Raw genomic sequence first — 144,179 nt, 5'->3', positions numbered from 1 at the left:
AGCGAGACAATACGGTCACAGGACAGGTGAAACGAAATAAGCATGTACAATATGCGAATTTAAATTCTTAATTTTTTTAGGGATTACATTTGGACCAAAGATGCAAATTAACATCGTCAATTCCTGATGATTGGTGCCCAGGTTATAAAGAAAACCGAACCAGTGAAAAAAATGTCACGGAAGATCGCGATTTTACATCTATTCTAGAAGACGGAATACAAATCAGACCTCAAAAAATTGAACTAAAATTAAGAGTCGGCGAAGTAATGGAATTTCAATTCAGTTATAAAGCAGCTAAGGACTATCCAATCGACATGTACTTTCTTCACGATGCATCAGAATCAATGAAGGATGTCTTGAAAAATTTTAACATAAAAAGTCAAGAAATATACTCTGCCATGAAGAACCTGACTAAAAATGTTTATTTTGGATTAGGATTCTTCATAGATAAAAAAGTTGTGCCCACTAATGAGTGAGTACTCACCCTGTACAGGACAGAATGTAAATTTTATACTTACCACATTATCTACATTGACGTTGCGTTTGTTTTTAATTAAAATTAGTAAACTTACACATTAGTTTTATCAACATTCACAAATAAATACTTATTTTATCATCTTTTTGATAAATGCCCATTACATTAAAATTACATTAAAAAAAACTCTTCCTTCTAACTTTGTCCCATGATATTTATTATTAGTTTAATTTCAGCATTCTAAATAAATCAGACAAACCCTGCTATTCATTCCAACACAAATTAAAGTTGACCGATAAATTAGACAAGTTCAATGAAACTTTAGAGGAGGTGAAATTGGGCTATAACTATGATTTCCCTGAAGGTGGATTGGACGGTCTTGCCCAAGCAATGGTTTGTAAAGAACAAATTGCATGGCGGAATACCTCAAGGAAGATGATTATATATATAACGGATGCCTCTGTTCATACCGCGGGTGACGGGAAATTATCAGGCATCAACGACCCTTATGACGGCGGTTGCTACTTAAACGAAGAAGGTGTCTATTTCAAAGAAAAGGAGATGGACTATCCATCCACAGGAATGATCAGTAAGTTAGCTGCTGATGAACAATATACTACACTGTTTGTGGCCACTAAGCCTGAAGCACTTGAACACTACGAAACTATGAGCGGCATTATATCAGGTGCTCATAAAGTGGAGTATGACAAAGATAAAATGTCAGAAAAACTAAGTGAAATTTACAAGGTCTGTTTTCATTCTTTTATTATTTTGGCTAATTTAAAATCAGAATGATTTCCATTATTACTAATTAGTGATCCATTGAGAGCCTCTTTATTTAAAAAAAGGAAGAGGTAAGAGTGCAATATAAGCAATGCTTATTTAAATTTCCAGCAAATAAGCGACAATTTACAATTGGATGTCAACCTGGGAGCTAAAGACAAAGAATATTTTGATATTAAGTTTGATCCAGATTGCACCGATAAGAAAAACTGCGCAGTTGTAATTGGCGAAGAAAAACATATCAAGGGAACAATAAGATTACGGAAATATACGAAAAACTACTACAAAGGCGATCATATCGAAATACCTATCGTACAAAGAGGGTTGAAAGAGAATCTTCTTTTGGTCGTGGATATCATTTCAAGTTGTGCTTGCGAAGATAAAAGTAGAACTGTACCAACATCACCTGCTTGTTCTTTTGCTGGAGACAAACAGTGTGGCATTTGCAAATGCAGTGAAGGCAGGTAGGTCATGTTGAGCATTTTTTAAAGTCAAGGCACTGCTAACAAAGTGTTGGTCCTGTTCGTACCTATTGCTAAGTTCTTCTTCTAAGCCGTCGCTTCACTACACTCTTGACACAGTGATCGTAGTTTATAAACATTTATGTCCTCTGGAATTTAATAAATATAAAAAAACCTCTTTTCAGAACTGGGCCCATTTGTTTATGCGCCGAGAACAATAATTCTAACTCTACTGGCAAAGAGTCCTGTATAAAGGACCACGTTGAGTGCAGTAATAACGGAAAATGTGTTTGTGATGAGTGTTTATGTCAACCAGGGTAAGAACACGCAGTTTTCACATCGGATAGCATGTTGTCCTTAACAAAACTGTCCCCAGACAATTTGTAAATATGGGTGTGATTCGTATTGTCTAACGTGCTGATTTTCGCGATCGCATTTATCATCTCTTCTACCTTCGTCTTATACCGTGTGACAGAAAGAAGTGATGAAAACGATTGTGATCCCAAGTGTGTTAGACAAAAAGGCCCTGATTACAGATGTGCAAGTTGCGGAAAGTTTTCAAAAAATTGGAAGTTCTTGGAAATTTCTGGAAATTTTCACATAAAATATAGAAAATTTAAATTTAAGAATTGGAAGTTTCAATCCCCATACAAAATTGTGAGAAGTTTCGGAAATTTTGGAAAGTTTCCTTTGGCACATCAGTACCCCTGATACGTTTGATCGCAGGCAATATAAGGTTGTCGGATGTCCTATCGTTGATCGCAATTTCGGTCACTCATTCATCTGTGCATCAGCCTAATTACCGTTTTAATTTATTCCTGCAAAGCAACGCGGTAATTAAACTAAGTACACAGGTCTAATTAGACTAAGGATACAGATCTGGAAAAAGTACCCATCATCTTCCAAGCCTATATACGTCCCACTGCTGGGCACAGGCCTCCTGTCAGAATGAGAGAGCTTGGCACACACACCATAGAATTGCTTCTCAGGTTTGAGTTGGTTTCCTCACGATGTTTTCCTTCACCGTAAAGCTCGTGGTAAATTTCAAATGTAATTCCGCACATGAATATCGAAAAACTCGAGGTGCGAGCCGGGGTTTGAACCCACGAAAAAGTACCTACAAGTTGCGTTATTATTTCAGATTCGGAGGCATATATTGTGAGTATCGAAATAACGATTGCAAACGAGACCATACTGGAGCTCTGTGCTCAGATCACGGGGTTTGCAGAGATGGCGTATGTTATTGCGATACGGAGCGGACCGGCGAAATGTGCGAATGCGTCATATCTGACTCCAGTTGCCGGGATGCTAATAGTAATGTAAGCTACAAAAAAACATCGCCTCACGACAATAGCTTTAGTTTGAAAAGTTTGTGAGGATGTTACTAATGTTACCATAATAGTATACCAGTGATATCCTCAAAGTTTTGGAACGGTAACGGTAACAGTCCATTGGAAAATATTTTGAATCATGAGGATATTATTTCAATAAGATTGATAGCGAATAAGTCATACAAACGCGTGTAGATTGTTTTGTTTGTCCACTGCGACCATTGCTTGCACTTCACTTGGCATATTCAACGAATGAATTGCGCGAGCGAAGGACATTTTAATAGCACAACGCGAATATGCAATCCAAGTGAAATGCCACCAATGGATATCTAAAACCAATCAGCTATTGTATAAAACCAAGCCTTTTACTGACTGTACTATTTAAGTAGGTATATAGTGATGATAATGATGCTTATAGTCTTTTGCAAGGTAGCAAACAACCAAGCCTGCTATTTCATAAACAGTGAGAGGCAACAAGTAAGTGTGACGATAATTATGTTCCAAATACACACCTGAAGAAGTTCCTCGTGTAACCGGGATTCATCAAAATGTAGGTAGAATTGATGCTATCACGGGTCTATTTTCGCATTAATTAATTGTCCTATTTGAAATTGGCATATCGTTATTCCGCATAATTATTAATTCGCATAACATTAATTCGCATAACGTATATGCGCATAATGTATATGCGCATAATGTGGATTTGCATGACGGTAAATTGGCATAAATTTGATTAGCATAACATTACTTTGCATAAGTATAAAATAATATAAACATAAAATGATTATTTTAATGAAATTGTAAATTTTATTTGTCAAACAATGTGTTATATTAAGTGAAAAATTATTGCTCATTCTATTAGATACATAAATTCAATTAGATCTGAGAAGTTAACTAGTATTTGAAAATATCTATTATTGGGCTATTATAAAAAAAACCTAACATCGAAGGCTAAGGCGGGAGATATGCTACGCTTTGCTCCCGCCTTAGCCTTCTGAACCTAACTTAACCGAGTCGGTTTTGCCCTGAACAAGCTAATTCACTTGCTTGATAAAATTATCCGTATTCATTTTATAACAGTTTAAGTTATAGTTAATACTGTTATGCATATTTCTATTATACGGATTCATTATTATGCATAATAAGTGTTATGCTTCTTTATAAATTATGCATGTTCGCTGTTATGCACAATTATGCTATGCCAAATCTGTTATGCGAAATCAAATTACGGCAATTAATGTTATGCGAAAAAGGGGCCCCCACTATCACCTATCGCCTGCTGCGTTCTCAAAATAGTGGCCTGCAGATGGTTTAGTTAGAGCAAGTCTTACTGGATGGAACTGTCATTTCAGATATGCAACAATCGTGGTCACTGCGAGTGTGGCCGTTGCAAATGCGACAGTTTGCCGACATGGGACGTCCGGGGTTATCAAGACGAGTTCTGTAGCCAGCACACGTTGGCGTGCGACAACTGTCACGATATGCAATGTCGCGCGCTGACAGGCTGTATCGCCTGTCATAGTAGCAACGCCACAGACTGTTCTACTGAATGCGATGAGGGAATTACTTTTGTCAACGCAAGTACTGTCACAGAAGATACAAAGAGCAAATGGAATCTTTGCGCCAAATATCATCACAGGGTGATGTCTGGCTGTTACTCCAATTTTTCATACATTTACGATGACGCGCCACGAGGGATTGTACTGTTCGTCCTCTCAGAGCCAGATTGCATGGAGAGTTATTATAGTAAGTTCCCAATATTTTTTCTATTCTAAAAATACGTTCGTATCGTAGCAACATACAGTCGCTTCTCGAAATCATCAAATATTTTGTAGATTCAATCGAAACTAAAGTAAAAGGAATTAGCGGGCGTATTTCTAAAGGAGTCCAGAACCTATACTTCATGCGTTTTTTTAATTAATATATAACAATTATAATTTTGGCAGCTACAATGACTTGTTGTTCCACATGATAATCCAAAATAGCATCTGACTAAAAACGTATCTGACTGATATCATGATATAGGTACGTAAAGCAGAGTTTATATTTGCAAGAAAAATCGTGCAAGTTGCATTACATTGCGTACCAACTGATATCAATATGTCGGTAATGCAACCACGAGTTTGCTCGTGCAAGTTGTCGTAACGGTCAATCGAATGTAATGCAACTTGAACGATTCTTCTTGCAAGTCTAAACTCGGCTTATCAGGTCGCAGTTCAATACGTATATATATGTATATTTTCAACAAAACTTCTTTCTTTCAGTTTATGGAAGCATGTCACTCATGATCCTCGTCATGATTGGCCTAGCGAGTCTTCTCGGCTGGAAGCTAATGACAGAAGCACGTGACCGCGAGGAGTACAATGCTTTCTTAGAGAAGGCGCGCGAAGAAAACGAAGAAGTACTCAACGAATGTTACACGGCTCCCACGACCACCTTCCGTAATCCAATGTTTAAGAGATCCTTCCGATAATATCCTAGATATCATCGAAATGGTTTTGTAATGGTATCCTTACATCAAAACGGCGCACAAAATTCGTTCAAATCGCGGTTTTGTGAACAGTTCACTATAGTTTGTTAACGTCCGTGAAAGGGGTTGTGTCAAAGTAATATCGATGATTGATGCGCCGCGCGTTTTGTTCTAAACAGCCAATCTAGAGCCATAAGGTACATATTATGTTGATGGGTATCCTGGTTAAAACCTGGATGGAGCTATAAAACAAAGTCACGCAGCAACCTCACAACCCTTCAGGTTAACAGTATATTCTGGCTACAGATATAGTGAACGATTTGCCTTCGTATTTTGTCGGAAGAGTTCGTACTTATCTTGATTTCTCAACTAGCCTACTGAAGTTTAGTGAAGCTAGATATAAGTAACTTAAGATAAGTTCGTACTTATCCGACAAAATGCGATGGATAAACATTATTTACCAGAGGCCGCATTGCTATTTTGTCGGAAAAGTTCGTACTTATCTTGCTTTCTCAACTAGCCTACTGAAGTTTAGTGAAGCTAGATATAAGTAACTTAAGATAAGTTAATGAGATGGATAAACATTATTTACCTGCGGCCGTATTGTCTAACGTTTCTGACGCTCGCAATCGCAATCAAATGACAGTTTTTGTACGCGAAATCTGTCATTTGATTGCAATCGCAAGCGTCAGAAACGGTAGGCAATATGGCCTCAGATCTGTACAAATGTAAAATAATGAGTATTAATAAATCTTTGTAAATATGACCTTTTGAAAGTACCTAATCTAAAATAAAATATTTTGTACTAAATGGTGTAACACATAATTTGCCTTGAAAAAGGACACCATCCGAAAACATTTACGTTACAATTGACTAGGTATTTAGGTATATCGTGAATGCCTGATTATTAAATAAATTATCTAGATAAATAAAAATGAATCGTAAAATGTGTTGCTAAGCGCAAAACTCTGGAACGACTGGTCCGATTTCTCTAATTCTTTTTTGTTGTGTTCAGTAATGAACACACCAAAACACACACTGACAGTAATGTCAGGAGATGGTTTTTATGGAAGAAAATACAGAAAAAAACAAGGGGGCCGAAGCCGGGGGCAACAGCTAGTTTTAGATAAAGTTTAGTATTCTAAAGGTAAGCAGTTGGACATACAGCCAAAGTAACCAATATACATAAACCAAACTTTCAAATATTTTGAGTGTCTGAAAGGTAAAATATCGCTCGCTAGTATCGAGGAGTCCGTTTGACGTAAGTCTTGTTTGCGATTGGCTCATTTAGTTGTTATTTTATGCCGGCGCCACACATAGCACAAATGTTTGAACACATATTTGAACATGTATTTGGCAAGCAAATACCGGTGCTTCACATGTGATCAAATATGTGTTCAAATATGTGTTCAAATATGTGTTCAAATATGTGTTCAAATATGTGTTCAAATATGTGTTCAAATATGTGTTCAAATATGTGTTCAAATATGTGTTCAAATATGTGTTCAAATATGTGTTCAAATATGTGTTCAAATATGTGTTCAAATATGTGTTCAAATATGTGTTCAAATATGTGTTCAAATATGTGTTCAAATATGTGTTCAAATATTTGTGCTATATGTGGCGCCGGCATAACCAATCGCAAACGTGACGCAAATGTCAGTTACAGATAGTTCAACTCAGTTGTGCGCGCGGCCCTATGTGTGCGTGCGCTTGTAAATATACAACTTTCACGTGACGCGGCAGTCGTCGTCCGAGCAAGACGTTCTTATCGATTTACCCACACATAGGGCCGCGCGCACAACTGAGTTGAACTATCTGTACCAAACGCTCACGATACGTGCGCAGTCACGTCACGATACTACCCTCTTCTTCTTCTTCTCTTTTAAGATATGACTTTTCTGTCCATAGTCTGTTAATAGGACAATTTCGCCAGTGTCAAGGTAAACTCCCTTTGAGAGGGACGTTGTACGGTGATTGTAGTTTTTGCAACTTGATAGTAAAATTCCAGAAACCACGTGGAGACAACTTGCGCATTAAAAAATGCCAGACACGAGAGCAATATAGAATTTTGTGATCACTGTTCACTGTTAAGGTTAATCACCGCATAAAACAATATCAAAATTATACTTCAACTAGCCAAAGAAACAGAAATAGCAAAATTAGATATTGTCTACATCCGCCATATTCGAATGCTACAAATCGAATCCGATACTACCCTCACTGTCTGCAAACAATTTGCTTTCTTGTTTGAGCAAATTACCGATTACAAAATAAACACAAAATGGATTTTAACGATTTTGTTACTTAAAAATTTCAATCGTATAATCCACATTTAAATATAAATAAAAATAACAAAATAAAAACGTAACAAATACAGGGCTTTTACAAATTTTGTTGCAAACATTCTCAGCACACCGACACCATTAAACACTGTATTATAAAAAACGCCTTCTAGATTTTGAAAAATTTCTAGAAGAATCATGTAAGTACATAGAATTGGTACACACAGGAATAAATATAAATAGAGAGATCAAGTACAGTCCGTTGCTTTGCGCAGTTAAGAGTTTTTGACATTCAATATTTACACAAGAAGCACCACTTCACTAGAGGTTGCTAAAAATGGCAATAAAACTTACTGCGTCACATTAAATACATGCATCTCTTTCGCCAGTCATAAATTGCTCCCTTTCTGTCAGTAGTACTCATGCAGGTGACTCCTAAGTGATGACCAAAAATTATAGTTTCTAAAGCAGAATTTCTAGCTCTTAAAGCAAACAATCAATTTTAATTAATTAATGATACTTAACCAATTTTGATTACTAAAAATTATCAATCATGGTCACTCTATTCTACATGACAAATTCTGTAGATTAAAGTGCTCAGATATTGACGTTGTCAATGTAATCTTTCTTAACGTTTCCAGCCAACCGACCGTTCAACGTTAGAAATAGGGTAACCACGAGATAAGGTAAATTTAAAATTAAATAATAATTTATTTTTTAGCAAAAACACAGATTTTTTAATCTAGAGGTACAGAGTACGAAAAATATTTTTGTTCAGCACTTAGGAGTCACCCTGTATAATCTGCTACAACAACATTCAGCAACGAACACGAAAGTAGATAAAAATTAAGTGAAAGTATTATCAATGAGGGTATGCTGCAGATGGCGTTAGTATCGACGGGTCCATTTATTGCCTGTTACAGTCTTGCTTGGGATTGGCTCATTTTGATATTCAACCAATTACAAACGTGACGCAAACGTCAAAGTTATCAAGCGAACCTCTCACAGAAACCCTCATTGGACGTTCATTGCTATCTCTAGTGAAGTTTGGAAGGTTCGAGAAGTTTCCTTGATATTTGCTTCTTGATTGTAAAGTATCGAATGTCGAAACCCGTGCTGCATTACTTCTTGTGGGGTCTTGGCGGGAGTCGTTCGTGTTGGCGGCGCAGACGCGTCGGAGGCTCATCGGAATATAATTTCCGTTCCCGCCTTTCCTCTACGTCCAGCCTCGCTAATACCGCCTGTAAGAAATCATTTTTGTTATTCTTTTAAGATACAAGGTATTAATTAAATAACTAAAAGCCTGAAAGCGGTTTGTTCAGAATTGAAAGTAGAGTCGATTACGCTCTATTTAAAAGCAGGTTGTATTTTTTTTAACCTTTTCGAAGCCATCGACTTGATATGAAGTCAGAACCTTTCGTGCCCCACACACCACGACTTTATATCAAGTCAAGAGTTTGGTAAGGTTTTACAGGATAACTCAAGTACTTTATATTTTCTATCTCTTGTAATTTGCATAGTTACATCTTCGATTCACAAAATATAAAAATCCGGTATCAGGTAGAATGGCGGTAATAAACTATTCATTAAAGTTGAGTTTAGTTAAGTAACTGGGTAAAAACGTAGTTAATCGTTTTAATAAATCTAGCCATCTCTAATGTTTGCACAAAATCTAAAGTCACATACGCCAATGACTGCGAATCAAGTCTATCTAAAACGTCAAATGTAACTAGTGTTGTAAGTTACATTAAGGGTTTTATTTCTACACCTGTGCTCTACACTAATTTATTATAAATGTCAAAGCATGTCTCTGTCTGTCTGTCCGTCTGTTACATCCGCATGCTTAGAACGCAAAACCGATTTAGATTAATACTTATCATTAATCTTTTTTTTGACCATGATATATATTTATCGACATGGACTTTTGGATTCCTATTGTTTGACGGGTTGTTTACGTGCAATATGTTGCTTGGCGTGAGTGGCACGCTATTGTTTTTTTAACGTGGCTGCGAAGAGGTTTATCCTTTTTTCACTGCCCAGTCCTACGAACAAATAATATCAGGAAGCGTAACTCAGAACAAATTCCACACAAAAAGTGGCCATACCTAAAACCAAAACGACTTATGATTCAAATACAAATCAATTTCGAGGTTGCAAATAGACGTGCTTGTTGATTGGTTAAAATTCAGAAAGAATGCAGGGATTGGTTGGCTCGCGTGATGCAATGTCAGATGACAACCTGACGTTCAAACGGGTCACTTCTTACATCTAACGTTTCAATGACGTGTTATAATATTGATAATGACAGCTTGTTTTTTTAAGCGATTTGAAGGAAAAGGAGGTTATCAATTCGGTTGTATTTTTTTGGTTGTTACCTCAGAACTCAGTCATTTACTTATGAATCGATTTAAAAAAAATCGTTTGTATAGGAATACTCCAATTAGTTCCCATAGGCACGAAATCAGGATTGGATGATTGGATCCTAAGGAAATCGAGGGAACTCTTCAAATATTGTAGGGACACCTATGGTATTTTCGACATATTCAGTAGTAACTCGTGCATTTGCTCTTGAACATCATCATTTGGTGAAGCGGAACTAATGATAAAGACAAGTGAAGACCACAGTTGACCACCGGAGTTAGGTACTACTCAATAACAAGTATTTCACGGGTTTAATTGCAATTATTTTAACACAGTTGCTAAGCAATTTATGCTCCTCGTAATGCATAATATGGTGAAATGGAACAGGTGGTGAAGCACCAGGAATCTTCAATAATGAACGTCTCTGCATCGGAAAAAGGAATCTTTTGTAAACGGTGATGAGCAGTTGACATTAATTATCGTATCCTATATTATTATTATTATTATACAATTATGCTCTCGACTTAAAGTCGTTTTTTTTTGGTTCATGATACGGGCAGATGCCAAGTATCATGTTACCAATGTGTGAATTATGTTATTTGTGTGATGTTTGTGTCAGTGTGGTGTATGTTGTATCGGTTTGTTATTTGTGTTTGACTGTCTTGATCGTTATAAACTGGTAGAGAAGTTGGATTTAAGAATCGGCGTACTATAGAGCATGTGTCTAGGACTATTGACTTCTGTAGGGGATATATATGTGTTGTCGTGAAGGTCTAACATTTTAAGTGCTGTTTTAAGGGTTTTTGGGATGATACCTGTCGAGGAAATAATGATGGGGATGATCTTGACGACTTCTTGGTGCCACATCTGTTTAATTTCGTCCGCTAACGGTATGTATTTTTGTATTTTTTCAGTGTGTTTCTGTTTCAAGTTGTGTGTGTTAGGAACTGCAATGTCTATGAGGTACGTAGTTTTACTAGGCTTATGAATAAGTGTAATGTCGGGTCTATTGCTGAGAACAGTGCGGTCTGTTATTATGTCTCGGTCCCAGTAAAGTTTGGTTGTGCTATTTTCGAGTACGTTCTTAGGCTTATATTGGTAGTAGGGTGTGTTGTGTAGGTTTCCAGGAGTTTGTGTTTCAGTGCAAGCTGTTGGTGTATGTGTTTCGCGTCGTTATTGCGGCGGTGGGTGTATTATTTTTGTGCGAGAAAACTACATCCTCCCGTGATGTGGTCTATTGTCAGAAAAATAAAGACTGTAGGTACCTACCTATTGTTTGGGCGATACAGGAAAGAAGAAAGTATTAAGAGGGGTGAGGAAACTGTCATTTACGTTATGTGAGCCATAGACTACAGACTTGATTTTAAATAATACTGACCATCTCTAACTAATAATGCATTTGAACATTTTTGAATATAAACCTAATTTTACGACTGCTTACTAGTGGAAAGTGATCCCTGGACATTTTAATTTTGCATTGTTCCCGCACCATTTAATAACAGACTTTGGCATGATAATTTAGAGCTGTTCATAATCAAAAATTCGAAAATTTGACGTGAGCTCACTAAACTTGTATAATATTTGTCAGTCAAAATTAAATGACGCGCATGCGCACCTTAGCGCAGGACACACTTAGGACACAGTTTCCATTTTTATAACGCAGTTACGCTTCCTGACTTATAATTTATTCGTAGGCCCAGTCTAAAGTTACGTATGTAGCAAACGCCAATACGCACACGCCAATTAGAATGTTTTAGCCGCGGGTAAACTCTATTAAATTTATCTCTAAATTTCTATTTGGAATTTTGACTACATGATTGCTATCAAAAGTAAATCATGTGAACTAGTGGGACAAAAACACTATGCAAAATCAGCTAAATAGTCGCGTTGGAGTGTAAAGTTTTATAAGGCCCTGGTTTCTCTGACCGGCGACCGGTGACCGACGCGTGTCCGCGACCGATGACGTTCGAATGTTTTGTTCGGGAATGTTTGAGATGGTTTCTCTGAAACGTCCCCGGCGGTGTCGACCTACCCGCCGTCGCACACACGCACGCGTCGGTCACCGGTCGCAGGCGCCGGGGTGGTCAGAGAAATCAGGGTCAACAATTAGTGGATTGGGGTTTGGGTGGCTACTAGCTAGCAAGCTTGTTCGTTGCTTGTGATTCGTGACTCCTTTGAGTGGTTTCACGATAAGTGTCAAATGCTTCCTAAACGGTGGAGAGCGAGTCGTTCTGGGGGGCTACTATGAAATTCGAAAATTGAAGTGCGTATCGTACCGTCCCTCTCATTCTCGTATTAAATAATATAAGCGTCAGCGGGACGGTAACATACGAAGTTCGAATTTATCACTTGTTGAATTTTGTAATTGTTACCCTATTGCTATCAGTGCGAGTCTTCTTCTGCCGCAGGCTGCTAGGCATCGCCGGCACCAAATCACCAGCTGAACGCCGCTCCATGAGCCCAAACTCGGAGCTGGTGTCGCAGCCACAACTAAAATGAAATTTAAAGCAGTGACAAATACAGTCAGCGTCATATAGTACGTAGCAGTCAAGATCACCAAATACTTGGAAACATCCAAATAGTCATTAACATTGACCCAATCAGAGCGATCAAATTGCTCAGGACATCAATCGTGTACAAATAAATCAGAGCACGCACATCACCACTGGTAGCGTAGCAGCCATAATATCCAAAAGTATGGGACACACTAGAAAACTAAGCTTTATTTACAAGGTTTAAGGTTTAATCTCGAGTTGAGTGCGAAATAAATTAACACGTCATAAGGTTCGCCTTTTTTTTTTTGACAATCACCGAAAAGAATACCAACTTGTCAGTGATCGTTCCGTCTCTTTCATTTGGAGCCTGACGGCTTTTTCCACATTTTTATTTACATTGTCAGAATTGCGAATTATCGGATTTCCTTTTAAATATGGCTTGAATTGGCCAGTATAATAACATTATAGAAGAGTTTAATTAAAAAGGTGATTGACATGTGCTTTTTGCACCAAGAGACTGAAAATGGAACACCGTTCACATTGTATTAAAGAGGATTAGCTAACTGGATCATTGGACCTTACACGGTATGTAATAGTCAATTTTCTTGTGATGTCACATTCTTTTGGATACTTTGGCTGCTACGGTACTAACGTCGGCTTGAATGTTATAAAGTATTTGGCGACGTGCGTGCTCCGGTAAAAATCACGATGGATGTCTCGAACCGACCGCTTTGACTGATTCACTGGTAATGACTATTTTGTATGTTTCCAAGTATTTGGTGATCATGACTGCTACGTACTATAAGACGCTGACTGTACCATTCGACATATAACTTAACAAGTTCTTACGAAACACTCGGTAGAACCCGGTCGCAAAGAGCTTCTGCCGCCCTTTCCGATTTACGTTTATTTTTGCTATACCATGTAACACGGTCCACATTACCTAAAGTCCCTTTCAGCGACGGGCTGGGCAGAAAGGTCCGGCAAGTTAGAAGTTATGCTCCGACACATAGCTTCCCCAACCTCCTCCAGTCTTCTTTTTTCTTCAGCCACCTTTTGGTGCAGTTCGACCACTGTTGATACAAATTTTGCTTTATTGTTTCATTAATAATACGAGTAGTATTATTAATAATATGATAGATAAGCGCAGATATCCTATTAATGGAATAATACGCAATTGTATTCATCCACCTTTGAGTAAGTCATCCACGCATAACTATACTGAGCGGTAAAAAAGTGGCCGTCAAATGTATTCAGAAAAAGGTGATTTTGTCTATAGTGGGCCAAATTTTGTGCCGCTGAGTATATTAGGTGATAGATGATAAAGGCAAAAATTTGGCGTTTTGCTAGATTCTACATGACTTGGCCGTGTTGTTCGAGTGAGCTCAAATTCGAAAAGAAATAGAAAGTGCATAGTAGTAACGATGACTCCTACAGTTTTTTCAACGTCACATGGAATCCTACAACATGCCAGATTTTTGCCAAATTTACTTTTTTTACTACACTGCTGTCTCCTAGGCGCTTGAGTTTTAAAACATTTTACAATTTTTTTATCAGCTATAAATCATTTTAATCGAGACTTGGCATGTTTTTTACTGCATGTTTTTATTGAGATACTATTTTATAGAAAAGTTAAGCTTTGTATTCCGATTATATTTGTAGAATGAGCTTAGTTCAAATATTTATCAACTCAAAACTACACTTACTTCTAACTACCGTAAAAAATACGTCTCCAATATTTTCTGGTAATCTAACTGGCGTAATATATAGCTTTTTGAATACAAGAATCTATCCTTTTCTAGCCAAGGTACATTTTAACCTTCGACCGTGTAAGAGGCCACAAGACTACAAGAGATAACATTAAAATAGTGTAACGCTCACTCTGTTGCTGCGTGTTCCTCTGTTTGTTGATCAACTCGACCTCTAGCGAGTCTATTTTCTTCTGAAGCGCTTCCTCCTTGCTAAGCTTCATTTTCCAAGTACGACAGACTTTGAGATGTAAGAAAGATAACTCTTGAGAATCGAGACCCTAATGCAAATAATAAAGTAGGTAATAAATGTTCAGATATACACATACTTAATTAAATAATATAAACAATACACTTGGGTAGTCGTGGAATTAGACCAAATGTCTGAAAAGAGGCGACTATGATATTTTTATTTAACCATTTGAACGCGAATTTCGTATTTGGATGAAGTTCTGCAGGGTTCGGATTTTGCATCGCACGGTAAGATGATAGAAAAGTATTGAGTCGATATATAACTAAGCTCGTTTGGCATATTTACGTCCAATTATGCAGTTTGAGCGTTTAATATTGCGACGGCATCTCTACTGTTCAATGTAAAAATAATATTTTTTTATTTTTTCATAATGATTGGCATAATCAAATGATTTTAAAACACTCATTCCTTAGCTACATGCTCTATGGATATTAAAACTAGGAGCTTAATGTTCATATACATATTTTTTATTATTTGGCCCATAATGTAATAAACATGGTGTGGCATTTAGCAGTTTTATTTATAACCGTATGCTGATATTTAAATTAATGCTAATGAGTATGAATATGACTAAAGTTTTAATTTTAATATGGACTCAATAATTTCCTATTATCTTATACCGTGCGATAAAAAATCCGAACCCTGGTGATCTGATCAATCACAAATCAAGCACTATTCAATTCACGCACCATGATTTAAAGTAACAAATGAGCCAATACTCAAAAAAGCCATTATAGCCACGACAGCAATTGACACATTTAGGTATTCTTGGCGTTCAAAGACTGAAATAAAGGCTTAGTTTTTAGCTCTTACTTCAATATTTCCGTTGGAGATCTTGTTAACAATATACTTTAAGTAAGCTATCTCAGCTAATTTCCGCTGTTCCACATCAACTTGCTCAAAAATATTCCGAATTGTATCGGATATATTGACATCTAGTGAACACGTGCAAGGGCCGTGTAGCCGAGTCCTTGGTTTCACGTTAAACGCTTCTACTTGCGTCTTAGTGAGCATCTTAGCATCGGACCGCGACTTTTGCTTGCGTCTTCTTGGAGAACAAGCTCTAGAAGGTACCTGTAATTTTAAAACGAGTGTGTTGCATTGGTCAACTAAAATTTCGGTTAGTTTTAACTTAATGACTTATTTTCGACATCTTAAGGAATTGTTTAAACTATAAAAATGAAGTTCCAAGTTCCAAGAAAAATAATAATATATAATGTTAAAAAATTTACTCACTTCGTCTAGCACAGGTGAGTTAACATCTTTGATTTTGATTTTTAAAGACAAGTTCTCCTTTTCAAGTTTATCGGCTTTTCGCATAGCTTCTATACTCATTGCTCTTAAGTTATCGACTTCGTTTTCGTGCATCTTCTTTATATCCTGCAGCGTATCTTCGTGAAGATTTTGTAAGTTTTTCACGCCCTGATTATGTTCATTAATCATGTTATTTATGTTTCTATCATACTGCACTTTTATTGCCTCAATTTTCTTTTTATAATCCTTTTCGACGTTTTCTAAAGTATTTCTAAGATTTTGTATAATATGTTCATAATATTCTGCAGTTGCATCTAATTTTACCATTATACTTCGTTCAACAGATATCGTGTGGCTTCTCTCACTTGTTTTGCTTCGACTTGGACTAAATTCCACTGATTGGCTATTAGACCCTCTTCTTTCGTGATTTTTACCGGTAATATGACTTTCATCGCTTTGACTTCTTTGTAAAACATTAGCAACACCGTAAGATGAAAGCTTGTGAAGGTCACCTTCTCTAATAGCTGTGTCAAGAATGTATTCTAATGCAAAATCATTCTGCCTACTTTTGTCAGTATTTTCATTTAAATTATCGTGTTGATCAAGCTTAGATTTAATAAGAAAGACATCAGCGTCAACTCGAGAAAGTTCATGATGCGACTTTTTATTTGACCTATTTCTGCTTTTTCCCTTAATCAAGGTGTCACTATTGTAAATCCGTTTATCGATATTGTCATTTGAAACCTTAATGCCCGGGTCATTTTCGTGTCTGGTTGACGATGTTGTTTCAGTGGGCAAATACGTAGAATTTTGAGACTCTTCATATACGTCTTCATCATTCGTCATTTTTGTCATTGTATGAGACTTATATTTTTCAGAAATATCTTTGGGAGATACGTCGATCAGTATTTTGGAATCTGACAAGTTATTTCTCTTAGGTGAAGTGAAGATAGCAACAGTGTAAGAGTCTTCTGATTTCTTATCACCATCTGATATTGTTGCCATCGATATGCTGTCATGATCGTTATCATTATCAACAACCCGTGGCAAATCAATGTTTAGTTTTGTTTTAATTTTATCATCTCTTTTTTCATCTATTTCCGCATAAAAAGCTTGAGGATTATTGTCATATTTTATATTGCGCTTGTTGCTCAACTTATTGCTCACAGGTTTAACTGTGGGCGAAGTATTTTTATGACTGACTGTTTGTGGCTGTTCATCTGATGAAGCTTCGTCCTGATAATACGGTTTGTCCTCAAAATTATTTTCACTGTCTCTATAAATCACTAAAAGATCTGTTAATTTATTCGGCAGTGCTATGTTTGTTTCATTTTCAATAAATTTAGTACCACTAGTGCTTTCTGTTCTAAAACTGTCATTTGTTTGACGTCCAAAGCTTTGTGAATCCCGTGTTTGAGTACTTTCCAGTGTATTTTTGACACTGTCCGGTGGTCTATTGTAGATATTAATTAAGTTGGAATTCACTTCATTTCGATGTGCTGGTTGAGCTTCTACGGCTGTATTATGCTCACCATTGCTAGTACCCTCAAGATTGACATTTGTTTCAGGTGTTTCTACAGAAGTAGATTTTACACTGTCACCCACGTAAGGAATAGAGTGATGTTCTAATTGACCAGGGCCAAGTCGTTTTATTTTGTAATTTAAATAACTACTCTTCACAAAATCAAAAGTTGGCTCCACCTTAGCTGAAAGAATTTGAACCTCATTTACAGATGGAGGTTTTTGTTGTGGTAGCAATTCAGAAACCGGTGTATTAGATTCTTTCTGACGTGTCTTATGCCTCGTCACCATATTCATGTCTGGTATTTTGTCAGCTTTTTTATAAGCTCCGTCTATATCTGATTTTGATTCAAATTTTGGATCATTTACAGTACTGTTTGGTAAATTTTCTGTTTGCAAAGAAACGTCTTTTTGGTCACCTACTGATGAAACCTGTGTTGTTGCATTTTTAAGACGTTTTTTAGAAATATCAGCAAGTTGTGATTGTAAAACAGCTACTTCTTTAGATTTGTTTTCGTAATCTGTATAAAGTGTTTGTATAATGTCTTCTTTTTCAGCAGTAGTAGCCTTTAGTTGTTCTTGCAATTCACAAACTTTCAACATTGAATTTTGGTATAAGTCTTGAAGAGACTGCGTTTCATCTTCCAGTTTTGAAATGTAACTTTTAGTGGAATCATTAATTTTATCTATGATGAGTTTTTGATTTTCAATTTCTAATTCTAAATCTTTAATAACACTTTCATCATGAGCTATTTGTTCTTCCAACTGGTGTTTGATGCTAACTAATTGCTGTTCCATATTTAACTTATCTTTTATTGCGTCCTCTTTTTCACCAACTATTTTTTGCATTTCTTTTTCAAAGTATGTTTTAGCTTCATCAGCTTTATTAATAAATACTTGAGATGTAGTCTTTACTTTTTGTAAAGTTTGTTCCAACGATGCACTTTTTGAACGTTTTGCATCAAAACTTTTTCTAATTCTATCTAATGATAATAAAATTTCTTCCACCTCACACTCTTCTGGCATTAGTGAACTATCACCCGCGCTGTACATTTCAAGTTGTTTAATATCCGTGGCTATTAAGTTTCGTTCATTTTTCAAGTTTTTTATTTCAGATAGACACTTTTGTTTATCTTTTAGAGATTCTGCACTTTCAAGTTTAGTTATTGTTAACTGATCTTCTAATCGCACGTTATCATCCTGCAACATGGCTAGTTCCATTTTTATATTGTGAGTTGCTTTCGAATCTGAAATAAATAATTTGGATTATTTCTATTAACCACACAACGGTACGGAATTACGTAAATAAGATAAGCTTACGGTGAGCTTCTAATTGCTGTCTAGATTCATCAAAGTTATGAAAACTGTTATCTTTTATCTCAAAACCAGTGTCGACAGCTTGCTTCAGGGAACTAAGGAGACCTCGCACCTCGTCTTCAAGCGCATTAATATTATTCTGCATTATCGCTATCTTATCATCTCGTGCACACACTTGTTCTTTCAGATCGGAAAGAACGTTTTCCTAGATGAACAAAATGAATATTAAATCTTATTCCATTACTAAAGTTTGTAGTAATTTCATGATAATATAAAGCTAGTAAAAGATTATTTCTGTTATTACTGTTTCTTCCAAAGTGTCCAAAAGGTCTCTAATTTTAATGCGACCAGAAACTTTTTCATCTTTCATCTTTTGTATTTCTTGCATCAGATCAGCATAAGATTGTTTTACCGGGTTTTGTGTTTCCGACGAAAGCTAAAACACAAATAGCCTTTAGATATCGACGACTAGTCATTATGACAACCTCAAAGCCCCTGTTTTCTAGTAGTCACCAGTGCGTCATCTAAATCAATATTGTGTTGAAAATATTAATAAATAACTTAGAAACTGTTTATCTTTAATTTATTAAAACTTGTTTTTGAGACTGTCACAATCCCTGCTATGTGATATATCACACGATATATTTTGCAGTTCTTTTTCTAATTTACCCACTAAAAGTAGCCTCCGTGTTGAAATTCAGTAACTTTTTATTTCATTACGTAACATATTATACTTTAAGTTACCAACTGACGTAACGTGTACCAAATTTCAACTTAATCAATTCAGTAGATTTGGAGCAAACCGGCTATGAGAAACGGACAGACAAGCAAACAGAAGTGACCCTGCAAAAGTTTTGTATTATCTTTTTGAAGTACGGAACCCTAAAAACTTAGACGTCAATGTGTAATAGTAGTAAATATAAAATTAACACTGGTGGCCTAGTGATTTGACCTATCGCCTCTCAAGCAGAGGGTCGTGCGTTCAAACCCCGGCTCGCACCTCTGAGTTTTTCGAAATTCATGTGCGGAATTAAATTTGAAATTTACCACGAGCTTTGCGGTGAAGGAAAACATAGTGAGGAAACCTGCATAAACCTGCGAAGCAATTCAATGGTGTGTGTGAAGTTCCCAATCCGCACTGGGCCCCCGTGGAAACTATGGCCTAAGCCCTCTTGTTGTGAGAGGAGGCCTGTGCCCAGCAGTGGGACGTATATAGGCTGGGATGATGACTGGTGGACATGTGCAAATCATAAAATTTTATATTCACCCTTATTATATTATTTGTTTGGTCATAAAGTTCATTATTTTCTCGTTCTAATCTTGTCAAATCCGACAACTGTGCATCTAATGCTCGCTGCAGTCTTTCTTTTTCTACAATAATTTGTTCATGAGCTGTCTTTAGTTTACTATATTCGCTTTCTAAATTTTCATGATGTTGTAACTTTTCCATTAACACTGAACTTTCCCTTCTGGCTGTATTTAAGGCAGTTTGTTTATCTAAATTATCATTTTCTAGGTTTTTAATATTATTTATGGCCTCAAAATTATGCATTTGTAGTGTTTTTATCTTTTCCTGCAGTGATCGATTTTCTTCTATTTTGTTTTCTAAGTTATTGTACAAGTTATTCAAATCCTGGTTTTTAATTTCAAAGTCACGTTCTAGTTCTTTCTTTTCAGTTAATGTATCATTCAAGCTCTTTTTTAAATCTGAAAGTTCTTGTTCTAGTATCGAAAGTTGGTCAGATTTTCGTTTCAAGGAATCGTTTTCTTCTCGTAGACAGCTTAAATTCTTGTGAAGTAGATTGTTGTCAGCAGTGAGTTTTTCATTTGCTAAATTTAATTTGACTAATTCTTCTTTTATAGCTTCAGATTGTTTCAAGAGTTCACCACTCTCTTTTTTGTTTAATTTAATAGAATATATTGCACTATCTAGATGGGAAGCTTTTTGCTTTAATTCGATTTCTAGCGATTTTTTCTCTGTGCCTAATTTTTCATAAGCATCTTTTAAGTCCATGAACTGTCGTGAAACATTTTCGAGCTCAGAAAGTTTCCTTTCTAGAATCAAGCTTTCTTTTTTAACGAGGTCAATCGCCTTTTTACTTTGATGTTCTTCGTTTTGCAAATTTGCCAACTCACGTTTAAGTCTTTCATTTTCTTCAATTTTTTGTTTTAAAACTCTTTTTGTCGATTCATATTCTTGCATTTTTTCTTCAATCGTATTTGATAAGTCCTCTTGTTTTTGCAAGAATTCATCGTAATCTTTAACCTTTTGGAGGCGTTCTTGGCTTTCTTGTCTTGAAATTTGCAAAGACTCTAATGCAAGTTGTTTCTCACTTTCTAATTTACTGACATGATCTTCGTAGCTTTCTTTTAGTTTATGAAGTTTATTGACGAGATTTTCATTTTCGTCGGTTGATTTATTAATTTCTAATGACTTTTTGGCGATAACTTCCATAAGATTTTCTACTGCAGCTGTTTTGTCTTTAACAGATTGTAACAATAACTTATTTTCTTTCTCAAGTCTCTGCCTTTCGTCTCTATAACTTTCAATGCATTCTTCCAAGTATTTGTTGTGTTCAGATGCTTTTTCAAATGAATCTACAACACGAAGAAGATTTTAAGATTATGTCTAATAATGTGATATATCTAATCCAAGAAGAATTTCTCTTAGTATTTAAAAAAAAGTTGACTAGACAAAAATAAATAAAAAATAAAGTTTATTTCATTTACGCAACTTACTTTTCCATACTTCAATTTCTCCCTTTAATTCATTGATAAGAAACAGTTTCTCTTGGTATTCGTCTTCAATGTCTTGAAGGTTTTTTATTTGCTCCTTTAACGATTGATTTTCGTCCATTAAAATAAGTGACGGCGAGGTTTCTTCCTGGGGTAAACTCTTAAAATGTACATACAATATAATATTAAAAATGCAATTATTTGATTTATTTTTACTTTCACAACATAATGTACAAATAGGCGTTTCCGTTCCATTCGAAGGTTAATATAACCTTTTACTGATGCTAGCATAAAAAATAAAAACAAAATCACTGTCTTAAACATCAGTTCATCAACGCACCTGTGATACCCCTCGTGTTGACAGGTGTCCATGGGCGGAGGTGATTGCTTCCTATCAGGTGACCCGCATGCTCGTTTTCCACCTCTTATATAAAAAAATGAATGTATAATCTGAGCAGTAGGGCCGATTGCTGTGGACCCGTAACCACTATCAGTTATTTTGTGCCGTAACACCACAATAAACTTTTTTTTTCTCGACTACGGCTAAGCCGTAAAAGAGTAATGACTTTAGCAGTCTATGTATGTTTAAATAAATATAAATAAATATCACAGGACCCTTGACACCAATTGACCTAGTCCCAAACTAAGCAAAGCTTGTACTATGAGTACTAGGCAACGGATAAACATACTTATATAAGTACATACTTAACCTCTTCACCGCCATAAAACAAACGAAGTGACGTGCTCTGTACGCCACAGAAAAACCAGCGACAAATCAACTTGATTTTTACACAAGGATTAATTTTATTTCGAGTTGAATGTTGATCATGTTTAGGTGGCCCGTGCGTGTGTGGCGTTCCATTGGCTGTCACGATTGAATGACTCTAGCGGTGAAGAGGTTGAATACCTTAAACATCGAAGAGCCGAGAACAAACATTCGTATTATTATACAAATATCTGCCCCGGCCGGGAATTGAACCGGGACCTCTTGGCCATCCGGTCGTCAATTTTATTTTGTATTTACGTATGTTCCACCGTAGCATCTCGACTACTCATCCGATTTTAATAAAAAGGTGTCAATAGATTCAATTACACGGATCACAGAAGAACTGTTTAAAAAGTAACCCTCCAAAAATGTTTTCTTCTAAAATACCTAAAATACCTACTTTTTTAGTAGAAAGGTTTAAATAACTTAAAAAGTAGACCATAATATGAAATCGGAAACGCCCTTATCTGATTGCTACGTTGCTTCATTACAAGATAAAAACAAAGAACATTTTTGCTGAGAAGCAAATCTTTAAATTTAAATCCTCGATTTCAACAATAATTTTTCACCTTTTGTGGCTCATGCTGAATTAGTTCCACAATTTGAGAGGATAAACTTTTGATTTGTTGCTCTTGGCACATACATTTACATTCTGATTCTTGTAATTTACACTGTAGAGCGTTTTTTTCTTTTTCAAAAGTAATATAAATTTCAGAAAATTTCTTTTCAAGCATAATATTTTGGTTCCTCAATTCATCAATAGTTGCGGTTTTAATTTGGTTTATTTCTGATTCAGCTTTTAATTTGGTTTCTAAACCTGATGTTTCTTCAGCCAGTACAATATATTGTTCTTTTAAATTATCAAGATCTTCAGATCTTTTCCTATAGTGTTCCTTTTCATTCCATATTGATCCGTATTCCCTTAGTTGGCTGCGTAAATTTTCAAATTCTGTTTCCAATTGGTCATACTTTGCACATTTTATTCGAAGGCAATCGTTCTCGTGTTTGAAATTTTCATAAATGTTTAATAATTCATCATAACTCTCTTGAAGATCCTTGAGTCGTTTTTGATTCTCTTCGTTAACATTATAACGAGGGTCCAGCAGATCGTCATTTTCAAAAATGTCATCTTTAGTTGAAGTGCTTTCTTTGCTTAGTATTTCTTTCATTTCTTCATTTTCCATTATATCTGCCACTAGCTGGGCCCTTTTTACATCTGGGCCCTTCTCAGCTTCTGAAGGCGTCAATGCAAAAGTGGTTTCTACTCTAGTAATAACTTCTGCGTGATAACAAGTACAGTCTCTCGGATCTGCGTTGTTAAAGTCTTTTGAGCAAGGTGCGATTAAAGCGAGGCAGAATTTTTCTAGAGCCTTCATTTTAAAAAGAATTTTTCCTTTGATATCAATGCAGCGCGTATCTTTACCAGCTGTCTGCAAAAAAGACTCGTCCATTAAAATAATTGCATAGTTTTTGATAGTTACGAATAATAATTCTCTAGATGTGAAACAGCCGAAAAAATAGCTCCACCTAATACGTACCTACCACAGCGGACAGGGCTTAAAATAAAAACATTACGGTGCGTCAGTTCACTTTGGCGCTCGAGCCATGCGGTTTTTTCTTTTTAATTTATTGGTTTCACAACAGATTTTTGTGCTTATATTATGTTATGATATTGTGTTTTGAGCTGTTCGTTACTTTTAAAATATGCAATCGTGATGTAGTGTAGAAGCCAGAAGGATCTAAAAAGTACTAACATTACCTTTTAAACGTAGGTAAATACATTTATTTTGAAAACTCATGCTTGGTAACTTAGGAAAGTTACAAGTAAGATAAAGTTTTCTAGTCGGGGTAAGTCTCATGCGGTGTATTCAGTCAGATAAAACCTAAACTTAATTACGGTCAGTACTTTGGTGGAGCTTCCGCGGAAGCTTTATACGGGCTCCCAGGGATCCATGAAACACACTTTGAGAATGGCGGGATAAGAGGATTGTTGATTTTCATTATAATATTCGAGACAGTTAATGTAAAATTAGCAAATAAACGCGCTTTTTTTTTTACATTAAAGTGATCGTGATTGACCCATTTCTCGTCTGATGTTAAGTGCTGATGAGGCCAAAGGTTTATCTCACTTGTTCAGTAACCTAATCACTCTAGCCTTGAAGAGCCCAAGATTGTATTTATCCGGAAATAAAACCGACGGGAGCGAATTCCATTCCTTAGCATTTCGTATTATGAAAGATGAAGCAAACTGCTAATATATAAATATTTTGCCGTAAAACTGCAGAATGCTGTCCACGCCACTGTCCGCTGCGACTGTGGGCGGTGCTTAAAAGCTTATGACCACGTGACCGTCGCGCGACCAATTGCGTTCAAGCTTTTCTATGTGAGAGTGAACCATATTCATAGCGGTAATTGTAAGAGTTTTACTTGTCCAGAGAATTATTATTCATAGTTAATGGTACAATATTTAGTGTTTTAAACGAACCATTAAGTTGAGGTACTGTTTATACTTAGAATTTTGCGATAGTATTTCATAGATTTTTTCCAGTGCCGTGTAGATGTGGGCATATATCACATATGGCTCGCACACGTCGTTTTCCATTATCTGGAACATAGTTTGAAGATAAAATAGGGTACGTTTTTGATCTGATAAGATTTTTTGGTAGGTACCGCTGGTATTTTTTTGACGTTCATAAGTGCTTGTTACAGCTGAAATTTAATAAAGCTTATGTTGACTTTGACTTTAACTTACGGCCAACGAGTTACGCATAGCATTCAACTTAGCATCTTTGCAGATTATCGCCTCTTGCATTTCCTCAATTCTTGGATCGTGAGCAGCTGAAATAAATAATTCCGATAGATTTAATTGCCACAACGCCACATTGCCAAGACGCAACGTTTTATTGATATAATTCTACATATACCTTTATGTCACTAACTATAAATAAGGTCCATGTATTGCATAGATAAAAGTATTTGACGCTATGGCTGTATAGATATTTATGCCGTCAACTGTACTTGAAAAAGTGTTGACAACAGTTCAAGCTAATAATAATAGTATAGATGTATATAGTGAAAACTCTGAACTCCAGAACTGCACAGCAGCGACGTGGAAAGTAGGGGGAAACCACCACACTGTTTTCCTGATTTTCGTCATGAAGGTTCACTACTGATCCTTAAATGATGACCCCGATCGATCACTCTAAAATATCGTTGGATAGGTCTTTTAAAACCATTAGGGAGTTGAACGATTTTTCGATTCAGTGAATTGTTTGCAAAATATTCAACTTTAAAGTGCAAATTTTCATTAAAATCGAGCGCCCCCCATCTAAAATCTAAACCGGTGAGTGGAAAAATTTGAAAAAATTCAGGATGGTAGTAAGTAAATCAAACTTACAAGAAAAACTATAATGGTTAAGTTTTCTTGAGAATTATTAGTAGTTTAAGAATAAATAGCAGCCTAAGGTATCTATATACCTAAACTTAGAATACAAAATACGAAATTAATTTTAATTTTTTCGTAATGGCTACGGAACCCTATTTCTGGCGTGTCCAACACGATCTTGGCCGGTTTTTGTGTTTTTTTGTAAGTGTAATTTGAATTTTACAGCGCCTTGGTTTTACTGCAATGCTGTAATTTTTATTGGCAAATAAATAAATAAGAGTGTGGCGACTTAGATTAGAGACGTTGTAAAGTACTTACAGACGCTAGCATCGCATGGACATTCCAGCCCCGCTTGGTTGCTCTTCGACACCATTTCTTTAACGTAAGTCCACTGCAAATTAAACGGTTAAATTAAACATAAAACAGAACATGTTGGAGGTAGACTGCATAATAACATGAAAAATTAAACTTGGCAAATAACCATTTATTTGCAAAATTTCTCGCAATTAAAATAAAAAGCAGAGTGTATACTCGTTTATAAATCTACGAAATCTAATTGTACCCTTCAGCTTGGTAATATGACGCATTTTATGAAACTTGCTATACAATCTTATAAATTTGGTAGACACCAAAATTAGAAAGTTTAGAAAGTTTCCTATTTAATATTTAAAAAGGGCTACTTTGGTCCATTCGTCATTCTTAATCGTTCTTTCGAAACAGGTGGAAAGAAATTGCATTTTTTTTTGCTTTGCGGCCTCGCAATGTATTGCAATTGCAGGTCTAAGCCAGGTTTTATGATGAAACTTAATAAAACGAACCTCATCTCCGTGCGATCTGTCCGACTGTAAACAAAAAAGAGGCATTTAAAAGTTCGGTAATTATCTTAATTTGAACCAACTAATTAAACAATAACTTTCAAAACACCAATAACTTGAAATATCAAACGTATTCTCTCTCTAGCTTTGTTAATGTTAATGTTTTGACAGGTTGGTGAATTGACTTAAAATGCTCACCTCTCCTCCTCTGGATTTGATAGACTGCAAACAAAATACATGTTTGAATTATAATTTGTATGATTCTAAATTAAATAATGTTCTGATTCAAGCTATATCACACTTATCACACTAATATAATAAATGCGAAAGTTTGTAAGTCTGTTTGTTTATTTGTTTGTTTATTACTTCATCACGTCTAAACCGCTGAACCGATTTAAATGAAATTCGATACACAGATAGTTTGAGTCCTGGGGAAGGACATAGGAGAGTTTTTATCGCGGAAAATTTCATAGCTCCAGCGGGATAGTGAAAACCGAATTCTACGCGGACGGAGAGATTCTACGGGGTAACAGCCTAGTCTATAATAAAAAGTCCCAGGAAGTAGTGAATGCCTTTCATTCTATTAATTTACCCAAAAAGAGCAACTTCTGAACGACGAAACTTCAGAGAACAGACATGAGGGCGACTTGAATGCACTTGAAGGGTCCACGGAAAGACCATATCTATATACTAACACATTTATTGTTTCCTTTTCATAAGTATATCCATATTTAATTCAATGGTACAGTCACCAGCACCAATATCTGACACAACAAGCGTGCATAAATATCTGATACGTCTCTATTGCTAGGGCCGGAAGGACGTGTCAGATATTTTTGCACGCTCCGTTATGGCAGATATTAATGCTGGTGACTGTACTATAGTACTTTGCGAGCTCTAAATTTTGAGATTAAAACTCCATTTAAAACAAATTAAGTGCCTACACCTACTGCCTCTGGACTTTTGTTTCAACACTACTCCCTGCAACATTTTGTATCAATCTTGCAATTGTATCTTAGCTTTGGTAAAATTTTAATTTTATCTCAAAGAAAATCTTACCGCAGTGCCAGCGCCGTCCCCTCCGTACGTCAGCTGAAAATATAAAACATTTGAAATTTTATATCACCATACTCATTATGATACATAAATAGGTTTTTACAGATGAACTTTTCATACAAGCAAATGTGGGCAAATATAGAACAACTTCCTGTGCCGCGCTATCGAAGTTTTTCAGTTCAGACGCATAAAATACAGCTTCAGCTTACTTCAAAAACACGTTCTTCCTACGATGATTTCGGTCCCCAGGCTTAACGAGTCTTCTTGGTGTAGATAGAGATGCTACGAGTAAGCTCTATTGTAGCTTAGCTCCGCAGTATGTTGACGTTATTTTTGAAGTCATGATGATATGTTTTTACATCAAATATTATTCTATCCTATTCTATTCAAGTTTTAACTATTTAAGGAACAGTGTAGTTCTAACAACTTCTGCAAGTTTAAATTATAATTTGTGAATTATTTAGGTATTGAATCAGACTGAAGGATTGAATTAACTAAAAACAATTACTCACGCAACTTATTAAAGCCGCGGGTGAGCAGAGTATTTTTTTCAGTTCGTTGTTAATTATTAATTATTAATTAAAGTATTGGAAATAAAAATTACCGCGTTGCCGCCTACGTATGATATCTGTAATTAAAAGATGAGTGTTAGTATTTAGTCTTGTCGGTGAACTAACATAAGTACTTATCCACGTTTCTGTGCAACTAAAATTAAATAGTGGATACATAAGTTAGGGAACCGACCGTTCCTCTTCCCGCCCAGGGTTTTTTAGCCTGAGATTGAAAGTTAAAGAACTTTTACAAGGTTTTCAAGCCACAGGAGTATAATAATAATATAAATCATCATTTTAAACTACATAAAAGTAATAATAGTTTCGGTATATAAACAAATTTACCGCATCGCCTCTTGATTTCCCAGTCTGTAAAATATAAGGAAAATATTTTCAGTAACTTGTTATTTACTAGGTATATTATCAATGCAGGCTCATAAATATGATATATTTACCTCAAAAGCTTCAGAATCAATGCCCTGTGGAAAATATTTAGATTTATTAAAAATAGATACAACTATTTGCTTATAAGTATGTATTTCAAACATTTATTCAGACGTACCTCTGTAAAACCAGATGTATCCAAATTCAAAAACTGCAATAAAGATAATGTTAATAAGAATCTATTTAGGTATACATAGGATTTCGTTCCGATTTTTATTCATTCTTACTAATTCATCATCATCATCATCATCCCAGCCTATATACGTCCCACTGCTGGGCACAGGCCTCCTCTCAGAACAAGAGGGCTTGGGCCATAGTTCCCACGCGGGCCCAGTGCGGATTGGGAACTTCACACGCACCATTGAATTGCTTCGCAGATTTGTGCAGGTTTCCTCACGATGTTTTCCTTCACCGCAAAGCTCGTGGTAAATTTCAAATGTAATTCCGCACATGAATTTCGAAAAACTCAAGAGGTGCGAGCCGGGGTTTGAACCCACGACCCTCTGCTTGAGAGGCGATAGGTCAAACCACTAGGCCACCACGGCATGTTACTAACTAGGTCTTACTAATTAGGTAATCTAAAAGTTTGTGTAGATTATGCTCAGTAAAAGTAACTGAATCGCGTATCGCGTACCAAGGCGGAACGTTTGTTCTACTTATATCATATTGACATTTTATACATCTGCCACAGAAATCATAGCGAAATTGACACTGAAAAGGTCCCACCCTGGTACGGAATTCGGTTTCCTCGTTCGACCTATATATAGGTACTGTCAAGGAATTTAATTCATGTCATGAGGCACCATGGAACCTTTTCAAAGGAAAAGTCATTAAGATTTTCCTTGTAATTAACGCGATGTCACTATGACATTTACAAAACAATACAATACAAAGACTCTATTGTACACCGGAAATAGTAAGCGATACAGAAAACAGATACACAGAGAAAAAAAACAAGGTAAGCATTAGGCGGCCTTATCGCTTAGGAGCGATCTCTTCCAGGCAACCTTTTACTACTTACTGAGAAATGGCTCAAAGTCCTTGACCGTACGTACTTACTAGGTAAACTTGGAACTGTCTAGAGTCATTATAACACACGTGAATACCACCTTTAACGAAGATAAATATTTACTACAAGCTTACAAATGCAATTTACTGTTTTATCATCGTTTTTTTGGCAACAAAATTATATGAATTCGTTAGTCAAATCGTCTTCGACCAGCGATTTAAGATGTACACTAAGCACGGAAGGTCAAAAATATGTTTAGACTTTACTACCATGCCACTATCACTCGGCGTTTGATTTTTTTTATAAAATTGACAGAACTTTAGGTTACTTTCGGTAACTTTAAGTAACTTTAGGTACGAAGATAAGGTACTAAAAGAAAAGATATCTTTAACCTATTACGAAAGTTTTAAGGCATTAATAAAATAAAATGACGAACCATTTCATCAAGGTCCTTATTGGCGGCTCTGATAGTAGCGTGCTGAAAAATTATGATTAATTATAGAGTGATAAATAGATTATTCAATGTTTTGTTGCAGATGGTACTACGAATTCACATTTTTAAGGTATGGGAGAACTCAGTACCTAGCTAAAAAAGGCAAACCATGTCCGATAGAAAATATTGATATTGTTTTTGAAAGTTTTTCCCGCCCTTTGGCTTAGTGTGTCTGCAGTGTGAACTTGTAGTGTTTCTTTTAATAATTTGAATCACTTCAAAGTGTCCTTCTTCTTATCACTGTTGTTTACTACAATAGGCTTGAACGCACTCGATAAAACAAAAAAAATGGTGAATAAAAACAAAGATTAATTTCTTTGTTAGTTGATAAAAATTATCTATTTGTAGGTCGTTAAAATATTCCTAAGTCCCTTCCTCATCCTAAACAGTCTCGAGGGTAAACCGCGAACAAAATACTTACCATGAGTTTTAGAACTAATGAAACACTTACTTGTTTTGCGATTTCACATTTCTGATCGCAATCCAAATCCAGGTCGTCGTAGACCGCCAACAATTGTTCGAATTCCTCAATCTTGCGTTTTAGTCGACCTATCTCCATATTCTTTGACACCATGATGGTGTCCACGATCACTTTGGTTGGCACGTACTTCGGAGTGACCGTCATATCGTTGTTCCTTTTGATTATTTCGGTCAGGTGTTCACTCTTGGACGAGCAGAAGTGGGACCAGGCCCGGGCGTCCGTGCATGACGCATAGGCCTTCAGTTTCCCCTCATTCCTCGGAGGCAGGTCAACCAAGTCATATTCATTGAAAACACGCTCCCGTTTTGTTATAAAAGACATTGCGTCGCCAAACTGTCTTCTACACTTACTATTAATACAATTTTTCTAAACATACGTTTGTGTAAATTAATATTTTAAGTTTTTCTTCCACCCATTTTACGCGTGCATTTCTGCATATTCAGTTAATATTATTTAGACTTACGGCAAAATGTATACGAAAATATCAAATGTTTGAAGCTGTCATCAGAAATCGAGATGGAATGGTGGCTAGGAATGGAATGTTTATTTAAAATTGTTTGTTTTTTGTTGTGACAGTTTTTGTGGTTTTACCAGTTTGATTTTTTTCTGTTCTTAAACAACCATACAAAGCAGTGTAAATATGAAATTAAAATATCCACTGAGCTCAAATAACTTCGCATTACAATATAAATAATAAAATTACAGATCAATAAGCTAGAGATTAATACATGAAATTACGTCATTGTTTTTCATATTAACAGTAATGTAGGATAAACCCAGTTCAGATTCTCTATTACCATTATGTTTATCTATAAGCATGAATATACTGACTTTATTTCCAGAACAATACAGGACCAACTATAAAAAAGGTATATTAGGTACAATAAAATATTATGTTTATTATAGAGGTAATTTCTAGATACCATAGGCATAGTTCCTTGTTTACTTTAAAAGTCACGCGATTGTCATAGTTGTCTGTCAGTTATTCAAAATTTTGCGTCAACGGGCAAGTATGTTGGAATTTAAAATCTATTATACAAAAGTACTTAAATGAATTACATACAAAGAGACACATTAAGACTAGTATCTCGCAACGAAGGTAAAATCAAATCGTACGAGTCTTGCAGCGACCTCAGAGCATGGAGCCATGATGTGGAAACCAGGGACCGGTATCTTAGGGAGTGGATCAGAAATGACATGCCTGTTTGCATTATACCTTTGTCAACACTAGCTAATTTCCTGAGAAACATGACCTACAAGAACCGTGGAAACGTAAGTTACAGAGGAATGTTGGCAATCTACTTGATTTGTCTCTATGATCACGTCGATTCGAATCTGTAGGTATTCTGAATTGCTCAGGCGCTTGGGCCTACATTCGAAGTGTGAATAACATCGCTTTTACTTTATTAAATTTTGCTTTATTTTCCTAAGTTCATTCTTACGTAGAATCCAACACTTATCATTTTATCGTCACAGAGACACCATAGATACATTGAAGTTTTTCAATAGATTTCTCTAGACCAAATAGGTGTATTAATAAGTATAGGTGTATTTTTATACACTTATTCTGTGATCTTGGAAGTCTTCAAATTGGGATAGATAACGTGCAAGTCATCTTCTACATATATTGTACAGAGCAATAGCCGAAAAGACACTCGTCAACTCGATTCTCTCTCATTGGATTGTAATCAAATGATTTGAAGCTACGAGTACCTACCTGAACGGCCATTTTTTTTTATGCGACTCGATGGAAAACGAGCAAGTGGGTGTCCTGATGGTAAGAGATCACCACCGCCCATAAACATCTGCAACACCAGGGGTATTGCAGATGCGTTGCCAACCTAGAGGCCTAAGATGAGATACCTCAAGTGCCAGTAATTTCACCGGCTGTCTTACTCTCCACGCCAAAACACAACAGTGCAAGCACTGCTGCTTCTCGGGAGGATTAGGACTTCCATAAAATTCGCATATGACTATTTTAAAAGAAAGAAGAAGAGTACAATACAAAACGTTAGCTTTCGAGGTTTTATTAAATTTGATTTACAGGTGACTCCACGATGCCATCCCAATTGCAAGTCGCGGGTGGTCCTAGAAAGTATTTGCACATCATGCCACCATATGAAATCATGTCTTGGAAGGGACTCTACATTTGACAAATATTTTGAAGAAGTAAGTGATGACGGCTGAATGAAAGCTACGTAATATTTATAATCTTATGAAAATTGTTGACAAATCTGTGAAATATCTCCATCCCAAATTTCTTCAACCAATGTTGTGTACAATGTTGAGACTTCAACCAGTTCATACCAAATATTTTATCACGATTGGTAGAGTTAAGTGTAACAACAAACGAATATACTCATATTCACATTTATATTATTAGTTATATAGGATTAACGTTTGTATTTTGTTTTCAGGAAGAATTTGAGACATGTCATTGGCCGTGTGAACGATGCTTAGACGCTTTAAAAAGCATAAAAATGTTCTGGAAAGTAATCGTCGAGAAAGTGTTTCGCATTCATGTACCAAAAAGTGAGGAACTTTGCAATAGCCGCAGTCTCTGCACTGACAGCGTGCGTAAAACGGCTAAAGTGTGGCAAAAAGAAATGGTGCACCAGGCTTTGTTGCTAGATCACTTACTGCCCTGTCAGCGTGAAGGTTCTCGTCTAAGCAAACAACCAAAGAGTACGAAGCTCGAATCTTGCATTTCCTCGCACACATACAAGGTTGACAGCGTAAATTCTTGCAAAACGAGAAACGATCATTCTGTGAGATCAAAAGACACCAAATCTCGAGGAAATGATCCTTTGCTTTCTGGAGTAGTAAAACCTCATAAAAAGCGAAAAACTGTCAGTAGATTTATTTCGGTAAGAGTAAGAACTGTTGATTTCAGTTGCGATACAACTGATTTACCAAAAGGTGTTGAAGATAGCGGAGCATACAAAAATAGTTTGAAATTTCTACAACAGGATTTGAATGAACAGAAGTTGGAAGTGGAAAGATTGAAAAAAGAAAACACTTCATTGAAGTTTGAATTACAAAATGTCTATAATGGATTCTCATTGAGTTCGCATTTTTGTAGCCCAGTAGGGTTCTGCCCACCCAACCAATCTTTGTGTCGTATTCCAAAACCGTTCGAGTGCGTTGACGATGTTTCTTCCGATCCCCTAGTCAAGAACATAGACTCTGAAATGATTATAACTATGAAGAAATGCCATAACCCGGTACTTATTGAATGTTTTAATTAGCAACGGTATGGACAACTAGGATAACTATATAGTTATGGGCCTGTTTGAGATATCATCATCATACTGTGGGGCCTTTATTTGCACATTAAATACTATAATTATTTAAGTTTAGATTATCTATTTCCTTAAAATGTGTATTTTATTGTTTACCTTCTTTCTTTTTTCTTAAATTGTTTTCTTAACAATAGTACTGTGATACTTTTTTTTTCAGAAATATAGGCACGTATCTCTTTTTCAAGTATTGCATAAGTCAAACGTACCGATTCCTGACAATCCTCCAGATTTATGTTGCAGAAGAGAAGATCCTTCTAAACTACTGACCAAAAGTAAAGGCATATTTTATAATTGTGTTCTTGGCTGATTTGATTACAACAAATATCTACAGTTGGCTATATCTACCTTTTTCGTTTTAGTGCAAGACGTTTTCGGAGCAATTGTTAAGCGAGAAATGAGTATCGTGAGCGACAAACGACGTAGTAGAACAAAAATGACCGACATTGATGCATCGTTTCATAGAATAACATTCAGTAGGTCAGCACCGTCCTGCACTACATTAGGATCAAAATCAAAAATATCAGTGGGACAACCTGTAAGTTGTTTGTTATCCTACGAGTACTAAATAAGTGTGAGAACATCATTTTAATAGTACTATGTTAGTCTTCTTCCTTTGCAAAGTTTTGAGAGTGAGCAGTAGCACATCGAATTCTGACTTAGTGAAAATGTAGGTGCCATTGAAAGTTTGACCTTTCCAGAAGAAAAAAACAACAAATCAGTTTATAAATCGCAGAATTCGCAGACTTCTGAGTAATATAAAAAAAAACATAAAACCGAATTGATCCTCCTTTTTTAGGGTTCGTACCTCAAAAGGAAAAAACGGAACCCTTATAGGATCACTTTTTGACCGTCTGTCTGTCTGTCTGTCTGTCTTTCTATCTGTCAAGACCCTTTTTCTCGGGAACGCGTGGAGGTATCAAGCTGAAATTTATATCAAATACTGATGTCTACTATTTCTTGGAGCTGTGAAAAAATCAAACTTCTAAGCTAACGCAATCAAAAGATGCAGCCGTTTATGCTGCAAACTTCTGTAAATTTTCGAAACTCGCAAGGGAATCAAAACCTACAGGGTACTTCCAGTGAACTCAGAATCTTGAAATTTGGTATGAAGGTAGCTATTATAACACAACCAGCTCAAAAAGTCTGAAAAATCTTGATTTTTTATGTCTGTCTGTAAATATCAATGACCAATGTAATCTGACCCTGCGTACATTTTGCTTAAGAGTAGAGCTCTGCATACACTGGATGAATTAAATCACTCGGAAAAAGCGAGAAATATCTTCAAGACACGATTCCAGATTACTTACATACCTATAAATGTGTACGGAACCCTCGGTGCGCGAGTCCGACTCGCACTTGACAGATGCGTGTCACTTAAAATATCAATAACTTATCAGAGAGTATGTGGACGACTCTCCTTTCTGTGATGTTTCGCTGTAAAAATGGGTTAGTCTCACTTCGTCTAAAAAGCAACTGGTCTATGTAGCATGTGGTCTAAAAAGCAGCTGGCCTAAGTAGCAAGTGGTCTATAAGGCAACTGGTTTAAGTAGCAAGTGGTCTATAAGGCAACTGGTCTAAGAAGCAAGTGGTCTAAAACGCAACTGGAAGCTGGTCTAAAACGCTTTTCGCCTAAAACGCAACTGGTCTAAAAATACAACTCGTCTATAACGCTACTCGTCTAAAACGCTTCTCGTTTAAAATGCAACTGGTCTAAAACGTTTTTAGTCTAAATCTCATCTCGTCAAAAATGCAAGTGGTCTAAAAACAAAAATTAGTCTCACTACCATACGTACGAAATCTTTTTGAGTAGGCTTCATTATGACTTCACATTAATATTATAAATGCGAAAGTTTGTTTGTTTGTTACAATCACGCGTAAACAGCTAAACGGAATTTGCTAAAATATTGCACACAGGTAGGTGGGTGCAAATTTTCAGCGTGTGTGGGCTAGGATGGGCATAGAATATTTTTATCCCGGTAAAGTGTTCCTGTAGGATAAAATTAAATTAATTTACAACATCAAAAATCAATGGGAGTCAAACTGCAGGCGGAATAAACAATAAAATACACGTAATAAAGTTTGAATTTTAGATTGCTTGCTGGCATGCATACTTATGTGTGCTAGTCTGATAGGATAGCTTCTACTCGAAATATGATTTCTAATAAATCCTGCAGTTTTCGTTTTCCTGTAATCTATGGCTTAATATCAACTAATCCCATTAAAATCATAATTTTGGCTTAAGAAACCTAGGAGAACAGAAGGTAAAGCATTTGTGACGGTACGCAGATTGTACAAACAATTAAATGTACATAATGAAATGATAATTGTACAATATGCAAAATGTACTCCACGTGATAGTGGCAAAATGTACAAAGTTAGAATGATCAACACGCAAATTGTACATAACGGAAAAAAAACAATACGCAAAATTTACATACTGTGTAGTGAAGTGAGACAATATTCACAATTAAATTTGAAATGAACGGAAACGTAAATATATAGCAAGTTTTTCGTACAAAAACATTATCGCTCGTTTAGCATAATGGTAGTGTATGTACATTTTGCGTACGTACATTTCGTGTACTGTACGTTTGTCATGATGTAGATTTTGCGTACATACATTTAACTGTTTGCACATTTTGCGTGTAGTGTACATTTTGCGCATTGTATATTATCAGCCGAAGCGCCTAAAATTCGTTAAACCTTTATCTCAAATCACCTAAAATCTCAGACATGCAATGGCCACATGTCCTATGGCTATGGTGTCTTAGGCCATTTAAGTTTTAGACTACTTGCTACTTAGACCAGCTGCTTTATAGACTACTTGCTACTTAGACCAGCTACATTATAGACCACTTGATAATTAGACCAGTTGCCTTATATACCACTTGCTACTTAGACTAGCTGCTTTATAGACCACTTGCTAATTGGACCAGATTTCTTATAGGCCACTTGCTACTTAGACCAGTTGCTTTATAGAGCACTTGCTACTTAGACTAGTTGCCTTATAGACCACTTGCTACTTAGACCAGCTGCTTTTTAGACCACATGCTACATAGACCAGTTGCTTTTTAGACGAAGTGAGACTAACCCGTAAAAATAAAATAATACCTACATATTTATTTTCAGGTATGCACTAAGGATATCAAAAACTAAAACGTGTTGGTGTAAGTGTTAAACATTGTATTGTCTTCAAAAGTTAATAAACGTACAAAATAGGTTCACGGTTCAAGGTTCACGAACCTTATTTCTAATTAAAACTAATTATAAACGTTCTATTTAAACTGTTTCATAATTTTGAGGACACGATCGTAAATCAATTTCTTAGCGTCAATGGCAAAAACGAAGTCTAAATGGTTGAACTTTGGTAAGGGTACTTTGTATTTTCCAACAGCAGAGTCCATTTCTGTGAGCAACTTGTCTACGTCTTTTGGTGTTGACAACCAATCATTATCTGCGTAGTGAAGAAACACTGGTGCTGTGATGGCTTTTAGGTTGTATGGGGGTGGTTTGTACGTCCCGTACTTTCGTTTGTTAGCGAGAAGCCCGTAGTCGAAACGGACGAATTTGTTGGAATTGTATAGCTGTCCGTAGTGGATGAATTGCCTTGTCGCTGCACCGGCTGGGGTGTGACCTAATACTATAGGTAGCATCGTCTGAAAATCATAATAATTATTTCATAAAAATAGAATTAAGTGTTTCTTAAAAAAATAGATTTTGTGAAAATTTCATTTTTAATACAATATTTTTTTGCTGACTGTACTTTTTGTTGACTGTACTTGTATTGTCACCCAAACTAAATGTAAATGTGCATACCAAATTTTAAGTCGATGCCTAACCGTTGAAGAGTTCCATCCTGTGGAGACAATCCTGGCCGGACCAACAGGATGTCACTACCAGATTATTGTATTGTCACGCAATTTACACATGTATACCAAATTTCAAGTCAATTCAAGTACTGGAAGTTGGTCGAATTTAACTTGCAAGATTTAATTACAGACAGACAAACAGACAGACAATGGGGCAGGTGAAACTGAATAAAAGCTTGTAAAAATACTGATAGGTAATCCACTTAAACATTGTTTGCCTATTTTGATACGAATACAGTGCAAATTGGTATTCTTTAATTAATAGATAATACCACAAAGCAGTCAACATCACCAATGTCTGACAAAAGAAGCGCGGACAAATATCTGACACGACTCTATTAGAGTCGGTGAGACGTCGTGTCAGATATTTTTACATAGGTATAGTCAACCAATCTGATTCCTAGGCCACCATAGAACCCTGTTATAGTAAATAATATTATTGTTATAAATAATGTTTATCGAATGAAAAAAAAATCATTACGACATGGTTCTGTGATAGCCTGTAAAAGTATGAACTTATTCAAAGTTTCAAAAATAAGTACCACAGACTCTTATTTCGACGCAACAAGGCCGTAGTAACATATTTTTGAGTGGTTCAAATAAATAGATACACTTATTTTTGCACATGACTCTACATCTACTGCAGTATATGTATGGATTTACCATGTGGGAATGTACAGTCGAACAAATTGAATCATGCCCCAGGGTGGAACCTTTGTGCTATACTAATATCATGTTGCCATTTCATACTTTTGTCTAGGAAATCATAGTGAAATTGATTATCAAAAGGTTCCACCCTGGGTCATGATTCAATTTGTTTGACTGTACCTATCTAGAACTTTTTATTTTGGTTGAGGCTCCTAAGTGTTTCAACCATCGTTTCCCTTGTGTTACGAAAATAGTCTATAGATATGTTTGTCAACTAAAAAGCCTAATCACCATCACCACGTGTGATCGCAGAAACTGCAATTGGTTTTAGTTCCTGGACATTTTATCCTTAAATTTTTGTAACACATGGGAACGGCGGTTGAAACTCTTCACCCTTGTACGTACCTACGCTACGCCCTTGTACGTAAAACTTATGAAATTAACAAATTACATGAGAAACAGATATGCATGATACAATCAAATATTTTCTGTAACTTACTGCGTTCAGTTGTTCCTCGTTGTATCCACAGATGAGGAATAGCAGGTTTTCGCACAGGACTTGGGTAAACGCTTCTTCAATACAAAACATTTGTCCCGCCAGCTCATTTATTTTTCCATTTGGCAAGAATTCATTGGCTCCTAAGATTTTGACGACCACCTGTTCGAATATAAAGTTTATTTTTATTACAGTTCTGGACTACGAGTCACACAGTACGGGATTGTTTAGCCGCTTGCTACCTGTTCGTAACTTGACTGTATGGTCTATAGGGTTTATTAATGACAATATTTTTCTCGTCTCTACTACGATTACGGCCAAATAATGAACTGTGGCAAACGGCAAGCATCAATGATTTTAGGCAGCGCAAATCTTGACTTGTAATTTAAACATTATTTTGCATAGTGAGTTCCGGTAATCGTGGTAATAGATAAAAAATATCTTTCAGTGTGGAATAGGTTGCAAGATTTTGAAGAAGACGTTTGGTGTACATCAGGTGTCGTTCTGAAGTGTTCAACCGCTGTTTCCCATGTGTAACAAACAGAATAGTCTAATATTAATGTCACCATCCTTAGATTTTAATAACACACGGGAAATGGTGGTTAGAACGCTTCAGAGACCCACCCATCGACAGTGCGTACAAGTGCACTTAGTAAGGCAGTTTTCAGGTAAAACAAAGGATATAGTAACTTTACCTTGGATAACGCTATATAGATATGGTTTTATGAGTCGGACTTTTTCCCATTGGATCAATCATATTTAATGGTTATCTTTATAGAACAAGGTTGTAATTGATTTATCAAACAAATTGTCATAACTTGTGTTATCAATTATCATTATTATGGTTTTGACTGATGACGTATCAGATCGACATACAATACAGTAGGTAAGTACCTAATCTACTTGGCAAACAATAACAACATAATTAACGCATTTTTGTCTACGATGCAAATGGTACCTATAAGGTATTTTACTCGCAGAAGTATATATTTGCCTAAAAGTACATATATATATTTACCTATAGGTACATTTTAATGTATAGTATAAGTGAACTGAAGTTAAGTATAGGTTTTTCAAAACAACATTAAAATCAGATAGCGTTTCAAGTGTTTAATAAACATTGATTGTTTCGAATACTTACGTACCTATGTGGCATTACTCATCAGCACCTTAATGGATTAAAAAATAATTCAAAACATTACGGTCAATTGCATAGGTAGATTTAGATTAGTTAGATTAGGTACATCCTTCTCGCAAAATTTAAATTACCTCTGGCCACGTGGTCCTACTAACTTCAAGAAACCAAACTGTCTAATAAGCTTGAATATTTCTAAAACTGTCTTACTGCCCCGACAACTATAGTAATAATAATACCTATCCCATAATAGGTATAACATGTACCTAGATCTTTTATAAGAATTTAAATTACTAATCTAGGTAAGTATAAAGGGAAAGAAAGAAAAGCATTTATTTTTATTTCAAATGAGTCGCTATGGGTATTATTGGATTTAGGACATTCGATCAATTTTATTTTTTAATTTAATTTATGTATGACCACAAAACACAGATAGTTCAGAAGTCAATCTCCATACGAGTGCGCTCGAGCAACGCACACATAGACTCTGCTCAGTGCTTACGGACACGATATCTCGGGCCGGTTGGGACCAGTGCGAGCGCGATTGCCATCCGCTTGAGACACGCGTCTGTGAACTTTTTGTGCAATAATGGAGCAACAAAAAAAAGTTACAAAGTTAGTCTAACAACTGGTAGCATGGTGTACGGTTGTGTCACTCTGAAGATGAGCTCTGGTTGAGTTCGTAACGCGTCAGTGTAATGTGGTGGTGGTGATAGATGGGTTTGTGTGATTTGTGTGTGTTCTTACAGTGTGGAGGTGGAGGAACTGCATGAACACGCATATTTCGCATAAGCTTAGCTATCGTAAGGTCGCGGGTGAGCAAGAAAATTCTTTTAGTTCATTGATATGGACCTCCGCAAAGTAACGCCTAATTCAATAAATTATTAAAAAAAAAAACTTATTATAACTGTTTAGTGAACGGTTGCTTAAATTAAATAATCGTGAATTTCTCCAATAACGAATTCGTCGCAAGATATTTTCTGTGACAAATTTATAACATAAAAATGACATTAAACTTAAATTTTTTTAGTTATTCTCAACATCAAACAACTAGATAAGAGTGCCACTACCACGATAGTTTTTTGGTGCATAAGCCATAGTTGACATCCTTAGAGCGACCGCCGAGCGTAGGTATGAAAGTGAAGTACATACAGGAGATTGGCTTCTGAACTACCTATCTGTATTTTGTGGTATGACAGTGAAAGCATTCAACACTTCCATTGAACGTAGATATTATAGTTAGTATTTAGTTTTGTAACTAAGGGACCTCATACATCCTTGTATTATTATTATTATTTTTTGTAATTTTTTCTTTAATTTTATACTTTACCTAGTTTTTAAGTATTTTACTTGTAATTATTTTATTTTGAAAAAAAATAGTTTCTACCAAGTTTCTTTCAATGTTTCAAGTTTCTTAGCAATGATGGTCTTTACGAAAGCCCTGGCAGTTTAAAAAACGACGTGTAAAAGTGTCCATTGCGGCTTATTTACTAAATAAATGGTTTGAATTTGAATTTGATCCAAGAGATATGTAGTCCAATCTCGGATAGCGCTCATAAATCTCGGATAGCGCTCATAAAAAAATATGAATATAAAGAAATAGATTTTGCTGTATTTTTTTTTCTAATAATGATGATTGGTTTTTGCTTTGTACAGTCATCATCAGATTCATATCATAAACATCGGTGCTGTCTGGTGCTTGTACATTTGTACACGACTGTATTGCCAACCGCGTAAATACGCGCGATACTTTTGACGATCTGGACCGACTGCACGATTAAAGACATCATTGCAATAGATACTTGCCTCAAGCGAATTAGTGAACGGTGCAATAGCCTTTATAAGCGGACTCTTAATATTCCCAACGTACGCTATTGGCGCCAAAGCTTGCATCGCGCTGATCTTGTCATTGTACTCCGGTCTCGTCGACGCCATCACCCAAAACGCAGTAGTTCCCTGTGAGAACCCAACGTACTGCAGCTTGGAGACCTTGGTGTTCTTAATGACATAGTCGATCATGGCTGGGAGGTCGTAGTAGCCAATTTCGTGCCAGCTGAACTTCCAGAAGGAAGACGATGTGGGTTTTAAGGAGATATGGCGGCGGGAGTATGTGTTGCCGCGGGCGTTGCCCATCCATACGTCATATCCGGCTTCCGCTAAGATATAAGCTGAAATGATGTTACTATTATTTTCTATACATATAAAACAATAGCGTGATTAACTGACTGACTGACTGATTGACTAATAGACAACGTGCAGTGCAGCCTCAATTTCCACTGTAGGTAGAGTCTTGAAAATTGTCAGTCTTACATAATGCCTTGAGTATTTTCGAAATTCCCTCTGGATAGAAAACTTGTTTTTTTTATTTCTACATGGGGCTGAAGCCGTAGGCTTAAGCTTGTGTTATATAATATAGTAAAGGAATAATAATGTGCATTTTTCATCATAATAATGAGAGTTGATACGATTTATTTGTCTCCTGAGTATAATTTTTGCATAAATCGTAAATCAAATGTACCTACCTATACCCTGTTACTGTTGTCAAGGAAGTGATACATTAAGTAGGCTCGAGTTTTAACAGGATCTAGCTGAAGATATTACTTTTAAAGTAGATACCGCTTCGATTTTAGAAAAGTGAACCATTTCTACTTTCACATCGACGTTTTGGTTGTCAGTGACATAATTGTGATATACTATTTCACAGGTTTAAATAATTTAGGAGAATATACGGTGTTTCTGTAACCGTAGTTGGCTTGATGAAAAATTCTTCTCTTTTGATCCTCACAATTAAGTAACTTACCGAAGCCTTTCCCTGGCAACATGAGCACCCATTCAGCAGAGGAGGAGAGGAGGCCATGCTGTAAGAACACTACAGGCCTCGGACCCTCGGTTACATTGTCTCTCCCATTGGGGATCCGATGAAGTTCCAGAATGTATCCATCCTCTGTATACGCGCGGTGAATCTCGCAAGGGTACCCATATTTTCTTATTAATGAGAACTGGAAAAGTAATTTCGGAATTAGGTAGATTTTTTAGAATGATACAATTTAGGGCTATTTAAGGCTAGTGTGAATAGGCTGTTACTGAACCAGCAAGTTGCATCTACAATTTCGACCTCCAGTGAGGTAATCTTAAAAAAATAACTAAAACCCGATGAATAAGATGCTATCGGACCAACTCCAGTGCTCAGTATAGGGTTCCGTAGTAGCCATTACTAAAAAATAAAGCTAGGGAAAGGGCGCTTACAAAAATCAAATCGGTTCAGCCTTTCGCGAGTAATAGGCAAAAGGACGTATTTAAAGGGATGACAAATATGGCAAAGGTGTACCTATACCAACTGCAATAGATGTTGCATCCGAGGATATGTATTACGCTTCTCTTATGCCTCCTCTACATATCGACGGATGCGTCAGCAGATGGATCCGCAACCATATCTTCGGATAAATTGCGATCCGTCCACACATCGGCAGACGTGTGGACAGGCGCGTTGCGTTCGCGCTGTCACCCTTTGATCCGTGTCGAAAAACCGACACCAAACGGATGAGTGGCAGATGCATCGGCCGACATTAAATGCCTACCACAGACGAGCAAAAACCACCCTCTACACCTCGGCGGACGCATTCGCAGATACAATCTGCCGACGCATCCGTCGATATGTAGAGGAGGCATTACTGTCGAGTTGTCTAACGTAGGTACGTACGGTCACGATCGTTAAGTTGGGACCCCCTTGGATCAAACATCTGTCATTTTGTGTGACAATTCAAAGGATTTTTTTAACGAAATGGGTCTCAAATTAACGCTCGATTATATTATGTTCACTCAAAACGTGCAATGAAAAAGATTTTTTTTTAACAAAAAAGTAAAACCGACTCCAAAAAATAAAAAATGGGACCAACTACAAAACCCTTGAAAATATTTTTCTAGGTACCTACTTGCTCGAAGTCGATGCCTCAGCACCACCCAGCAGGAGTGGAACAATAGCCGTCCACCTCACCTACATACTATGGGTTTCAATCTCTCCTGCTGGGTCGTGCTGAGTCACCGACTTGGAACTAGTAGGTACCTAGAAAAATATTTTCAAGGGTTTTGTAGTCGGTCCCATTATTTGTTATTTTTTTAATTTTTTTTGGAGTCGGTTTTACTTTTTTGTTAAAAATTTCCTTTTTAGTGATTTGTAGCCAAAGTGCATCTCACAACGATTCCATTACGTCCAAACACGACTTAGTTACGTTGTTTTATAACAGAGTTCTGTTGCATACCTTCTGGCTTCAGCATCAGATCAGTTCGAAAGAATCATTAACTTAAATCTTCTTCTTAGTCGCTTATCTAGGTATATTAATTATGATCGTTTATAGGCGAGCGAGCATTACTTAGCTTTGACGAGTTCCATTGGTCATCTACGGTCTTCTTCATCAGGTCTAGGTTACCAAATGATGATACCGTCTGAATGTAAATGCTTATCTTAATGCTAAAAGTGCCAAAATCGCCATAGGTGTGCCTATAAAATTTGAGGTTTGCCCTCGATTTCCCTAGGATCCCATCATCAGATCTTGACTACGTGACAATGGGACCACTTCAGAAGAATACTCTATCGAAAAAAAGAAGTTTGAAAATCGGTCTATAATTGACTGAGTTTATCGGTGAACATGCATAAAAAAAATACAAACATTGGAACATAGTACCTCCTCCTTTTTTGAAGTCGGTTAAAAACGTACCGTATCCAAGCTCGCATCTTCGAGGATTCCTGGATCTGTACGGTAGCGGCTGACTTCGGTTGAAGGATCTCCGTTAACTTTGAAAAATAAAAAACACCATGTAATACTTATAATCCAGTGCAACGACATAGTGTGGTACTTATAATAAATTATAAACTAAAGAGCCAACAACTCTTTTGAAGTTTAGTGATTGACTGAAGGGTTAGTAGAAGATAATCTACGGTAGATAAGTCTATAGAGCATTGAGCAGTGACTGCGGTTTTGTAATCCTAGTTCTAACTAATATTACAAATGTGACGATGTGTTTGTCTATCCGCTTTTGATATCTCAACACCTCAACCAATCTTGAGGTTCTCTTGTGATTCTTAAGACTGGGGTTTGTTGGGTTGAGTTTTGGGTGGGTAGCAGTGCTGTGTACAGTCACCAGCATTAATATCTGCCACAGCGGAGCGTGCAAAATTATCTGACACGTCCTTACGGCCCTAGAAATAGAGTCATATCAGATATTTATGCACGCTTGTAGTGTCAGATATTGGTGCTGGTGACTGTACGGATTATTAATAATCTTTAGTCTTGTCTTTACCCGAAATTATTCGAAACTTTTGTATGGAATTCTGTTGCGGTTATTGGTAGATTTTTATTTCGAACTAGCTGGTGCCCGCGGCTTCGCCCCCGGTGTTTTTTTTTTAATTTCTATATCTTCTTTTATAAGAACCTTCTCCTGACAATAGCAAACACAACCAACAAAAAAAGAATTAGCGAAATCGGTCCAGCCGTTCACGCGTGATGCCTTGACCATGGGAAATAGGGATTCATTTTTATATATGAAGATATCGGATAGGTATGTATTATAAATTATAACGTTTTTCAACGTGCAAGTGTACCATCTGTATGTTTTTCCTTCTTCAATTCAAAACGCCTGGACATAACTTGAATCAACACAGGTATAGTCACCTGCATTAATAACTGCCACAGCGGAGCGTGCAAAAATACCTAACTGACACGTTCTACCGGCCTCAGAAAAAGAGTCTTATCAGATTTATATGCACGTATAGGTTCACAAACTTTACTTCTTAAAAAAAAATTTTTAGAAATAACTTTTTTACATTTTTACTTTTTAAAATTCTTTGCAGACGAAGTTACGGGCAGGAGGTAGTTATACTGTAAAGGTTAGTAATGTACAAAGTCACTCTGTCCCATTGTGTGTTGGTTTGCACGCTTTTTTACGAATGTAGATTTAATTTACTAACGATAATTTTGTTGGAACAGAAGACTCGGTCAGTATCCTGTGATTATTTGTAGTTGTTTGTTGGTTTGTCATGTCATGGCTAGTGCGTGTTCAACAGTTATTATATAACTTATATACTTATATAACTTACAACTTACATACTTATATAACTTGGGATTTGTTATGAATTTGGATTTTTTGTACTTACTATAGGTATCACTCGAGGGCATAAAAATATCTATACAGCCATAGCATTAAATATAAGTAGGTATGCATTGACCTTATGGTTATACCACTATAGTGGGTTAAAGGTGTATTATTTTTGACGTCTTGTTAACGTTCATAATGTTTATGACCTTGACTGTACAGTATACCTAGCTACGTACACTCATATTAACTTACAGGTAGGATGCAGCCTAGAAACTATAACATAATAGCATACAAATACCGGCAAATATATCTGACTGATATAGGACAACCTAACGTAAGAGTGGAAATGAAATGAGGGTGTTCACTTTCCACGTCTGGCATTTTTTCTAACTTTCCCAGTTGGTTTGATTCAAATCCGTGGACTTTTAGATAGTACAGTCACCAGCATTAATATCTGCCACAGCGGAGCGTGCAAAAATATCTGACACGTCCTTCCAGCCCTAGAAATAGAGTCGTATCGGATATTTATGCACGCTTGTTGTGTCAGATATTGGTGCTGGTGACAGTACGTCCATGTTCAAATCTTGCAAAAGTTAAGTTTGACCACCTTCCAGCGGTCGGATTGACCTGTGGTATACCAACCTACATTTTAAATGTTAGTTGGATGACAATGCAAGTTGACAAAAAGTACCGCCAAAAAAAATTGTTTTTTAATAGAAACTTATTTTTAGGCACTTAAAATATTATCTATAAGTAGCAACGTAGGTAGCAACAATATCAATAGTTTGCCGCTGTTTGATTTGGGAGTGTTATGTAAATGTTTTCTCTATCTATTTTTGACTATTTGTATCTAGCCGCTAAAACGTATGATAGTTATACTTGAAACGTTTTGGTAGTAAGTAATGAGGGGTTTCACAGAGGCGAAATATCGCTAGATGGCGTTAATATCGTGAGGTCTATTTGACGTTTGACGATTGCTTGCAATGAGGGCTATCGTTTTTTGTCTCACTAGATGGCGCACTGTTGCGTGAGGTTTTTAAGTATGGCCGTATGGCTTTCAAAGTCTGTTATTACGGGCGTGAAAACAAAGTTTAGATTAAAACCATATTTAATACACCTTAAAACCGTACCATAAAAATATCTAGCATGCCCCAGTGTTGCATAGCCCCCGTTTTGTTCGGAAAAAAGGGAGGACAAAGGTTTCCGAAAGACAAGTAAAACTGTCTCAAAACACAGACATTCATTGCCCCGGAACGCATTTTTGCCATAATTAATTTCAGATATTGCAAACATTCAAGTCTAGGATTTTAAACATTTTACTTTTCTATCACTCAAAGGGCTATGGAGAGGTCTATGCTCGGGGTTTCTCTGCGGGATAGAATCAGAAATGATGATATCCGCAGTAGAACTGAGGTTACCGACATAGTCCGAAGAATTGCGAAATTGAAGTGGCAGTGGGCGGGGCACATTGCTCGCAGGACTGATGGCCGATGGGGTCAGAAGGTTCTCGAATGGCGTCCGCGGACCGAGAGACGAGCTGTCGGTAGGCTTCCAACAAGATGGAGCGACGACCTGGTTAAGATCGCGGGATCGCGTTGGATGCGGCCTATGTCCAGCAGTGGACGTCTTTCGGCTGACATGATGATGATGATGACTTATCTATCATTGTAATACAAACTAGACTAGTGTATTTCAATACAGAAATGTAAATGTTAAGATAGGTTAATGGGGGAATTTCAATATTGAAGACACCTATTGACATTGTTTTGTTAACATTTAGTTAAACCTATCGAAACCAAGTAAGGTAAGTAGTATAAGTACCGAAGTAAGCTAGTGTTTGGTCTTATCTACTAAATATTCTACGAGGTTCTGCTAGTTCGAATATTCGTTTAGATGAGACTTTATAGATGGTTATTAACCTTAAGTTCAGTGATACGATAAAACCTATGCATATAGAGAATAAACACGCGATAAATAGTTTTAACTTCCCGAATATCGTTAGAAATAGCCTGATTAAATAAAAAAATAGGTAGGTAGTAGGTACTTACTACCAAAAGAATCCCTACAAAATCTGCAGTATACCTAACTATGAAGGCCGGCGATATTATGGTAGGTAAACACAAGAAGTTTCATGTGAAATAATAGATTAGGTACAGTCAAGGGCAAAGATATTGACACGGCAAAAGTTACAAAAATATGTATACACGACTTTATGCACTTAACAATTAGGCCGTGTAAACATATTTTTGTAACTTTGGCTGTGTCGATATCTTTCCCTTGACTGTAAGTAATAAATTTATAATCAAAACAAAAACAAACTTACTCACCTACCTTCCCCTTCCCCTTCATGATTGATGTCCAACAACTTCCACTTAATTCTAAGTAACTGCATTAGTAGACAGATGAATCCATAATAAATACAGTTTGCAGGATCAAATATATCCGGTTGATTATCATGTTTTAAATTCGTACTTTAGATCCAATATCATGTATCACGCTTTACTCGCAAGAGCAGACATGTTTTTTTTATTATTTTGGAGATCCGTAACCAAAGGATGCGAACTGGCGAACCCTATTAAATAGGTACCTAGTGAGGTTCCGCTGCCTTAGCTGGTCACGTGACTATACTTTTGAATCATAATACGTACGGTACTAATTGATATCTACTCGAAATAGTGAAATACAACCAGATAAGTAACTCACGTCTTAAATCGACTTTAGATTGATATGTTTCGGGCTAATTCGTACGTAGCCCTTTCTCCTGGAGCACATGCCATGGGCGGCTCTGGAAAATGCATATTGGGCGCCACCACTACTCTATAGGTACTCGCGAGATTGCTTGACGAAAGGCAAGGACCTTTTTGGACCGGTTGGATTTGTTGGTATTTGAGATTTATTATAATAAATCACGGAACTCTTCGTGTGTGAAACTGAGTCGTGCTTAGCCTTTATTTAATCACTTATCGATTGAAGATAGGTCGCAATGATTAAATTCATGACGTTTGCTTATTACAGTACAGTTTCGAAATCTTTCGCCAGTTCAGCCGGATGATATCAGTATCTATTAATCATGTACTATAGGTAATAGAAAAGGTTTAGCAGGCTAAGGAAGGACATGTGGCCCCTCTGAAGAAAAGGTGAATTGCAAAGACTACAGTATATATAGGATATAGATGGTGAATTGGTTCCTAAATGTCAATTGTTTGTCGCCTCCATGTCGCCTCATAAATAGTACCTAATCACTCCCACTTTCAGCCCTCTATCTTGAACTGACACAGAGATGATGTCAAAAATGTATTTTCTTAACATTTTTTTCAAACTCGTTTTTCTCCTAATCTATATCAGTGCCCCTAGTGTAAATTTTCTGTTACAAAATACGTCTCGATCGCGTTCGTGTTAAAATCTCATTTTCTATGGAAAAACGAACATCGCAAACTTTCCGCTAGAGGCGCTGTTCGTGTTTCCATATAAATTGAGATTTTAATGCAAACGCGATCGAGACGTATTTTGTAACCGAAAACTTACACTAAGGTTACAGCTACTTAAAGCATCGAAACAAAATCGCAGCTACCTAGTTTGAGTGGGAGTATACCTTAAAATTTTATTAATATTTTATACGTGAAAAAAAAAAGAAAAAAATTAAAATTTATTTTTTAACAGCTTTATTTAACAAGTTTTTTCAAAGGTACAATTATGCAAAAAATCATATAAATTGCAAATAGCATTAGCTACTACTGTACGGAAAATCAATTGATTATAATTGGTGCAACATACTGAAAAAAATAAAAAAACCTAACGAAAGTATTGAAGTATCAAGTCCAGCTTTCTGAAGGTTTGCTTTTGAAATTTTATGTTCGTTGCCTGGCAACAAAGAGTATTATTCTGAATTTTATTAAAGTAAATGCATTTCTCAAGGGAAAATATATTGGAATAAAGACAAATCAAAGAATAACAAGTCATAGTAACCGTACACAGATATAAAACACTGACTTCTTAAAGTCACTAGAAGACTCGTTTACTGGAAGTACTTTAACATTTCCTTGCCTTTTTCAAGCCAAACTGTTCACAAAGCTTACTCAATTTTGGCTTGTACAGAGGCTTCGTGAATATATCCGCCAATTGTTCTGCTGTCGGTACTTGTTCAATGACTATATCATTTTCAGATATACACTGTCTGACATAGAAGTGTTTTATTTTTATATGCTTAGTCTTTCGATGCTGTACCGATGGAGGGTTGTATGCTAGTTTAATTGCTGATTCATTATCAATTCGCAAAGTAGGTGTGTCAATATTTACTTTTAGATCTTGTAACAACCTTTTCAACCAAATTATCTCTCGACTTGCTTCACTGGCCGCTACTATCTCCGCTTCGGTAGACGACAGTGCAACCGTGGTTTGCTTGGAGCTTCGCCAGGATATGGCCGATCCAGCATAAAGACATAACACTCCGCTCGTAGAGCATCCGCTTGTATCGTCACCACCGTGATCTGCATCACTGTAGCATACAAGACGACTTTCGCCTTTTTTATACTCGAGTCCTGTATCGACAGTTCCTCTTAAGTATCTAAAGATTCTCTTTACTTGTTGAATATTATTTTTGGTAGGGTTATCTAGGCTTCTTGATACCACCCCAACTGCATATGCTATATCTGGTCTCGTTGCAACCATAAGATAAGCTAGAGATCCAACAGCTTGTCGGTATGGAAAATTTGACTGTTGATCAGGACATTCTTCTTTCTCCATTTCCTTTTCGCATTTTATAATGGGTGTCCCAACAGCTTTGCAGTTACTCATCCCGAACTTGTCTAGCAATTTTTGAGTGTAAGCAGCTTGATGAACCTTAATACATTCATTGTTTTGTTCTATTTCGAGCCCAAGGAAGTAAGATGGAATTTTTGTCGTTATTTTAAATCGACCTTTCAATTCATTTTGGATGAAATCATCTGCTTCTTTCTCATCTGATGCAGCCAACAGACCGTCATCAACATAGAGCCCAATTAGTATCTTATTTTGTCCACGTTCTCGGACATAGACACAGGGATCAGCTTCACTCTGGATAAAACCAGATTCTATAAGAAAATCATGAATGCACTCATTCCAGCATTTAGGTGCCTGTTTAAGTCCATATAGGCTTCTTTTCAGCTTGCATACTCGGCCAGTTCTGTCATCAAAGCCGTCTGGTTGTCGCATATAAATTTCTTCTTTGACGGTACCGTATAGAAAAGCTGTAGAAACGTCAAACTGTCTAAGCGATAATCCTTCATTTGCAGCAATGCTTAACAGAAGTCTTATTGTACTCATTTTCGCAACTGGACTAAATGTCTGGTCATAGTCAATGCCTTTCTTTTGATTGTAGCCAACAGCAACTAAACGTGCTTTGTACTTGTCGACTGTACCATCAGGATTTCTTTTAATTTTAAATATCCATTTGCAAGGTAGTGCTTTTCGATTCTTGGCAGGTTAGTTAATTCCCACGTCTGATTTTCTTTAAGGGATTGTATTTCTTTGTCCATCGCTTCGATCCATTTATCTTTTTCAGGATTGTGTAAAACTTCTCGATATGAAGATGGTTCAGGAATGGATATAGCCTCGTTAATGAACTGCTCGAAACTAAATCTTTGTGGAGGTTTAATCCGGCTTCGATCACGTAGTTGACGCTCGCCATGCACTGGCAAGTCTACGTTCTGTCGTGTCATAACATTGGGATCTATATTATTTTCAACTGTCTCATCTTCTTCAAATGACTCATACTCTTCAACACTATCGTTTGTCTCTGATTGTGCTTGTGGATGATGTTCTTCATAAAAAGTTGGAGAACTCGTTGAAGGAACAGGTAGCTCGTAGATATTTGTATTAGGTTCAGGTATTTTTGAAGTTGTATCAGGCTTCTTTTGTCTAGCAAAGATATCTCATCAACAACAATATCTCGTGATCTGATCAATTTGAGATTCTTCACATCAAATACTCGATATCCTTCATCACCATCATATCCGATAAGTATCCCTCTTTCAGCCTTCCTGTCTAACTTACTTGATCTCTTTTCTTTTGGAACATGTACGTAGCAATGACTACCAATAATTTTCAAGTGATTTATTCTTGGCTTCTTACCGTACCAAAGTTCGTGCGGTGACTTTCCTTCTATTGGAGTAGGTCCCCGTTCTATTCAGTATGTAGACTGAAGCTTTGGATATCTCAGCCCATAAACCTTTCGGTATCTCATCATGAGCATGCATTAGTGCTCTTGTCATTTCTACTACCGTACGATTTTCGCGTTCAGAAGAACCGTTCTGTTGAGGTGTATAAGGCATCGTAAATCTTTGTCTTACCCCGAATTGTCTCAAAGTATTTCGTACTTGTTCGTTGTCGAACTCTCCTCCATTATCGGTGAGTAACTCCTGTACGACGTGTCCGCAAGTTTTAGCTTCAGCAAGAAAGTCTTTCAAGCATGCGTGAACTTCAGACTTGTGTCTCAGAAAGTAGATCCATCGATATTTTGAGTAGTTGTCTTTAAACAGAACGTAGTATCTACACTTTGAAATCGAGTATGGGAATGGTCCACATACGTCTGCGCTAATTTGTTCTCCAGATTTTGTAGCTCTTGGTCTCTCTCCGAACTTTTGCCTATGTGTCTTGCCAAAGACGCAGCCTTCACAGATATCTGTGGAACTTGAGTCTAGACTCACTCCTAGTTCTCTTTGTATCAGTTTTGCTACATGTCTCTTATTCTGGTGTCCTAGGCGTTCATGGTAGAGTTGAAGATTTTGTGACGTTGTCAATTGGTTAATCTCAGGTTCTGGCATAAGTGTTTTGACATTAAGTTTGTATAAACCGCCATACTTTTCACGATTTCCGATTAAAACAACTTTGCCATCAATACTTATGTTGCATGACTGAGCATTTGACTGAAAGATGCTGTTCTTTAGCGTATCTTGCGCGGCTAGCACAGAAAATAAATTTCTCTTAATGCTTGGAACATACCATACGTCTTTTAAGGTTATTAACTCCTTATGACCTTTTATGTCAGCTTCAATTTGAATAGAGCCTTTTCCTATACATTCGATCACCTCTCCATTCGCCGTCAATACATTACGCGATTCTCCGAAGTTTTCAAAAGATTGGAATATGTCTCTTCTATTTGTAAAGTGACTGGTCGCACCGTTATCGACATACCAAGTGTCTTTATCAGTGATTTGATTGTCGCATGCTAAAGCCAGGCCTGTCAACATTGCAATATTCGCAGCTTGCTTGGGAGGCTTAGGAGGTCTGCCATCCGCAATCCACTTCTGACATGATGTGACCTTGTGGAATCCCTCTCTACAATAATTGCATTTCCTTTTCTTAAATTTATCCTTACTTTTCCTTTACATCTCAGTACTAATGCTTCTTCGATGTTGTCCTTACATCCACTCGTTAAAGCTCTTTCGTGCGCACACAACTGAGTCGTCAAATTTTCAATATTTCGATCACTCTTATTCATCAACAACCAGCTAGACTTAAAGTTAAAATATTTATCTGGAAGGGTATCCAAGATTTTGCAAATTAAAAGCCGGAGTTCATTTCCATCAATTTCCTTGTTTAATCGTACCATATGTTGTTTCGAGAAGTGTTGCCATGTTTTTTCAAGTTGAATGCGGAAAACCTCATGCAAGTTAGCTTTCTTGCCCCATCATAAAGACTTCGACTTCCTTTTGACATTTTTCGATTTAGTATCTTTCGACGTTCCACATCGTTTACCTTGTTTAAGGTCTTCGGTCATGTTGGTCGTAAGGATAAGCAATGCATGACTGTCGAGACTTTGGTACTTGTCCGAATCAGTCTTATATTTTAACAATTCCTCAGATGACGCCTTCGCCGCAGGCGGATCAGGCTTTGTCGCTATACCTTGGATTATATATAGCGTACCTGGTGGTGCTCCGCAATAGCAACGAAACTTTGTATTTCCAGGTTTGCCAGTTGGTACTACCTTCGAGTCGTCCAATCTCGAATTTAATGTTTGAACCCATTTTCGTTCGATTTGATTGTTCCGCACTCTTTGAAAAAAAAATAGACCGTTATCCGGTTTAAGCTTCAAATCTTATTTTTGCGCTCTGCTACCATATTAAATAAATGCATTTGGAAAATAAAAGACAATAAAGACAAACAAAGAGTACCAAGTATAGTATACCGTAAACAGATATAAAATACAGAAAAAAATAAAAAGACTGTTTACTGGAAGTATTTAACAAATTTGACGTTATGGCTGTCACAAAAGGCCACTGAACTGCTACTGTGTTTGAATACTTACTTTAACAGGGAACAGTGATCACAAAATTCTATATTGCTCTCGTGTCCGTCATTTTTTAATGCGCAAGTTGTCTCCACGTGGTTTCTGGAATTTTACTATCAAGTTGCAAAAACTATAATCACCGTACCGTACAACGTCCCTCTCAAAGAGAGTTTACTTTGACACTGGCGAAAAACGATAGCCTCATTGGTGCAACATACTGAAAAATAAAACACCTAACGAAAGTTTTCTTCTTCTTTCTTTAAAATATGGCTTATTCTGATGAATGGTCAGAATAAGCCATATTTTAAAAGAGAAGAAGAAGAAAACTTTCGTTAGTGTTTTATTTTTTTCAGTATGTTGCACCAATGAGGGCTATCGTTTTTTGTCTCACTAGATGGCGCACTGTTGCGTGAGGTTTTTAAGTACTTATGGCTTTCAAAGTCTGTTATCACGGGCGTGAAAACAAAGTTTAGATTAGAATCATATTTAATACACCATAAAACCATACCATAAAAATATCGAGCATGCCACAGTGTTGCATAGTCCCCGTTTTGTTCGGAAAAAAGGGAGGACAAAGGTTTCCGAAAGACAAAACTGTCTCAAAACACAGACATTCATTGCCCCGGAACGCATATTTGCCATAATTAATTTCAGATATTGCAAAATATTCACAAAATTATTCTAATTATAAATAAACCCGCGTAGCTCACCCAAAAACTATGAGATTTGACATTTCGAAGACCTCACGCTACACTAGCGCCTCTAGTGGCGAATTCATACGCGATAGCCCTCATTATAATCAATTGAATTTTCGTATGGTAGTAGCAAATACTATTTCCAATTTATATGATTTTTTTATAGTAGTACCTTAAAAAAAACTGGTTAAATAAAGCTGTCAAAAATATATTGTAATTGTTTTCTTTCTATTTTCACGTATAAAATATTAATAAAATTGTAAGGTTAAAACTACGTACAACGTACCTACACACTTAATGTACGTAGCTGCGATTTTGTTTCGATACTCTAGCTGCTATGGATTAGGTTAGGAGAAAAACGAGTTTGAAAAAAAATGTTAAGAAAATACATTTTTGACATTACTTATCTCTGTGACAGTTCAAGATAGAGAGCTGAAAGTTGGAGTGATTTACTAGTTATGAGGCGACAAACAATTGACATTTACCAATTCACCTTTTCTTTACAGGGGCCACATGCCCTTCCTTAGCCTGCTAAAACCTTTCAGAGCTTACTAAAATGCCCATACCTAATGACATAAGGAAGGACACTGAAGGGGGTAGGCACTTGTACTGTACGTTTACCTCTTAGATTTCTAACCATTGCTTCTCTATTTCATGCATGAATCATTTTAAAATATTCCAAACCAAAGCAGACTGCCACAAAAGTACCTAGATTGTATTGTATTATAAAACTCTTTATTTGTACATAAAAACACTTGAATTTATAATAATAAACAGGATAATAAGATGTACAAAGGCGAACTTATCCCTTAAAGGGACCTCAACAAGAAATTTGTTTGATAATGTTTGCCTCGTATTTTATTTTTCCCGCTACGGTAAACACGACGTTCCGGTTGTATTGATTGGCGTAAAAACGTACGTCTACTCAAACATGACACTTAGTCTTGTAGTTTTTGCGTATGGCAATAAAATCATTGTCAGAAAAAATCTAACGTCTAGCAACACCGACTTTGTTTTCTGTTTGCTTTACTTGCGTTCTCTTGAAATTTAATTATTTCTATTATTTTTCGTAATCCCTGTGTATAAAAACACTAGTCATATGCTGTGTAACTGTTAGTGATGGCGAATCAGGAAATAAGTTTAAAATGGAATGGTTATCAGAGTAATATTTTGTCGAACGTTAAGTGCTTGTTCGAGGATGAGGGATTGTCGGATGTAACATTGGTTTCCGAGGGGTTCAGTTTCAAGGCTCACAAAGTTATTTTGTCGGCTAACAGCTCAGTCTTCAGGACAATATTTCAGGTAAATTTAAGTTATAAATTGATTGGTAAAGTGCTTGAGTTTAACTTTAACTCTTGCGTGACGCCTACGTGTTTTTTTTGCAGCAAAACCCCCACAAAGATCCCATAATAGTGCTTCATGACATCAACACGGCATCTTTACGGACACTGCTAACGTTCATGTACAATGGTGAGGTGAATGTGACTGAGGAGTTCCTTCCTGTGTTGCTGAAGACTGCGGAGACACTGAGGATTTGTGGCCTGTCTACTGGGAGCGAGACTGCGAGGGAAGACGAGGTATGTTGCAGTCATTGTACCAAAACCAAGTTATAAAATTGTCATATCAAAGGTGCCTTTGGTCTTACAAAGGCAGATCTTTGTAAATTTAACTTCCATTATGAAAAACAAATGAAATGCCCTATTCCAATTTGATTTAAATTTTCACAAATCGCGTAAGTCCTTGTATACTAATCAATTTTAAGAATGGCTGCCATATGTAATGAGGGCTTTAAATTTAATAAATAATGTCCAAAATCACGAAACTTCTTAGTTTTGGCTTGGTCTGTAGAACTATGAAAAAGTCATAGTATTTAGGTATGTGTCCTCCAATGTAGCTCCATACAATTAAGTAGCTTATGTTAATCAAATCTTTACTAAACTACACAAGTATCCAGAATTGCAAAAGTTTGTATTTCGTTAACTTAATACTAATGGACCATATTGATTATGTATACAGTTGCGAACTGCAACAAAAGCCACTCCCGTTAATTACTAAGTAGTTAATTAAACAGTTACATGCACTTCCACAATGTTTTTTTATTTGGTTGTCATGCAAATGTACATAAGTACATAGTCTGTGTGAGTATGGTTAATGAACAATCTGTAATTGTCAACACATAATGAATGAAATGTATGGGCTTATAATTTGTGCCTGTATAGCAAATCAAATGAGATCATTGTCATAAAGTCTCACTTGACCAATACTTGGCATACATTAACCGCATCTATTTGCATTAAATTTGTGAATTGATTGTTCATTTCTTGCCTCTTTATTTATCTGTGCCTGTGCCATAGTTTACACCATTTGTGCAAAAAATATGTTCCATAAGTGTGAGTTGGTGTGGGTTATTTAACACTTTCAACACCAAGAACACCTAGAAGGAGACTTATCTTGTCCGGTTGTGCCTATCATCCCAGCAACAAAGCACTGCAAGATTCATCATTTTCGATAACGCAAAAGAATGGTTGGGGTGTGACTGATCACTTCATCCAAATAAGAAAGTGTTCAAAAGGTTAAGATGTTGAAGCCAAAGTGTCAAGATTATTTTTAACACACATTTACTTATTACGACTTACAGAGGACAACCTCTACCATGCAAACCAATAAAAAACGTAAGAAAAGCGAACAAGAAGACAACAATAACAAGTGTAAGAAGCCTACGCCATCTTTGAAGCCTGACACAGCCACCAATCTGACCGTCAATTCTGACTTGTTAAAGATCAATGTGAGTATTGCAAATCATGTCAAAATAATATTTAGTTACAGTTACATAGACAGTGTAATGGTCAGCATTAAAAGTAACAGAACAGTCAGATCACTATTTTACTCTATCAAATTAACACATTTATCAAATCTTTTATGGTGCTCAGTCTGTGGTTGTAAAAAGACTAAGTACAAAAGTGTGCTATTTTGGCTACGGAGCCCTAAAAAAGATGGATGAAATTGGTAAAGTTGTTCTCAAGTTTTGGTGTGACCAAAGGGAATGGAGATTAATTTTGGTATATCCAAATAGATTTTTAATATTGTATAATCAATAATACAATTGTTTCTCGTGTCTTTTTTGTTTATGCTAATTTTGTTTCTATTGATTTCTTTATCTAAATGGTTGTCTGGAGGAGATCGCTTTAAAACAATAAAACCACCTGGCACCTACTGTCTAATACTCTCTCTGCTCTGCTTTATAGGGTTCCATAGCCAAAATAGCCAAAACGGAACCCTTATAGTTTCGCCATGTCTGTCTGTCCGTTCGCGGCATTGCTCAAAGGCTATCAGTGCTAGAAAGCTGTAATTTTGCACGGATATATGTAGCAACTACGCCGACAAAATGGTATAAAAAATTATTGAAGAACAATTTTTTTTGGGGTACTTACCTATATCTAGTGCCATCCACGAAGACGCGGGATTTTATCAAAATTAGACATTAATAACATTGTTATAAGAAACACGGCACGCGTTATCGTGAATGACTCTACCTATACTCTACTCTAGACGTAATGTGGGGTGACTTTTTTTCTTATTCAACCCTGTGGTGTGGGATATCGTAAGATAGGTCTTTTAAAATCATTGCGGGATTGTGAAGACGGTTTTTCGATTTAGTGTTCTGTTTGCGAAATTTCATTACAATCGAGCATCCCCTCTCTAAAACCTAAACTATTGGTTTGAATTTTTTTTTAAATTCATAATGGTGATAGGTATATCAAATTTACAAGGAAAACTATAACGGTTAAGTTTGCTTGAGAATTATTAGTACATAGTTTAAGAGTAAATAGCAGCCTAAGGTATAAAATATACCTAATCTTGGAAGATTCCATACAAAATGCAAAATTCTTAGTAAAATATCACTAGACTTTTTCGTAACGGCTACGGAACCCTATCTTGGGTGTGTCCGACACGCTCTTGGCCGGTTTTTTTCTTTACTTTTGTAAATTCACTTTACTGAGTTATGGTGTTCAAGTAATTATATTTGTATTTTATTGTATATACAAGGGTGTCCCTTTCACTTCTACCTTACTCTAAAGAGCATATATTGTTTTCTTTATTCATTGAAATTTTACCTGGTGATGTTTAAGAAGGTTTTCTATTTATTTCCAGAACATAGTGCCAAAGTTGGAGCCTATTGATTCGCCATTGACAGACTACTCAGGAGAAAACACAAATGACACAGACATCGCTGTTCTCGAAGAACCTGTTGAAAAGAAGTACTCAGCAAGCTCAGAAAATTTCTCCAACAAATCTGTATGCACTACAGCTTCAGGGGATTGCAACGCCAAGAAATGGATCAATGAAGTCAGCAGCACACAACCTTGTCTGAATATTTGTAATGACAAAGGTTCAGATGCTGCTGACGAAGACAAAGATTGTATCGAGATAGACAAAGAAGTAGAAACCGTGTTGCAAAGTGGAACGATTGTCGAATCATTGAGCATTACAACAGAAAACCTAAATTCTGTATCCAGTGAAGCACAGAATTGTAAAGGTGTGCCAGCTAATTATAGTTTTTCTATAATGCAATTGCTAACACTTAACCTTTTGTTACAATGTATTCTGATTACGATTAGTTGTATGCGTCGTGTGTGCATGCATTACTAAGTTTATTGTTGATTTTTCAGATAAGAACAACGCGTGCTATGCTAATCCTTCATTTCCTTGCCCGTTTTGTCCACGCGTCTACAACAGCTGGGGATATAGAAGGCGTCATGTCAAATCTCGTCATGTGACGAACAGGTATGTTGGAGCAACTTCAAATATTCAAAGTAAAAAAAAACTTAGAGGCTCCCCATGAGGGTGACACAGTCACATTAGGTGTACTAAAGCCTCGTTAAATATAATATTTAAAAAAACTTATGAATGTTGAGTAAAGCTCCTTTTGGTCTTTGCCATGGAAAGGACATGGGATATCTTTTTTCGCGATTCCTCAAGTAGTTCTTGTTGTGGGTTGTAAAAAGAAAAGTTCCCGTATGCATGTTCGCGTGCGTGCACGCGTGTTACCATGACTGTGTTCGATTATAGCTGCGTTTCCGTCAATAATGTGCGAGGATGTGTTGCGAGGAATGTGTTTTTCTCAAACATGACATGAAATATTGACGTTGTGTTACAAATAATAGGCTGAGAAGTATCGCGCTGCAGGCGCTGGGGCTCGGCTGCCTGCGCGCGGTCACTCTAGCGGCCTGCAAAGAGATTTCATACAACCTTGCAGGCCGCTGGCCGGCTCCGCTCAGCTGTTTCCACCAGTCTCTCGTCTGCTGTGCGAGGCGAGGTCAATGAAGCGTTTCTCGTAAAACAACACATTTCTCGGAGCACATCCTCGCACATTATTGGTGGAAATAAATCAACCTATGTTGATAATTTTTCTTTCATACATATTCCAGACTTTCGTGCAAATGGTGTGTATCCATTCTTCCCTCGACCGGCGCTTGGTACTCTCATGCTACCAGAGCGCATGGTGTTCCGCATGAAGAGGCGAGGAACTCCTTAGTGGTGATGGTGGAAGCCCACGCCGTTCTGACCCTGAACGAGCCCAGCGTCGCTCAACTCTTGGGCCAAGTTGGCATGGGGGAATCTAATGCAGCTACAGTAAGTGAGAAGAGCTCTTGAACTATGACTTTTGATATTGTATGTAGACAGTAAGCCTCAGAGATAAAAATGTAAAAAGGATTCATGTTTATGTCTTAAATAGTGAATATGCTCCTAACTCATTGTTTTAGACTAAGAATACTATTCGCCGGTGGTAACGCCTATGACCGGACCGTATAAAGCATACCATGCTATTCGACAGTACGGCTATCGCATTTTTTCGAGTGTCTATAATATGAAGACTTATAGAGACTTGCGGCTTAGTTTCATTCTAGTGCTTTTCAAAATCTGAGTAGGTGCCGCCGGTAAACGTGTTAGAGGAGGTGGATGTTTTTTTAATGTAAAGGTTCTCAAGTGGCGAAAACAAACCGGAAGACGGTGTTGGTAGGCCTCCAATAGGTGAACTGCCGATGCGGCAACCAGTGTATGCATATTTCATTGTGGTGTTCTAAGGGAGGCCTTTGTTCAACAGTAGACGTCTTCCGGCTGATGATGATGAGTAATATCATTTCATTTACAATTGAAAGCGGTTAACAAACGGTACAAAAAATCGCATATCTATTGTCGATCTAATAAAATCATCATCATCATCATGTCAGCCGAAAAACGTCCACTGCTGGACATAGGCCTCCCCTAAGGCTCTCCACTCAGACCGGTCTTGTGCTTTCCGCATCCAACGCGATCCCGCGATCTTAACCAGGTCGTCGCTCCATCTTGTTGGAGGCCTACCGACAGCTCGTCTCCCGGTCCGCGGACGCCATTCGAGAACCTTCTGACCCCATCGGCCATGCCCCACCCACTGCCACTTCAGTTTCGCAATTCTTCGGGCTATGTCGGTAACCTTAGATTTTCTACTGCGGATATCATCATCTCTGATTATATTCCGCAGAGAAACCCCGAGCATAGATCTCTCCATAGCTCTCTGAGTGTTTTTGAGCTTCCTCGTGAGGCCTATCGTTAGCGCCCACGTCTCTGATCCGTATGTCATCACTGGCAACACACACTGGCCAAAGACTTTTGACTTCAAACACTGCGGTAATGTGGACGAAAAGACACTGCGAAGTGGCGAAGCTTCCCGAACGCTGCCCAGCCGAGTCGGATTCTACGAGTGATCTCTTTCTCAAATACAAATGACATCTGACAAAAGACATAAACATGGATGGTTTTTTTTTACTCTTTTCGTGTGTATTTATCTCTGTCGCTTACTATATGGCGGGCCCAAAGAGTGTTTTAAATAATTCGATGGTAAAATCTTATTGACATATTTTTGATACGAAATCAAGTTTATTATATTGAGCTTAATATTACGATGACAATTAATAATGAGAATTGAGTAACATGTTTTAAGGTTTGAGAAATGTGTTAGTCTATATAAACAGTGAGATGATATCTGGTCTCTAACAGAGTTATTAATAGTTTTAAGTTAAGGAGTGTAATGTTTGATTCAAATAATAGATTTAACGTAATTTAAACAATATTCTTTAATAAAATTACTGAATTACACGGTTCAACTCATGATTGTAAGTTAGGAACGGTCCGATTAAAACTGAACGCCGTATTTAGATTACAAAAAAACTACTTGTGTGTTGCCAGTAAAATGAAAAAGTTTTGCATCGGTAAGTTTAAACTTTTCTAAATAATATTACATAAGTAATTTATTTATATATAATTGTAAAGTTTAAATTAAATGCAACCGCATAAATAAATAATTAAATGTAACTATTAATTTCACTAATAGATATTTGGTGGAAACTGTTTTGTAGAAGAAAAGTTCATATTACAGTGCTAACCTTTAGGTTTTAACAACATTTGGATACTATTAATCTCATAATTTGGGTATATACTATTTATTAATATTTTTTTATATGCACATATAAATATTGACAACAAATCACTTATGGCAAACTTTATGGTAAACATGGCGGCCATAGGGCCACCATGATATCTCCAATTGTCACTTTATTCGGTATCTGACGTTTAGATTGATCGAATGCTAATCTATACTCGTGGTAATTTTCGTAGGTATATTGAAAATATCAAAAACGTGCTACAATCTTCTCACTTAAATAACAACAAAATATTATGACTATTTTTTTATTAATGTGCATGGGTTGGTTACATCTGGAATGTCACAATGACAATGACCTATTTTTGGTAACTTTTTTGTAATCTAAATACGGCGAACAGTATAGTTTCGCAGCGAGCGGCGCGACGCAGTAAGGAGAGCGTCACCCATGAAAACGATCTTCTGAAAAGATCGAAACTAGTCGGACCGTTCCTGCCTTATAATCGTTAGTTGAACCGTATAATTTAGTAATTTTATCAACCATGTCTCACGAGAGCTTAAGTAATAATATTTTTTAACATAATAATCGACCAATTTTATTATTGTAAGTATTTTTTTTTTAAATCATGTATTGAATCCATAAGGCATTACGTAATATTCCAGTAATATAAAAGGTCAGTAGAAAACATTGTAAGGTCAGTAAAGCACTTGTTTTACTTTTGCACATAAAATAAGGTAAGTATACTTAGGTGGCCAGTTTTTATAAAAAAAACCGTTGTATTATTTTCATTTATTCCACACGCAATCTTAAGGTAACGAATAAGCAATGAGGACCAACATTGGAATTACTTCAACAAAAATATTATTGCTTTGAAGAAACTAAATGCGTTTGAAAGTCTATAGAGTTAGCTACACGGAGCTGAGCACACAAGTTTTTAAAATGAAACGAGTGTTTAAAACTAGTTAATAGACCTTAAAGCAACAAGAAGTAATTCCCACGCGGGCCCAGTGCAGATTGGAGACTTTACACCCACCATGAGGCTGAAGCTTCTGATAGGAGGCCTGTGGCCCGCAATGGGACGTAGGTATATAGGTCGGGATGAGACGATGAAAATAATCTCAACCTTTATACTAGTTTTTACAAGCTTACTTATATTTAACTTGCCCTGTTTGTTTCCACTTCCAGTGGTCGGATTGACTTGATATTTTGTATACATATGTAAGTTGGATGACAATGCAAGTTCAGTCAACAAAAAGTACAGTCAGTAAAAAAAGGTTGTATCAAAAATGTTTTTTTTTAACACAAACTTATTACGCATGTAGTCCATGGGCCTCATTGCGTTATTTGTGAAATCATTGCGATTTTTAGTTAGGTATTAATTATTTCATTAGACTCCAGTCCAAATGTATATACAGAGTGTTCTGCTGGTCGTGTGCCAAATGACTGGGATTGGTAGGTAAAGGGACGCTTGAGACACATTTTGGACCACTCTTACCGCCCACGGTTTTTAAGTAACTTGAGATGCCTTTTTAAGCTTTGGTTTTTCATGTTCTGTACTATAAAGAGATCATACGGCTAAAATTACAATAATATGCATACACGACCTTAATTTGAAGCACATAAAGTCGTATCCTCCCAACGCCCAGAGTCCTTTATAAAGGACTTATTGTAATTTGAACATCAAACTTCATCATAAATGACATTTCAATATATTATACGAATATTTTTGTGCTATCTCGTTAGAAGAAAAAAATAGGCCATCAAAATGAAGTTTTTTTAGAAAAAACCGAAAAAAAAATAGGGAGTATAATAAAAATTAGTCTGTGGGCGAGGTTATTGTTAATTGGGCCAAAATGTGTTAAGTGTCCCTACTTGCCCATCTTAGTTATTTGGCGCACGATCTGCCGAACAACCTGTTTAACAATAATGTTCGAAAAGGAGACAGCGAACATGACACATGAGATAACAGATAAGAAAATTTAAAGTGAATCTTATGGCTTGTGCCGTAGTAATATTCTTAACTGTTATGTTATGTTTTTTATAACTCTTTCTGTTTCAAGATTTATACACAACATTGAGTTAAAATTAATAGTTGAAAATTATGCATACATAGCTTGATTATAAAGACATTATTTTTTTATTTTGTAATTAACCTGTCCTCTCCAGAGGCACAAATTTGTGCCCAAATTCCTTTGATCCTGTTATCCTGGGAGATGACAGATTAAAAGGCATTATATTTTTTGGGGGTTTAGAATAAGTTACTTTATTTTGGTTAATATTTATTATGTTATAATTGTGATGATCTCAAAGTGGTTAGTCACATAGGAATTGTGTTTGTTTTAGTTTTTCTTTATATGGTATAACGTGGACATTGCATTATCAATATTAATTACAATAATACGGTACTCTTCGCTTGGTAACTACGATCACTGCAAGTTTTTCAAATAAAAATATTTTTGTGATTTAATTTTTTTCGACGTTTGATGAATGTTTTGATCTATTTAGAAGTACATTTTAATTTGGTAGTCTCACACTTTGTGGTGGCAATGAATGGAATAAAAATAAAGCAAATTTAGTTAAATGCTTTGTGACTAAAGGCCGAAATTTTCGTGGCACTTTATGTGATACTTAACAGGACATCTAATAAGATGACAATAGTGACAACTTTAATTTTAACAACGGGGTGTTCTTTTTATAATTTTTATTTTTATAGTAACATATATATATTATATTTAGTTAAGGCTTCTTAGGTAAGTTTTCTTTGTCTTCTTTTTAACTATTAATTTCATGTGTCTTACAAAAGTAAATAAATTAAACGTATTTAAATTGAAAAAAAAAAACAATGTAGTATAATAATATAATTATTGACTTGAATTTGAAGCAGAAATAATTATGTTCATTGAACTAAATTCACTTAGCAACTTTCTATACTTACTCAATAATAAATAAGTTTTTGACTGTCATAAATTCCGACAGGTGGCGCTGTTCCATCAGGCTATTCCTAAATCATGCTGTTGAGATTTTTGGAAATATAACATTCATTAAGTCCTTAGTAAGTAATCTAATCTGTAAAAGCCATCTGAGGTTAACAGCAGTAGTCTATTTGATCGAGGTTTTTTGAGCTTAAGACGCCCTACTCTGGCTTCTCCCTCTTGCTCTTTCATAATTCGCTCCTTTTAAGATAGCTCCGGGTCGCCTACTCAAAAATCTCACCCCTCGCAACTGGAATGTATCCATATTTATGTCTACGTTATGTTATGACAGTACCTAATGACATATCGATAGCTTACCCCATCCGAGCTCTGGTCATAACACGGGATTGTGGAGGCACTCGCCACTGTCCGTAATTTAGCCAAGTAGTACCTACATAACCGTAGTAGTGTCATTAGTAAACTCGATTAGTATTACACGTATAAATTACGAATAGGGGCAATTGGTTCCACAATCCCGCGGTGTGACTTCATCGGACATCGATAAATATTAACCTTTTCGCCGCCACGTCAAATACAAAAGACATCACCCATACGCTGGGCTTCTACATTGCAATGTCCGAAATTGAACCTTAACACAAATTAACGAAGGTTGCTTTTGCATTAGAGTAATGGACGTATATATAGGTCGTTGGCGTCGAACCTGCGGTGCGTGTATATGAGTCGTTGGCGTGGAAAAGGTTAAGCTACCATGACAACTCCAAAAGTGCCACGAAAATTACGGTCTCTGCTATTGATTTATGTCGTTTTATCATTTGTAACCAAGTGTCTATTCCCTAATAAAAATTTGATGCTGGATTTGAAACAACCAATATTGTCCAGTTATCTTTGAGTATTTGACATTATGACTGAATACTAGAGCTTAAGATTTTATAATATTAGATTATAACAATAAAATACGGAATAATATTTTGATATGCTTTTGAAACTAAAATTAAGGATAGCATTTAAGTCAATTATTATGATATTCGGCAATAACTTTAGAATGTGATTTCTAGAGATTAAAAATTTATATTTAAAAAGGAAAGGAATATATTTGGACAGTATTTACGGGGCCTATTAAAAAAGAGAATAATTCGCAAAAGTACTTATATCTAAAGGATTAGGAAACAAAACAAGGCGAGTAATAAAAACGTATTTTTTGTACTAATATTTACGTCTTACTTATTAAGATAATGTAAGGCAGTTGAAGCTTTGTGATTTTTATATGACAACTGTAAATTGTATTTTTGGAATTGGGGTTTCATGACAGGCAAATACCGCTAGATGGCGTTAATAACGTGAGGTGCGTTTGACGTTACAGTGCTGCTTGCGATTGGCTCATTTAGTTATTTGACCAATGTCAAAGATGTCAAACCGACCACACCATACTAGGGCCAACTAACCTGCCACAGAAACTCTCAATGAGATAAAAGATAACCATTGGGTTCTAAGGGCATTCAATAGTAATAAGTGACACTCAGTAAACAAAAATATTGTGGAATATTCTTATGAGAAACATATCAATCTGTACAAATTTGAATGAGCTTCATTATTAATTAAAAAATATACTCGCTATAGATCGCAATTCGCAATCTCATTCTATCAAAAATAATTAGTAAATCAATTACATAGATGTATAACACGTAACAAGCAACTCTATAAAATAATTTCATCAATCCTACATTGCGTGATTACACTGTACTTTAAAATTCGCTTCGTGATCAGTCTAAGCACTATTATCACTAGGTATAGTCGATCGAATGCTTTAGGTTTTTTTTTAAATTAATACCTGATAAAAAAGTCTCATTAACTTGGGCAGAACAACAACAACACAACAACAACAGCAACTTCGGGCTCTTCAAGATAGTGAATAGGCTGTTTAAACCAATGAGTTACACCTTCCGTCTGATTTATACTTTCAACTGAGATGAGTGTCAATCGCTGACAGGTTCATTGAGAAATACTTGCGTGTGAAAATAGTCTTAAATGTTTTTAGTTGTTCAAATGACATAGAATATTTAGGTGGTAAACGGATACAATTTATTTGACTATAATTAATCCAAAGACCAAAAAATTTTCATATTTACTACAAATGCTACTCTCGCCTCTATCCCGCGGGAAGTTTCCAATTTTCCCGGAATAAAATAAGATTTATTGATCCAGAGGGTTTATTGCGTAACGTTTCTGACACACGCAAGCGATCACTATCAAATGACAGTTTTCGCATACAAAAACTTTCATTTGATTGTGATCGCTCGCGAGTGTCAGAAACGTTAAGCGGCGATTACACTGAGTCATTCACCTAACGCGGTCGCCGAACTTGTTTCATACTATTAAGGCGTTTTATACTACCGTGTTCTTTACACTTTTGCGGTAGCCGCATGCAGCGTACGGCGAACAAATTAGTGTAATTGCCGTTCTAGACAGTACAACCTCTGGTTACAAACTATCTGTGTACCAAAAATTAATAAGTAGTTCTCGTGCGTTGTAGGATTGTGAAATGTAGGCAACAATATTTAAGACAAAATATAGAACATTTTCAGTGCATACATACATACACTTATTTCTTAAGTATATTCGACCACTCAATCTCTAGATCATAAGAACATAATATTATAATAAGTTACCAAAGCAATTTTGATAAGCTAGATTGTAATGTAAAACTAAGAAAATTGATATATTTTTCTATAATGTGATGAAGCCCTAAGACAATGTGTCTAATTGTTTATGACTTATGACACGCCATGATTTGCTTTATAGTACATTTAACTCTATTGAGACTCAAATTATATTCTACTTAGTAGTCATAACATTAAAATCTTATGATTCGCATAAAACGTATGGCTTTAAATCTTAACTGTCAAAAAATATTAATAGTGTTACGCCACAAAAATGCTAAAGTAAAATGTATGCGGACTTCCACTGCAATGGGGATTAAATATATTTTTTACAAAATAAATTTCATTTTTACATTACAAATCCGTCACCGTCCCTTCTACAGTGATGCCCGGTGCTATTTCAACTCTTTCGTTGGGTGTTTTATTGTCTATAACTGGCGGCTGACACATTAGATCTGGAGTAGAACTCTTATTTTTCAGTGCAGACGTAATAAGCTCCCTTGAATCTTTGCGCACGAATTCTCTGCTTGCGGATCTGGGTGGTTGCGGTGCAGGTGCCTTGACGGGTGTTTTCTTAGGTGTGATAGCTCTGGAAACCTCTGGTTTATCCTCCCACAAACCATTGTCTGTTTCACCAGATCTTTTCATAGACGCTCTATTTCTCGGCGTTTTCTTCAACATTGCCTGGAAATTGAATGGTGGGTCGTCTTCGTTTAAATCGTTTGTAGACTTGGCCATGGCTTGCAATTCTCGTATGGGATTGTTCATGTCTTGAGAATTGACTCCGTAGAGACTTCGACTGAAATTGTTTTTCCTGAGCATGGGACTACTGTCTTCAAGAACGTCGTCGTCGTCACGAGTTCCAGTCCAAGGCGCAGGGGGCTGGTAATATGCAGAATGAGTAGAATAGTTTGGTTTCTTCTTGTAAACTGCCGGTCGATTAGCGTCTTTTTTGGAGGGATTTCTTTCCACTTTAGGCGGTTCTTCTGGCGGTAATTTGGGTACTGGTTGCGTGGGATCCCTGCAGAACGGCACGTTTATGAGGGTCTGGGTTCCTGTGGTCGTCATGCTGGGCTCGGTTTGTGCTGAACTGAACCGCCGTTTTAGCGGCTCATCCCACTGCTCGTGGTCTGAATCGTACTGACTGGCAAATGTGTCACTGTTATAAATCGTCAAAAATATTAATGGTGATATGAAAATATAAGATACTTATAAATAAGAATTTAAAAAATGTATTGCCACACATAAGTTTACAGTACCTTTGCCCCTCGATTGAACTTATCAAATACTAAGTAATCATATTAGTCAACTCTAGAAGGTCTAATTAGAATCCTATCCAATGATTTCTCACCTGCTCTTAGTGGCAGGATCACACATGTAGGAGGTATCGTAGTATTGAAGCTGGTCGATTCTGAAAGGCAGCTTCCAGACAGTCGGCGGGCCTGATCCGAGGAAGTCGGTTGCTTTGGCATGAGGGTCCACTCGGTCCAATAGCACGGAGGTGCTTGTATTGAGTAGCGCTTCTAACACAGATTGGTTATAGATATGTACCTGCAAAGATATTTATATAATAAGTTGTTAAAGAGCTCCAGCTGAAGACAAGGTACCCACGTATCGTGAACACCAGATAAAGAACTGTTGGTACCTTCTGTTATTTTTGGACGGAGCATAAAACGGATGATTAATGTCAAATGTTATTTACCTGCTGAGAAAAATGCACAAGATCCTGATACCTAACGGCTCTGTACTGCAACAGCACTTGAAAAATGGAACGACTTTTCCACTTCATTGCAAATCGTTTAAGAAAAGAAGCCGTTTCTTCGTCGATTTCGCCCGTCGACTTACTTATTAATGGGCCGTATGCTTTACGCACTATGTAGCCTCTGTAAGCTGAAAGATATTTCAAGGAAGGTTTTCAAATTTAATGTGCCTATAATGTGACCAAAAAAAGTTATGAACTTTTGTGAAATCTTTTTGTCCAGGTACCACCACATGTATTCGCCGTCAACCAGGCATCAACCATACACAGACATGGTAACTTAGGTAAGCGAAGTTTTTTGTTTTTCTGTGTATGTATGTGTTCATGCCTCAGCGGCAGTTGGAAAATAATTTCGAACGGCAAAACCGTAAAAAAGGAGTCGGAAAGGAAATAGATCAATGAAGCGTTATTATATAGTTATTACTAGATACCTACGCCATCCTTACCTTTCTGAATCAACAATGCGGCGTCGTCCTCCGTTACGTTCATCGATTGTTGTTTCTTCAGTTCTTTTACTAAAAAAGAATCCATAAATAAGTAAGTACCGATGATGTGTTTTTTTGTATTCTAATAAAATATGTGATCGCAACCTTTTTGAAACATTTATGCGAATACACAATATTTCGAATGGTACGGTAGTGGACTTGGATTTTCGTGTTTACTTACTGTGCTGAGCTTTTGATTTACTTTTGATCGCTTTTCTCCTTGCAAGGAAAGCTCTCATCATGCATTGTACTTTGACAATTTTCTTTACTTGAGTTTCATACAACCTGCAGGTAAAATTAAATTATGTTCATTATGTTGCAGACATTACGAAAAGCTCCTGACTCGTGAGTAGTAAAGAAAATATTGGCATCAAACTGAATTTAATAATATGGAAATGCTGGAATAAAAATGAAATATATATGAGTACGTGTATATGGGATGTATGTACCTACTCTTACCTTGCTAGAAATTCTTCGTTGTAATATTTTAAGAAGACCTTAGTTTTCCCCAATTCCCACCCCTCCATTTTCAGCCGGATCAACAATAACCGGCAGTTGTCTTTCGTCACATCCACGTTTTCATCAAAATCGAAGGCTAGGAAACGATATCTGTAAATATTTTGGTACATTACTTAGTAGCAATAGGTACATTTTTCCTGGTAAGTTAAATACATATATGTTAAGCTTGGTGGAAGTTAACCCTGGGGAGAAACTTTATAGCTGTAGGTGCCTGTAAATCAGAATTTTCAATTATATGTATAATTTATTGCATTTTGGATGTACTTAATATAGAATTACCTCCCCCCAGGAAGGACGAATGTAAAAGCTGCCTTTATTTTTACCTTCTTATGAATTCAGCGAATGGAATACGACATGAAAACCCATTTTGTCGCGCTTTGGCTGTATCCAAGATGGCGAGTGCTCTTAATTGCTGACGAACCACTTCTGTTTGGAAACCCCTTGGGTTGTCGTTTAGATCTGCTCTTATACATCTGACATAATGAGTCCCACCGCTTCCCGGCCCCGTAGACAGTTGTTTGAGAATTTCTAAACTAGTGGCTCTATATGTAGCAGCCGCTGTCCTCATTCTATGAACTTGTGAAAATTGACCTTTTGATACTGTGTTGTATTTCTGGAATTTATAATAGTAATATTGATTTGTATGAAAATGTTGAAGAAGAATTATATCCTTGTGGATTACTTACTCTAGCTTTGCTGTTTTCCATTTCCTTCTCAGATTTTGATTTCACAACTGCTACTTTAGGTTGACTCGAGGACACTGTAAGATTGCCCGTCTTAGTTAACTTGTTTCTAAAAAACTGCTGAACTGTTGTATTAATTGATGCTCTCATGGTTTCGATCATTTCTGGCGGGAGGAAGTCTTTATTTTTATCGGCTATTTCCCGAGCGTCGTAGCTGACTTTTCCGGTATAGTGAGCTACGCTAAATTCGTGGCTTCCGGACAGTTTGATGTAAGGCCCTTTGCACGATGTACGTATGGTACCTAGAGGACAAACGAGTAATTAAGATTTTATTATTTTTTTACTTGCCGTCTTTTCAGTTTTGATGACAGCACGATGGCTAGGTACTTACTCATAATAAATTCCTGCCCACTCCCCGTACGACTCGCTTCGTCTAAAATATAGAAGAGTCCAAGTGGTCTACCCATAAGCTGATCTACGGAATTCTTATTATCATAAAAATGCAGTGGCACTGCATCAAGTTCCTCGTCGGCTGTCTCTTGCATTTCCCATGCAAAAATTCTCTGATTATACAAAAATTGAATTTGTTCATTTGTTGTATTGACTATTAATTGCTCTAATCGATTTCTGTGGTAGCATTCAAAGCCAAACATATCCAATAAACTCACACAATATTTGTCACCACTACAAAAACAAAAAGTGCGTTATAATTAACACAAAATTAAACGATGAATTATTAATATTGAAATAAGTTACCAGTTCATTAATTATACTTACAATACAGATCGCATAAAAGACAACTTTGAATTTATTAAATTTATCATCCAATCAATTAGTCGCTTGTATAATGCACTTGCCAACATGTCTCTGGCATCTCTAGCTTCGTCAGTCGAATGTTTTCTTTTCACGGCTGTACCACTTTCTATTAAACAATAATTAAGCAGAGCCCATAGAAATTTAACTTCCTCAAGAGACAATAATTTAGCAACTTTCTTTGCTTCTTCAGGATTCTCAATTTCAGCTGACCCATTTTTACCATCTTTGAATCTGACGTTACCCAGGATAAGTATAGCTGAAAGTATGGTCTCAAATATGATTATGTCCTCTTGTTCCCAATCCAATGTCTTTAAATTTTCTATGAACTCTTGGTATTTAGCAACATTATCTTCGGGGGTTTCACGAATTGACTTCTTAGCCTTTTTCGGTTCTTCTTGAATTCTTAAATAGCGATGCTTTCTATTTTTTTCCAGTGAAAATTCATCAAGTCTATTTCCAGCTTCCATTGCATCATAGAAATAGTAGAACAGATCGAAATTCGCATGTGACCTTAAATATGAATATAAATTAATTAAAACTTTGTGTACATTCGTCCGGATTAATTTAAGATTATAGCGAGTGGACTTACATGTCAGTTGAAGAAACTCGCCATTTTTCAAGCTGATATAGCCAAAATATGGCACCACTTAACTTTCCAGAACTTCCGTATGTAACCTGAATTTGAAATATTGCTCTTGTGGAATGTGAATTTATAGGTGTACCAGCACTGATAGCAACTTGGATAACATTTTTGGCTCTTTCTATTCTATCAGCAGTGTTATTCTTCATTGCTCCTAAATGAGTAAGGTGACGTAAAGCATGGTTCATGTTAGTTGTTTTGCCAGATTTGCTTTCTCCTGAGAAGACAATGTGCTGAGGCTCATTGTGATGGAGAGCGTCTTGATAAGCGCCATCAGCTACAGCAAAAATATGAGGCTCGTTGTCAGATCTCGATTTGCATTCGTATTTTATGTGGTACTAAAAGCAGAAAAAAGTAAGTATTATTTTAGAACATTTACTAGAAAATAGTTATTACACCTAATAAATACTAAAACTATGAAACCAATACTTACGTCTTCGTTGTAAATATCGTCATTTGTATTGGGATTTAAAATTAAAAGTATGTCGCCAATGAAGGAAGTAAAAGAACCTTTCGCAAGTTTAGTCTGTAGTTCAGCTAGGATGCTATCTTCTGTCAACACTTCTAAAGCAGCCAGATCTTCAACTTGCATGGTCTCCGATTCGGTGTCACCTTCCGTTGTTAGAAGTCCATTCTTTATTATTCTCTCTGGAGTTTTACTTGGAATCTCTTTGTCTTTAAGTTCAAATGCTAATATTTTTAACTCAGTAGTCAACTGTAACAATGTATAAATCTCAACTTGTAAATTAGGTATATACAAGTAGGTAGGTACATACAAGTATCTTAATTTAACTTGGATGGCTATTTGTTTACTTACATGGAAGTCATTTTCCGGAACGGATTGAATAAATGGATGTTCCTCTAATTCCATTACATACGGTCGATGTTCAGGATTTTTCTCGAGGCATCTAAAATTTTAAATAATTGGTACAAATTCTATCAGTTTAAATATTTTACTTACATAATTCAAACTCGTGTTAGTACAGTTGACTGCAGATATGAAATTCAAAAATATCTTGTTTTGCATAGTGTTGGGCATTTTGACCGCTTTAATACTTTACTTTTATATATAACACTTACTCTGTTACAAAATCATTGAAGTCATTAGACCACATACATGCTCTGCTAACACTCGGCGGGGGGTTCCTGACTATTTGAAACAAAGCCCTGGTAGGATGCATATCTTGGAAAGGAGCTTTTGCATCTGCCATTTCAATCGTGGTTATTCCCAAAGCCCAGACATCAGCTCTGTTTCCGTATCCATCACCACTAATCACTACTTCCGGTGCCATCCAACTGGGTGACCCAATGTTTGTCTTCGCTTTGTCCATAGTACTATTCAACTTCGTTGACAGTCCGAAATCGGAGAGCTTCACCTCTCCGTCCTTCGTTACCAAGATGTTGCTGCATCTCAAATTGCGATGCAACACTTTGTTCTCGTGCAAATAAACCAGCGCCTAGAACATGATTGAAGAATTGATTGCACCAATCGGAGAAGTTAAACACTTGAGTGTGACAGGTAGTGATGGAGCGACCGCCCCTCAGGTGCGTTCTTCCATTACCGGTGTATCGGATTGTTAAGACGGCTGGGCGATACTAACGTCAGTGTCAGTCAATGGCCCACGCCCCAAGGATTCATTGGGGGCTATTTGCATACGTATCGGGCCCGAGCTGTCGCAGGCGGCCTGTCTGCGCTCTCTACTGTCTGGTATATCAGTGTGTTTAATGCGTTCATTACGATCGTTTAAGAATTAGGGATGTGTTGCGTTTAGTGTTGTTATCGATGTTGTGATTGTTTTTGATTTTTATTTGATGGAGAACTTTTTTTACTAATTTGTACAAGTAGGTACCTATATGCAATGGGCGATATTTACCTACGTGTCATCTGCTCGTAAAAAATGGGCCGTGTGCATAGGTTCTCAATATGAGCATTAGAAAATCAAACTTTTTCAGTTGTTTGTATTGTTTTTACTTTTCTTCAAAACACACCATTTCAAGCGTAACGACAAATTTTGGTCCTTCGAACCGTATTTTATATTATCTACCTACTTATTAATTGTGACTGTGTGGGCCATAATTGGTTTTATGTACAGTCACCAGCATTAATATCTGCCACAGCGGAGCGTGCAAAAATATCTGACACGTCCTTCCGGCCCTAGAAATAAAGTCGTATCAGATATTTATGCATGCTTCTTGTGTCAGATATTGATGCTGGTGACTGTAAGTAATGTACGCTTATAATACAAAATATGTTTAACACTAGATACTTACATTGTATTGTACACGTACAAGTTACCGTTTTCAATGTTCAACATTTATTAATGTATCGATACTTTGCACTGATTCAGTCCCACCGCAACCTGACTTTGATCGTACCTTACGAGATGCAACATCGATAGATATGCATGGGAGATCTGCCGAAGGAGGAGGACGGAGTACCGGTATTGTGAACCAAGTGGCTTGCATAAAGATAATACGCATTTAACCAACACTAATACTCGACAGCCGTAACCGACCGCTGCAATGTTAGAGATACTAGCCTTTAAACGTGAGTGTTAAAACCGATTATCGACTGTTGTGGAAGTACGTGAAGGACCATTGGGTGCGGAGCAAGGGGGTCCGTATATCTTGTGTGCGCGAGCATTATTTACGATAATTGAGCGATGCGCCGCGATGGGGGGCCGTCATGGTGTTGTCGAGCGCGCTCCGACATTCGCATCGACAACTTCGACTGTTCCGTCGCGAATCACATCAAATAAAGCGGCGTGCATTTTAAGTAATGGCCCTAGATAGTATAACCAATACGTGGACGTTTGCCGGGCAATATTTTATTCCATGTCACGCGAGGAGCAGGCATCGCCCGGACAAAGATCCGAGAACAATTGAGTTTGCATTCAAAGTACCAACCAATTGATTCAGCCGTTGAAAGGTGGACTGGCAGGCCCTTTGTTTTATAAACAGCCATCCCTGCTCGAATGTGACGAGCGACATGTTTATAGTCAGTCGAATATGGGCTTACCTTGATCGTATATTTGAGGACGTAAGCGATGTGTTCCTCGGACATTTTTCTGTCGAGTGTATTCAGTTTTCTGACAATATCGATGACAGATCCGCATTCGCACAACTGCAAAATCGACAGTTAATTATAACTAATGCATAGTATTGGCGATTCAAGAAGTAGACATTTATTTATAGGTGTTTGCTCGGCAAATAGCATGTCTTTCAGTTTTATTTAACAAATTTGAAGTATAGTTATCTACCTCGAGGACGAACCAAATTTTCTTGACGCCTTCTGATCTTTCACAGAATACGCCGTAGAAGTCTACGAGGTTCGGATGCTTGGTGAAGTCCCTGAGTATCTGTATTCTTCTTGAATGTGTACTTCGGTGTCATCATTGTATGTCTGGACCTTGATGGCGACCGCCTTTCCAGCGGCTTGGCTGTCCGCTGCCTTGAAAACCGAGCCGAAGATGCCCGAGCCCACTTTTTCACCGAGGTTGTACCTTTCGGTTGGGCTCGGCAAAGACGATATATTTAAACCGTCCTTCATTGTATCTATTTCCAAAACAAAAATGACAAAATATAAAAAAAACCGGGCAAGTGCGAGTCGGACTCGCGCACTGAGGGTTCCGTACACATTTATAGGTATGTAAGTAAATGGGAATCGTGTCTTGAAGATATTTCTCGCTTTTTCCGAGTGATTTAATATATCCAGTGTATGCAGAGCAAAACTCTTAAGCAAAATGTACGCAGAGTGGGGTCAGATTATATTGGTCATTGATATTTACAGACAGATATAAAAAATCAAGATTTTCAGACTTTTCTAGTTGGTTGTGTTATAATAGCGCAGCTACCTTCATACCAAATTTCAAGACTCTGAGTTCACGGGAAGTACCCTGTAGGTTTTGATTACCTTGTGAGTTTCGAATATTTGCGGAAATTTGCAGCATAAACGGCTGCATCTTTTGATTGCGTTGGCTTAGAAGTTTGATTTTTTTCACAGCTCCAAGGTACAGTAGACCTCAGTATTAGATATAAATTTCAGCTTGATACCTCCACGCGTTCCCGAGAAAAAGGGTCTTGACAGACAGGCAGACAGACAGACGGACAAAAAGTGATCCTATAAGGGTTCCGTTTTTTTCTTTTGAGGTACGGAACCCTAAAAAACTAGAACATACTTAATTGGGAATATTACTCTGAAAATAACGCAGAATTTGACGGTTTTTGCAATAGTTAACTATGTATTAAAAGTTTTTGCAAATCATAGCCTAGCTTACTAAATGGATGTTAATATCAAGATGATGTTTCACATACGCATAGTATAATACAAACAGCCACTCCCAAAAAATCCCTCATTCCTGATCCACACTGTTAGATCAACAGCCAGAAGTCTTAAATAAAACAATGGGTAACTTAAGAAACTTACCGTTAGCACCCGACGCTGTGGCGGTCGCGATGCGAGTGCCACCTCGCCCGGAGCCCTGCCAAGTGCTGGGGCTTCAAGGAATTACAACTAATCCCTCGTAACAGTATTAGGTCATAATGCCATACGACCTTACTGCATGCATTGGATCACTAAGTGATTGGGGATGCGTAGGGTTTTAATTAGTCCTAGCGGATTCTGATGATGTGTTATGTGATACGTGCGATCAAGGTCTGAAGGTAAGCTTAATCCATCGTTCGATTCTAATTAATTGGGATTTATAGTCTGGCAAAAAAGAGTAGAAATTAAAAAATGGCAACACTGTAGTGTCACCCCTTTCAAACCCTGTCAAACCAAAAAGGGAGGACACTGCAGTGTTGCCACTTTTTAGACTACTCTTTTGCCAGGCTATAATAGAACTTGGGTATAACTGATTTAGACATGACTTATCTACATTAGCTTGTACGACTTTGCAAATAAGTCGTTTATACTATCCCAGGCGAAACGTGCAATTTTTCGTAGGCTCAGGTTAGTATCGCCACAGCGGAGCGTCAAAAATATCAGTGTGGTGGAATGGTGATCAGATGGCTTTTGTGTGATTTGCTGTGTACTGTACCTGTATCTGTAGTCTGGTAGGCTGCCATTAACAAAGAAGAATAAGAATGGTGGACGCCTATCATAAACAGCAAAATTTTATCTATCGAACACGGATAACGGCGTAGTGCATGTTCAGGATATTTTTGATCAAATTTTTAGTTTATGAATCGACTGTACCTCCGCAAAGATTTGTTTACATTGTTAGGTGTACAGAGTTAAAAGTTAAACTAATAACAGCGCCTTAAATTGTGTCTTTTTAGTCGATTAAAAACGAAACGTATAACGGCTACTTACTTACAGCCAACTAGATATTTTTAAAATTCTCAACAGACTTAAATATTCGCGTCAAGGAAGCCTTCCATTGTTCGGGGAGACAATCGATCAAACTAACAGCTTCAGATGGAGCGTACGTAATGCTAAGTAGCATAACATCAATGCCCACTCGACACAATAAGACGAAAACACTGTTCTATGCCAGAAGCATGCTACCGTAAACTTGAAGATATTAGGGTTACGAATGGTATCGGAGATCGCCATTGTGTCAGGAATAGAGCGACTGACGGAGATGGTAACAATCGAATCGTTCGATTGATGGTCATAAACGTATTATGTTAACACATGGCGTTGTTTATTTGTATAATTTTTGATTAAATTGAATTTGGAACCTAGGTACAGTCAAGGAAACTGAATCAAATGAATGAATGGGTGGATTTTTTTCATATAACCATTTTTGCTAGCATTTCTTTAGCAGATGTAGGTATAGGATGTTAACATGACACTAATAGCACAAAGGTTCAGTTTCCTTGACTGTACCATAGGTACGTTAAATGGTACCTAGTACCTATAATGGTTATACAAGTTGTTAATTATTAAACTGAGAACCTTAGACACCCCAACTGTCTTATTTATTTTATGTTAGTTTTGATTTTAAGTAAGTGCATTTAGGTAGTACTTAAGTACCTTAATTACCTATTTGAAAAAATATTCGTATGTAAGTCAGTAATTCTACTTGACTTCTAATTCTACACTCGTAATATGCGCTTCACTTCTTTGAAGAGTTCGGAAAGGCGCTCGGGACAAATGGTAAAACTAGGTACTCGTAAAGCCGCTTTTATACGTCCATTGTTTTCACCGAATAACGGACCATCAATAAATGCATTATTCTTGTGAACATGTAATTTTTGTTACGGATGGATTTTAACTTCGAGTGCCGTCTCTAATGTTCAGAAAACAGGCGATACGTCTGCTAGCGTCTAATATGCATCAATACAGTGGCATGAATGACCGCTCCTTCTTTTAAGCGAAGCGGTTCTAGTGAAGCGGTTTTGTCTATCGGATTCGGTCATCGGGAAACTTTCCGGTGCATGTGCTGTGAACCATACATCACTACGAGTCCGGTAAAAAAACGGTCCGATGTCCGGTGAAAACAACGGACGTATACCAGCGGCCTCAACCCAGCATACTTTATTAGAATTATCCGTGACTACCTGCGGGAATCCCACCAATCCCGTGTTTTATACGAAGGATTGACTACCGTTAAGTAGCTCCATAGTCCATAGGTACCTATGATACTCATGATACACTCAAGTATTCCTCTTCACTTGAAGTGACGGGCCAAGTACCCGAATTATTTTGAACACAAACAATACTTCACGGCTCGCTTGGATCATTCAAAATGAAAAACACTCGACTTGCTCTTAAAAGTTGGTAGGTTAGGTACATTCGCGGAAGTAGAGTGTGAGTAAAAGAGATATCTTTGCTGTTGTTGATCGTACTGGTGGTGGTGGTTGTTTTTGCATATCACTTTTAATTATTTTGTATGACTAATCCCCGAACATTTGATAGAAGTAATTCACTCTTATTTTGACGTCTTACTTTTACATTTGACTAAACTTTGTATGGCTGTAGCGAAATGTTATTTGACTACCTATGTATTAAGCGTTATTTGGCAGATGGTTGATTAATTTGGCATTTGTTTGTCCTTATCTGGTACATGTCTTTTTGTCATTTTACACGACTAGACGCCGCTATCAGAGGTGCAATTTGGTAGCTGTCAAGTTTTAGGGATGGGTAAAAATATTTTAAAATGCTAACAAAATGACGATAATTTTTCTTTACCATAATGAGATAATGACAGTCTAAGACTTTAATGAAACGTGTTTATTTTGTAAAACAAGACTAATTACAAAATGAATAATGAATTAACATTTTTAATTTTTTTACATAAAAAAACTTTAATGAAACCCAATATATCTTAGCTCTATTCATTATTAGAAATGTCTCGTAATATTATTACTATTTTTTTTATATAGTAGTAGGTATATTTAAAAATATATTTTAATGCCTCGTAATATATAACTATATTTTTATAAAAAAATAGTAATATATTACAAGACCTTTATCTAAAAATGAAAAGAGCTAAGATATATTGGGTTTAATTGAAGTTATCTTTTCAATATTGATAAAGATTGATTGATATAGACTGTCATTATGGTAAAGAAAAATTATCGACATTTGGTTAGTATTTTAAAGTATTTTCTACCCATCCTTAAGATTTGACAGCTACCAAATTGCACCTCCGATAGCGGGGTCTAACATGCATTAGGTACTTCGTTAAAACAGGTTTGTAACTTTTTACGAATAAGGGGGGTTAAACTGTTGATACTTTATTTTAAATCGTACTTAAATCGGATTCTCGTAGAATTACATGACTTTTTTGACATTTGATAATTAGCTTTTGGTAAAAAAAATATTATTCATCCTAGATTTTTTGCTGACTGCAATTTTTTGGACTAATATAATTGGATGGATGGTCACCCAACCTATACGAGTATAATGTAAGTATACCAAATTTCAAGTGAATTTGACCACTAATAGTGGATTAAAGTTAGCTTGCAAGATTTGCAGCTAACAAATAATAAACAAATATAAAGCCTTGCAAAACGTCGCACCCTCATCCGTCGAATAACTATTACTGCTTCTTTCTACCTCACCTGGCATCAAAAAGTTGTTTTTATTTACAAGTATCAGTCGGCATTGATTCTGCACGGGCATTACAGACATCACAGCATCCGCGGCGCGTCGGAGCACAAAAGATCTTTAGTCGAGAGCCCAAATTAACCAGCAATAATGAGATAATTGCACGGGCTCATTGAAACGATGCCAAGAGCTGCTTGGGAGATCTTTGATATTGACACAATGGGAATGTATCCCTTTGATTCGTCGGTACTGTCGTTAGTCGGCACCTACTTGTAAGGTTTTTTAATTCCAGAAACTTGTCAAAAACATAGTGCCACAAATTTAATTCAGCTGGTAATGGCATCGCTATTGGTACACTTAGTGTTGCCATTGCTTGGGTAGATCCAGGACGGGGGGGTTGATGGGTGTCATGACCCTCCCTTCGGCCCTGAGCTGGGTCTACGACAACAGTAGATATTTTTCCAAACTCATTAATTTGTTGTATTTCTGGAGAATTGATTTAGTTATGACTACAATTTGACCATGTGACCTTTGTTCAATAGTGGATGTCTTCCGACTAAAGATGATGTAGATAATAACTGTATTCCTTATTCTATTGGATTTATAAAAACTATGCTTAAGATTCACTATTTAATAATAAAAAAAAACAGTACAAAGTTGAGTCTTAAAGCTATCTACAATAAATATTCGTGTTAATAAATATTACGACACTGAAAATGTAAATGGAATGAAGTTTTTATTTACAAAGTATCTATACTTAATAATAAATTCTCCTTATTTCATTTGAAATACGAGATTTACACAACTCGTTAAATTGATATAATACTGATCGTTATTTATTATCTAAGCGTTTGGGTATTATGTTTAAATAATTAACATTTTTGGAATGTGAAAATGGTTTGCCATCGTATTTTATCGGAAATGTTCGTATTATCTTGCAGTCTCGACTAGCTTACTGAAGTTTACTGAACCTCGACTAGCTTACTGAAGTTTACTGAACCTAACTGAGAAAGGAAAATAAATAATATAATAAAAAGGTAATAGTTATTCGACAAAATACGATGGTTTTTTTTCTACCTATGTATCTGTATCTGTATGACCTTTTCTGACGGTAGTAGAAATGTTAATGGACAGTTGCCATTAAGATTATCTGATCATATAATAAATACTTGTTAATCAACTTATACGTACGTGGTTGACAATATGGTCACGTTCAGCTGGTTTACAAGCTCCTACACAGCTTCAGTTTATGACTATTCATGACTGTTCTTAGTTAGGAAGAAAAGTGGTTCAAATGAATGATTAGTGTTAAACATTAAAATCAAGTCTTAATTTGGATAATATACTCTGTAGGTAAGGTACAGTATGTTGTAGGTATAAAACATACTTATGTACAAAATAATAAAATGAAATAAACGTTTGTAAAATATTTGTTGCCATGTTTACATAATATTAATAGGTAGTTAAAGCTATTTTATGACATTTTTATTTGTAAATAACTAGAAGCGTAAAATCTAGTCTACCTAACAGATTAGTCCTACGCGGTTGTTTAGAGCAGACGCTATGAAATTCCTGTGCACTGCCAGATATGGCAACTACCAGCTTTTTTGTTAGGCAACCTTTAAAGTGATAAGCATGAGTTGGATGTGTCCTCGGATGCGACACCTCGCATTTAGTGAACACAAGCCTAGTCATAGTTTGTTTTTATCACTGACATCAAGTAAAAAAAATATGAACACAAAGTATGAACATGAAAGATTATATTGGACAAATTTAGGTACACAATTGAGTTAGGTAATGTATTTGACTCACTCAAGTCAGACCCTGATAGAGCTGTTACATCTGACGGTAGGCAGGTTAGTTCATATACTACCTATGCCATTGGAGTTTACTTATTTTTAGAACCATTTCTTTCTAACTATAAGTCAAAATCTACTGGTGATTTTTCAGTCCCATTGTCCATTCATCAACTTCGTGTTGGCCGAATCATGTTCTTAGTAGGTAGAGTCGTGAACCGGGATTGTTGAGCCACTTGCCAATATTCGTAATTTGGACGTGTAATGCTGTTCTAGTTTATTGGTTATTTGCTACTATCATATATAACTCAGCTAAATTAGGAATTGTGGCAAGTGGCTCAACAATCACGGTTAGCTATGGTACATCTAGTTTTTCCCTTTAAATTAAGTACGCTCACAGACATTAACCATTAGGCCACTATATAAAGATGTTAAATATTAAGATTCCCAATCCCAACAGCGTGTTTGAAAACACTGATATACCATCACTACATTGGCGTGGCTAACCTCTAAGAAGTCATGGCCGATGCGACGATGTGCCTACAGTTGACACCTAAATTTAGGGGTGGGCATGGACCACTCTTACCCCCTGTACTTCACTTATCTTATTTTGACAACGTTCTACGCACGCTCAACGATTAAAGACCTGGCTCTTACACTCTTGGCCTCACTTACAAACAGCCACCCATTTGTCGTCCCTACACCTCTGGCAGTCCACTCTACAGCACCAATGGAAGGTGCAGTTGCAAGGTTTAATGCTGGACTTCCTGATGAGCGCGTGTCCTCGGCCACAGCAGAGGAGGTCACAGGAGCCCGAGCGGGAGGTCCTGCCGATACGGCAGACGCGGCCTGAGGTGCCGGCCGACTCCGTTTTAGGATCAGCTTCGCAGAAGCTTGGAGATCTGAAGACAGGAAAATAACTCTGAGTGAAACGTAGATTATCTATATTCATGCTGCCACCGGATTGGAAAATCTACGAGGTATTTCTTATCAAAATAATTTTAACTCTATGTATTTCACTAATAGATTTCTTGCGGAAATTCGTCGAAGGACTAAAGTCGCCGACATAGCTGGAAAATGGAAAAATATGCAAGTTGCAGTGGCAATGGTTGGGCCATATCGCTCGATGAACAGATAATGGGGGAGAAAATTCATCGAGTGGCGACTACGAACCGGAAAACGAAGCGTTGGCAGGCCTCCCACCAGGTGGACTGACGAGATCGAGAGAGTTGCGGAAAACCGGTAGATGCAAGTGGCGAGTTGTCGTTCCTTGTGGCGTTCTAAGGGGGAGGCCTTTGTTCAGCAGTGGACGTCTTCCGGCTGATGATGATGATGATGAATAGAACGCTTATACGATTCGAAACTACTTTTTATCCTGGCAAAGCGCAAAATTCCCTTGGGACGTGAACGGAATTGCTGGCAATTAGTATAATAATAATATACAATAATACGTATAATGTGACTAAGGGTGTGTCCTCATTTGTATCATTTTAGTGTACGGTATCTCCATCGCGTACCACAGACGAGTAGCACGATCTTTAGCATTTAGATCTCATACAGTGTGTAGCTTACATATCTTGTTGCGTCCGAACTAAAGATCATGATACTCGTAGGTGTTGTGGTGAAATTTGGACCTACCCTTGGATGTTCTAGTTTTAGACTTACTTTTCAAAGAACAGCAGACTGGTCTTTGGTGCAGGGCGGGCGCGACTTCGCCTCCTACCCCTAGGCCGACCTCGGAGCACTGACAGCCCATTGTTTAACTCTTCTTGTGCTACTATTAGAGCCTGAAATAAAAGATAATAAAATAACTGTTAAAGTGTAATTATGCGTAATAAACGAACACTTGTGAGCTTGCTCAGGCAAGAGCATGCAGTGACGGGCCCAAGATTGTCTTTTAGGAGGAGCTCCATCAGGCTGAGGGTAGGTTTTAGCATATTTATCAAGTTTACCTACAAGAAAAAAGTAATTTGTTTTCTACGGCAAACTTCTTGAAAATGCTCTGAAAGGATCATAGAAGAAATTGCTACCTACCTTTCTGTATTGCCGTTTTATGGTGGAAGCCACGACCCTGAAGTCTGGTGTTGCTCGCCAGCAAGTCCGAAGTTGGCAGCTACCAGACAGCCCGTGGCATTTGCATCGCACTTCCATATGCGACGACAGGATCTGCAACAAAACTTCTGATCAATTATCAAGTGAGTAATGGACCCGTTTAATTTGTATATATCATAGAACTAATAATACAAGGAATAGAAATGTCACGCGAGCTAAAAACACAGCGTATACGTCCAAAAAGGAGTTTTTCCAGCTCAATCTGTAATGTAATTAATTGCTCAAAAAAGAGAGGTTACAAAGATGGTGGTGATGGTGGTTGTAAAAAGGATTTTAGGTTTTTGTTGAGTAACTTAATCTACTAAAACATATGAAAACACAAATAAACGTGTTCTTATTGGCAGCAGGATAGGCGAAATAGTAAGTACCGGAAATTATTGTACCTAGATATTGTGATGGAAGATAACATTTCTATTCCTGTTATTATTAGTTCTGTGGTATAAATATACAATAAGTATCTACCTCGGAACACAATGCATAGTTCAAGGGTAAATACGCAATCGTCGTGATTTATTTCAGAAACATTTTAATTATGAACGCTTATGAATTAATCACAAATATAGCCGATTTATCCTTCACCTGACCTTAGATCATCAGAAAGTGACCTTCGGTGCACTGCCCGACGGCAACATTGCAGCATTTTAGCGTGCTCCGCTCCGGGCTACATTCAATGTAAAAGCCTCCATGTCCCGAGCGCATGGAAATAAATCTGGATTGTGATACGTGACCGCGTCTTTGGCACAATAGCGCGATTACCAGCGCCACCCACCGCAGCTAGCTCATAACATTTACATAATTAAACGCCGCAGTGCAATCACGCTGACGTCTTAATTTCGCCAAAGCCGCCGGCCGAACAATTTTCCAAATTGAGTCGGGCAAAAATTCAAATAAATCGGCGTTTCGGCCCGCCTCTCCGGCTCGGCCGGCCTTAATAACCTGGTATTAAGAGCGTTCGCGATAGAATTCGCCACCCAAGACGTCTGTAATACGTCGTAATGAAGCTGGAATATTAAAAATGGCCCCGAACGAACCGCTTATTATGTTCTCACCTCGGCGGGCCGGTCGTGAAATACGGCCCACTAATGTGGGCCCTGCAGCGGCGCGGACAATCGCCCCACGACTTTCGATAGTTTAAAAGTGGCGCTATCTGTAACACTTTAGTGGAGTTCAATTGGGGGTTCTCGGTTTCAATTAACTGGGTGCGGTAACTCGAACTCGGAAACGGGATTGAGGAACGTACACAAATTGCGATCATCAGGTATTTTTAAACGTTGTTATCTTAAATAAAATACCTTGAGGAGTTATAAATCATGTCTCATTCCAAAATTGTTATATGGACGTGTAAATATTTGGTTTCTTTATAATGATGCCGTTGACAAAAGTTTAGAAGTTTGTAGATGTGATCTGTCACCACACATCTTTCTTTGTTTATTGCCGTAGGTCGGGAAAGTAAACCAGTTTAGATTGTTTGTTTACAGTATTTCGTCCTCTTGTCCTCTATGGCAGACTAAACAATGACGTCACGAGGGCAACCAGCATTATTAAGAAGCCAAAACTAGTAACAAATTGATGCTAAACGTATAATTATCTCGATGGAATCTAATTAAAACTGCTCTGAATTATTTTTATTATGACAGGCTAAAACGCTGTGACCTTTTAGACTGTGCGTAGTTTTGTCTGAGTTTTTGTGTTGTTTTTTTGTGTATATAAGTTTCAATGAACCCAATTTCGAGGAGAGGTACACACAGGGAGATTTTCTTACATAAATCGATTGAAGTAAATAACATCCTATTAGGACTGAGGAATATAAAGCAAAAACAGGGATTACCAGTAAGTTTAATCAACGGCAGTATTAATCACGTCTCAGGCATTCCACAGCAGCAAAATGCTTAATGATTATAAATCTTTTGGCACGCGATTATTCCCGCTCGAAAGCTCGCTCACATTGTACTATCGCTTGAGCCATTCGAAACGTAAAAGTGAATCACAGCGTAATCTGAAGGGCGATTAAGTTAGTGACTAACGATAATAGGTTTAAGATGACCGTGACTAATCTGACGAACAAATTAACCATTAGTTAAACCGCACACGGCGCGCAGCTGGATAAAGCTGTTGATGGCTACGGAATTTTATAGGTTTTAAAGCGAATGGGGAATGCCGATTGGTCGTTAAACTAGAGAGTATGTTGCGATTTTTTATACAGTTAGTTGCAATATGGTAATTGAACGGGATTGAACTCGGATAGCGTTTAGTCGGTTTATGACTCTTCTACTTTCTAAGTATTGGTGATTATGCTAGTGAGAAGCTCTAGGAGGTCCTAATCGAAAGTGGTTAAGTGGTTTTACTCATTTATTTTGATGCAAAAAAGTGAGCTTTTGAAAAGCATTAAGTAAAAAATATATATATTAAAATATTTTTTTTGTTTGAATAACAATATTTTTATCTCGCTTCTCCCCTACCAAAGTCTAAGAACTTCTTACACTTTGCCCCTACCATGCGTGTGGTATACCTAGCTATGTCTGTACGGCACTGTATTTATCCGAATTAATCCAAAATGAAACCAAAAAGAAAGGATTATTATAGGAGTTTATGTAAGTATATCCTTTTTTCAATTCTGTGTCAATTTTAACTTATCATCTTTTTTTTTATTCACAACTAGGCTGGTTTAATATTTTAATTAATTATTAATAGTAATTATTATTGTACATTACTTAATTATCCTATCACTTTTAGGTATTATGCTGGCATACCGTGGAAATTTTTAAGGGTGAGGACAAAAAAGTACGCTACTGAAAATACGCGACTGGCAACTCAAAAAAAATACGTTCGTTAGGCTTAATATTATTGTTTATTATCAAGCTACGCCGAGGATAATAAGTATTGGTTTAGAATAAGCGTGGTAAAATAGCTTCATTTCGTTTGCAACTATTAAGTATTTGTTATAGATCTAATAGCGCACAGAGTAGTGGGTAAAAAATGAACACGTTTAATTCTATTATGACCTCACTGAATAAAATAATTAGTTTATTGACATCGGCACAAAAACCGTCTATTATTCGTCTGCTGACGCAACGTGGCTCGAAAAAATTAATAGCAATTATATTTAAATCGATATCGAACAGTCATCGGGAAACAAAATATTAACTCATCGTATCGATTTTTTTGTAACGTAATTATCACCTTGGCTCTCTAATGTGGTACCTAATTTCTTGTGTGGGTCGAGATCTTTTATAGTCCCGCTGAGGGTCGTCTCGAGGTATGGGAGAATGTATGTCACACCGTAATGCCTATATGTAGTAAAACTGCTAGGTACCTACTCCTTACGACACCGCACTCAGAAAGAAAGCAAAACGTTTTATTCCAGACATTCAGGTGTCATAAAGAAAAGCACAGAAATAAAAAAATATAATGAAAATGGTCCCACCTGAGCATGATGTCGATTTTGTAGTCAAGCCGTTCCTCCGTTGGAACTATAGCAAATTAAGTGATTGATTTTAGTAATTTAATGACCGCTGCAAACTAACGCCTGCTCAATTGAATACTGTTATCTAAATACTTTCAAATAGTTGCTAAAAACAGGTAAGTAAAGGTTTGGCTAATAAATTATATTATAAACCCTTTTTTTTTGTTTCTGGAACTTTAGTCCATGGCGTTCCGACCACAGAAAGACAACAGAGTTAAAATAAACTTGCAAGATTTTAAACGGACATGTTACTTATATAAAACAAACATGCTAAGTTAACCTTTTCGACGCCAACGACTCATATTACGCACCGCAGGTTCCACGCCAACGACCTATATACGTCTAGGTATTACTTGAATGCAAAAGCAACCTTCGTTCTATTATGTTAAGGTTCAATTTTAGGCATTGCAATATAGAAGCCTGGCTTATGGGTGATGTTTTTTGTATTTGACGTAACGACGAAAAGGTTAAATAAATGCTTGTTTAATCTTCGTACCATGGCAAAAGTGTAGAGTTTTTGAATGGACAAGATAGTACCTAGTTGTATTTGTAATTCTAAACATTTGGATGATTTCTTATTTTACCTGATCAAAATTTGATGTAGATAATGAAAAGGCATTGACACCTTGTTATTATTTATTTAAGTGCCTACGTAATTGACCTCTTCAAATTTTTTGCTGTACCTAAATTAAATATCATCATCAAAAAAATACAAATAAATTTAAATAAGCTTTTGACGATGCGGTTAATTACATTACAAATAAAGTTGTTACTTATGTACCATTTTATTTGTTTCAGTGTATCCATCTCCGTTCACCTCGCTCCGAATTCCCGTTACGCTCCGGTGTGACTCGACCCACCTTTATTTTGACATTAATAAAAATATCATCGCGGGGGTTATTACAACCGAGCGTGTCTAACAGAGATCTCACTGGGCGGCTGTTAATTATGTGGCCACAAAACAAAATGGTAAATGCCGCTGGTACAAGCCTTGAGTGTGGGCTCGGACCACCGGCTTCGATTCTACATTCTACATGCCTTGGGCCAATTTTCTTACACCTTGGTGAAGGGTGAATTCTGACATAATATGCTTATTTTAATGTCAGTGTAGAGATTGAACGGTTGTGTGACGAAGGGTCGGACTTATAATTGAGTAGGATTCTGTTTAGTAGAATGCGCCCATTTTGAAACATGAAGTGTGTGTATATAATGTATTTGATTAATTAAACACCCTGTAATTGATTTTCAGGATTATTTTATTGTGGTTGGCAAATGTTTCCACACATTGGTCGAATTCCAAATTGGGCGGCGTCTAGGCGTGACTATATTTAAAGCCAAAAAATACTGGTGAAAACTTATCACAAGGCTTGATTGATTCAGACGTTACTTTGAGAACTATATATTGTTTTAGTGAAGAAGCAAGATAAATGAGTGAAGATTACAAAGGTGTTCAGTCAAATTAACCCAACCATCGGCTGAAATATTCACATCAACGTCACTAACATGTAGTATATCAATACTTACTATTCACAACAAAAACATCTTGTTTATCACGATAACTAGGGGTAATTTTCACCTTCGTAGAAGTAATTTTGATCCTCAGGACTTAAATAGTGAAACGTGAAAAAAATCATATGAAGCTCTAATGCCTTTAGGTACATCTCATATTTCATTGAAGATAGCATTTAAAATGTAAACATAAACAAAGGAAAAATAAAATGAGCACTACCTACGAGTACTAGTATTTCTATCTGATTAGGTAAGCGCGTCTTTTTAGCGTCCTACCTGTTTTAACCTACTTGTTTTGGCTGCGGGGCTAATCCAGAAATTCAAGGTAGCTCAGCGATCTCTGGAGAGAGCAATGCTAGGGGTTTCTTTGAAGGATAAAATCCGAAATCACATTATCCGACAAAGAACGAAAGTCACCGACGTTGCTCAAATAATTAGTTCGTTGAAGTGGCGTTGGGCTGGCCACGTCTGTCGCAGAACCGATGAACGATGGAGCAGACAAGTCCTCGAATGGAGATCACGGACGGGAAAACGTAGGGTAGGGCGTCCGGTCTGAGGCACGGTGGACGGACGACCTTGAGAGGGTCGCTGGCGGCGGATGGATGCGAGGGGCTGAAGACAGAGTGTTGTGGCGCGCCATGGAAGAGACATATGTCCATTAGTGGACTGCTGTAGGCTGATGATGATGATGATCTCTTTAGTGAATTTCCATCTCCGTGAACCTAGAGTAAAATATACTTTGAAAAAGTTTTATTAATTGAAATATTTTTAACTACCTATTGACCTTAAACTAATGAAGGCAGTAATTAATTAAGCAGAACTGTGAAGTTTTAATTGTAATAAAATATTAATCGGCACCACTCGAACTATTAGAATAAGCATTACGCAAAGTGACAAGAAATCATAATATTTTAGTGTTATTAATTTATAGATAGTAAAGTTCCCATTATCCCATAAAAACAACTTTGTATAATAATCATTAGCCCGGGCTTGAGATTTTTATTGCCACAGACTGTGGATCGTAAATGTCATAGCAAACTATATGTTAATAGCAAATTATACATTATACATATTAAAGAGTATTTGGCATATAATTTTATGTTTGCTACCGGACCGTTTTATTATCGACGATTGGTTGTGATGACTGTCTGGGATTGACAGCTTTTTAATTTGTCCAATTAGAGAATTGTGTTCATCATTAAATATTAAATTAAAGTTGATGATTTTGAAGAGCTTTATTGTTAAACTTTGGTATATTTTTATTGTATAAACAAATTTCAAAGTGACAGTTAGAACATATAATTTATGAAGGGAGTAGTGTTTGCTAGGGGCCATCCATAAGGTAAGTCACACCAATTTTGACTATTTTAGCCCCTCACGTATTTCCATGTCACAAACGGCCCCCCCCCCTCCCTAAAGAGGCTGGATGCCATAACCATTTAAGCATTTTTGAATAAGGACGTTAGACTGGTCAGATTTAATTAAGACGAAGCTGCTTGAAGTAGGTACTAACTATCGAACCAACTGAATCGTGACCTTTTTACAAAAAAAGTCATAGTGACACCGCAATCTTTGATAGAGTAATTTGTTCGTTTTCGTTCGTTCTTATTGTGAGAATGTACTACAGCTGCTCAAGAATCACATGGTTCGACCCTAGTACCTAATAATCACGAAATAACCATCTCTTATCGATGTGAGGAAAGATAGGATAAAGTCTGTTTGGCACAACACTTAATGACTTGAAACGTCAACAATAATGATCGAATTATACACGCACACCTAACAACTGACAGACTGGGGATCCATATCAATATGTCAGTCCCGACACCATACAATTAAACAACATAAAAGAAAAACAAATTAAATCATTTGTACCTAACCCTCATGTTCCTTGTATTATAAAAAGTGTACAAACGTAAATTATATCAATCATAAATCCCCCTAATATGTAAGCAGGGTCGGGCTTTAGTGTCAGATTTAGTTCCGGGGGCCAATATAATATTATAAGCAAACATAAGTTTACCGCTGCATACTAACTTAGCCGTCTTACTGTCAACGGAAGACGTATGCTACCAAAGAAGCTTCATTTCTTCACCGGTAAATGTAACTTGGCCTTCTCGTATTTAACTTCAGCCTGACATGTTTATTCTTAGTAGGAAGAGCCCTATTAAATTATTAGAAGTAATCCCGTATAGTGATTAGGTCCGGTATTTTGGCTAGCTGTCGGTTACCGGGTAGTGTCAGTGTATGTTACAGATTAGTACAACGACAAATCAGCTTTGGACATGTTTAGGTGGCAGGCGACATGCTGTACTGACGAATGTGCCATGTTATTTAAATTAGATTTGAATTTATACCGAACACATGGGTCCATTTACGAGTTTAATCTTATATTTTGCAAAAGAGTAACGTTACTGACTGACTAACTGACATCATATTATTATGTATATCGAATCGCCACTTGATACTTGAATTTCGGCAGCCACATTCTTTGAGCAGCATCAAGGTTCCTCATGTGATAAGGAACTATTAGCCCCTCTTTATTTTATAGGGGGGCAAAGCTGCGAGCACAAGCTGGTTCATCAGTGTATCAATACTATAAATTAACCTAGTTTACCGTAACTATCTAAAATAATCAGCGCTGGAAGGGGGCAAATATTTCTTACTTCAAAGAGATTTTGGTAATTGTAACTACTCTACGTATAAAACCGGGACGAGTCGCTAGTCCTACTAATCCCACTAAAATTACAAATGCGATAGTTTTTCAGTCTGTTTATTTGTTTGCTTCATCACGTCTAAGCCGCAGATCCGATTTAGATGAAACTAGGTAAGTATACGACATATTTAGTTTGAGTCCCGGGAAGGACATAGGATAGTTTTTACATTGAAGTAGCGATAACCGAATTCTACGCGAACGGAGTCGCGGGTAACGGCTAATAAAGTATGAAAGACCTCAATAATGTAAATGAAGGCATAATTTTGCAATATACGAGTAGCGACGGTTACGACAAATGCGATCAAGTCAGTTAGTTAAGAACCCATAAACCCGATGCGATTACGCTTATTTTATACAGCATAAAACTGGGTGTGATGACCAAAGACCCAATGTATACCTTGTCTTATAGCCATGTATGGCATAGCGGTTATGAGGACCACCCATACGGAGATTGCCGGTTGCCACGCCCCCGACCGCTCTCCAATTTGAACTAAATAAGTGTTGGACCCCATTTTTAACGCCTCAAATAACCAATTTGGACACCTAAACAATTTTTACCCCCACAGCAACTAATCCAAAATGACCTATAACTTCCTTTCGGCTGGTAATAAAAATTGCTTCTTAAAGCGAACCACATTAAATTAGACAGGTCGTCTTATATTGGTGTAAGCATGGGTTTAAATTGTGGTCGTTATGTCAAAATAGAGAAATAGTTTACGTGTCACGTTGTTTTATGATTAAGGATAACTACCCAGGTCGTTAATAATTGAGTCATTAATTTTTCTTCCCGGATTTCTTATGGATTCGTCTCCGGACTTCTGTGAGTGGATTTTATTTTTGTTGTAAGTCAATAAAAATATCTGTTTATGGAATAGGGTGAAAAACAAACAACTGGGTCATGATATTAAGTAAGCAAGCAGCTATAGACACTTGCAATACCTGAGGATTGATGCCAGCCTAGAAGGCTAAGAGATCAAATATTTCCTGTGGCAGTAATTTCACCGGCTACTCTCCACGCCGGAACATAACAGCCCAAGCACTGCTGCTTGACGGCAGGGTTAACGAGTATGATTACGGTTGCGATCCAGATGGGTCTTGCTCAGTGACGACGACGGCGAAGCCAAAAGGAAAGGTAATGATTTTAGCAGTCTAATATGTTTGTATTTACATATGTTCCACCGTAGCGTTTAGATTACTCATACGATTTTAGTAAATAAGGTGTTTACATTGACGTATTCTCTTCTAAATTGCTACACTCTTGACAGAATGGTCTTGGCCGTCAGCTACAGATAAGCTCTGACTATTTAGTCAGACTAGACTAGACTATTCGCGCCATAACCATGTGGAAATGATCGCGAGGGAATTCAATAGTATGTGTGAAGTTCCCGATCCGTATCGGGCCCATCTGGGAATTACGGCCCGCCTCTTAGTTTGAGGAATGCGCCCTACAATGGGGTACAGGCTGAGATGGTGATGTAGAGTGCAATTGAGTGTTTTGCTATGTAAAAATTGTAGATTTTTACCCGACTGCCCGAAGGAGGATTATTTAAATATTCACCCTCAGTTGTCGTGATCAAACCGGAGATATTCCACGGGGCTTCTAATGAAGTAAATTGGAGAGTCATCGAGCATCAGTGGTGTTTTTGAGCCCCCATTGTTCGCCTTTGAATAGACATCAAAGTGAAATGATAAATTCCTTCTTTACTTATGGGTTTTATTAAAATTCCTCGTGTTCGTGTTAATTAAATTGTCAATTTGGAGTTTATTGGGCGGGCGTTTTGTTTTCTTAGCGGACGAAGGATAAAAGTGATTCGGGAACGTGAATATTAATTCCATTTATATTCCTTAACTGATAATCTGAAATATATTTTACGCTAACTGCTACCTTCGGCTTTGCTCGCGTAAAACATTAGAGCTGATAATCGAATTGTAATTTCAGAATCATAATATTTTCCGACGAGTAGGTATTTCCGGAATTTACAAACTTGGTTCCATCTAGGTTGTACGAAGCACTCGTGCAAAGTTTTGTATCTCTTTTGTATCTTTGGAATTCCGGGTCTTAAAGTAGCCTAAAGTGTTAATCCAGAGGGGGTCTATATCGAATGGTAGAAAATTGTTAGTCATATTGTAATGTTTGACATACTTACTGAACTTTTTTTTTCTCTGAAACCTTTTATTTTTCAGAATTGTTATAAAACAAATAAATAATAATCTATAGAGTTCTACATGATAACCATTTAAAAATTTATGTAAAATGTACGGTTTCAGCAGGAAAAAAAATTATGACTAACATTACATTATGACTTCTAAAATTATGGCAGTCGAAAGTATCCCTTCCAAAGGTCCTACCAGACTAAAGCTGTCAAATTGTACCTGTTCAAATTTTTCTTTTAGAAAATAGACTACTTTCTAGCTCCACGCTTCCGCTCCGCAACTGTTCTCCAATCCGCATTGCTTTCTAGCTCCACTCCGCCAAACTGCGCTATCTAGCTGCGCGTTTATGGATAGACACAGCCCACAACCACAACGGCAGCCTAAATTGCCGAGCCAGTGAAGCTGAGCTAATTAATTTATTGAACCAGGCGTGACTTTGCGGAGGTCCATATCAATGAACTAAAAAAAAATCTTTGCTCACCCGCGACCTTATGATAGAGTTTATGCAAGATGTGCGTGTTCATGTAGTTCCTCCACCTCCACACTGTTAAAACACACACAAATCACACAAACCCATCTATCACCACCACCACACTACACTGATGCGTTCGAACTCAGCCAAAGCTCATCTTCAGAGCAACACAACCGTATACATCATGCTACCAGATGTTAGCTTGCATGAACACGCATGTCTTGCATAAGCTTAGCTATTATAAGGTCGCGGGTGAGCAAAGAAATTATTTTAGTTCATTAAGCTGAGATTTGCACTTGCCTACTGGATCTTTTCCTGTTAATACCTTCACCAATTTTTTTTTACTAACCGATCTCCCAGCATCATTGTTATGCACGTTGATCCTTGACTGCAAATCGTCTTCTTGCTCCCGCGCATCAAGGAATTTCTTGGAGAACTCGATCCCAAACGCGAGGTTGTGGGAGCACCCGCTCCACTCCCACTTGTTGGCTCTCCTGTCTCGGGGGTGGGACGCGTAGCCCAGGGGGTCGCAGCCGCACGAAAGTAGCCTGCCTTGTGCGCAAGCGCGGGCTATGGAGTGAGCCACCCCCGCGGCAGTTAGCGCGTAGAGGAAAGAGGATTCGCGGTAACCTGCGGGAAAAATGTTTTTGATCAGAAAAGTCATTTTGAATGCAAACTTTTTGGCTTGGTGTATACTGTTTGTTGACTGTTCATTCATTGTCATCCTGCCTACATACATTTTGTGTACTACCTACCTATACCAAAATTTGAAGCCCATTCGACCACTGGATGTGGGTAAATTCAACTTTCAAAAATTAACAGGAGAAAACTTTTATTGTTATAACTGTGTCGTTTGAGGCCTCCTAGTAGTAGTAGTTTATGTCCCTAAGTGTGACAAAGGTCTAAAAGTGTTGTCAAAAGGTTAAGGGCCATTTTCCACAAATAAGATATTTGTACGAAAGCACCCCACGTGTGGGGTAGGTACTTTGATATTGACTATAGTTTTACAAACATACAAGTTCAAGTTATTATAACCTTTTTATTTTGCGGCGGGGAAATGCGTTACGCACTATGCCTGCGCCGTGGGAACAACGCAGGGGGTGTATGGGACTCTCCTCTCCCTTTCGTTCCTTCCAATTCCAATTCAATTGCCAATTCCCAATTGGGAAGGAAGGAAGGCGGGAGGCCTACCCATGAAAAACCCACCGGTATTCCCTCACCAGCCAAGTATGCCTCACCAGCCAAGTATGATGTTATATATCCTATCCTAATCAAGAAAAAGTTGAAAACCCCCCGACTTTGTCACTTCAAAGTTCAATATCTCAAAAACGGCTGAACCGACTTTGATGAAACATACCTAAGAACCATAGTTAGAAAATCTGCTTTCAAATAAAAAAACCGCATCCAAATCGGTCCACCTGTTTAAGAGCTACGGTGCCACAGACAGACACACAGATAGACAGACAGGCAGACAGACACACATAGCGGTCAAACTCGTCGTCGTATCGTCGTCCGATATCGATATCGGATCGGATAATGTGAGTACGCTCTAACGCTGCGCTTTCTGTACAGGATGTAAAATTTGTAACACAGAAGTTGGTTTGTTTGAAACTAGATGGCGCTAGAAGCCACAAATTTATTGGAATGAAACCTAAGTAAACAAAGTGTTACACTTAGTAAACATTGTATGAATGGGTGTGTATAACATCGTAACAGAAAGGGTGTAATTTTAGCGACGCTACTATTATCTATTCTGTGGCTATAATCACATTTTATCTTACCACATATAGATTGGCGATGAATAGTAAAGAAACACTCACAAGTTAAACACTCAATTATACACGTACCTTCGCATGTAAAGAGGTAAAAACAATTTCATCGACAAATAATAACACAGGTACATGTCATTACAAAGGCGAATAGTCGGTCTTTTTTTTACTTCGTATGTCTTCGAATGCAACCCCCCGGAGTTTAGTGTACAAAAGTTATGCCACACTTTCTATCTATGTAAAAAATGTAGGCAACCAATTTAGGCAACCCGGTGGAAATAGAGTCGTTACGACGCCACGCGACGTAGTGACAAAAGTGGCAAGCAAGGCAAGTACAAACCAAAGCCTTATCCAGCTTTGACTACATCTTTCCGTTGCTCTGTCTCGTTCTTTATTTCCCATATTCGGTGTGGTCTCGCGGAAGTCGCCGACTTCGCAATGCCAGGCGCCAAGGTTCGGCCTGATGCGTCGAGGAATGCAAGTGGATTATCATAAAATATGGACAACTAAATGAATCAATACCTAGTTACTTATGTGGTATAAAGTACTATAAAGTAATCCAAAACAAACTAATATATAAATGCGAAAGAAGCTCTGTCTGTGTGTTTCTTCGGCCGTCTGTTATCTTTTCACGTCTAAACCACTGAACCGAAATAGATGAATTTGGTATAAAGATAGTTCGAGACTCTAGGAAGAACATTTTATCCCGGAAAATCGTATAGCTCCCGCGGGATAAACTAATTCTGATGCAGACGGAGTCACGAGTAGGTTTAATTTGTACCATATTCCTACGCAAAATAAAGATATTTATATTTGTAATGACTAGTTATTGAATAAATTCAAGTATTTTACTGATATTCACGTAAGTACAGTCACCAGCATTAATATCTGCCACAGCGGAGCGTGCAAAAATATCGACACGTCCTTCCGGCCCTAGAAATAGAGTCGTATCAGATATTTATGCACGCTTGTTGTGTCAGATATAGGTGCTGGTGACTGTACACGACGCAACAGCGACGATAATAAAATTATATATTTTGTGTAGAAGGTATACATGTACCTAGAGTGAGAAGTTACTTACATATTCTACTTCTCTCTATAACAACAAGAATCAACTGCAATGGCACTCATTTCATTCATATCATAAGTGCATTATTATTACACCATTATACCATTAAATAAACTAAACAAAACATGGACATAATAATGTTAAGAAACTTACTAAAAAAAAAACAATATGAATACGTACTTAATCATTCTCAGTTAATTTGGCACCTTAAGTATCCATTGCAACTTTAGTATGCAGTCGCTGGAATCGAATTAAATATAAAAGAGCAAGGAAGATGTCGCATTCCGATTAATCAGGTTAGTATTTGTCATCATAAACTGGTAGGGGCATCAAGTGCGCTTGCATTGATTTACTCTGCTTTGGTCCGGAGGATTTAGTCATTTATATAATATCACAATCAATAATAATAAAAGTGATGATGATGATGATGAATAACAATAAAGGTGCTACGGATAATTTTAGATTGGTTCCTTTAAGAATAACGTGCGGAGTAAATTTGAACTTGTCTACAGAAATTAATAAGTAAGTTTAAGAAGTAAAATCTTTATATAAGATTGAAGAAAAATGAGTCTAGACCGGTGTTGTAAAGACAAACTCAATGGTACCTTATTTGTCAGCATAGGGCAGAAGTACCGTTTGTGGCCACTGTACCATTTATGGCCATTTATTGTTTACATATGTAGGTACCCTACCTTTGAAATAAATTTATAGTAATAAAACATAAAAAAACTACCACCGGTTCGGTTTCAGTATAAACTTTTGAAAACTTACTAAACAAATTGCTTTAACACTATAAGTTTTTATATATCACTTGAAATGTCAACTGGCCAAAAACGGTACTTCTACCCTAGTTCAAGCACTGTAGCTGAAAAATATAGAATTGAACATGCGATGAAATCGTAACCCATCTACCTGTTTTGTTGGACTCTGATGCATTCCCGCAAGAACCAAACAAAGCATCACTTACCACTACGAATGAAGTACTAGCCAAAAGACATAAGGTAAACGTCCATGATTGTTTGATTTATGTGTTAATTACTTTGCAGAGATCCATACAGGTATCCATGTTATGAAGTACAACCTTGTACACTGCTACTCTTTTACCCACGTTGCTAGCGCGTGGTAAGGTACGCACAGGCTAGAAATTAAATGTTCCTGTGCCAAAGATAAATTGCGCTTATTGCTGTGCTAACAGATTTAGACCAGACAAGGCTTTCCTTTCATGCACCCAATGATGTATGCATTAGGTAAGTATATAGTTTTACGTAAACAAAGGGTGCTGGGTCTGCAACGATATATTTTTAATCAAAACAACGCAGTGCCAAGTGAAACAACTCGCCAAGATTTATAGGAACGCGGAACGTCCAAGACCGCCATTTATCTATTTTATTGCAATAAATTAAATAGTGAATCCATTTTAGATACGAAGATAAGCTATTGGACCCGCACAATGTAATCTTTTACTATAAATAGTATGACAGGGATTTGCATTTGACTTAGTCGCGGCAGGGCGGTTAATTGTGTACGTAGTTAAAGGGTTAATAATGTGCTATTGCCGCTATTCCGGCAATTTCATTGTGTATCTTGAATGGATTGCGTTTGCGCGGGTATTATAGCGATTTCAAGAGCCATCTCCCTTTTAATGGGCAATTATGTAGACCTCAGTTAGGTTCAAACCACCTGCGTTGCCGGTGTGATACGTGCATCCTGGTTTTTATAGTAGTTGCATTAATGTTTAATTGGTGGTTGGATTCATATAGTTCTTGTTTTGAGTTTTGAAGCCGGTGGCCATTTTAATTTTTGCCACTGTGATTACGGTTTGGAGATGCGTAGAATTAACATCAATTAAGAGGGGGTATAAACGTAAATAACCACTATTAGCATTTGATGTTCCCAGTAGTAAACCGAATTTAAATGATCTGCATGAAAGTGAAATCCTACTCCTACTAATATTAAAGGTTAACAGGAAGAGATCCCTTTAAGGGATAAGTTCGCCTTTGTACATCTTAATATCCTGTGTTCTGTTATTTTCATGTGTTTTAATGTACAATAATACAATACAATACAATTGCGAAAGTTTGTGAGTGTGTGTATGTTTGTAAAACGCCTTCTCGCTAAAACGGCTTCTTCTAAGTACGGTCAAGGACTTTAATTCATTAGCCACCATGGAACCTTTTCAAAGGAAAAGTCATTACGATTTTCCTTGTTAATTAATGCGATGTCACTATGACGTTTACTGTGAAATGGTTCCATTGGTGGCACATGAATTAAAGTCCTTGATCGTACACACATTTGTTGCATAAATCGGCGTAGCGTGAGCAAAGTACTTAGGTAGTAGCGGGGTCATTCAAGTATTACATAAGCAGAATTTTAGGGGCTGTTTCACCATCCATTGATTAGTGTTAACTGGCGGTTAGGGGTGATGCCGTCTCTATTTGTTTTGTTCGAATAGACGGAGACGGCATCACATTTAAACGTCGGTTATCGCTAATCAATGGATGGTGAAACAGCCCCTTAGTAATTTTTAACCCCTCCTTCCCCTTGTCAGAGAAAGTCAGCAAAACCCTACCCCCTCCCCCTATGCTTACGTAAACATTGGTACATATTTTTAAATCTATTCAGGTTTCTTTATTGTAATTGCAAAAAAAAAGAAATAATAATTAAATATTGCTGACGTAAGCACCATCTAGACCCCCCCAGCCGCCATGTCATCAAAAATAAGCAAACGAAAGACCCCCCCCCTTCCGTGCTTACGTTATAATTGAATGACCCCTTATAGTTCATTGGAGAGTCCACGTCTGACATGATGATGACAGAGCTTCAAATCGAGAGCGCAACTTGCATTTACCACATTTTTTTCTCTAAACGTAAGTTCTCACGAACGCGTCCGTAGCAGATAAAGTTCTCGATAACTGATACGAGTGTATCGAATAAATTAATTCGTTTGTGGCATGTGATTAATACGGGGTTCAGACGTGTTATCTGGACGGATTAGTGGCCCTCTCCGGAGAGAGTCTAATTGACATCAAGAGATACGGTTTATTAAAATAAAGGAGTTTTAATTTGATATTAGACGATATAGGGCTGGCGGGTTATGCAGTAGTTTTCAGGGCCAGAACAGGATTTTTTTGATTTTTAACGGACTTTAAGCAGTACTTAAAAGCCGTGGTGGCCGAGTGATTTGACCTATCGCCTCTCAAGCAGAGGATTGTGGGTTCAAGCCCCGGCTCGCACCTCTGAGTTTTTCTAAATTCATGTGCGAAATTACATTTGAAATTTACCATGAGCTTAAACCATTAGGGGGTTGCTATAACGGTTTTTCGATTCAGTGATTTGTTTGCAAAATATTCAACTTTTCAATAAACTCGAGCGCCGGAAAAAACGCCGCCAAAAAAGAGAACTAAAAAGTAAAAAAAATATTATGCACTACCTATCAGTTGCCCGCGACTTCATCTGCGAAGAATTCATTTATCCCTATCCCGCGGGGACTATGCTGATTTCCCGCAAAATTAGCATAAGTTAATTTAGTATAAGTACCTAGTAATATTTTTTTTATCTAAGCGTCGTCGGTGTCGGGGGACCGCTAAGGTTAACAGGAAACTAAAGTACAATGTTGTATTTTTTAAAGTATTAACGTTAGCGGTCCCCCGACACCGATGACGCTTAGATAAAAAAAATATTACTAGGTACTTATACTAAATTAACTTAGGCTTGTGTCGGGGGTTTTTTAAATTTTAAATTTAAGTTTTTTATTTCATGTTTTTTAAACTGGTATTTTTTTTTAAAGTGTACTACTCTCCTCTCGTGTCTCGTGTCTACTGTGTGTGTGTGTGTGTGTGTGTGTGTGTGTGTGTGTGTGTGTGGTGTAGGGGTTATAGCACGCAGCACGGATTGCTGAGGACCTGGGTTCGATTCCCAGCGCTGGTCTCTTTTTCTGGTTTTTCTGTGTATCCATGTCTCAGTTTGTGTTTTCGATGTACTAGTGAGTTGGATATCCTGGCTGCAGCATCAGGCCAAGAATTCCATAATCTTGCATAGTTACATAGCATACATGGGTGTTTCAAATTTTAGGTTCCAAATATGTTTGAAAGTAAAGTAAATACCCAATATATCAATCTGTGAACTTCCACAACATTAAGACCAACAAGATCTGTCATTTTTCCATCTTCATTACGTAATAAACTTACTTCAATGTACAAGTGTAAACAATTTAGTTCCGATTTTAGGTCAACAAACCGAGCAAAAACTATCCAAAGCAATGATTTAGGATGATTCACCTTTAATGAAATGATAATCATTATAAATCAAACATTATCTGGGCGAATTGATCGTTCGATGAATTAATACCGGGTCAGTGAGGAACTTTAGATGTTGCGATGTCTTATGAAGTTATGACTCAGGTTTATATTACAGCAAAAGATGGGAGTAGTAACAATAATATTTTGACGTCCATTAATTTAATATAGTCAGTTTGTTTACTTGCATATTTTCATGTCGCACAGAAATGGCCAAAACAGAGATTTAAACAAGGGGTATGACCAAATCACGCAGGATGATAATCCATTTTATCATTTGCCTACTAAAAATCAGTCATTGTCAATTCCCTGCATCTGTTTCGTGAAATTATGAAATCAGCCAAGAAAGACTACTTGTTTTTACAGTACACCTGATTTGTTTAGCGATTTGATAAAATCCCTGAAACAATTCAGCAAGTTGATGAATTAAACTCGTAAAGTCAGTCAACTCGTTTTTATTGTGTCATTAGACACGTTTTTTAAGCTAGCTTTACCTAAAACAGAGTTACAAAGGATTGAAATTGAAGATTAGACAGAGAAAAACATATATAGGATTCAGTTGTCAAATACCGTAGTCGGTCGTTTGCTCTATCATGCTTAACCAACCTCATTTATAAGTAAGTATAAATCAGTAGTAATATTATCATATGTATTAACTATTATCCTTAAATAGTGTAGTCAAAGCTATAGTTATCTAACCGTACCCAATTTTAAGTCAATGCGATCACTAAAAGTAGAAGTAAGTACACAACGGAGCTGAAATTCGCCTTGCAAGATTTGACCCAAATAACAAACATTGCGAGGTTAATTACATAAATAAAAACTCGTTAAATGGCAATAGTTTGTGACAAATATTGTACTAACTGCCTCAAATTTAATTAACCTTTTTGATACAAAAAAATAAATTAACGTTTCAAACAAAAAAAAATATAACTCGGCACATTTATGTCGTGTGTTATAAACACATCGCGTCTAGTGGTTATCACTTGAGATCGAACGTGGTCACTGACAAATGTTATGGTGCACCAACCAAGTAGGGTCCTGTTATTGTTTATTTATAAACTTTACTTGCCCAAGAGCAGCTTTTTCCGACTACCGAGTGACAAATTTATATTTTGTCGATCGAAAGAGACGCGATAGAATCGATACGCAGCGATTTATAGTGTCTCCGGTTGATCGATTTGGATTATCTGAAGTTATGGGTTACCTTGCTTGGGTTTACTGTTATCGACAAATTATTCCATTCTTATGGTTTTGTTTACGGGAATGCAACTCAGTGTCTCAGCGATGTATGTTGCTGTGAAATAAATTTAAAGGTCTACTTCTGGCCTGCTTGAATTGAGAATCAGCTGCATTAAATTGCCTCCAATGATGGCCACGCTGAACCCTTCGTTTCCTTAATTTACATTCTGGTGCAAGCAAGCACAGGAACTAGTGGTTAACGTTGTACTTATAATTCCAATTAGTAGCGATAATTTGTGGCAATTAGTTGCACTTAGGGCAGTTTTTGCGCGGGCCGAAACGAGCATTGAATCCCGTAAACGACTTTAATGAATTCCATGCGTTCGTTTTTACTTTTTCCAGTGAAATGCTCTGAATTTCGAACGGGTGACAGATTTAAAATTCTTACATTACACTTGGCCCTTTATTTTTTACCTGTGTTTGTTTTAATAATGCATGACATGTAATTATTTTTGCTACGACCTGACAAGAAGAAAAAGGGACAAAAGGATTTACGACGCTAAGGGCCTGTTTCACCACTTGTCGACTAACTTTAAGTGTCAGATAAAAGTAATGCCGTCTTTGTTTATTCGGACAAAACAAACAGAGACGGCATCACTGATATCTGTCACTTAAAGTTAGTCGACAAGTGGCGAAACAAGCCCTAAATGTCTGCATGTTATTTGTCCTTGTACGATTGACTGTTGTGTGTGTAAATGAGTGGCAATTTTAATATATTATAATATACGCTTAAGTGTATGATATGTCATTCAATGAGTTGTCACTTTTATCGAGCTGCCGGGCCACTTTAAACATGCAGTTAAATGTGAGCTATTTACTTTAATTCACTTTAAGTAGGCAACGTCGTGGTAAGTTAATGGTGCAACGCGTAAACGTTTCTGAAGCTAATTACTTATAGCTGTCCATCACTGGGGCAGCTGTCCTCGCAGTCACCTCGATTCCTCGAACCGTTTATTAAATTGGTGAATCTACATCCGAGCCATATAGGGGAACCGGGCGCCGGCAAAAAGCTCACGGCATCGCCTAAGTAAATACAAATTTCAATTATCATTAAATGTTTTATTTCATCTCCGATTCTTTATTTAAAAATGTGCGGTCGTACGCGGACGTTTATTTAATTGAATGCACATACTGATAGGTTTTTCCGAGCGCTACCGTCGGCGGTGGTCGGCTTTTTCCGTGTTGTGTAACATCGTTTCTGATGCGCGCGCCGCTGCGTCTTCTGCCGCGTCGTTGCGTGATTTACGATTGCGCACTTTGCGATTTTAAAACGGTTTTTCACGACGTTTGCGCTTCCAAGTCGATAGCCAATAAATCTGGCGCCAAAATGAATGAACTTACTGCGCGTTTTTATCCGTCTGATGAGTGGAAATTCTCCTTATAGGTACATCCAGATTCTTGCCAGTAATGCTTTCTTAAGGCAATTTATTGAGATTTCTCTGAATGAGTAACGGTAAAACTCGGCACGGGTTGCTGTTTATAGGTTCGCTCGTATAGGATTCTCATTCATTGGTGATTGATTTTTTTATTTTATTTTTGTATTTATCATCATCAGCCAGAAGACGTCCACTGTTGAACAAAGTCTCCCACTTAGAACGCTACAATGAATGACAACTCGCCACTTGCGTCCACCGGTTGCTCGCAACTTTCGCGATTTTCAGTCCACCTAGTGGGAGGTCGAGTGGGATGTTTACAAACACTTATCAATATTTTTCTATCAAGACCCACTTGTAGTGAAAACCTTCGACCGTAGTGTCGAATTAAATATCGCAGCAACACAAACGAATCCCATCCACGATCTCCAGAGCCTTTGTCAACGAAATTTTCGGCAACATCAAGTTTAAAATTAATGTTTTATGAGCCCAAAATCAGTTAAAAGGGGTTTTGTTCCAATTAAGGCCTGGCCGGGTTGCGCGGGCGCGTTGCGAATCGCTAATTGACGAAACTGGATAACGCGTGACGTCAGCAAGAATAATGGACTGTTTGAATTTGGAATTATTTTGCTCGCAACGGCCAGGATGCAAGAATTCGTTTCAAAGCCTGCAAAAGAGTGCAAATTAAGTAGAAAATAGTTTTTGTGCGTCTGAGAATCATGGATTCCATGTTTCTAACTGGAACGCCTAAATACGTAGTCCCTTGCGAGCCGTGCGATTTTCAGTTTGTGCTGCTGTATAGGCGTCAATCCGTCGCGTCTGTTTCCAAAATCGCAAGCAAGGCTGGGAGGTTCCAAGATAGACGAAAAATTCAAGGTGGAAAAAGCCTACCAGATGGTATCATTTAAGCAGGCGTGGCAAGACAGACGACCGATACTCCTTCTACGGAAGAATAATCTATGATAACCCAGGCGATGGACAGTCGCTCTGCAGGGACAAACATGGGGTACTAAAATCTCTACCCCTAACCAGAGGCCGACAGCGAACCTAAAAGATCTTTTTTACTCTTTCATCTTTTCTTTTCAAATAGAAACCTATTATTTAACGATAACATAAAGATTAGTTTCAGCATAAATAAATATTATTATTAAAACTCGGCCAATATAATCCTCGGTCATAGGATCAATTAAGTTAAACAACCACCCCATTAACTCGATCTCGAAAATTCCGCAAACTCACCGGTGCATTCTCGCCTTAATTAACACTTAAAGCCATCATAATCCGACAGGGAACAAAACCCGAACGTGAAACAAAAAGAGCACTCGATGTCACGTTTAAAAATGGGAACACATTTTTTTCCCTCGGACTCTTTTGTGTGTTTCTCACAGTTTAAAAGCATCTGAAGAAGCACGACCCGGTAACGCACCGCAGCCGATCTTATCGTATCGCGCTATTAGAGGGTCGGCCACATCACCATTGAGACATTTCGACACGTCCCTTTTTTGTTTAAAACCTCTTCAAAAGATGCTGCTTTAGGTCAACAATGACTCTTTATCATTGTCAATTTTGATCATTTACAATATTGTGAATCTTAGGAGACAAAATAGAATGATGTATAAGCGAACTGTCAAAAATGAAGTCGTCAACATAAAATTCTCACGACGAGCCGCCAGATAAGATGTTTTGGAGCGATGCGTCGCGTTTTTGCAGGATCATAACCACACTTTGTCGTCGCTACGCCGTCACCTGTAGACACGTTGTTGATATAAAACGCCAATAAACGTCACTTTTTTATGAGGCTGCGTGGTGGATTCACGTCACGTGCGCCCGCGGTCAGATCGTATCGAGGCATGCTCGCCACCCTGCTGCCCTGACGCGCGCCATTCCCTCACGTGACGCCGCCGCCATCCGACGCGTCATCTCACATCTCACACTAATCTCACCTACCATCCACTATTAACGCCCGAAGCGAAAACTTTTTTCCGACAATGGTCTCATTAGCCTCACAAACGTCATTAAATCGTTGACAGTGGTATATTGTCACAGCGTCACGTGCAACAAGAGCGCTAACAACGCGTGGAAGATCTCCGGGAAGCGGAACAAATCCGTGATCTATCCCGAATGCCATCCGTCCACAGTATTCTTTCAACGTATCCAACACGCACGGCAAAAAAACCAACGGTCCGGAATCATTATTATCTTTCTCCTTCGATCATCGATCGCTATTATCCTATTTAAAAGCCTCTCGATTTGTTCTTCGACTTTTTTTGCTTTCATTCTCCCGTCGGCGTTTCAATTCGAGACCCCAACAAAGGACAAGTTAAGAAAGATGTTTAAGTGTTTAGATACGCTTTTTCACAAATTTTCAATTTAAAAGGAATCATGTAGCTGAAGGGCCGGAAGGTGTCGTCACGGATTATCGGCACAGTGGATGTCCGAAATCATGTATAATGCATTGAGCAAAGTAACATTTTAACGCTAGCCCCTCGCATCTGTTGAGTAATCCAAGCATCATGACTTCATTTCTCATCATCGGCTGATCGGCGCTCGCATCACAAATTCCTCATTTCCCTATAAAGCTTTATGGTGAATATGAAACCGTTATTAAAACGCGTGCAGCTATAAAGAGGCGTATAGAAAATTGAGAAACTGATGAATCTTAAGTCCAGGTAATTCCATTTAAGATATTAATTGGTTGAGGCAATCGTGTGGCGATGGAGAGCGCTGCGGACCCACACGTCGCGTGAAATCGCGGGCGCGGGAGCGGGGTGCACCTGGCCAACTAACAATCACCTTATTATTTGTTGTCTCCCATCCTCCATGCTCGTAAATTTTCACGTCAACGTGTGCGATGATTGTGGAAAAAATAAGGTCGACAAAGCCTTTTCACACCCGAGGATCTAGCGACGGACTCTGTAAATAGAATGCGTCGAGCGTCCGGTGGGTCTGTATATAATGTGCGTGAATAATTTTTCGTCGTAATAAATTCGGATTGTAATGGTTGATCGCGATTGGTTTGAGAGTTTAGTTGCGTTTATTAATATTATCTGGCGGAGTTATGCGTCGCATCGAACTGGTTTTGGCATTACGTTGATTGCTGCCACCTACTCTCGGACGAAGTTCGAGATGTCCGAGATGTTATTCGGTGTCTCTCCATTAGCCACAAAGCCTCATAAATAAACTGCTCCGGTTTGTTTTTTGTCGTTTATTTAATTCTTACAACATTGTTGTTCTTTCGTGTATGAAATTAAAATATTGGACGTAGTAATGTTAGTTAAGTTATTATTCCCGAGACCACCTACTTTGGCTAGCCAGCTGGTAACATTATTTGAAACTTAATGACGATAAGGCTTTAGTATTAACTTTGACAGTAAACTGTGATTTAGATGACGACTAAAAATTCAGACAAGGCCGTATTGCCTAACGATTCTGCCGCTCGCGATCGCAATCAAATGTCATTGTCATTGTCAAAAACGCTGGCAATACGGCCTCTGAATTTGTATTTACGTTAATCATATTGTTTTACACGATATTTAGGTCCGCCATAGGCAATAATTAAATTTAGATTGTTAGAAATGTAACTTGTTGATTTTGTAATTTGTATAGGTACCTACTAACTTGGTAGTGCTAGTGGCTATTGTAGAATCAATTACAAACTTCTTGTAACAGAAAAAAGCCGTGGTGGCCTAGTGGTTTGACCTATCGCCTCTCAAGCAGAGGGTCGTGGGTTCGAACCTCGGCTCGCACCTCTGAGTTTTTCGAAATTCATGTGCGGAATTACATTTGAAATTTACCACGAGCTTTGCGGTGAAGGAAAACATCGTGAGGAAACCTGCACAAACCTGCGAAGCGATTCAATGGTGCGTGTGTAGTTCCCAATCCGCACTGGGCCCGCGTGGGAACTATCGCCCAAGCCCTCTTGTTCTGAGAGGAGGCTTGTGCCCAGCAGTGGGACGTATATAGGCTAGGATGATTATTAGAGCCTCAGCTAAATCAAAGGTTTCACAGGATCCACGCTCAGAATTCCTTTCTCACGTGCTCAGAAACTTGGACACATCGGTTACTGTAAAGCTAAAAAAACTGCTGAAAACAGTTCAAACTTACCCCTTTTCATGATCCCACTAGTATGCGGATTGCTGCTTTTCACAGCCAAACTGGAACAGTTCCACCGATGCCACCTGAACTGGTGCTGACATTCCTTGACCGCTAGCTGCAGACCCTCGAAGGCTATTGCGGCTGCATCAGGTGATTCGTGACAGATGGTTCTTTGTTCTCTAGTTAGCCCGCCAACTAGACGGCACGTCAGGGCTGAATTGAGGCGGAGGTGGTTTGGGAGCATGTTGTCTCGGGAGCTGTTAAAAAAACAAGTTAAGTAAATCACTTTTAAAGCTTGACACTCTTAACGTCCAAAGGTATAGTTTTGATAACTATGCCTGATAGGCCCTGAAATTTCCTTCCTACTTATAAAGAATTATAGATACTTTTTCTTGACAAAAGACTCAGTTAAGCATAATAATACACACCATGAAATAATAATAGAAATGCCCCTAGTAGTTCATAATTAAATTTCAATTGTTACACTACTTTTAATGTAGTACATAGTTGAATGATGACATTAATAATAGTATTGAAAATAATAATTTGACATTGAACATTACGAAAATTCACAATAAATTCTTATTATATTAGCATTAGTATTATGATGACATCACTCCTCTAATCCGTAGATATAATGAATTATTGGAGTAAAATAGTTTAAGGATTATCATTTTTATACCCTAACAGGGTGTCGTGTACCTACTATTTAATAATATGTCACCTAATGTAATGAACATGACTTATAAATGAATAAATAAATAAATAATAATAATATCATGGGACACTTGACACCAACTGACCTAGTCCGAAACTAAACAAAGCTTGTACTATGGATACTAGGCAACGGATAAACATACTTATATAGATAAATACATACTTATATACATATTAAACATCCAAGACCCGAGAACAAACATTCGTATTATTCATACAAATATCTGCCCCGGCCGGGAATCGAACCCCGGACCTCAAGCTTTGTAGTCCGGTTCTCTAACCACTAGGCCATTCGGTCGTCTGTACAAGTATTATGCGTAGATAGATCCGTACTGTAGTACAGTCACCAGCACCAATATCTGACACAACAAGCGTGCATAAATATCTGATACGACTCTATTTCTAGGGCCGGAAGGACGTGTCAGACATTTTTGCATGCTCCGCTGTGGCAGATATTAATGGTGGTGACTGTACTTGAGAAACCATCTAGAAGAATTTATTGAATCAGGCGTTACTTTGCGGAGGTCCATATCAATGAACTTAAAGAATTTCCTTGCTCACCCGCGACCTTACGATAGCTAAGCTATATATTTTAGCAGATGAAATAGCGGCACAGCTAAATACTTTTTGTCGGTCAAAAGAAATGTTAGGTTGTTGCCTAAATTGTTTGGTCTTTTTTACCAACTGTGACACCAAACTGCTGAATATATAAATGCAAGAATTCTATATTTTTTAATATTATTTTAAGAATTTGAATTGTAAGCAGCCGTTACGCTGCCCAAACTTTGCAAGCTTTCCTTCAAACCGTAGTTTTTAAATTTAACGTAAGCTCAGTGCTGCTGCTGAAGCCTCCCTGCACCCCTGCGCTAATCTGAAGGCTAAGTACGACAGTGATTCCGGAGGAGCTGAAGACTTCGAGCCAACGGTGCCCGTTACCGACGCCCTAAGATCCTGCCCTGCAGCAGGCGAGGAGTTCTCAGGTGAGAGCTTCCTACAGCAGCTATTCTTTCGAGTGCTTTTTTTTTATTTTATTTATTAATTTGTCGCGTGACGCCATATTTTGCTTCCGGTACGTTCCCTCACCATCCCGACTTTCCTCTCGTTGCTCTTTCGAAATTCTTATACAGTCCACTTCCCCTTTCTCGCATATTTTTTGGTTCTTGCATGGTAGTTGAATACCATTTCACATTTTTTCATCTAGTGATACCTTAACGATCCATTCGTGAAGCTTGTAAAACACCTAAAATTAAGTGACACCGTACAACTTCAAATAACCATTTAACTATGAACCTATACCCAAATTGCATAATTAATTTAAGTTTTCTAATAATATTAGTATCACCACTAATTGGTAGTTTCTCTTATAATAAACTTGGTTGTAATTAATTTATTCAAAACAGATTATAATCAAACGAGTTTGGAATAGTTTGTGAATACAAGAAACAATTTGTTCAACAGCTACCGAGGTTGGACGAATGTTTGTTCAAATATTTATAGAAGTATTTCACGATGGCTAATAAGCTCGGAAAGTATTTTAATTAAATGTTGTTTTGGTGAATATTCCGAGCGGGGAATTCTCGGTTATGAATGCTCATCGAATAATTTTGTTGAATAGTTGAGATGAGACGGGAGCGTGGACGGAATTTATAACTCTGTGTGGACGCAGTTCCCCAACAAAAAACAAATCTGACTAATTAAAAGACATTTTTAATTAAAAACTGTCAAAAATTGGAAGTTAAAATAATTATTACAAAAAGTTTATTTTTCCTTTGCCTTAAGCAAAAGCGAAAACTTCTCACACTACAATATGAAATAACATGTATTTTACAGTGCCGACCTACCTAAAAAGCCTAACTAACCTAATTTCTTAAAGTATACCTAGTACCATCCACGAAGACGCGTGATTTTGACGAAATTAGACATTAATGACATTGTAATAAGAACCACGGCACGCGTCGTCGTGAATGATTCTACCTATACCTAAATATATTACTGAAGTCATGTGACAGTTCTTTAGTAAATTATGTCTGAGTCTGAACTCGAAATAAGGTACTTATACTTCAGAAGGGCGCAGGCAGGATTATTTTTGGGTGGGCACATCGCATGTTGCATTACATTATACTTAAGAAGGTGCATTTATAGGTTTCATTCTGTATGTTCAGTCTTGTTCTATACAAGGCGTTAATTAAATAACTGAAAACCAGAAAGTAGTTTTCTCAGAATCGAGAGTAGAATCGATCACTTTATGTTTTCAATTAGGGTTATGTTTGTGTTTTTAAATCTTTTTTTGTGCCCAGTCTAAATGTTACGGGTGCGTACGCCGATTAAATGTTTTAGCGAGGTGGCATACTACTTAGACAATTTAATACTGGCCGTTTTGCTGTCAATTTGACTTTCTTCCAAAAACGGAGAAGCGCAAAAAGAATACTTACAAATTAAAGTGCACAGCTAAAAATCAAGTAGAATTAATGACTAAGCAAAACACACGAATATTTTTTGAAATACTGAAAGTATTCAATAATAAATGCAATCAACTAACTTAAAATGAACAAAAATTTATGGGGTGTCTGAGTTTTACAGTTATTTAGTTAACACCTTGTTTATTTTCTCCATCCCAGCACCCTTAAAAGACACCGAGAGAATATGTTTGAAATATGTTGACAAAAAAGTAATATGGCGTATATTCAAGTCATAATACAAAATACTAAGAGTTTGCCTAAACAATGACTCCAAACAATCGATGGAACAGAACAATTAATGTATTTGTCCTTACAATCTTATCGGTTGAAAAAACACTCGTTCCAAGTTAAACACGGTTTTCCGTCGGCTCTTTACATAACTGCGGGTTATCGCGCGCTTCTCACGCCCGAGGAATGCAGCCTTCGGGCAGGGCGCGTAACGGCACATCGTCTGAAATTATTTCTATCATAGACGAAATATGGGCCTTGTTTCTATAGATTTTACTAATACGATTCTGAGCTAGTTAAGTTGTATCATACTCGTAGATATACGCTGAATAAACATGTAAGATGCAAGGCAAGTCTTGGCAAATACCTTTTATTGCGCGGAGATGGCGAGATAAAAGAAGTGAATTTTTCATTAAATGACAAAAAAAAAACAAGGAACGCGACGTGTTTATTTAGTTTTAATTTATAGGAAACAAGGCTATGATCTACTGTAACCGTAAAATAATGAATTTAAGCGGTCAAAATGTATTTTTCCATTCAGTAAGTACACAACTAACATTATTTGAGATATATATTTTGCTAAGTTATTAAAAACACTGATTCGGTTTATCAAGCAAGTTAGACGGAGTCAGCAGAAGGTATCTCTGATGAAATACAATAACAAATAATTACTTTACTCCTACAGTAGGTACAACCCACGGATATTATTATTAGCCTATTAATTCTGTCCACACTTCCACTGCTCTCTGTCCACTGCATACAGGGGCCAGGCCACGTATAATCAGAATAAAAAGGATCTAAGAGTACCATGATCCAATTAAAACAGCACAAAGCTCTATATAATTGCCTCGAAAATACCTTCACTGGATATAAAAACAATAATTTCGTCTTGGCCGGTAAAAAAATAATAAATCTCATGCCGGCCGTCTGATGAAACGCTACGATCCGGCCAGAAAGGTTATTTCAATACAAATTACAGCTACTTGCGTTGCCTCTCTTTGCATGCCGACAATTCTGCAAATACTTTTCCCTTCACAAACTTCAATTCAGACAAAGTCGTAGAGCTTAAACTTTATAATAAAAATTCAACCTTACATCTACGACTAAAGGTATCAAGATTAAAGCTCGCTTTGAAGCGCTAAAGCCTTCAAGTTATTTGCTGCTTCACTCTGATTGAAATTCCGTGTACTAACAATGTGCTGTGTAGTTGATACCTATTTGTATTTTATAATCTATGCTAAAGGTTCAAGATAAACGTGATTTGTGTGGAGTATGTAAAAATGTTAGCCTTTAAGGCAATCGGTTTTCTCGATAACTGTTAAAATGTTCATAAATCGATTACATATTGGCTTATCTTTACTTGTGTCCGTTGCGGTCCATTAGTATTAATCTTTCTATAAAACATTTATTCGTTTACTATGAATTACCTACCTATATCCATCTAGTTTAGTCGTAACTTGAAACGACGCGACGCGGCGCCGTAACGTGAAACAACACGGCATCGGAGTGCGGCACTTTTTTTGACTATCTATGATTTTTGCTGTTGGTATTTCCAACGTGACAGATTCGCCCTGACGGTGGAGGGCGTGCTCGGCGACAGCCGGCATAACCTCTTCCAGCTAATCTCTTCTCGACTGGGTCCTGGCCGCCCGGCCTCGCCGGCGAGTGTTCATTCTAAGGCACAGAGAGTGCGGCAGTTGCTGCGTCGTGCATATACAAACATATACCGGTGCCGAACACTTGACGTATCCAATAATCCACATCAAGTAGCGTGACGTAACGGCAACGTGCCGCGCACCGTACCTACCGGCAACGTTTCACGTTGTAGCACCGCGCCGTTTCACGTTACGAGTGGCGATGTGACCAGGCCCATACAATTAACTACAAACTTGGTAACATAGTAGCTAATCGAAAGGTAACATTGTGGTTCATTAATTGTAATACTTGGATTTTAAAGGTTTAATAATATTATACTCGTAGTTTGCTAAAAGTAGCTCCGAAGCGGTAACTTTTCATGTGCTCTACCTGTGCCTACCCTATTTGGAAATACAGGCGTGATGTTTGAGTGTTGTATGTGTTTGTGTATATTCTTGTATATTATAAGTTTTTCGTATTTCTATAATTACAGCGTGGTTCCGTTTTTGTGAGCATATAATATTGTAAAGAGCAAAAGTATAAAAGGTCGTTTCGTTGATGCATTTTTTTAATTAATCAAAAGTTTTTATTAATTATGAATACATCACCTTATCCGAGCTCAGTCAAAAACATTTTGCAGAATATACATTTGCATTTGACTTCACTATCAGAATTTACGCATAATTTACACGTTTTCTTAAATTTAGCTCTGTCAACTTCAATCTAATACATTTATTTAAAATAATAATTAAATATTGGGAGTAATGATTGTTTTGAACACTAAACAGATTCAGCTTTGCGACATTCCCATAGATACTAAAGTCTCTGAGACTACAGACATTTTTACACTAGAACTGCGTGGTTGGTACCTGTTGATACCTTGCCAAATTTCCTGTATTTAAAGGACAAGAAAAATAACTCCAAAAATGATCCAATGACTACCTACACCCCAAAGTAGTTACAGTTACAGAAAATATCTTTTTATTTATAAGGAAACTCTTCTTACGCTTTTGATTTCTCTACAAAATTAAAATCAAACGAAATATATAGTTAATAACTTGACCAGCTAAATACGCGTTGAACTAACAGCCTATCTCGTACAATTTAACCGTATTTATTGCCTCCGCTTACTTAGGCTATTTGACGGTAATTCACTATTATGAATACTAATTACCTGGATAGCAGAATAAGGTTTAATGGAAGAGGCAAAATGTACGCAAGTATAAGTACGCTTCGTTTCTGCGTTAGGTATTAGGCGTAAGGAAGTAGAATTAAGTTAGAAAAATATATCGTAAGGTTGTAGGTAAGCAAAGTAATTGTCATAAGTTCATTGAAGCACCTCCGCAAAGTAACGTCTGATTATTGTAATTGCATTATCATGCAGACCACACATCCGTACCAAGTTTCAAGTCAATACTATTAGGTAACCATTAAAAAAGTCCATCCCGCGGAAATGATTATCTCACTGTCAGATTTTCACCGAACTTACGTAGTAGGCAAACTTCAATTGGATATCAGGAAGTGGTCGAAAAATGATTTGCGAATTTTAAAACCACTACAAACTTACATACAAACGTTGCAGATTAAATGAAAGATTAAAAAACAATTTTTCGTTTCTCCTGCTAGCAATTAAACTTCGTACCTATTTATGCTGGATCTAGGCGATATAAAATGACTTTTTATGCTTAATGCAAAAAGTATAATCTTCGTCTAAGGCCAAGGCAATTAAACGACAACAGCCACAGATAAAGAACCCTTCTTCGGGCAGTCGGGTAAGCTTGTAAAATAAAGTTTTATTTTTCTTTTAACAGTTCTGTTTTATATTAATAAATGAAAAAAAAACTAGATAGTGCTAATACATTGATGTAAATATAGCAATACATGAAAAATAAATGGTACCTAGTAAAGGAACATTTATTTCCACTGTTGCTGTTTAATTTTCTCGCAATCGATGTGAAAATGAGTTTTATGAACAAGTATACACTTTACTTGATCATAAAACTCATTAAGTTTTACCCTCAACTTAACTACCAACCCACGCTTGCGGCTCGGGTGGATATAAACATCTCAGGTAAAATAGCGCATTTTATGCTATCTACTATTACTTTGGACAAGTCAAGTGACTGTCATAATTGCAATTGCATGTGTGTAGGTAACGTATTTATATTTTTGTCTCTGCGAGCCCCTATTTACTTTTGCCTTTACTTTCAATTTGCTACATAATTATAGTTACAGTTTTTACGTACGCTATCATCTACTCTATGTAAATAAAAGTAATTACTAGAGAAAATAGGAGCTTGTAGTAAAATTAGTTTCTAATGAAGCAGCAGCACCGTGGAGGAAGCTATTTTACCTCACAAGTGGCCATTATTAACTGGGACTCATAAACAAGTTTCAGGTAAACTGGTTAATAGATTTGTCATTTAATCCTCAGCCTAACATAAAAAGGAATTTACTACTGAATCATCTAATGCCCAACCCAAAGCTTAGAAAACATTAGTAAAATAAATATAACTAAAAACTTTGTAGGTTTAATATACAAGTACAAGTACAAGTTCTGCATGTTAAATTATTATAAGACTAGCTTTTACCCGCGGCTTCGCCCGCGTGGAATTCGGTTATCGCGCGCTGTTCCCTCGGGAACTGTGCATTTTTCCGGGATAAAAAGTAGACTAAGTCACTCTCTGGTCTATATACCAGTATACCTGCTAAAATCTAACCCTTACTTCTCTCTATTGTACATGTATCATGGAAGAAATCGCTCTGAAGCGATAAGGCCGCCTATTGCTTACCTTGATGGCTGTGTTTTCTGTACGGCTTACTATGTGTTGGTGTACAATAAAGAGTTATTGTATTGTATAAAATTGGTAGTATTATAGACTCGGCTGATAAATATCCAATACCTCTTCCAGTGCAACATATAATGCAAAGCCGTGGCACATCAATCACTCTGCAAGCTTGATTATGCAGCGGTGGCATACTGTACTGTGTCGTTAGCAAGCCTACTAAATCTCCGCGATCGGGTGGTCATAGATTGTCACCTCCTGTATTTGCATCTGAGGCCGCTGTCTCATACAAATGTTTAAGAATTTATTATGTAAGAGAGGCTAAACGACTCGCTTGATGGGAAGCGATCTCCGCTGGCCTTAAGCACGTCACACGAAGTGAATTGCCAGCCCTTTGAGAGACTGATAGACTCGTGTTTAAAGATTCTTAAGTTGTACCGCTTCGGGAATGTGGGCACAGGAAGCTGGTTCCATAGTTTAGTTCTGCAAGGATTTATTTCGTTCGAGATGTGGCTTTAAACCCATTGGCTTAAACATATGAAATAGTTATATGAATAATATGACTGTTGAGGCTTGTCAAAAATACCCACCTGTTCAAATTTTTACCACATATTGAAAAAAAAATCTGGTGCTTAAGCTACGAATAATTTATTATTCGTAGTCCTAAAGTTATCTAGAATAATCTTACTTTCTATTTTCACTTTACAAATAAAAAACTTTGTGCAGATATTTGTTACTAAATCACGCAATAACGTCTAAACCAATTAAGATGACATTTGAAAAGGAGACAACTAAATCCCGGGGAAACATGCGATAGTTTTTCCTGGCAAATTGCACGGTTCCGGGACAGCCATAAACAAATTTTTTGTAGACGAAGTCGCGGGGAAAAGTTGTTATTTATATTAATAAATGCACATATTGTTTTATATCTACATTTCCTATACTATTTTCTATGAAGTTCGTTACAATATTATACAAATATTCTTTGTTATACATCACAAATCAGTACAATAGTTTTATACAGACACAAAATGCAGGGTATATAATAGGCGGTTTTATCGCTTAAAACAGATCTCTTCCAGACAGCCATTTGTATACAGGAACTAATACAAATACGTCAAAGTAGGTGGTGAAAATTAAAACACAGAAAAAGAACAATAATAATTAAGATTAATGAAAATGAAAATGTAATATAATAAATACATACAATGCTCATACATTCAATACATATACTACTAACATAAAATACCAATTCTAATTATCAAAAAGGTGGAATGTGAGAAAAGGATATGAAATTCAGATATTCCACTAATATTATGAATGCAAAAGTTTGTAAGCCTGTTTATTTGTTTGTTATCTCATCACGTCTAAACCGCTGAACCGATTTAGATGAAACTCGGTACAAATATTGTTTAAGTCCCGAGGAAGGGCATAGGATAGTTTTTATCCCGTTAAATTTCATAGTTCTTAGTTCCGCGGGATAGTCATAAACGAATTCTACGCGGGCGGAGTCGCGGGTAACGGCTAGTGCAATAAATAAACACAAAAGGACCGAAGACAGAGTAAAGCTAAAAGTAAAATTGAGAGCCTTGACGACATTTTTCAAATTGGGAAGAGTTGTCGCTTTCGTTACGTTTGTATGGCGACTGGTGTTGGAACCCAAGCACATTATCATCGGTATCAGTATTCATTAGTCGTTTTGCATGATTAGTGCGTGAGGACCTCCGAGCTTTCTAAGTCAGAACTCATTTGTAGCTTTTTTAAGCTTTCAGTTTTTGGAGCTTTTATCGTGTTTTGTCACCGAAAACTAAGTAAGTAAAGGGTATCTAAACGGTGTTTTATGTACATCTGAGAAAAGTAATTTCATTGGTGGAACAGGGAGGTACAGTCGAACAAATTTAATCATGGCCCAGGGTGGCACCTTTTCTTAATCAATTTTACCATGATTTCCTTGACAAAAGTATGAGATGTCAACATGATATTAGAAGCACAAAGGTTCCACCCTGGGCCATGATTCAATTTGTTCGACTGTACATACAACCTATTAGGTTCATACTTAAAAGTTGCTCATAATTTAGTAACAGTATAGATCCTCTTCATACTTTTTGATGTGACAGCTAAATGAGTTACTTAATAAGTTTCCGTACATAAGAAATGTCATAAAATTTATTCACGCAACTCCGTTGTAAAGTCCAGTTTAGACTTACAAGAAAAATCGCGGAAATTTCATTACATTGCAAGGCCGTAAGGAGAATGAGTTTAAAGTAGTAAATCGAAAGCAATCTTGCGAGTCTAAACTTGGACATTCAATTTTTATAAAGTAACCACACCAGTATGACCAACTTTATAAATAATAAGTAAAATGTTTTTGCTCGTTTTGGTTAATAGGTAGGTACTTAAAATTAAGTAATCTCTTACCTTGCTTTACTGGACAAAATTAAGAGCATTAAAATTATAACCAGTGGTGGTGTCTTGTGCATTCTGTGCTTTTCACCGGAACCATGCAGTTGTATCATGTTGGCAACACCAGCTCGCCTCGGGAGCTCATCGTTTCCGTTTCACTAATAGTTTTCACCGCAACATTTAAAGTTCACGCACCAATTCAAAACGTTTCACACAAATACACGCAACCATTGCAAACAGGTTTCACCGTAATTACGTCCTGGCTGTCACGAAATAAAACGCCAATTATAAGCGATAACCACTTAAAAAAAATAAAAAGAATTTAAGCGGGAACAGCGCGCGAACCCGTCACTGTCGACGACATTTCAAAATTCGAACTGCTTTTTGTGTTCCTGGCCACTTTTGTTGTTTACAGCGAAATAAAATAGTTTGTTTATGGTCGGTTCCCGTCGGGGCTTGTGTCGAGCGTGTTTGGCCGCGCATGTCAGTGCGTCGTAGCGCGTGGGTCGCGAGGCGTGCTCTTCGCGCCGCCCAGACGGCACGAAAAAAAAAGAGAGCCGCCTTACCGACCCCACCTACTCGCTCATTATCCTTGTTTACGCGATATTACTTTATTATTTAGACACAACAGTTACGCTGATGAGATGGGCGGCGTGTGCTCACAATGAGGTCTCGTTTGACAGTGGCACGGTGGACGCAATCCCTTTCTATATAAAACGCCCCACGCTTTTATCCGGGCCATGGGAAACGCTGCCCTGCGAACGGATTTGTTAAAGATAGGGTTTTTGTATAAAAAAAAACCCTAAAACTAACTGCCCCATCGTCAAATTTTTAATTTTCTCTTACTATTTTATATGTATTTTTTAGTTGTCTATTATTTTGCTCTCTGAAAAAAAAACACTAAAGGTAGCTAAATGGTAGGTATATGGGTATAGATTCAGGTGAGTGAATGAAAATATCATGTGTGCATCATGACATGAATAAATACAGGTTGATTCAATAAGTAATAATTGACTTATGTACATACAAAGTATTAGGAGGCTCCTTTATGTGAACACTCATAGAGTGACAAGTGATGTTACTTTCGTTCAATTCGATCGTGTGACCAGCTCTTCTTAACTTCTTCTAGGTACACTCGAACCAACTGAATCATGACCCACTGTGGAACCTTTTCGTAGAAAAAGTCTTAGTGAAATTCGCATTGCTTGACAAGGGAATTTATTATGACACTTACTGTGAGAACGTTCTAAGGTGGGTCAGGAATCAAATGGTTCGACTGTACATACATTATACCGGGTGTGGCCTGTAACACGGGCAAATAATTAAAACGTAATAAATTCTTTTTTTTGTTTTTTATTACACTTTAAAGTTTTTTCGAAGAAGGAATGTAAAGCAAATTGTTTGATATTTGTAGCGTGACAGGCGACGTCAGTTGGGTTCTAGGATGGCGTACATTGAATTTACAATTAAGTTTGTTAGAAAAAAAAAAAAGAGTTAAGTTTTTATTTTAATTAAGTGGGACCATGATGAGCCAATTACCGGTGATCTATACAGCCTCTGTTTTTAATATCCCCGGTTCTGGGCCCCACTCTGTATTTATTCAATATAGTCTAAAGTGAACATGGAGACAATGATTATAAATTAGGTACCGATTAAAATCAAAGCATTTTAAGCAAAAAGTTTACCTTTTAATTTTTCAATAATTTGATATCCATATTTCCTAGAAACGTTAAAAAATATCTCATTCAAAAGGATATACATAATTAATTCAAGCTATAAAACAAACCGGGTACTTACTTATTAATTTAAACTTTCAACTTGTAATAACAACCAGTGCGACCATAAAATTAATTTGCCCTATAATCGACTGGGATGCATTACTTCCTATTCCACGCTAAACCCCTTAGGGGTGACATTGGAGGGTACCAACCCCTTCGTTAGGGGTGATCTAGTCGCGTGCGCATTGACAATCGCTGACAATCAATCTGTTGACACTCGAGCCATTTTCGCTCTTGTTCTACTAGTAATAGAGTGACAAAGACAATGCTATTATTGGTTTCGCCAACAATGAAATGCTCTTGTTAAACTGTCACAGATTTGAAACGATATTGCATTATTAGTATTTTATTGTGTAGTGTAGAGAAAATAATGATCCGTTTCCTAGTTATTTGTTTATGGCCACATTATTTTTTGTTTTCGTCTGAAGGGTGCTGTTTTTTATTTACGTTAACTTCGGAAAATATCTCGCTCGATCATTGTCAGTTACTGGTACAGTCACCAGCATTACTATCTACCACAGCGGAGCGTGCAAAAATAGCTAACACGTCCTTCCGGCCCTAGTAATAGAGTCGTATCAGATATTTATGCACGCTTGTTGTGTCAGATATTGGTGCTGGTGACTGTACTTAACTAATTCATTAAATAGACTTTTTTCTGAACTTAAAAATTGAGTTCACATTTAAAAAAAATGTGCAAAACAATGACTAATGCCGCGTATCTGATTAGAGACATTTTTTACGGGAGAGCTTTAAAATTAAATGTCTTAATGATTACATGTATCTGTCAGCCGCGCGATTACAAAAATTTGCTACTTTTTATAGGTTACGCGGCATTATAGTTAGAGTCATTCACGATGACGTGTGCCGTAGTTTTTATTACAATGTCATTAAAGTCTAATTTTGACAAAATCACGCGTCTTCGTGTTGGCACTAGGTATGGACATTGTTTGTTAGAGCGTTTTCACATTATTCGATCCGATATCGTTGTCGGACGACGATGGACGACACCCGATAGCAGACACCATGTGCTGTTTTCTCATATTTCCGACAAAATCGTTCCGATACGGCTGGCTCAAAATGGCAGCCACGCATCGGGCTCTGCGCAAACAGAGGCGATTTAGATACACGCATAGCACACATACAAACATTATCATCCGACAGCCCACGGGCGTCGGATGGTGTCGCCAACATATCGGTGTCGGCTCCGATATATCCGATAACGGGCCGGACAATGTGAAAGACAGGTACATATTTCATACATTTTACTTGCCTTGATATCGTATCGTCGTCCGATACCGATATCGGATCGGATAATGTGAAAACGCTCTTACACCTACGCGGTAATGTAGAATCATCGACGATCTGTCATCGGCACCAAAGTTACGCTCCCTGGATATAACTAATCACTATTTCTCCACCTTCATAGGCAACTATGGAATCATCAAACGACGCCGATGTTTAAAGTATGTTTATGCGTAGTCAGGGTATGTAAATACGCTCTTTGACGCCGCGACGCGTAGGCCCGCAATATAGTTAAGTAACGATTTATATTTACCTCTATTGTACGCAGGTATGTACACTCCCGGTTATAAATATACAACCTTTGTAAATTAAGTCCTGTGAAAAAGCAATTAAATTGAGTAGAGTACGATCTAAATCGTAAATATTAATTCGCCTTTTTTGGAAGTAAAATACTTGAATATCAATAAACTGAAACAATTACTTTACACACCCGCGACCTTATGATAGCTATCACCTATAATAAAAGTAATTTCATACATGAATTTCGAAAACTCAGAGGTGCGACCCCGGATCCAACCTGAACTGGGTCCTCTGGGAATTCCAGCTCAAGCCCTCTCATCCTGAGAGGAGGCTTGTGCCCGGCAGTGGGACCCATATAGGCTGGAATGATGATGACGATGATGATGGTGAGTAATAGAAGTGACAGCAAGTGTCATCTATTAAACATATAGCTTGCCAAACATCAGGACAGTTAGTTTGTGTATAATTTTAATTCTGATTTTGTACACAACTTACACTTTTTACCGCCAAACAAACAACTTGTCTCATGCAAGCATTACGTAGGTGCAACACATTTAAAATTCTTAAAAAATGCTTTTGTAGTAGGTATATCTTTGCGGGTAATCCCACGGAACAGGCTAGCACACAGTATTAAAATAATAATAAGACATCAGCACAGTGAAATTAATAATAAATTACATACACGTATTGTGAGAATGGACGTACCTATTACCCTCCATTAGGGCGGCGTTTGGGTAAATATGCTGCAATACGTGGCAATACCATGATTACTGCGGGTGCGGTAACCTATCCGACACTTATGCGGTGGCTTTATGCGCTGGTGTTGCCAGGGTAACGATGAAATTTACCCGTGTATCATTATTTGACGAATGTAATCAAAAATTTGAAAATGTATGCTGACGATTGTTTGGTATAAGTTTTTTTTTATAATGTGTAAAGCACCAACTAAGTGAATCAATACAGGGAGGCCTTAAAGTAACTTTATCGTTTGAATTACTTTTATTTTTTGCGGTAGATACCTAGCAGATTATGTTATTTATTTTCTAACCACAATATGCATTTATCACTATTCTTAGAAATTTGAAGTTTAAGTATTATTATTTTTTGTGTAAATAATCGTACTTTAGGTATTTAAGTACTTATTACAGTCAATGACTGTCATGATTATCAAGCGGCTGTCTATGTTATTTGCGACCTTCATTTATTACTTACAATGAAAATTATTGTTTTATATGGCTAAAAAAATATATTTCGTCAACAACATATTGTCCTCAATTTACGGGTGAATTTCATAAACAGGCAACACAAAAGCTGATCAAAGCTCACAGACGATAGGCGATTACGATCCATTGCCGGCTACATCGCTCACAGCTACTGTCACGGGTCATTTCATATTATTATCAATTACCCGCAAACTGCACAATATTAGCTGTGGAATATATTTCCTATTTCTCAGAAACAAAAAGTTGTAAGCGTTAACGGAGTTTAAAAAACATACGTCGTTTTTAAGTGAATGCCAAAGACTTGTGCACGTTGTTGCCAGCGTTATTATAGAATTACCAACTGCATTGCGTTTAGTGAGTGAGGTTTGTATTTCTGGATTTTCACGCTTTCCTTTTTAATGTACCTAATTGCTAATATTAAACTAATGGTAAAATTGTAAAAGCTTCATTTATGTATTATATGTAACATTAAATTCAGAATAAGCTGAAATTAAAGATTTTTTCTGCTTTTACATATTATAAAAACCATCAACGTTGCTTTACTTTAAGCAAAAGTTTGTGACAAGCTTTGCGTTGACAGTAAAAATAATCCTTGACTTTCTAACTACTCGGAGCTAAAATGTCTACGGATTCGCCCCGAGGAAATATCAGAAGCCAGTTATTTCAAATCATTGATTGATTCAAGTGTTTCTTTTTGTGGTTAAATATTTATGAACTTATTACCACACGAACTTGACAGCTACGTCTTTGCGATACACTTTATGTCATCAAACAGAACCCGTCCTCCACAACTTTCACATAAATCGACACATGTCGCATAGACGCAACTGTCATAAAGTGGTCATAAACACTACTAAAAATTATAACATAGGTATTATATATATGCTGCACTGAAGTAGATATCGTGCACGTGTGGTAAATGAGGAGCATGTTTCACTAAGTTAAGTTTTTTTTAGACCAGCCACGTCAAATTCTAAGCTACTAGTGGGCTAAAATCATAAATACCATAGACTATGTATGTGACAAACCGTAAGAGGCCTAGTGGTTTGACCTATCGCCTCTCAAGCAGAGTATCGTGGGTTCAAACCCCGGCTCGCACCTCCGAGTTTTTCGATATTCAGGTGCGAAATTGCATTTGAAATTTATCACGAGCTTTACTTTAGAAAACCTGCACAAACCTGCGAAGCAATTCAATGGTTTATGTGAAGTTCCCAATACGCACGGCCCAAGCCCTCTCATTGTGAGAGGAGGCCTGTGCCCAGCAGTGGGACGTATATTATATAGGCTGGGATGATGTGACAAAAAAGACAAGCTAGGTACTGAAAATCTTAACTATCTGGTGGTTTTCAGAATCGATTTGCGCCACATGTTTGACGTAGCTGATTTAGACGAAAGAGCAATACGAGTATCATGCCGATTGCGGTACATTGCTGATAATGATCGATCGCCTTATAAATACATAGCTCTGAAGACGAAGAAGAAATGATATTTCTCGTACCATGTAAATCAGCTTTGCTGTCACGGTAAACGGCAAAATAGATTACAAAGTAGACAGACTCGTTACTGTTACTAACAGACACCAATATTATCGTAATCATAGCCTGCGTCGAGTCGTGATAGTGCATTGCGTTGCGTTGCATTGCAAGGGTCAACGTGAATGTGAAACGATGATTTATAGATTCTTACGATTTTGTACAATGTTACTCGAATTCGATATCTGCCTATATGAGTTTTAGTGACGTTTCTGGTGAACATGCACTTTTGTTGAGTATTTAACTACCTAAATAATTTAGTTACAATTTTAATTTTCAAATCAAAGTTTAATTTACTGTAGAAAATAGCTGTTTTATTCAGTGACATAAAATGATAGTTTAATAATTTATTAAACAGACGGATAACAAAGGGTTCCGTTTCTATCAAATGAGGCATAGAACCCGAAAAATGTAAAAAACTAGGTCTTAATGAGATAAAAGTATTTTATTTTCTATCCTCTAAGGCCCGCGTTATTATATAGTAATAGTAGGTAACTATCACAATTTAAAACTAACATTAAGCGAGAAAATTTTACATTTGTTTTAACCATATCGAAGATACAAACCGACCGACCGACCGACTGTAAAAGTAACAAATTTGGAGTTGAAATAAAAAATACAAAAAACTCCAAAGAAGCAATCATGATTTGTTTTGACATTTGTGCTAAATGTAATAAACTAGGCTTTATTACTACGAAAAAAAACGACACATGCTTACATCAATACACATGGCATTATAAAAAACTAATACTTATATAGATACTCACAGTTATTTGAAGAGTCGCTTCTGCATTTAGTTAATGCCTACTCTTTGACGTAACCCTAAAATATGTTTTTGGATATCCTAGTAATATTTAACACATGGGAATCGTGTGTAATAAATACCCTTAGTTCGTTAGGGCGTCGCCACACGGGCACAATTAGAAAACTTTAGGAGCTATAAAATGACTATAAATCACGAGGGCCGAACGCGATGCGTTAGGGCGGTTGCACGCTGTGGTTCTACTTGACAATATTTTTTCTCAAAAAATGTCCGCGAAAGTCATAATTGTTAACCAAAGCAAAGCGAACGAGACGAGATAAATTATGTCTTGACATAGAACAGGAGCGAGATAGTAATAATGACGTATCAGATAAAGATGAAGGTATATCTTGTCTCGTTGGCTTTGCCTTATATATCAGAACACGAAGTGCATTGCTCGATGGAGTCAGAAGTTAAACACGGGAGCTCTAAGACAGAACGACGTAACCTAGCCTAGGGCTAGCCTATTTCTACCAAAAATAGTACTATAGTAGTAATAGTAGTATTCATTATCAAGCGTGTTTATAGTCCGTTGAAACTATTAATATAATATTTTATATATTTTTACCGGTCAACTCGTGATCTAGGCAGCTTCAATGAGGTAGAAAAGTCGAGGTAATTTTAACAATACATAAGATAAATGTACGAGTGCTCGTCACTGCCCCAATAGTTGGCATCTTTAATCTTATGTCATTAGCAATAGAGATGAGAGCAGGGTGTCGTCTATTGGGCATTAGCGTGTCGAGCACTGGACGCTTACCTTATAGAAGTTGCGAGTCCCGAAATATATTAGTTATGTTTAAAAAACTATATTTAATTATTGGTTAAGAAGTTTTTTTCTAACGTCGGCTATGCATGCTTACCTTTATATGAACTCTTAGTTTTATACTTGTCTCTGGTGGAAGCAGCCTTTACCAGTGCGCTCGCGGGGCTCGTTAGCATGCGCCTGCGACATTTCACAGGACTAATTGCGGGCGTTTAGTTGCCGGAGATAAACGCACGCCATGCACGGATTTGTTCATGCAGGTTTATGTAAGAGGTGAATGCAAGTTGAGGAAATATATTGGAGAAGGGAGTTTTCAAAAGTCGCGTTTATTTTAACAGTTAAAAAACTGGGCACCCCTTTTTTAACATACCTTTTTACCCGACTGCGAAGAAGGAGGATTATGTGTTTGACGCGTATGTATATATGTATGTATGTGTGTATGTCTATTCCCATGTCCTCTCGTAACTAATCAACGGCTGAACCAATTTTGATAAATGATACGTCATTGGATTCGTCTTGATGACGCGAGTGGCACTGGGGACATGAACTTCTTAAAAAATCTAAATGGCGGAATCTTGGCGCCAAATTGTAAGTTTAAAAAAAAATTCTAACCTATCGAGTGGGGTATCAAATGAAAGTTAATAATTGGCATATTCTAAATATATATGGGTTATTAATAGTTTTAATCTACCATTTTTACAGAACGCTCACAAATTCTCAAAAAAATCTTAAAAATTCTTACCTAAACGGTCCAGACTGTTGAACTTTAAGTAAGCTACTTAACAAAGTTCTAGCCCACTAGACTTGTTTCCTTCTTTTTAGTATTTTTTAAGGCAGTCGAGTTTTTGATTTTTTAATTAATTGTTTTATTACTTACGCCCTAGACGTGGTTCACCAGCTTTGTTATTTTGGATTTTATTTCAAAATTCTCTTGATTATTTTTTTACTGAACAATTTGTACTTTATAAAGTACATTCGGCCGTTATTCTTAGTGTCAATTGGTCCTTTATAAAGTACACGAGGATATGCAAAGTTGGTTACAACATTACGATCTTACGTAGGTAATCAGATGCGTTTTAGTCTTACCAACACATAATAAAAACTATTTGGATTTTTTTGTAGTAGTAGTTTTTTTGTATGTAGTAGTCCGCACATTTATTCCATGATCAATGACCTCAATTTTAAAATACTTATTATCGATTTGTTTTCTTTTTTGCCAGAACATATTCTCAACGAAATCTTAAGCCTAATTTAAGTTTAAAATAAAAATAGTATTCGACAAAATAGAAATGGTATTATCGAACCAACTGAATGGTGACCCACACTGTGAAACCTTTTCGTAGAAAAAGGCATAGTGACGTCGCATTGCTTGACAAGGGAATTCATTATGTCACTAACTGTGAGATGAGAACGTTCTACTGTGGGTCAGGAATCAAATGATTCGACTGTACATCATTTCTTACGCCTTTCCAATTCACTTCAGAACGCAAGTTTTGTGACTTATGAAAGTTGAAATCACAGCGGTAGATGCACTGCTGCGGGGTGGCAGGATTAGCGAGCAGTTGTTCACAGGCTTGTTCTATGGCTGGATATAATATCTAGTTACTCTATTGACTTGTTCTCATTAGCATTCAAAACACTCAGTGTGCTCTCGTAGTCTAACTAAACGCTGATAGCTGGTTTTGCATATAGTTAGAGGCTTACAAGCTCTTACTCTGGTTTATTTCTATACCTCACGGGAATCAGAGTACAGTTTCTTATTCATTTATTTTTGGCAGTAGGTATACAAAAAAAAATCTGTAGTTATTTTTATTGGCCTTTGCAGTACCTGAGCAACCGAGCGTCGCTCGGGCTAAAACTCCAATACGCGCATTTTCTCAGAGACAACGCTAAAATCTTGTACACAATTGATACCTTGAGTGGTAATTTTGTGACTTTATTACAAATTACAATACAATACAATACAATGAATCTTTGTTGTATGTACACCACAAAATGGTAAGCAGTACAGAAAACACTTAAAACTTAACGTTACTAATTACTTAATGTTATTATTTCTGTATCTGATTTAGCTATGACAGTTAATTTATTTTAATATTTTATGTTTTTATTGAATTTATCAATCTTCTTGTAAATTTCTTGTTTAGGCGTAACGTATAACGCAACCTACAAAAAGTAAGTGATTGATAAATTTATTGGCATTAGTAATTGACAAATGAATAAGGCGTAGGCACTTTGTTTTCATACTGTAAAGAATTTTCGTAACCGCTTCCGTCATTCAAGAAGCCTTTACATCATACACACAAACATATTTACCTGGTCTAATATACATATTGGTGTAGACACAGCCAAGTAATCCATAAGCCAAACAAATGTCGGCCAAAGATCTAGATAAAGCTCCATAGACGGGACAGAGCATAATTTGTCAGTGTATCGATTGTATCGATTCATCGATGTTGGAGTCGATAGATTTATCACGTTAATCGATCTAATTTCGTCAGCGTTGGAGTCCGGTGAGCGATTGAGGCTTGGGAACGCCACTGGTGCGCTGTCATGCGGTAGATTATTAATTAAAGGTAGACGAGTAACTTGAGGTTGTTTTAGACCCGACCTATTTTAGTTCTGCAATCAATACCCTATACTCAATCATACTAAGACCCTTTCTAAGAATTTTTTAGGTATGAAGGTAAGCAATGCCAATAACTCCATCAAATTTATAAACTTACCTATTATACAAAACAATGTACAGTCTAATACAGTTGACTTCTGATATGTATACAAAAAGCTATCTATAACATAAGCTTCTAGAAGTTTTTCTACAGTGGCTTAAAAATGTATACTGTATGTACCCCATTAGGTACTCATAATCAAATTTAAAAAAAAGTTATTACCTCCATTCTCATCTGTTGGAATTTACACTGCATGTAATAATTGAATGCGATAAGAGATATTAAAGAAATATCAGAAAAATGATATTCATATTCATATTCATTTTAACACTTTAACAACTTTGGCAATTTATTATGGTATCGAAAATAAAAACTGAGACTTGGAATGAGATATGTATGCATAGGAAAAATTCGTGTCTAGATTCCTGTCCAGCAGTGGTGTAGGGGTTATAGCACGCAGCACGGATTGCTGAGGACCTGGGTTCGATTACCAGTGCTGGTCTCATTTTCTGCTTTTTCTGTGCATCCATGTCTCAGTTTGTATTTTCGATATGGTTTCACGGGATACCCGTAAAAGTAACAAATTTGGAGTTGAAATTATAAATACAAAAAGACTCCAAAAAATCAATCATAATTTATTATGGTAGGTAGCAAAAACAAGCTAGGTGGTCAATCCACGTAGCATGTAAAAACACATGTTTCACTATGAAACTGGAAGATTACGATGTAAATATAACTAAAGTATGCTAAATTAAAATGAAAAGAGTAATTACATTTTTAAATTAAGTTGAGGCTGTGAGAAGCATTAAAAAACATGCAAAATATAGATAATTATTTTACGATTAGATATCGCAATTGTCGTAACTCGGGTCGTTAAAACTGCTCAATAAAATCGTGGAACAGATAGCCTCAGTGCGGTTCGCTGCCGATAGGCATAAAGCGTCCAATTTATTCGTTTTTTAGCCGTTTATCTTTGGCGATATTTTCTTATTGCGACCACCAGCGAGCGTGGACATGAGAATATTTGTATTGTGCTTTAATTACTGGCCATTGTGGTTGGTGATTCAACGGTATTCCACCCACGACGCATTAAAATGTATGATTGTTTTAATATCTTAATACGGGCGTGATGGAAACAAAAAGAAACCTAATGATGGTCGAGGTATGCGTTCAGTTATTGTTTTATTGAGATTAATCGTGTTCAGGTTAGTTTATTAAGAATGGGCACATTTTCTCACGAGTTGATATAAAGGGAAGAGTTGTTTGGAAGTTATTGATCTATCTATTGCTTATAGTCATTACCTATCAGTACCTAAGTAAATAGTTAAGTATTTTTTAGTTATTTATAGGTGTGTAAGTAAATTACCTACGTACTTTGCCCGTAGGTGTACCCTCTTTTTTTGTTCACGTTTGTAGACGATCAGATATAAAGTCCAAAGAAGGTAGGTACATAGTTGCCGTTTTTTTATTTTAAACACTTATCAAGTTTTTAGTCAAAATACCACTAACTCAACTTATCAAGTTTTGTAATAAGTGGTGTCGTTCATATGAGGTAAATTCTTCGTATTCCTACATTATACATATTCAATACACGCACATAAGTAGAGGTACATAGGTACTCGTAGGTAGGTACTATTGAAAGTACCAATTTAGAAGTTTTTATGTTTTGAAGAATAAATATTATACTAGTGTTCTTTATTGACATTGATAAGTTGATTTGACTGAACTTTACAGGTTTAAGTATAATTATTTTTCAGATTATGTTGTCAAATTGTGGTTGGCATAATATTTCAGCATAGGTCGATGTTCAAAGCGGTTAGGTAGGTATGTCAAAAGTTTGACTACATTTTGGATCAATAATTCAGAACCTTTACAAGGTATGAATAAGACAAGAAAATACGTTTTTTGTGGTCTCTAGGTAGAGACTTTTTATGACCGGCCAGAATAACCGCTCAAATATTATATTCCCCACAAACGGAAAACTGCAAGAATTTTCAAATTTCGTTCGGAATTCGAAATTGAAAAAGCGGGAAACTGGGATGCGTCGGGGCGCGGGGGCGGTGGGCGTGGCCGGGGGCGGGGCTGCGCGCTGCGCTAGGCTGGCCAGCTTGCTGAATAGAGCGTGGGTCGCAGGAGAGTGAATGGCGGGTTTTATATCTTTACTATAGAGTTACGTAATTCAAGATCAACTCTGCAAACAGAACAGTTTCTTGCCTGTAGTTTTGTTGTATTGCCCGATTTGCTACGTAACGTGTTGCCGAATAGAGAAGGTATTTTACGATAACGACTTTATTAAAAAAAAACCGAACTCGTATAGGGTCGTTCCTGCTTACGTCTCCCGAATTCCGATTACAGGACCTATACCACGAAGACGAAGTGCAAAACTCGAACTTCGTATTTTGCCATTCCGATGACGCTTGTATCATTTAATACGCGAGTGAAAGGGTCGGTGCGATAAGAACTTCGATTTGTGAGTATCGTAGTAGCCCCTCAGGGTAAAGGTCAGTATTAAACCATTTTTTTGTATAAGTAAATACTTACTTATTTTATTTAATTGTATAGTTCGCTTTCGAAGTACCTATTTACCAGCCTAACAATTATAAGCTTGTCAAATTCCACTTCAGAGCACGCCAATACAAAAAAATATTATTGCCAATCCATAATTATCGTAAGAACAACCTAAAACAACAATCGACAGTGACACGCAAATAACATACGCCAACCGTCAAAACCACTTTGTTACTAACCTCCAAGATATGAGTGCTCCGATAACCATCGAGCTACCGCGCAAACTTATGTAAAGCACTTAAAAATACCTGTATCTTTGGGAACAAGGTCTGTTTTACCTTGACGGGTGACTTCTTTATTTGGTACTATGTTTTAACGTGTCAATCGCCCCTCCTCTCTAAGAATAAGTTATTAATAATCATGTCAATCCAGCGTGAGAAATATTTTCAAGTGTAAGCAACTATTAATTTAGAATTATCAAATAATTGACGGTGTGCGTTGTATGCTTATAATTAATTATATTTAATTTCGTTCGAATATGGAATTCGGTGACTGGCAACTTGGGCTTTTTTTAATGGCGGTGGCGTTTTGTTTTTTCAATGGGGCGCGAGGTTGTGAACGGAATACTGGCTGGTAATGTTTAAACATTTTAATTCTATTTTCAAAAAAGTTCGTATTTCAAATGACTTATCTAGACTGAGCTGAAACTTGTAGCGTAAAGTTTAATTAGGTAGATTATTGATTTTGAGATTACGAGCTTTTTAAATAATGACGATTTGTAGCATGAGACTTATAAAAGGGTCAAGGAGGTGAGATTACCGATTATGAACATTTTAATTTTGAGAACTAAATGCGGAGAGAAGATATTGGGTGATACTGGAGTCCGAGGACTTGATTGTGACAAAATGAAAAAATCAAATGACATTGATTGGTATATGAAGAATTTACAGTCTTTGCAGGTAAAGACACCGAGACACTAAAAGTCTCAACCACCTAGTTCAGGGTCTCAGGGTTCGGCAACCTTTTAAGTCGGAAGAGTCAAAAATTACAATTTACAAAATTTCAGTTTTTAAAAAGCCACATTTTTTTTCTTACCAACCATAAATAGTACTTGCATAAATAAAGTTTGCAACTAAATAGCCGCAGCTTCACATCCAAAGAGCCGCATGTGGCTTGCGAGCCGCATGTTGCCGACCCCTGACCTAGGTGCTTCTAAAGTGGTAAATTCTAGAACGTACCTTTAACTTCTAAAAGTCGTCACACTCTTCACAGTGTGGCCACGATTGTCGGTTGAGGATCAGTGGTAGTGAACCTTCATGTTGACTTTTTTGGGAAATCGAAAACAGTGTGGTGATTTCACATTGCAATGTTGGAGTCTATACTTGGTTTGGATAGGTATTTAACTAAATGTAAAGAAACTTCAGCTATTTTACTTTTCTATCATTGTAATACAAACTAGACTAGTGTATTTCAATACAGAAATGTAAATGTTTACTTAGATAGTTTAATGGGGGAATTTCAATATTTAAGACACCAACTGACGTCGCTTTGTTTACATTTAGGGCCTGTTTCACCATCCATTGATTAGCGTTAACCGACGGTTAAATGTGATGCCGTCTCCGTGTATTCGAACAAAACAAATAGAGACGGCATCACACCTAACCGCCAGTTAACACTAATCAATGGATGGTGAAACAGCCCCTTAGTTGAATACCTATCCAAACCAAGTATAGTTCGTAGTTGGCGATAAAGAGCGCTGCTGCCTACTTTCACATCAGGCCCCTTAGTCGTCTACTACGACACACCCACGGGAAGAGATGGCTCTGTCCTATTCTTAAACCACAGCACGGAGTTACCGTAAACTTGCTATTAGACAATTTTATGTTTTATCTGTGTCCGGAAAATGCAAACGTCAAAGTGACAGATAAATATAAACGCGCAAAGGCTACCCGATCGATGGTAAGGTAAACGTCCGAGTGCTCGACACGCTAATGCCCAATAGACGACACCCTGCTGTCATCTCTATTGCCAATGACATAAAATTAAAGATGTCAACTATTCGGACAGTGACGAACACTTGTACGTTTACCTTATCTTTTTCAACCCCGACATAGCCAGAATCATCGACAGCATCGACTTTTTTTTAAAGAATTGATAATTTAAAGTTAAACTAGAGTTTATGAATACGGGTTTTATTCTTCTTGAATCCAAATATCTAAAGCCAAGTTGGAACTTAAGATCAGTCTCTTTGCCGCGATGAAAGGTCCGTGATTCATATCTGAAATTCAATGAAATGACTAATCGATTGACGTCAATCAATGACGCGATGACTAATTTATCGGGATTTCACACTGAAGCTTTATTAGGGTGCTAAAATGTTGCTAGTGTTACTTCTATGACCTTAAAGCAGGCATGATCAAGTTAAGACATGTCGCCGCTCTTGAATCATTCGATTAAGTAAATTATGGAGTATATCATCAGTACCTATAATATTTCTTGTATAAAAAAAACCTTCTGTGAGTCGAATTTCTGCATGTAAATTTGCGTAATTTCCATATGTTAAAATGCAAATAACTTTTCTTTTAAACAAAGGTACTGAACCATAAGCCACTATGGGAAGATTCAATGAAAAAGTATACATCGCATCTTGACAGGCGAATTCATATATAAAACCGTGAAAATGCTTTAGATATAATACTCGTAGGACAGGATTCAAACGATTTATCTATTCTTAACGCTGAAAAATAATTTGACATATGATAAACGGTTGAAAATATAAGGCCATGGCTGGCTGGGGGGAGCATGCTCTAGGAATCAAACCCCTCTAGATCCCGAAAGCTCAGATTTGCGATCCTGGGCCCGAATCCACAGCCAAAACCTAGGCTACCACAAATTGACTGCAAAAAGTACAGCCAGCAAAAAAGCTTGTATTAAAAATATAATGTTTCTTTCTTGTATTGAACTAGCTATATTTTAGTTCCCAATGTTGGCTAATGCTGGTCCATTATGGAATGGTATCGAGTCCGCGCTGCGTTCCGATGAAATTGATAATAAGATAAGGATCTCGCGTCATTACTGGACGAAGAGCGGGAATCTGCGCGGTAGGAGGAGGTATAATGTAGGTACAGATGTGTTTAAGCCGAAACCTAAATATAACAAAGAATATACAAATTTATTATTTCTCATAAGTAACAACTACTCAAACTAACATGTTCATGCTAAGATGAAAAAGAGAAAAATATAAATTAAAAATAAAATACAAATGCGAAAAAGGAGTCCACTCAGCAGTTTTCGGGTTCTAAAGGTGGTGGCTCGACGCTGATATTACGTGGATCCAAGTTGGCATCCGATACAGAACTATGCGACACGCAGCCTCCCGATTGGGACTCCCCAATATAACAAACAACCATAGATATATATGTATCTACTTCTACTAGATAACTTAACTGTTAAAACTCAAACTCAAACTCACAGCACTTATTGACAACAAAACACACTACATCACAACTAATTTCATGTTTATGTACAATAAAGAGATTTAGACCATGTTGGGTATTGATTTATTGTAAATAAGATGGGAATTTTATTTGCCTTATATTATATGGTGACTTTTGCCAACTACCTTGGCATGAGGCTTTCTTCAGAATGACGTGTAAAAGTGCCCATTGCGGCTCGTATTACTGAATAAATGATTTGAATTTGAATTTCTTATCGGCGTATATATATGTTTATCAATGCCTAGTACCTTTAGTACAAGCTAGCTGCTTAGTTTGGGACTAGGTCAATAGGCTAGACGACTAAAAAAACTGTTTAGTCCGTCAGTTAGATAATTAAAAAACATTGTGCACGTACTCGTATTTTTCTTTTGTTTGAAAAAATTAAGAGGATACAGTGGTTAGAAGTTGCTTAGAATACCTAATAGTGACGTAACAAGCCTCCACTCCGGAAGTTTGATGATCTATACCTTTGTCGATTTTTAATATTAATTTGATGAACCAAAAAATACATGTCCCATATTTTTCCATAATCTAACTGTCGGACTAAATAGAATGATATATTTTTAACCCAGTCATCATCTCTATTGGTGTCAAGTGACCCATGCTATTTATTTATTTATATTCTCATGATGTCTATGACTATACGTATACAACTAAAATATGATATCGCATCTATAATACCGCATCAACTCTTCACGACTCTTCGGGCATCAGCAGCGGCGGAGGCGGGCCGATCGCAGCGCGGCGCGCCGATTACAGGCCTGGCCCAGGCATTTTGCACCCAAATTTAATTTATTTAACCACAGACTCGCCCTGGATGTCTTCGTTCCCATATTGCCTTTGGGCATAAAGGTCGCATAAGACTTTTGCTTCAAAATATGGATTCGATTTTTTGATAAGCTGAATAAGGTAAGTTTGATTTTGACTTTGGCTAAATTGCCTAATGGGTGGAGTTAAAAATTTGGATAATGTTAAAAGTGTTAAGCATAAAAAATGGCTGGAAAAAAAACTGTTATGATAGGTTCTGAAATTAGCCATGTACACAAAGCGCATTTTTCATATATTTTTAACTATATATACCGTTGTATAAATAGGTATGTCCAAATTCTACTTGCCCTAGTTATATCATGTGTTTATGTTAAATTCTTTTTTTTTATCAAAACGATGTTCTAAGTTTTATAAAACCTGTTAGTCATTAGTATATTTTGCACAAAGAAACTCCAAGATATAGCTCCAACTCAGCTTGGTTTGGAACTCAACACATACTAGGTACTGATATAATAAGTAACAGAGGTCATTTTATTTTTCTAAATTATAGTATTCAATTTAAGCCGTGGTGGCCTAGTGGTTTGACATATCGCCTCTCAAGCAGAGGCTCGTGGGTTCAAACCCCGGCTCGCATCTCTGAGTTTTTCGAAATTCATGTGCGGAATTACATTTGAAATTTACCACGAGCTTTGCGGTGAAGGAAAACATCGTGAGGAAACCTGCACAAACCTGCGAAGCAATTCAATGGTGCGTGTGAAGTTCCCAATCCGCACTGGGCCCGCGTGGGAACTATGGCCCAAACCCTCTTGTTCTGAGAGGAGGCCTGTGCCCAGCAGTGGGACGTATATAGGCTGGGATGATGATAGTATTCAAGACAATAATAATAACGAATCAAAGAACAAAAATGTCTCAAAACTACACTAGCTAGTTCGAGCTCGCTTGGCAGTTGTGTTAATTTTTTTAAGGCAGAAATAAGCTTGCGTTTGAACAGCCTGATGATAAGCGAAGATGTGGGCTGAGATGGAGCACGTAAAAATAGTTACCAAATACAAAAAAAAAAATTGCTTCACAAACAATGTGACGGAAAACTAAAAAACCGGCCAAGAGCGTGTCGGACACGCCCAAAATAGGGTTCCGTAGCCATGACGAAAAATTTAAGTAATAATTTTCTAAGGATTTCGTATTTTATACGGAATCTTCCAAGTTTAGGTATATTTTTATACCATAGGCTGCTATTTACTATTAAACTACTAATAATTCTCAAGCAAACTTGGCCGTTATAGTTTTTCTTAAAAGTTTGATATACCATCCTGAATTTTTTCAAAATTTTTCCACCCACCGGGTTAGATTTTAGAGGGGGGGGGGGCGCTCGATTTTCATGAAAATTTGCACTTTAATGTTGAATCGAAAAATCGTGTTGGCAAACCCCTAATGGTTTTAAAAGACCTATCAAACGATACCACACACTATAGGTCTATGGGAGGTACCCTAAAAAAATTTTTTTTTTGAGTTTTTTATTAATGGTATGGTACCATGTTGTCGGCATAGTTTACATATATATTCGTGCAAAATTACAGCTTTCTAGCATCGATAGTTCCTGAGCAAGCCGCGGACGGACGCACAGACAGACAGACAGACATGGCGAAACTACAAGGGTTCCGTTTTTGCCATTTTGGCTCCGGAACCCTAAAAATAATCGTGAAAACGTTAACCATCAGACCTTGTTACTTAGGTAATCAAAATTAGAATTCCAAACACAAGTTTCAGCAGTATCTTTGTTTTATTATTCTGTTATCTGATCCCCTTAAGTTTTATTGTGATCGAGCCAAGGTCCATGTTTGAGACTAGCCTTTACCTGTGGCTTCACACGTGTAAACTATTAGATCTAACACTTGAATCGAAGCTTCTGGATTTCGAAGGAAAATCCTCGAAAATCCCTATAAATTACATCGTGGATTTTATTAATTACATATAAAAGCACCCGCGTCTCATGTCTCTAATTGCAGTAGGTAGTTGAAATTTTGGAATTGTAACCCGATCTTGTAGGATGCCTATGAGTTATTCCAGAAGTACCTAGGTAGGTGCAGCTCTCTACATACCGAATTTCATTCAAATTCTTCTAGCTGTTTTAACGTGAAGGAACAATCAATCACACGCACGCACAAACATACAAATTGCGTATTTATAGTAAGTAGAACTAGCTTTTGCCCGCACTTCGTTCGCGTGGAATTCGGTTATGGCGCGCTGTTCCCTCGGGAACTGTGCATTTTTCCGGGATAAAAAGTAGCCTATGCCTCTGGCCCATAAACTATCTCTATGCCAAACGACGTGAAAGACGGAGAAACATACAAATACACACACTTTCAATAGATATTATAAGATGGCCACCAATATAATGTTCTCGACACCGCTTGTGACGACATCTAGCGTTATTTATTAATATCACTTGACACCTCATTCACGTGCCACTTATCGGCCACCAACCTACACAATTTACTTTCAAAATCACATAAATGTCAGACTCTCTTCGGAACTTCTGCTTTGTGTAAAGTGCATTGATAATAATCCGGAGCATTCTGACGCGAGCGAGCGAGAGAGGCTGAGTTAGGCTGTGAGTCTGAGAGGGTGGGGTGATGTCGAATAGAAACATCAAAATTTTACAGCGTTTTTATTGCGCGCGCGCTGATGCTAGTGTTTACATGTTAGCGTCCGGTTTGTAGGTGGAGTGTTTCGGAGGACATGAAAAAACAGTTTTCCTAGATTCGAGGTTATATTTATAAGTTTCTAAAGCCACGCTTGCCTTACATAGTATAATTTTTAATGAAAGTTAATAATTTAAATTAAATTCTGGATCTGAAACGAAATGTGTTAAAAAACAATGTATACCTACTTAGTTTGGTATATCGCACGTATATCGTACAACTTTTTACACACACATACTCATAAAGAGAAAATTACAAAAAAAAAACAAAATATAAAAAGTTACAAAACAAAAGTAGCTCAGTTATGCGAGTAGATCCGAACTTACATTTAAAGCCCATGGTCAGAGCGGCACCCGTATCGCTGTGCCTTTACAGGGTAAATTTTGAACTTATTTTTAATATTTTTATAGGTACATAACACTTCGAAATTATTAATAAAATTATCACTTTTTTCTATAAAATAAAAATACTGCTGAAATTATTATAAACCTTTCTTTGTTTCAATCCCTTGAAAATAATAGTATATTCACTAATTATAAATATTTTCTTGAGACAGTTTGAGCTAAGGTCAAAGCTTAGTAGTTTTGTCACTTGAAATACTCGTCAAATGAATTATCGATGAAGTAATTTTTGTTGAACTATTTTTCTTATGAATAAGAAAAAAAATGAAATTATTGGTAGATGGAACAAAATTGCGCAAAATAAAAATACTAAAACCGAATATTCAATTAATTATTGTCTAATTTGTTGAAAAAGATATATTGGTAAATGACACCCTTCACAAACAGTTGTCATAATGTTAGGCTGGGTACACACGGCGCAATAAGTAGTGGCATATAACTTTGTATAGGACCGTTCACACGTCGTTTATACGTATGCTACTTATTCGATAAAACGTGTACGATAAAAAAACGTGCAGGACTGCGCCGTGTGAACCCAGCCTTATTTTTACTAAACACCGCGTGAAATAATGTAGTAGCGTGGCTATCAAAGGTCTTGGCGGTGCCATAAACCGAGGTCCTCCTCTCTCGGCTATGTAGGACCACGAAGTGCAAAACTCGAACTCAGTATGTTGCCGTCCCGCTGACGCTTATGTCATTTAATACGCGAGTGAATGGGACGGTGCTATACGAACTTCGATTTGCGAGTTTCGTAGTAGCCCCTCAGGCCTCAGGCGGCCCTCGGACCCTAAATTGCAAATTAGCAACAAAAAGTAACCTTGTGGTGCCTTTAAGCGCAAACAACGCCAAGAAAGAGAAGTTATAAGCAAAATTTAGAGTCCATCATTTTTGCATTTAATAGATACTTTTATGCACCGGGGTCCTAGGTACTTAGCTACGCCACTAGTTATTATAATGTTTGGTCTAAAAAATCGTACATAGGTATATACAGTCGAGATTTAAAGTAGCTTACTTAGTAATCTTTTTAGGGTTCCGTAGCCAAAATGGCAAAAACGGAACCCTTATAGTTTCGCCGTGTCTGTCTGTCTGTCCGTCCGCGGCTTTGCTCAGGGACTATCAATGCTAGAAAGCTGTAATTTTGCAGGAATACATATATGTAAACTATGCCGACAAAATGGTACCATAAAAATAAATAAATGAATAATATGAATTTTTTTAGAGTACCTCCCATAGAAAATCAAAATTAAAATATAGACGTAAAGTGGGGGTGATTTTTATTTTCTCATCCAATCATGTAGTGTGGGGTATAGTTGGATAGGTATTTTAAAACTATTAGGGGGTTGCTAAAACGATTTTGCAAAATATTCAACTTTAAAGTGCAAATTTTCATTAAAAATTTGATAAAATTCAGGATGGTAGTAAGTATATCAAACTTAGAAGGAAAACTATAACGGTTAAGTTTTCTTGAGAATTATTATTAGTTTAAGAGTAAATAGCAGCCTGTTATAAAATATACCTAAACTTGGAATATTCCGTACAAAATACGAAATCCTTAGAAAAATATTACTTAATTTTTTCGTAATGGCTACGGAACCCTATTTTGGGCGTGTCGGACACGCTCTTGGCCGGTTTTTTTTAAATATATAAAAATTGATCCCTTTTTTCCTTGGTCACGGCATCACGCGTGAATGGCTGGACCGATTTCGCAAATTCTTTTTTTTGTGTTTGCTATTGTCAGGAAAAGGTATATAAAAGAAGATTTAGAAAATTAAAAAAAAAACTACACCGGGGGCGAAGCCGCTGGCACCAGCTAGTTTATTATAACCGTCATTGATAAAAAAACAACCAACCGAATTGATAACCTCCTCCTGTTTTGAAGTCGGTTAAAAAAATTAAACCACCCCTATGCTGTAATTTATCGTGCCTACGAGGGGTTATTTACTACTGCTCTTTGTTTTACGTTTTTATAACTTACAGTGCAGGTAGGTATAAAGTTTCTAATTCCTAACTACCTAGTGTCTTGTATGTACCCACCTACTCGCTGTAACATTCTACTTTATTTAATTTTCGTGTCTGTCCATATTGGTAGTGGTAGTACTTGTAAGAAACTTACAATATTTACCATGTAATATGAGCTACCGATGCCTATAGTACGTGCCGTCAACGCCTCAATGAACGTGACATGCGCGCGCAGGTCAATGCACTGCGCTGCTCATGAATAAACTGATAAGCAATTTTGCTAACACGACGCGAGCACTGCTGGTGTAGTGGTATCATGCAAGATTCCCATTCTTGCGACCCGGGTTCGATTCCCGGGCAGTGCAGTCTTTTTGCTTTTTTTATCCACTTTTTATCACATGAATACCAGGCATTTTTAAGAATATGTCTGACATGCGAATTTTAGTATCAGAGAAAAAAATCTGTCATTCCAATGGGTCGTGTGAATGCGGTAGGTGGATGGGAAGCGCTAAAATTCCCATGCGAAGAAATTCCTGTAAATGCCATGGGAATGAAACAAATTATGTGAATTCGCGATTACATTCGTGAAACATTTCGCAACGATGAGTCATGCATCATGATGCGTGCTAATAAAGTTTATTTACTGACGAAAGCTTACGAATGTTGCTAAAATTTAGTCCTGTGTAGCTTACAACTAATGTAGCATCAGCCAAATAACTGGTCTACCAATTTTTAAACTAGTTTTTAAATATGTCGCTAAAGTCGAACTTTCAAGTTGACAGCCACGTCTATTGGCATTATTGTTTTATGACATGCAAACGATTATCAACTTTAGGGTGGTAGTGGTAGAACACATATTTGACTGATGGTAGTACCTTGCCTTCAAGACTTTAGATGATGAATTGATAATTAATGAGACACATGCATGCAATTAACAAATTAAGTCACACCAGTTTAGATTATCTTTAGACCCCTTCGCCCTCCTTGTCCCACTTCTTGCTATGAAAATCGCAATTATTTTATTCCAGTGTCAAAAATCGCTAGACCTCCCCCTTCCCCCAATAAAACTAGAAAGAAGTATAATTTAAGATTTAAAATAAGCAAAATTCTAATAAGCTGAAACTTTTAACTTTTTTAACTCCATTTGACATTTACCTAAGTACTTTTTCATCCAAATTCAACACTTATCCAAGACTATACCTACCTAAAAGTACAATGTTATTTTACCGCATAAGTAATTGGATTTGGGTAGTTAATTAGAATTTTTACAGCTGATGAAGTAGCTGAAACGGTTAAACACTTCGGATTTGTGGGAACATATTAGTCAACGTATGATTTCGATTACCATGACTTCACGCAAAAAGATATTAATAATATGAAATCCGGTAGATTTCACGAATTTGTCTGAATTATAGCAAATTTTACTTGCGGTTTCACGGTGTAGGAAATTTTTGAAATCATTGATTTCTTATAATCATTTTTGAAATATTCTTAGAAAATGATCGTACGTCATTGAGTGGAACACAATGGGGTGAAAAAATTATAGTGATTCAGAAGCTAATTATTGAATTTATTATGCTGAAGATGAATCAGTCTGAATAGTCAATGCGGGGGAAATCCGGGTTGGTTTTCAAGAAATTCTGTAGAGCTTAGTCATCTTGCTTTCCAGTGTAAAATAACACAGTTTCAATTACAACGCGGTGTTAAAACTAAAAGTACAAGTCTGTATGTATTAGTATTTAGAGAATTGTAATCCCGGTATATCGAGATATCGCATCTATTTTGTAAGATCAATCTTGTATCGAAAACTATGAGTTCTGTTCCAATGTGGGGCCGCGTGGCTATGGATTTATAAGGACACAGTGGATCGTGGTAAAATATCTAACACGTCCTGCCGGCCCTAGAAATAGAGTCATATCCGATACTTATGCACGCTTTATTGTGTCAGATATTGCTGCAGATGGCGCTGGTTACTGTAGGTACTTACCGCGACCAGCGTGATATTTCTCGCAAACCTAGCCTGAATTCTAAGCATTCAGTTTACACGTATTTACCTCTGAGTTGTAGACTTTGCAAACTCTCCTAAATGACTGAAATATAATATTTCAGCGTTTTCAACCTCCTTTTATTATTTTATAACTGCAAATGTACATATATATTTTAGGTACGCTTTCAAGCATGTGAGAAAATTGTATAGTTCCCGCGGAGGCGCGATAGGTACCATCAGCCAAATAAGTGGGCGGTCTATCAATTTTTAAACAACTTCTTTTCAAATAAATATGTCGCTAAAGTCGAACTTTCAAGTTGACAGACACGTCTATTGGTATGACTCGCTAATGCAAACGATTGTCAACTTAAGGGTGGTAGACCACATATTTGGCTGATAGTATATGAATTTTTCGCAGTTAGTTCCATATAAATTGTCGAACCTGCTCACAACAAATGTGAACAAGAACGTGACCTCAAGAAGAGACCAGAATAGATAGCCGGAGGGACATACGAAAGCGTTTAATTGAAACATTTGAAACAGAGACAAGTGTTGCGTTTGTTTCGTTTCAAAAAATTAAAGGCACTAGTCCCATGCAACATTTCCGTCTCGCATTATACAAACCGGAACGACATTTGCTAACAAAAATTTTAATTTTAAACCTCGTCTCACATTTTTACGCCCTGTTCTGTAAATAATCGCGCTGTCGGCCATTGTTTAAATACAACTAATTAAGTAAGCAGTGTGTACGAACAACGGGGTTATGTTATTGAGAAATTGTGGTTATAACGTTTGTTACCGGCGTTACGGGTTAAGTGTTATTTGCGGGGACAGATTTGTGTGGAC

General features: G+C 37.1%; 7 protein-coding genes and 1 non-coding gene across 9 annotated transcripts in view; 4 read left to right on the top strand and 4 right to left on the bottom strand.

The window, feature by feature from the left end:
• The window catches only part of LOC141426433 (integrin beta pat-3-like), a 10,550-nt gene extending 4,166 nt beyond the window's left edge, over window positions 1-6,384 (top strand). Inside the window, exons 2-8 of the mRNA XM_074085324.1 lie at window positions 81-472; window positions 712-1,222; window positions 1,370-1,722; window positions 1,905-2,036; window positions 2,861-3,038; window positions 4,403-4,796; window positions 5,315-6,384. Of these exons, the coding sequence (XP_073941425.1) occupies window positions 81-472; window positions 712-1,222; window positions 1,370-1,722; window positions 1,905-2,036; window positions 2,861-3,038; window positions 4,403-4,796; window positions 5,315-5,523 (2,169 nt within the window). The 3' untranslated portion in view covers window positions 5,524-6,384. The remainder of the gene's footprint in view (window positions 1-80; window positions 473-711; window positions 1,223-1,369; window positions 1,723-1,904; window positions 2,037-2,860; window positions 3,039-4,402; window positions 4,797-5,314) is intronic.
• Window positions 6,385-7,805: 1,421 nt separating this feature from the next.
• LOC141426435 (uncharacterized) lies at window positions 7,806-31,011 on the bottom strand. Of its 2 annotated transcripts, none has more exons than XM_074085330.1 (23): window positions 30,461-31,011; window positions 29,953-29,994; window positions 28,626-28,658; window positions 28,519-28,542; window positions 28,409-28,432; window positions 28,117-28,140; window positions 27,516-27,548; window positions 26,655-26,678; window positions 26,460-26,483; window positions 25,960-26,032; window positions 25,009-25,094; window positions 24,742-24,861; window positions 22,826-23,686; window positions 21,494-21,650; window positions 20,022-21,352; window positions 19,059-19,190; window positions 18,758-18,959; window positions 15,899-18,684; window positions 15,476-15,736; window positions 14,543-14,690; window positions 13,605-13,734; window positions 12,539-12,656; window positions 7,806-9,046 (listed from the first exon to the last, which is right to left on the bottom strand). In XM_074085330.1, the coding sequence occupies exons 1-23, from the start codon at window positions 30,809-30,811 to the stop codon at window positions 8,927-8,929; spliced, it is 7,104 nt and encodes a 2,367-aa protein (XP_073941431.1). In that variant the 5' UTR covers window positions 30,812-31,011; the 3' UTR covers window positions 7,806-8,926. The 2 variants fall into 2 exon arrangements, with proteins under 2 accessions (XP_073941431.1, XP_073941433.1); XM_074085332.1 differs by having other exon boundaries at window positions 21,494-21,638.
• A 465-nt stretch (window positions 31,012-31,476) lies between these two features.
• On the top strand, window positions 31,477-37,070 carry LOC141426431 (uncharacterized). The gene is made up of 6 exons (XM_074085321.1): window positions 31,477-31,762; window positions 32,537-32,659; window positions 32,908-33,714; window positions 33,950-34,064; window positions 34,152-34,327; window positions 36,922-37,070. The coding sequence occupies exons 1-6, from the start codon at window positions 31,541-31,543 to the stop codon at window positions 36,946-36,948; spliced, it is 1,470 nt and encodes a 489-aa protein (XP_073941422.1). The 5' UTR covers window positions 31,477-31,540; the 3' UTR covers window positions 36,949-37,070.
• Window positions 36,959-44,866, bottom strand: LOC141426432 (lipase 3-like). Its single transcript, XM_074085323.1, has 5 exons — window positions 44,656-44,866; window positions 42,741-42,939; window positions 41,747-42,108; window positions 38,809-38,967; window positions 36,959-37,448 (listed from the first exon to the last, which is right to left on the bottom strand). Exons 1-5 carry the CDS (start codon window positions 44,782-44,784, stop codon window positions 37,068-37,070), a joined length of 1,230 nt encoding a protein of 409 aa, XP_073941424.1. The 5' UTR covers window positions 44,785-44,866; the 3' UTR covers window positions 36,959-37,067.
• An 11,129-nt stretch (window positions 44,867-55,995) lies between these two features.
• LOC141426430 (uncharacterized) lies at window positions 55,996-65,127 on the top strand. The gene is made up of 6 exons (XM_074085320.1): window positions 55,996-56,296; window positions 56,380-56,571; window positions 57,633-57,779; window positions 59,147-59,531; window positions 59,665-59,779; window positions 60,424-65,127. The coding sequence occupies exons 1-6, from the start codon at window positions 56,114-56,116 to the stop codon at window positions 60,647-60,649; spliced, it is 1,248 nt and encodes a 415-aa protein (XP_073941421.1). The 5' UTR covers window positions 55,996-56,113; the 3' UTR covers window positions 60,650-65,127.
• A 2,086-nt stretch (window positions 65,128-67,213) lies between these two features.
• ninaC (STKc_myosinIII_N_like and MYSc_Myo21 domain-containing protein ninaC) lies at window positions 67,214-77,385 on the bottom strand. Its single transcript, XM_074085319.1, is given in 18 exon segments — window positions 67,214-69,164; window positions 69,357-69,556; window positions 69,708-69,895; window positions 70,211-70,279; window positions 70,431-70,534; window positions 70,709-70,858; window positions 71,092-71,381; window positions 71,455-71,753; window positions 71,843-72,135; window positions 72,229-72,777; window positions 72,857-73,245; window positions 73,341-73,622; window positions 73,725-73,815; window positions 73,988-74,364; window positions 75,927-76,031; window positions 76,168-76,265; window positions 76,268-76,462; window positions 77,334-77,385. Coding segments are annotated over 17 exon segments (4,479 nt in total). The 5' UTR covers window positions 76,458-76,462; window positions 77,334-77,385; the 3' UTR covers window positions 67,214-68,359.
• Window positions 77,386-81,577: 4,192 nt separating this feature from the next.
• Window positions 81,578-119,863, bottom strand: Wnt10 (Wnt oncogene analog 10). The gene is made up of 6 exons (XM_074085335.1): window positions 119,215-119,863; window positions 108,981-109,228; window positions 95,478-95,758; window positions 84,737-84,868; window positions 84,368-84,489; window positions 81,578-83,604 (listed from the first exon to the last, which is right to left on the bottom strand). Exons 1-6 carry the CDS (start codon window positions 119,310-119,312, stop codon window positions 83,370-83,372), a joined length of 1,116 nt encoding a protein of 371 aa, XP_073941436.1. The 5' UTR covers window positions 119,313-119,863; the 3' UTR covers window positions 81,578-83,369.
• A 21,777-nt stretch (window positions 119,864-141,640) lies between these two features.
• On the top strand, window positions 141,641-141,711 carry TRNAG-CCC (transfer RNA glycine (anticodon CCC)). The gene has a single exon. It is a non-coding gene; the product is annotated as a tRNA-Gly (tRNA).
• The last annotated feature ends 2,468 nt before the right edge of the window (window positions 141,712-144,179 follow it).

The sequence above is a fragment of the Choristoneura fumiferana genome, chromosome 3 (assembly GCF_025370935.1).
Source record: "Choristoneura fumiferana chromosome 3, NRCan_CFum_1, whole genome shotgun sequence".
Classification (NCBI taxonomy): Eukaryota; Metazoa; Arthropoda; class Insecta; order Lepidoptera; family Tortricidae; genus Choristoneura; species Choristoneura fumiferana.
This window is presented reverse-complemented; position numbering and strand designations above follow the sequence as displayed.

Excerpts from the sequence above, each read along its gene's own strand:
- LOC141426431 (XM_074085321.1), top strand. The coding sequence starts at position 31,541 with ATGAATTACATACAAAGAGACACATTAAGACTAGTATCTCGCAACGAA. Across the intron at positions 32,660-32,907 it reads TTGACAAATATTTTGAAGAA|GAAGAATTTGAGACATGTCA; the intron begins GTAAGTGATGAC and ends TTTTGTTTTCAG. Across the intron at positions 34,328-36,921 it reads AAATATCAGTGGGACAACCT|GTATGCACTAAGGATATCAA; the intron begins GTAAGTTGTTTG and ends ATTTATTTTCAG.
- LOC141426435 (XM_074085330.1), bottom strand. The coding sequence starts at position 30,811 with ATGTCTTTTATAACAAAACGGGAGCGTGTTTTCAATGAATATGACTTG. Across the intron at positions 27,549-28,116 it reads CATACGTAGGCGGCAACGCG|CTGACGTACGGAGGGGACGG; the intron begins GTAATTTTTATT and ends TTATATTTTCAG. Across the intron at positions 23,687-24,741 it reads AACAGTACCTCAACTTAATG|ACAGCTGGTAAAGATACGCG; the intron begins GTTCGTTTAAAA and ends TCTTTTTTGCAG.
- LOC141426430 (XM_074085320.1), top strand. The coding sequence starts at position 56,114 with ATGGCGAATCAGGAAATAAGTTTAAAATGGAATGGTTATCAGAGTAAT. Across the intron at positions 56,297-56,379 it reads TCTTCAGGACAATATTTCAG|CAAAACCCCCACAAAGATCC; the intron begins GTAAATTTAAGT and ends TTTTTTTTGCAG. Across the intron at positions 57,780-59,146 it reads CTGACTTGTTAAAGATCAAT|AACATAGTGCCAAAGTTGGA; the intron begins GTGAGTATTGCA and ends ATTTATTTCCAG.
- LOC141426432 (XM_074085323.1), bottom strand. The coding sequence starts at position 44,784 with ATGTCGTTGCACTGGATTATAAGTATTACATGGTGTTTTTTATTTTTC. Across the intron at positions 38,968-41,746 it reads CGTTCACTAATTCGCTTGAG|GTGGTCGTCAAAATCTTAGG; the intron begins GCAAGTATCTAT and ends ATATTCGAACAG. Across the intron at positions 37,449-38,808 it reads ACGAGGAACAACTGAACGCA|ACGATGCTACCTATAGTATT; the intron begins GTAAGTTACAGA and ends TATGATTTTCAG.
- Wnt10 (XM_074085335.1), bottom strand. The coding sequence starts at position 119,312 with ATGATACAACTGCATGGTTCCGGTGAAAAGCACAGAATGCACAAGACA. Across the intron at positions 109,229-119,214 it reads ATTTTGTCCAGTAAAGCAAG|CTCCCGAGACAACATGCTCC; the intron begins GTAAGAGATTAC and ends TTTTTTTAACAG. Across the intron at positions 84,490-84,736 it reads TAAAACGGCAATACAGAAAG|GCTCTAATAGTAGCACAAGA; the intron begins GTAGGTAGCAAT and ends CTTTTATTTCAG.